Source organism: Strigops habroptila, chromosome 1 (genome assembly GCF_004027225.2).
Source record: "Strigops habroptila isolate Jane chromosome 1, bStrHab1.2.pri, whole genome shotgun sequence".
NCBI lineage: Eukaryota > Metazoa > Chordata > Aves > Psittaciformes > Psittacidae > Strigops > Strigops habroptila.
In genome coordinates, this window is record NC_044277.2 from 7731169 (window position 1) to 7875347 (window position 144179).

At 43.8% G+C, this 144179-nt stretch overlaps 1 protein-coding gene across 1 annotated transcript; it reads left to right on the forward strand.

The window, feature by feature from the left end:
- Nucleotides 1–39469: 39469 nt before the first annotated feature.
- Nucleotides 39470–112078, forward strand: ST3GAL1 (ST3 beta-galactoside alpha-2,3-sialyltransferase 1). Its single transcript, XM_030486407.1, has 7 exons — nt 39470–39646; nt 87303–88113; nt 97860–98056; nt 101160–101339; nt 105621–105666; nt 108146–108265; nt 108755–112078. The coding sequence occupies exons 2-7, from the start codon at nt 87802–87804 to the stop codon at nt 108926–108928; spliced, it is 1029 nt and encodes a 342-aa protein (XP_030342267.1). The 5' UTR covers nt 39470–39646; nt 87303–87801; the 3' UTR covers nt 108929–112078.
- Nucleotides 112079–144179: the final 32101 nt, after the last annotated feature.

Sequence of the window (144179 nt, forward strand, 5' to 3'; positions counted from 1 at the left end):
TCACCTTCCTCAGCCTGCTGGCAGTGCTCTGCCTAATGCAGCCTGGGACACCACTACCCCTCTCTGCTGCAAACACACATTGCTGGCTCATGTTCAACTTGGTGCCCACCAGGTGCCCACCAGGATGCAAAAGTACACAGTTAGAGCTGTGATTTCCATTGTGATTTCCATCATGCACTGGTGCATGTGGTCGTTCCTCCACAGATGTAAGAATATGTGTTTCTTTTGTAGAACAACTGATCCCATATTTTAGCAATAAGCCAGTTAAATGATTTTCAAATAGAGAAGAAAATCAACAAAAGGGAAATGCCAAAATATAAGAATACATGGGGCATCATTGAGGACATCTCTATGGAGAACTGCTTAATGGGAAACTGAGTAGCATAGGGGAAAAGGGGCTATTTCCCCACCCCTGCCCTGCCTGGGTCCTGTCCAGTCTGCTGGGTTATGGCTGCAGCCAGACCACATACTCATAATGAACGACATGAGGTTTGCTCCGTGACAAGAGACTGAAACAGAATAGAAGCTGTTGAGCATCCTTCCACTGCCTCCTGGGATTTGCCAGCACACAGAACCCCAGGGAGCACAGAGCATGTATACCTCTGTGTGCGGGCGGAGAAACAGGCAGAGCCATGATTTCCATCATGGCTATTTCTGCTCAGGAGCTTCCCCCTTGGAGCTGATCCTCTGGGAGCTGTGACAATACAACTTTCCTGAAAGAAAAGGCATTGTTTTTCCAATTAAAATATTTCACAAGCAGTTGTCAGTGTTACAAATTACCAATTTCGAAAGCATCGAAACAAGTTTCAACTTTCTAGTCCTTATTCATTTTATGTTGACAGATTAGATGAGTTTACATTACATTTCATTGTGCTGTGTATGTGTTGCAGCAATATTGCAGTAATTTGGGCTACCAACCCCTTGCTTTATCTTGTTTAAAGTCCTGCATCTTCTGGGAGTAGAACTGTCATTTTAGTCCAGTGCAGAACATTTCAAGTTAATCTCAGTACATTCTCTGGGAATATTTAATGGGGTCAAGGGAGAGGGAGGAAAAAGAGCACAGAGCCAGGTATAAAAATAGGATCTTTTGTTTTGTTTAACTGTGAACTTTTACGCAATAAATTATGTTTTCTGAGTCTGGTTTGTTTTATTTTGGGAACATATATTGTCAGTAAGAGGAACTGAGAGAAAGTTTCCTCGGGGAATTCCTCTGCTATTATTAAGACTAAGAGAAATCCATTTATAACTATGCTTAATTGGCTGCTGTCTTGACATAACCTTTTCAGAAGACTGAGGGCTGCTCTTCCTTTCTAACAGCAGGGCATCCCTAGAGACCCTGCTACCACGTGTCTCTCACCTGTAGAGCTGCACTGAAAAAGGAGAAGAGTTTCTCAGTGTCAAGCTATACTATGACGAAGTTGAAAGCTAAAGACTGATGAGGCTTTGGGAGAACATCTTGTGTCCTGGTCCATAGGTATGAAGGGCTAAAAAGATCCGAATGTCTTGTAGCGTAGGCAAACGTGGATCAGCTGGAAAAGCAGAGGGCTCAGGGGTGGTCTGAGAGACATGAAGCAGTTGTAATTTTATCAGTTACCCTTAATCTAATAAATGCACCTCCTCATTAACTTTCTATTCTTAACCTCTTGGTTTCCTTCAGAGATTTTTCCCCAGAGCTCCCGGCCTCAGCATGACCTCCCAGAAAAGGCCTCACTAAGAAAATACCTATTTCATGGAATCATAGATTCCCTAGGACACTCGCTGCTCAGGGATGCTCTTTGTCATGCCCAGGTTCAACACTTCTTCTCTAGTATGCCCCTTGCAGGTAAGTGTCTTCCCTGAGAGTCAGGTGGACTAAAACTCTCTTCAAATGTCCCCTTTTGCTCCTGATGATGCAGGCGTGGAAGGAAGTAGGCTGCTCCCACCCGCAACTCACAGGAGAATGGTCCAAGAGGCAACAAGCTAAGAAGCTCCGAAGCTATAGATGAGACAAGGGGAACTGCAGTAGCTAAATGGGTACCTCTGATGATAGCTTAAATGACGCAGAGAGCCAAGTCTCTAGAGGCAATTGAAGTGTCTGTTGTCACAAGTGAAAACATCTAAGTCTTAGGATGTCTCTTACATCAAACTCTGATCTCTGGTTCCTGCATAGAGAGGTCAGCTGTGTTTCAAGCCACTGGAGAAGTCGCATTTTCTCTGCACCAGAGGAGGCTGGGAACATTAAACAAGAAAAGAAGCAGGGACGGAGATTGTGCAGAGGACAAAGTTGATAAAGACTGATGGAAAATCAAAGGCTGAGTGAGAGGAGGAAGGGAAGAGGACAGCGGAGCAGGGTGAGAGACAAAAGGCAGGCTCAGAGAAAATGAGAGGACACTGAAAAAAACAGAAACTAGGGCAGGAGAGCGGTAGGGGAATGAAAGTGGGAAAGAGTTTGAAGGAAGCAGTATGAAATAGCGCTGCATAAAAGGGAGATTGAGAAAGGAGCAGAACACAGTGGACTAGAAAGAAAAACAAACAGGATTTTCAGAACAGCAAATATAGCCATAGAAATAAGATGTAAGTGGAAATGGGTATAGACGCTCCCATCTGTCCAGGCTGACTTTGTCCTCCTGAGGAAGAGTCCATCAACAAGTAGATAGCTGGGACCAAATCATCAAGTGTGCTTCTCTCATGCTACAGGAGAGACCCTGCCTATCTTGGGAAATAAATCCCTGCTTGAGAGCACATGTTTCAGCCTCATATCTCTAAAGAGACACAAGGAACTGAGGGGAAAGGAGTGAAAGAAAGTAAAGACCTCTTTTGCTCTCAGCAGAAACTTACAGACAGCTTTAACTCTGGGGACTTATTTTCCTTCTAGCTCTATACCCAAGCTGGGTCATTGTGTCAACAGAGTGAATAAAGCTGATTGTCACATTGTCACATCTCTATTCTGTGTCAGGGATGGCCCCAATACGGCAGTAACAGCAAGAGACACACATAAGCTAAGCACATAACCATTACCACATCATTTCCCAGCAAAAGTAATTCCCCAACTCTATTACACTCTTTGATAGTGCATCACTGTAACCCAGGAACCCACATGGCTGACTAATCATCCACAGATACCACCCAATAGAGTATATCCTAGAGAAAAAACATCAGCCTGTCATTTCAGTCATGACAATTCAAAGTTGGATGATGCTGTAAATAGCAAAGAACACTGTCCAAAACTCCACCTGCAAATAAGGATGAGCAGGAGAGTACCCTAGGAGGCACAGAGTTTCTCTCAGGCCTGGTACAGTCAATGTAGGATGTGTAAACATACTGCAGAGCAATATATCCTTTGGTCCTAAATGCTACTATCTAGAAAGATGGTAAGATAGAGCAGCTATGAAGAAGGAGGTAATTAAAGGAAGAAGAAATAAAAGCTGCTGATTTCCAAGTCACTGCCCTTGACCAGTTAAAACAGCAAAGCAGAACCTGCATAAACCTGCCTACCTGCATAAACACCTTGGCCATTAAGTTTCCATTCTTTGACCCTCCTCTCTTATTTGATGAATCTAATTGTGGACACTGACAGTTTTTCAGCCATTTTTTTTCTCACCATCTGTTCTAATTATTCAGGCTACCAAGTGCATCTGGAATAAATATATCTAGTGTTGTACTTATTATAATAATTAAACATATTCTCTTCACTATTCCTATCTTTTTTCTGTGAAGGGATTGACGTATAAAACATTTTGTGATTTAAATTTACAATCAGTTTAGATTCAGTTGCTTCAAGATGAAAAGTCTTAAGGAACTGGAAAAATATGTCTGAGTCACACTGCAGATTTTGTCCAGCCATGTCTCTGCAGCTACAGTTATGAAGAGCATTTACACGTGGAGTGGAATCCATAGCATCCTGACCATACAGTGACAATAGGGCCTATAAAAAAGATGGGGAGAGGCTTTTTAGCAGGGCCTGTTGTGATAGGACAAGATTAAGACTGGATATGAGGAAGAAATACTTTACAATGAGGGTGGTAAAACACTGGCACAGGTTGCCCAGAGAGGTGGTGGATGCACCATCCCTGGAGACATTCAGGGCCAGGCTGGACGTGGTTCTGGGCAATCTGATGTAGGTGAAGATGTCCCTGCTCATTGCAGGCAGGTTGGACTAGATGAGCTTTGAAGGTCCCTTCCAAGCCAAACTATTCTATGATTCTATTCTATGTTTCTATGAGTCCAGTTTGCTGCAGCCCACACTGCTAGAGCCATTTTGTAGATGAGGACACTGCAGAACCCATCAGATTTATAGTGCTTTGGGAATGCACACAGGAGACTTTTCCTCACTCAGGCCCCAAAGGAGGTATAATTAGTTTCAGAAATTATGTGCCATAAATCTTTCTGCCTGGTTATTAGTTAATTAACATTTCTGTTTCATAATACTTTGCAGTGCCTCCTCTGTGTGTTGTTGCAATGGAAGTCTGAGTTTTGTGTGTTGGACTGTTGGGGAGTTGGTAGCCCTGCAAACTTAGGTATGCAAAGAGTCATGTCTCATACTGAGGACAGAAGATAATAGTCAGGGGAGGTCAGAAAAAGCCCTGCACCTTGTTTCTGTGCTGTGGACTATACAGATACTTTTAAATCCTAGTGAGTCCCCAGGGCACTGTGTGCTGTCTTGGTCCATATATATCTTAGTGTCTCACAGACACTGGTTGCATGACTAAGCCCCAGGTCTGTGTCCTCTTGGCAAGGCTCAGGTGTACTGTAAGGCCCAAAAGTACATCTGGATCCCTCCTGAGGACATGCTGAACCTCACATGAGCAACCAACCATGTTTACATGGCTTTCTAGGTGGGATGCAGAGCATACAAGCCATGCTCTGTCTTCCTTTTCTGTTAGGTGGAGCCACTATCACAGAACAAAGACAGATCAATCACTAGCAATCTCCAGGTGAAGAAAGCATGGCTTTGCTACAGTCTTCGCCCTTTCCCTGTGACAAATAATTGTCATCATCATTATTACATTACATGACATTAATCATCACAGGGATCAGATGAGAGCAGCACACAATTAGTTGACAAGCAAATCCTTTATCCAAACAGTGGCTTAGTTAAGGGTTGGTTAAAAAAAAAAATGCAGTGAAACAGAGGGTTACATTCAAGAATGCTTCCCCAAAGCTGATCCCGCAAACGTTGAGTGTCCTGTGTTACTAAATCACTTCTTATTTGTAACCTTCAGCTATGCCTATAGCACACACTTGACAAATTTAGACTAAAAGGTGGCTTATATTTTATAAGAAGTTATGACAGGGCAGGCAAAGATTGGATTTTGGAACCTATGGTGAGTTACAGCCTTGGATGGTTTAAAAACCACTGGAAGATAAATGGATGATACATGCCTACTACTGCACATCAGTCACCGAGACCCGGCTTTGGGAAAGGGTCTCACTGTCTTCACTTCATTCCCTGTAGCCCTCTTTGAATGCTGCACAGCCCCTACGTGCAACAGGAACCATCCTCAGTGATAAAACAGCAAGAATTTTACTTTCTAGAAATCTAATTTATGGCTGCCAGTGGTGCTCTTCCACTAGTGAATCTGTTCTTTAACTTATGTTGGAAAGAAATTGACAGCTTCCCATGCTGCTAGACACATCTTTGAAAGAGAAAATGGAAAAGGAAGGGAAGGGAAGGGAAGGTATGTTAGGAAAGTCGTCTCTCCAAATAAGAGCTGAGAGACTTTATTGCCATAATACGAAAGACGTGTCCTATCTTATTGCCCAACTATGCGTGGTCGCTCAGTCTCCTTTCCTGCCCAGTAATTTTTAGAAGAGCCATATGGCTGCAGTCACATATTCTCCTTCAGTATCGAATACTGCTTTTCCTTTGGTCCTTGAGGCATATAGTTTGGATTTACTTGCCATATGTGACTGAAATCAATGAATGCCATCTGCTGCTTCAATGTGAAGTGGGTTGGAAAGACAGCCTTCAAGCACACCAATGCCAATGGACAGGCAAAGGAAGAACATGCTTTTCCCATACAAGACCCTCACACCATTCCTTGTAGTGCAGCTTCTCAATATATTTGGAGGTGAGCTGGAGACAAGCCAGAAGATTCTAACAGGACCCACCTTCAGCCAAGAAAGGAGACATCTGAGGAATCTGGTCCCTGAGCTAGTAACAAGACAGTTGCTCCAGCCTTGCCTTCAGCACAGTGAATGTGCATGAGCAATGGCAAAGATTCACAAGGGCCCAAGGTAGATCCAGTGGTCATGATGTTTTTAGCTATATCAACTGACTTCTTCAGACAAAACTTAAGCCACCTCCAATATGGGGTGAAAAGAGTTGAGAGAAGAGGCTAAAATGGATCTTGTTTTGGTAAGGAAGTTGAATGTTAAAAAAACCCCAAACCCTGAGGGTTTAGTCAAACCCAAAGCAGAAGGGTTTTCTCTGGGAAGCTGCCAAATCCTGGTCCTTCTTTCACATCCACAGTAGCCAAAGAATTGCCAGGTGCTGTCATCTGCACCCTGAACCACATATGATGGTAGGCATCAATCGCAGCATGTGCCTCCAGCACTGGAACCAAGCCGATCTGTGGGAAGGTGATGTTTAAGCCTCTGTCTAATGAGCTATAACAGCAGAGTGCTCCATTTTCTTCAGCCATAATCCAATTTCCACATAGAGAATAATCCACTCTGCTTTCAAACAGGAACTTTATCCATCAAGGGGGAGAGAGAGAAGCAGATTATCGCCTTATTGAATGAAGCAACCTATTGCTCCCTAAATAAGCCCTTGCCCATGTATTGCTCCAGCTGTTGGCTGTACGCAGTGAATGACTCTTTGTCACTGCTGATGTCCTTTAATGCATGTCTATATTTTCCCTCCACTATGATGCCACTGCCACTGATTTCTCAGCCACCCTTTTAATCTTATTGTCAGCAAAGGAGCTTGATCACAGACCCTTAAAATGGATTCTGGCTCCTCACTCTATGGAATTCAGGAATTTACTTCATCTAGATTTGCTCAAGACAATTAAGCAGAACTTTGTTTACCTATCAGTTAAGAGCCTCTGAAATCCCCCGGACGCGTGAGGTTAAAGATGAAGTGAGTCAGTGTTCGTAACTTACAAGGTTATTTCATTTCCTAGGCTTGCGTTGTTCACCTGCTGTTCTCATGATGCAGTGAGAACACCAGATCGCTGTGTGTCCTGGAGTTTATCTACTGCTGCTTTACTGAATTTGTACAGACCACCAATCAATTACTTGGAATACAACACACGCACTCCTATTTATACACCCTCCCTCTGCACAGCAGGCTACGCCACCAGGATGTGGAGAGTGATCCAGGATCTCCTCCTTCAAAGAATGCTAATGGTTTACCTGCCAAGAATTGTCTCCAAGAGGCTTTGCTACAATTGCTATAGCAATTCAGACAAGGGACTGTACTGCAGACAATTCTCTCTTGCAGCAAATATGGACACATTTCTGAGTCTATTTTAAGGTGCCCAGGTAGAACTATACTAGGCTAGTTCAGGTATTGTTTCTGGTGACCTGGACATATACCATGGGTTTAAAACCTATTGTATTCCTTCCCCTTTGTATATAGCAACATGAATTCAAGAATAGGTTACTGAACTTTAATTCAAAGAGCGCATAATACAGATTAAACAGATTAAACTTGGTCTGGGGAGCTTAGATACAAAAGTCTGTCACAAGCTGTGCAGGTTCTTGCACCACGACTCACCTATGTCCCTGGGAACAGAAGTCCGCTGTGTTATTTTCAGACAGTTGATCAATGTATTTGGAAATGTCTTTTCATGGCAGGGGTGTTGGAACTAGATGATCTCTAAGGTACCTTCCATCTCAAACAATTCTGTGATTCTATGATTCTAGGAAAGAAGGGAAGCATTCATTAAGGTTTGGGCTCTGTTGGTACCTAGTAGGAATTCTAGCAGTATTGAAATAAGCCAAAAGTTATAGACAAGATGGCTGGAGATAGACTGAATTATGAAGAGACACAGAGATACAAGCTACACATATATGCACATATGTATAAATACAGATATTTCTTTTCCACAATGTTCATTACTTCAGCATCAAAGCATGAATTCCCTTGCGTTGCAGGGCAGGGTGAGAGACAAAGATATTGAAAAGAAAATGGGGAAGAGTGACAGTTTAAGTGACTTGCTGGAGGACATGGAGACAGTAGCAATCACCTACTTCTCATACCATGCCAACAGGAGGATAACCTTGACTGTGAAGCTGATACAGTTTGCATTTTATAGTAGTAAAATCACACTGTGGATGGGGCAGCTTAACCCTGCCCCGATCCAGGTAGCTATGAGCAGTGTAGTGCTCCAAGCTAAATAACAAGTGAGGAAGTTTCTCCTCAGTCCATGTGCTTTTTTTCACATAGGAATCTGGTCCATGCAGAGTCGTCTGGGTCCAAAGCAGTGGTGGAAGCAACCCTGGGAAGAGCTGTAAGCAGAAGATACGATTTAATTGAACAACATTTGGCTTCATAAAGATCGCACAGATGGAGCAGCCTGTTTTTAAGGAAAGCTAAAGGCCATGCACTGCTTAGGCAGAATTGAAATTTGTCCATCCTGCTAACTCTAAAAATAAACTGTGAAGAATGTAATAAAATTGGACTTAGGACTGGAGGCATTTTGATTATTTTGAAATGCTTATGCAGGAGCCAATTGGGATACATGTACATAACCAAGGAAACAGGGAATTTACATAGTGATTAAAAACATGGACAAGACTGTACGTCTGCAAGACAGAAACCACATTGCTGTCCCAAGCCCATCTACAAACTAGTACAGTTTTATCATTGCCCCTGACTTAAGACCTCTCAGCGCCAGAGCAACAGCAATGTCTGTAACCTCAGAACAGTGGGTGCATATGATCAAATCACTGAAACTGGTAAGGATTATGGGGCCTCATCCATAGATTTCAGAGGGCTTAGGAAAAACCCTTATTAGCTTACATATGATTTTTTTTTTCTAATTAAACTCCCTGGTAGATAAGATTTAGGATAATGAAAGAACTCAGTCTTCCACCCCCAAAGGAAAATATACAACCCCATATCTACATCAATTTCAATTAGTCTTAACAGGGAAGGCAAGGCCTTCTAAAAACATTCACTCAGGAGCACTGGTTTCTCTGTAATGGGTAATGACCATGAAAGAACTCAGAGCTCACAAAAGTAAAGCAGCTCTTTCTTCTGAAAGAAATACTTACAAAGATACTGCAGCTTGCAGGCATCATTTTAGCCACGCATACATGGAGTGACCGTACGGATATCTCCATTTTTCATGCCTACTCATCTTGCTTGCCTCCTTCTGAGCCTCAGGACGGTTGTCAAAGGCACCAATGACACAGGATTTGGTGGGAGAGTTGCCTGAGCCACCAGTGCAGGTGTCACATGAATGCCACCTACCTCCTTGCAGGTCCTATGGGGGATGGAAGAGTAGGAGATCTCAAAACAACTTTCACTGTCATGGTAAAATAGCAAGCAGTCATCACATGAAGTACAATGCTTCCTTGAAGGTTATTAATTTAATGTGATATTTTGAGAAGACCACCTGCTACAGAAAAGCGTTAGATAAATCATCAGAACAAACTTCCACCCTAAGGGAGGCATATTGCTCCCAGTTGTTTGAGAAAAGTGTAGCTTGATGCAAAAGTAAATAAATGCCTTTTAATACACCAGCATGAAATGAGGCCTCATCCTGCAATACTCTAAGCAAATGCCAAACTATTTTCATCCCCTGCAGACTCCAATGAAAGCTGAAAGTCTCGATTGACTTGAGGAGCTTAGTATAAGGAGGAAAATCACCAGTGTGAGGATGGACATGTGCTCATTGAGGGGGCTTTGATCATCAAATAACCTCATTTTGTTTTTCAGATGCAGAAGACCTTTTCCTACATAAGCAATATTTATCCTTATCGTGATTTGAAATGCAGGGAGTAAATGCCAGTGAGATAGCTGGCTTTCAGCGGGGCTTGCACACATCACTGTCATGAGAAGGGTGATATCTTGAATGGTACGAAACTGCTTACAGACCTCAAATATACTTCTCGTTCATTGCATTATATTTTGACTTGAACCGTATGATTCAAGGAGTCATTTCACCATGCATGAAAGTAGAGAGGTACAATCAGACTGTTTGGGCAATAGAAAAGATGGCATCCCAAAGAAACTGCAAATACTTACAAACTATCCAAAGAAAAAAAAAATAAATATATTTTTGTTGTATATATATTTGCTGCTGTATAGCAGCAAAACATGTTGGAAGTCTTTCTCTGCAGAGCTTCAGTCCATGGAGCCCAGGCACTAAAAACATCTGGGATTTGAGAAGAAACCAGCAGTAACCCAAGGCAGGACTCAGCCCAGTGCATCTTCTCTGTGCCCCTGTGACCCCGAATGCACAAAGCTCCCTTTCACTGCAATTGATCTTTGCTGTGAACCTGACAACAACATCAGTCTGGTCAAGGACAAAAGATTGGAGGGCTTTGAGAAATCGTGGTTTTAATCCCGGTTGAAGCCAACATTCTAAAAGCCAAACATTCTAAAGACAAAACCAAAGAAATTACAGCCAACAGGAAATTCTCATCATTGGTTGGCTATATTTATCAGCTTTTCAGGATTGTAACCCAGACCCTTGCACATAATGTAACAACACAGTTATCATCTGCCTAATAATTAGCACAAACAGGATTTATGTGTTTTGATGGTTTATGGGAACTTGTATTTAGTGATAAGGAATAGGTCCTTTTGGGAGCTTTCAGACTTCTAAACTGGCAAATTCAGAACTCAACTGAAGTTTATTCAAGGTTGGAGGTTCCTTACATAATGAAGTTGGTGTAGGGTCTATATCTATCTGGTTTGATACAAAGTATTTCCTTTGTTTTGTTTCTCTCGAAGAGGCTTTTAGCTCCAGAAGTGTAATTGGCTCCAAGAAAATCAGAAGGTGAACTCCTCAGCCTGTTGGTCAGTTGACGGTGCCCGTACAAAAGAAACCTAGTAAGATACATTCCTGTCTTCACCACTCATTAGTGCTGCTTTGGGGTGGGAATAATACCTCACTTTCTGTGCTGTGCTAGAACAAAGTGTGAGGCGAAGTAATTAATTACCAAAGGAAAGATCTTGTAAAATTGGGCCACCTCCTTCCTATCAGCTCCCCACAAATCTCTTCTCCTGGGTCCATTGCTCAGGAGCATGACCTACACACAAGCACACCAACCGGCAACCTGTTTACACAGGACTGGTCACTTGATCCCCTTTTCCTCTATTTTCCCACACTTGTTGCTCCCTGAACCAGCCAGATCCCTCCATTTCCCTAACTTTGGTTCCTCCCTTAACCCATCCCATACTAGGTCCTGTGCAGTCACCAGGTGCCATTCCCCTGCACCCTGTAATGTGTCCCACACCCAGGCAGTGACCCCTCTATGACCTGTGAGCTGAGCTGGGGAGCTGTTCCCGTTTGCCCTTGGGAGGGTACTACTTCCAGTCCATAAAGCTGAGGATCTACTAGGGTAGCCCCAGCCCGGCTCATGGGTTTGTGTCTCTGGCTGGGTCCCCCAATTGCCCTTGTGCCTCTGGGTTCCCTGTGTGTGTGGAGATGAGCCTTTAATCACAAAACCTAATACAGTTTCACACCAGATGAAGGAAGATCCCAAGAACAACCCCCTGGAGCTGTCCTACTGCTTGTTGGGCTCTGCATCTGTGTGTTGCAGCCTTGCTGTACAGCTTTGAGTAAGACACTTACTTGGTGTATTCCACGGAGCACCATATATAGGATGAGTGGAGAAGGGTGATGATATTCTGCACTTTTTAAATGGTTGTGTGACACTGCCAAAGACTTGGTTGGGAAAAGTCTTAAAGAATGGAGTACAGAGGGCTGTGTTCTTCCAGGGTATGTTAGAAATGAAAAGGAAAGAGAGAGACAGGACTGTCTTGGAAGAAGGGTACTGTCTGAGACTTGGAAATCTTGGTCATATGGAAATGATCTGTGGTGTCTGCATCATGGAATAAGCCTCCAGGGGAGCATGGGACAGGAGAAGGCCAGAATCCTAGAGTCATTCTACCATGTGCTACCATACACCCTTTATCCCATACTGCACAACTTTCAATACCAATCGTTCTGCCCTGGAGGACTGTAGTCTGTCCATGTTCCTCATTTTGGGTATTAAACCCAGGAATTGATTCTTCTTTCATCTTCTCCCTTGAGGCCAAGTGCAAGCACTACTACACTTGCTGAATTCATCACTGTGTGCAAACTGTATTTATATGACAGCAAATCTATGACTTTCTTGTGTTGTTCAGCTAGCAAGAAAAGGAAGCCTGTCAGGTATTCGCCAAAAGGCCTTTTACTCATGGTCCAGCATTGGTCCTTTGCCCTGAATGAAGCCAGATACCAATGCAGCAGTTTCCTTGGGATTGTTTCTGTTGTTTTTCTTCCCCAAACATGCAAAAAAAGAAGAGCTGGATTCTAACAAGTAGTTGGTTTTTTTCCCTCTGTAATTCATCTTTAACTTTAAATAATCAACCTGGTCTCCCTCTATATTCCATGTTTTCCATAATCCATAAGCATGCGTAAACCAAGCAAGTTAAAGTAGTGAAAGAGAAAGACAAAACCCAAGCACAGCTAGTAACATTTGTAAAGGAGGGAGGGAGGATCTTGGTCTATCTGTGTCTTGCAGTCATGAGATGATGGCAAAACACTACCGTGAAGGCAGGCTTTGAGTAATCTAATGGAATGTTTGTAGGGAGCTGGAAATAAAAGTAGTCCCCAACAGGCGTCTAAGACTGTCTGATAACTCTAGATTAGAAAGAGGACTATTAGATCTCAATTAGACCCTGAAGATACTACTGTTCCTAGGAGATTCCTAGAATCTTAAGACTCCCTAATTTTCATAGGTGTTGGTCACCTTGGTCTTTGCATACCACAATGTAGATTTAGAGAGATAGGGCTTAGTAAGCTAAGTACAACCAGAAGAGAACAAAGAAGAGGCAGTCCATAGAACTGAATTTTGCTAGAAAATGCTGATTTGAAATATCCATGGAAATGTATCTGTTGCAGCAATCCTTCATTAAACTGTAAACTTGCATAGTACCTTTGAGTTTGGAAAGGGCGGGAGGTCCCTACTGTACTGATAGGTACTAAGGTCTTAAACCAAGTGTTAGTTTCCAAGCAGTCCCAAATCCTTAAAAACTTTGTCTTGAATTTTGGTATCCCTCCCCAGTCTATCTGGAAAACTTGAGATCCTCAGGTTAACATGGGATTGTCATAACTTCTATGCTGTCTGAGGTCAATGGAGGAATCTGGAGATTAAGAGACGAGATTCCAATCCTAGGAGCTCAGGAAAAAACAAACCAAACCAAAACTAAACAAAAAACAAACAACAAACCAATATGTGTCCAACACCAATAGGTGTAGAAGAGACATTAATTCTTCCCATGTTGCTTGACTTCAGGCTGAGCCCTCCAGAAGCACAGAAGCTCAATGTCCCCAGGAAGCCTGGGAGGATGAACTGCCCAAGAGTCACTAATGAACCTGACTGAAACTCATAAGCTGGTCATATTTGACTGTCTGAACACTGAGAAGCATCAATGTCCAGCACACCACCACCCAGAGCTTTTGAAGTTAAAATCTGGTAATATCAAAGCAATTGGACATTTGATTTCAGCCAGCAGTATTTATGACCTCCCTTAAATCCATTCTACTTATGCCGAGAGAGTCATTCCTGACATCGTGATTGGGGAATGATCAGCAAGAAAATCCAATTAGGCTGGAGTTGATTAACCTGACCATCACCTTGATAATTATATTTATTATGTGTATAACACTGTTGAACCCTTACACTGTATTGCAAAATCCATCCCGTGCATAGATTGGAAGTATCTGAAAGAGTTTATTTTAATTAAAACTTAGTAACCATATCTTTACAATTTTTCTAGTATCACTCTATGGGAGAACATGCTGGAGGACAGTAAATGTCTGGTAGTGGAGAGAAAAGCAACAGATGTGACCCAGCAGGTTGCTGATCTCTTTTTCCGCTCCTTGTTATATTGCCCCTATCTCACAGTTTAGCAAAGGAGTCCCACAAGGATGGGATGAAGCAGGATTTTACTGATGGCTAAATCTCTTCTTATGCAATGAAGATGACTGAGAGACAGCTTTTTAAAGCGTGAGTTTAGCAACTAAACACCCTGGAAAGATTTGCTGGGGGCTGGGGATGGCACCCACCTCATGGAGCAACATGAGCAGCTCTCTGGTCTCCTCACAGACCAAGAAGGGTCTCTGCCTGGAGTATGGGACACTGTGGGATGCAGGGGAAGAGCATCTCTGGATTGCATAAGGCTTATTAAGGGATGGTTATAGAAATAACCAAAGGCAGGGAAAAGAAACCATTAGCAAGACTTGGTGAGGAACAAGCATGGGAAAATAGAGGGATAAGAGGATCAAGTGGCTGGTCTTAAACGGCTTGCTGAACAGTATGCTTGCCTGGCTGTGCCCTGTGCTTCTGTTCCATCTTCTCATTAAAGCCCATTTTAAACCTGATTTAAACCCTGTTGCATAGGGGATAGGGACAGGGGGGAGCACACAACATAACACTGAGTGTGGCAACTGAAGTGGGACCAGGAGTCACAGGTGCAACATGTGTTTAGTGCAGCAACCAGAGTGAGTGTGGGGGTGAGTCTGTGATCACTAGTGAAGATTGAGCTGGACCAGCCAGTGAGTAGGTGACATGGCCTGGGAGCAAGGGGGTGAGTGAATCTCAGAGGGCAAGACCAAAGAAGGCTTTGGGGAGCCCCAGACAGCTATCCGTGTGAGTGATGAAGTCTGTAATAGCAACTGAATTGCGACTGTGACCTTGGCGGCTTGTATCTCCAAGTGCCAGCAGCTGGGGAGACTGGGATCCAGGGGCAGCTACAGGGCAGATGGGGTGTCTGAGCCCAGCTGCTGGAGGGATCCAAACTATACATATATATGTATATATATACATTCCCATGAACTGACCATTGTCCTACTCAGACAGAGAGGGCAGCAGCATGAGTCCATTGGTGCTTACTGTGTTTGTATGAGTGCTTGGTGTGTCTGCAATCTGTGCGGCCAGCAGTGTGTGTATGTATCTGTGTGGTGTGTATGTGTGCTCTAGGTGTATGTGCCTGCAGGGAACATGTGCTCAGTCTGGCTACTGGTGGGACCTGGGATATGAAGCTGCCCTACCCTCACCTCCATTGGGCTGCTGAGTCCAGCCTTCCCTAGCAACAACCATCACCTATGACATGACAACACCTTCAGGTACAGATGGGAGCTGCTTCCCATCTCTGGCAGCCCAATGTCACTGCCCCAGAAGAAAAGGCCAAGGAGAGAAGGAAAGAGAAAGCACAGCTATAAACCTCAAGCTGCAGTAGCAGCTACATCCATCAGCCACAAGCCCATCTGATCTGTGGGTTTCATAGCCCCTCTTCCTTTCTTCTCCATCTGCATCCTAGAAAGATCCTGCCTTCATAAAGGGAAATGTGTAATTACTCCTTCCTTCCTTCGTGCCTTCTCTAACCTAATCTGTGATCAAATCCAGCCACCAAAGTCAGACGTCTTTCCAGGGATGAACTTTCACACAATCCTGGAAGCAATTTTCTAGTTCTGTGGTTGTTGAGAATAAAAAATTAATGCATCTTTCTCTGTGTATACACACCAGTCACGCGTTGTGTGTACACTAGATTCAAAGGGTCATAGAAATTAGAGAATAGAAAGCCCAGGGGAGAGAGTTGCTCCAGCTAAGGAGCTTTGCAAAGTTGTTCTCTGCATTGCATTAAAGAGAGGAAGAGCTTTGGGCATTCCTGAACTGTCATGTCGTCCTTGTTTTCTTGTCACCTTCTTACTGAAACAGAGGTGTGGGCATTGTCTTTCCCAGAGAAAATAGCTTATTAATTTTAATGAGCAAGCAAGATGCGTGCTGTTGAGGAGCATGCTCAAATTAAAACATTATTATTATGGAATCAAACACGGGCCTTTCACAGTGACATTTAAGGAGCCATGTCCTTATTTTTGGTTAAAACCCACACTGAGCTAGCTTAAGATTCATCAACATTCCTGTCTGAGGATCTCACCCAGGTTAGATATATTTGATTCAATTCTCAGGCTGTTATATACTCTTTCATTATGGATCTGTCTTAATGCCAATCAAACGGCATTGGAAAAGCTCCAAATGGCTTTGGCTGAGTAGGATTGTGCCCCATTCAGACCATGTGCTTAAGGTCAGTGCCTGCTCTCAGGTATAAATCCAGCAGAGTGTCACTGAAATCAATTGAGATATAGCTGATTTATTGAGATGACATTGGCTGCAGCAATCAACACCGCAAGAATCTGTCTGTGGCCTCAAGTCAGCCCAGAGCTCCCAGGATACTCACACAGGTGCTGAAATCAATACACAACAGGACCTGTTGTCTAGTTACCTTCTGACTCTCATTTGAGTTCTTTTGGGTTTAATTTTCTAACAAAACAGCCATCATATGCACTGATTCTGGGGTGGAACATCATGATGTGATTGAAAAGTGTCATGTTTGCTGTAAAATTATTGCCAGATGTTTGTCTAGCCCTACGCAAATGGAGCAGCAACATTAAGGAAGTGTCCTCCTCCACTTTGCTTCCCCAGCTGAAGATCAGTGAAAATATCCCTGTATTTCTTGCCCTGTGGCATGGCCGTGCTGTTCTCCTCATCCCACACCCTCATTCGGTCTCTGCAGACACTAGCAGTGCCTTCAGATGTTCCCCCGTCTCATGATCTTCCATTCATCATCTCCTTCCTTCTCTTTAATGCTTTCCTTCTCCTCCTTCTGACACCAAAGTTCCTGCATTAGTCAGACTCTCTTTTTTATAACACTTCTTTAAACATCTGAGTAAAGGGGAAGTAAACACCCTGCCAAACACTGCATTTTCGCAGTTAAAGTGGCCAACAAGGAATGTGCTTGCCCGCTCCCCTCCCAGCAAGGCTATCTTAAAGTCATCTCTGATGAACCAGAATTTCACACCTGTATGTATGTTCATACCTTGTGAGTATATTTGTTCCATTTTTTAAAGAAAATAGGGTGGGCTTTTCGCAACAGCAGCAAAATAAGGATCCCAGCCCATCTTAGTTAGCTTCTTATTTTCTCCATAAAGAACAATTCATCCCACCTTTACCAATGAGCAAATTGATGTTAAGCAAACCTAACCAGTGAGAAGGGGAATACTGACATCTGCTAAATTCTTCTATCACAACCACAGCTTCTGAAAATCCCTCCGGTACTGTAGAGGCTTTTCCATAGTTCTGTTGGTCCTGTATGGCTCAGTGCAGTTCTGTGCAGGTATACCCAAGCTACAGATATACCCACACCAGCTCAAATACTGAAAGCAGGCTAACCATGCTAACAAAGTCTTCCAACCAGGCAATTAGCCCTCCTGAAAAGCAGGATAAACCAGACAGGAAAGCCTGGCGGTCTCATTCAGAACTGTTGCAGTTTCTTTATGTGTTATTGCACTACTCTGTGTAGATAAACTTTCACTTACAAGCTTCATTTATTCCGCCGAAATTAATGCAACAGCATGCAGTTACTATGGTGATGTGAGCTACTTAACTAACTTCGGCTATATACATACTCATGTGTAAGCTGGTTTTTGCTTTGCGTGAAGTCTGCTGGCTCCTGACTACAACCAGACTGCAAGCCAACATGTAAGAATGGCTGGATGATCAGGGAGTGTGAATACAGCTTAGAGACATTTGCTCTTCTGTAGCTATGAATTTGTTTGTATGTCTTTGTGTTCCATGTACGTATAGACAACAAGCAGAAATGACCCATGTCTCCCAGCCTCATGGCTCGTGCACCAGTGTATGCTGCTTTCATTTTGCCTGCCTTAAGCACAGAAGATAGGTCTACTTCTGAGTTATTCTCCTGACTGCAAAAGGCAAGACTTCAGAGTAGGTGGAATTCTCCCAGTGACAAGATCCTCAAAGTCTCTGAAATAACCTGGATGCTGGAACCCCCTCTCCAGGGCTTCAGGGGATTTAACGTATCAGTACTTACAGTGATCTTCTGCACAAAGGGCTCAATTCGTAATTACCATAACCAGGTAGAGGACTTCCAGGAGCTTTAACGATTTGTCTGTGGCTAGGAAAAGGGTGAACTTCATCAAAACCATGATGTGCTGTGAATTGCCCACTCAGCTGTTGATGGTGTCTGGCTTTACTGCGCTGCTTGTTCCTAATCTCGGGAGCCTCAAATACCTGAACATTGTCATGGCGATTTTATCCTCCTTTTCTTCAGAAATAAATCTCTGTGTCCATTGATGGCTCACTCAGCATATTCGCTTGCCTGGTGCAGCTCACAAAGTTGTGCTGTAGCTTATTATGGAAAAGAACAAAAGTAGTTCTGACAGAGCTCTGACATACTATAAATGGGTGGTCTCTCTGCTAGGGTGGCACAGAAATGTTTACTTTGCTCAGAGATTAGAGAACATCTGTAGAGCATTACACAGACAGGATTGTGTCACTTCACAGCAGGCTGTTTGCAGAAGCACTCTATCATTACCAAACTGCTCTGTGTGCAGCTGCATGGTGCCCAGAGAAGGAAAGAGAGGTGGCGCCCATTGCACCATTGCTGTTGCTGTTACTGTGTTCAGTTTTGGACCCCTCACTACAAGACATTGAGTTACTGGAGTGTGTTGAGAGAAAGACAATGAAGCTGGTGAAAGGTCTGGAGCACAAGTCTTATGCAGACCAGCTGAGGGAACTGGGGTTGTTTAGTCTGGAGAAAAGGAGGCTGAGGGGAGACATTATGTCTCCAACTGTCTACAACTACCTGAAAAGAGGTTGTAGCAAGGTGGGGGCCGGTCTCTTCTCTCAAGTAACAAGTAATAGGACAAGAAGAAATGGCCTCAAGTTGTGCCAGGAGAAGTTAGGTTGGATATTAGGAAAACTTTCTTCCCCAAAAGGGTTATTAAGCACTGGAACAGGCTGCCTAGGGAAGTGGTTGAGTCACCATCCCTGGAGATGCATAAAAGATGTGTAGTGATGGACTTGGCATTGCTAGGTTAACAGTTGGACTTGATGATATTAGGGGTCTTTTCCAACCTAAACGATTCTATGATTCTATAATGGAAGCTGGATGCCTAAGTAGTTTGGGATTCAAAAATTGCCACTTTCTTTCTGTATATGTAGGTATTAAATAACTTTGAAAAGCACAACTGAGATTTGTGGTTGTATTTGAGGACTTTATCTATGGAGGATTGTATCAGTGGATGTTCTTCCAATTCCCAATGGGTCTATAACCCTTCAGATGCTCTCCGACATGAGTGCAGACAGCAGAGAAGTCTGCGAGCTGCAGAGACAGTTGTCTGCTGAGACCTGTTAGGTTGACAAAATACTCATCCATGGTTGTGGGGAGGAAGAGGAATGAGTGTCTTGAGCTGTATCAAAGGCGTTTCTTCAAGACGGGACAGGAGTAAAAAAGTGGAAAGCCTACAAAGAGGGAAGGCTTCAACACATCAAGTTCTCCAGCAACATCAAGCCAGCAACTTCGGGATGAACTCTCAGATTGTTTTAACCAGTCAAAAGCACAGCGATCATGCAGCAACAAGCCCACTGGGACTCGCACTGATGTATCTGAGCCTTCAGCTCTGTCACACCTCTGCATTTTGAAGTGAACTGGTTCCCGTGAAACCTCCCCTTGCACAGGATGGAGCAGACCCAGCTGGTTAACATGCTGTGCTCCCTCACACAGGCTTCCCTCTTATCCTTCTTTGCTTTGTTTTTTCCTTCAATGAAAGCATTTATTTTAATGTCATTTAAGCTGAAGGAATCTGGTGGCTGTTACTGTGCACTGTAAATCTCCTGCCCTCATGCCGCAGCACAGCCCTCCCCAACCTGTGGCAGCAAAAGAAACTGAGAAGGAGATGGGAATGAGATCTGAGCTACACTTTATAAAGCTCATTGGGCAGTCCACTTGGCAATACAGGTGTCATTTGCCATTAAAACAGGAAAGGAATTTGCTCTTTTCTCTATTACACAGCAGTGACTTTTGTCTCATTGAAATGTAATACAGGTGTCTGCACAGTTCAGGATGTACTTGCCTGCTCCCAGCGCTGCAGATCAGGAGTTGCAGCTATATTTTACTGCTTAGGCAAACAAAGAGAAAAGATATGTTCCCCCAAAATAAATAATAAGCAGAAGACTGGATGTCCAGGCAAAAAAAAACATCCTGTGTAACCAAGCAATGCTTCTCCCCTTATCTCTGTATGTCCACATTGTCTCAGTGAGTTGCACAAGTGCCATTTCATGTCACTAATACAGTAAATTAGGGAACTATGGCTTTGTGCATGCTGACTAGTCCAACCCACCCATGTCAGAGAAGAAAAAAAGTGAGGGTTTGGTTATTAAAAACACTTCATGGCCATGAAAGCCTGAACTTAAATGGAAATGCTCCTTTTTGAGGTGCAGGAAGTAGGCTACAGTTAGAAGGCAAAGTATTCAAAACCCAGGTCCAAGCAGTCTTAAAGCTTTCTCGAGGCTGATAGGACTGTGATGCTTGAGAAACCAGGAAGGTCTGAGGAACGTGAGTCAGGGAAAGCTTAGCTGGTACCTAAGCATTAGGTAAGGCAAAAAGAAGAGTGATAGTGGCAGTAAGAGGGTCATCACTGCTGAATTCCTGCATAATTCTATGATTCTGTAATGTATACCAGTGTATCACCAATATTTCCCACATTAAGCCCAGGGCTCATGGCTTAGCATGCATCTTTTTAGAATGGCGCAGAGACAGCCTAAACTCTAAGCCTGGGTTAAAGATGTCAAATGATGGATAACATCCCACTGCCCTCAGGAAGATGTTAGAGGGTGGGCTTGGCTTTGGCCTGGAAAACCTGTCAACCCACTGCTCTCATGTCCTGACTGGGACTAACCACCTCTTGGCACAAAAATCAGCCTGGTTCCTGTCTCGGAAGGAAGATCATAGCCCTTGAATCATAGAATCATAGAATAGCTAGGGTTGGAAAGGACCTTAAGATCATTCAGTTCCAACCCACTGCCATGGGCAGGGACACCTCACACTAGACCACGTCACCCAAGACTCCGTCCAACCTGGCCTTGAACACTGCCAGGAATGGAGCATTTACCACTTCTTTGGGCAACCCGTTCCAGTGCCTCACCACCCTCACAGTAAAGAACTTCTTCCTTATATCTAACCTGAACTTCTCCTGTTTTAGTTTGAATCCATCACCCCTTGTCCTATCACTACAATCCCTAATGAAGACTCCCTCTCCGGCATCCTTGTAGGCCCCCTTGAACTTGTTCAGAAGTTATGCTGTTAGTTGACGTCTCTTAGCCAAGAGAAAATACTTCAAGTATGTAATGCACCCCAGCCCTAAGGAGTTAATCCTCCTTGAGGAGGATGTTCCAGAGCAGAAGAGGAAGAGAAGAAGATAGCATGGTCTCTAAGGTGAGCAGCTAATGGCACCCTGTCAGGGCAGCTAGTTGCTGAGTCACTGTCAGTATCAAAGGCGGAACAAAACCTTCTCCGTGACTACTTTGACCTTTTGGTGAGCTTTTGTTCTCCTTTTTCTGAAGAACTTTCGAGTCTCACCAGGGCAAGACGGAGTGCTATTACCAGTGTTCAAAGATGCTTTAAGCACTGACTAACATGAGTCAGAATCCAGCCTCTGTCCCAAGGGCAGGTCTAGCTAGCAGACCTGCTTCGTCTGATTCGTCCTACTTACTCGTTATCCTTGTTGTGACTACCTTTCACCTTATTTATGTTGTAAATATGCTTAGATTCACTTTCCAGACACTGGCCATCACTGGATATGGTGAAGTTGGGATTGTACATAGGAAGTATAAGGCAAGCTGTGCCTCCAAATTCTACACCCATACCTGCACAGTGAGTGGTGCAAATAGGGTCTGTTAAGGTGATTTCAGGAGCTCCAAGGTGAAATCTGGTTTGGCTGGCAGGATGTGTGAGGTACTCTGTGCTTTGTCTGACATGGTTTCTGCTTCTCAACTGCAAGCTGAGTATCTGAACTCTCTTCTTAGACCCTCGATGTGCTGTGATAGGCAGGCACAGAGCACAGTACGCTCTATGTGAGCTCTCTGCAGCACTGTGTGGATTGACCAGTCAGCACACATGGCTTCAAAATAGTAGGAAGGGCTGGGAATCAACCTGCACTGGGGTAGTCTTGCAGTGGAAAGGGGAGGAAGCTTTGCTATGTTGGTTTTTCTCTTGGGTTTAGTGTAGCCAAATGCACTCAAGAGATTCTCACTGATTTTCACAGTAGCGCCAGAATCAAATGGGTGAACTAAAATATGTCCAAATCAATGTTAAAACTCTGCATTCAATATTATAATAAATGTTGGAAAATTTTGGTTTGTCTTCTGCTTTCTGAACTTTCAGGGCACATTCAGTACATGTTCTTATCAAAACTAGAAAGAGTATATATAAACAAAATACAATTAATATGCATTTACATTATCTATAAGTATTATTAGATAAATACAAAATTTAAATACAGAAATATAAATATAACTCATAAAAGCTAGACATTTTATTTTTCTAAATTATGAGATATTCCCCTGTACTGGTTTTTGCTGGGATAGTGTTAATTTTCTTCATGGCAGCCTGTATGGGGCTGTGTTTTGGATTTGTGCTGGAAACAGTGTTGATAACACAGGGATGTTTTAATTACTACCGAGCAATGCTTACACAGAGCCAAGGCTTTTTCTGCTCCTCACACCACCAATGAGTAGGCTGGGGGTGCACATGGAGTTGCGAGGGGATACAGCCGGGACTCCAACTGACCCAAGGGATATTCCAGACCATATGATGCCATGTTTAGCAATAAAAGCTGGAGGAAGAAAGAGGAAGGGGGGTACATCTGGAGTGATAGTGTTTGTCTTCCCACATCACCATTACACATGATGGAGCCCGGCTTTCCTGGAGGTGGGTGAACACCTGCCTCAATGGGACGTGGTGAATGAATTCCTTCTTTTGTTTTTCTTGGGCATGTAACTTTTGCCTTAACTATTAAACTGCCTTTATCTCAACCTACAAGTCTTCTCACTTTTACCCTTCCGATTCTCTCCCCATCCCACTGTGAGGGGCTGAGCTGCCTACCAGGGTTAAACCACAACACCCCCAAATCATCTATTTCCAGGAATGGGGGATTTCTGTGAAATATTGATGAGAAGCCAAAGATAGACAAACAGTAGTTCTATGACATGTTTGCTCAAATAGTGGCAATGATTTCTCTCCAGATTTTGGTATAGATGAAGACATAGCACAGGCCATTTCTAAAACTGCCACATAAACACTTCATCTTACATCAGTAACATGAATGTTGGGTATTTAGAAATGACAATTCAGTTTTCTAAAGCTGAGCATTAGAAAGTAAAAGCAAAACCAAGTATTATATGATTATATTATTTCTTCCAAAAGTCCAGGTGTAACCGGTGTATGCAATGACATCCACAAATCCAGTGTCAGAGTTACAATTTAAATTTCATAGTCTTTAACTTGCAGAAGCACACTCAGGCTCTGCATATGCTACCTTGGGAGATGAAGATCCATCTGAAAAAAAGTCTATAAATTTGAAAAATAACTCTCATAAAAACTAATGTGATTTATGTAAGCACATTAAGGGGAAAATACCCTGAACAGTTGGTTTAAGTGCTTAGACTTTCTAAACTTAATATTTCCATATGGTTCCATTGTAATTTTAGATTTTTAGTGGCTTCATACCCTTCTTTATGTTAAATTTGAGAAACAAATCAAGGTGCCAGCACAAAGAAATTAAGGAACAAAGATGCCTGCAATGGGTGTTTGATTGTCCCCACATGAAGCAATGATTCTTTCTACACATTCCCCTAATCCTCTAGGAAACATTATTCCAATTGTCACAGGGTTGTTTGTGTGATGTTGTGAACAGATGATTATAAAAATCCTCTGATATAAATAGCAGGAAAGTAAGGGAAGAAATGAAAACCCTCCATTTTATTTCTTTCTTTTTAATGCAGGATTATATTAGCTAAGTAAAGATTAGTTTCAAAATACCAGACATGGTTTGAATTCTTAGGGAATTATTTCATGTCTCCAGCACTTCCACATTTATCCCACAAGGGTTTCAGTTTTGCCTAGTCTTTACTACCCTTATGATGAACCACCACTAAAAATACTTGTTTTATCTGTAGCTCTCAAACTGGCTTGTGCGTAATTTTTTTAACTAAAGGTACAAAACACTTTGAAAAGGATTATTTAAACCAGCACAACCCATTGTGTGAACCTTCTCAAATCAATCGAAGCCCACTTTATATTGATTTAACTTACGCTGATTCCTACCAACTAAAACTAAATGGATATAAATCACTTACAGAATAATGTGGAGGGAGCTGCAGGGGCATTTTGTGGTCTCACCTGAATCGTCTTGGCTCACTGACTGCAATAGTGTGCAGCAAAATTTAACAATAAAAATAAATTCCTTGGAGGAATCTCTTCGCTACCACAATTTATTCTTGCTTTCCCTCAAAGAAAGCTATGGTATGAGAATGTGAGAAGGGAACATGATAAACAGCCAGTACAATCTGCTTTCATTATCTGGATTGGACCAGGTTATAAGTACAGATGAGGTTCATGTGAGATGATACAAGTGTAGGCTGAAACTTCGTTCTCTAACACAGCCTGTACATCTGTGGGGGCATAGCCACAGGCAAGAATAAACGGCAACACTCGTCCAAGAGTGCATTTTTCTGAAAGTGTCTGCAATCAGAGCTAGTAAATGTGGTGGAGTGAAGAAGACAGGGATGGAGGGAATGTGGGCAAGACAGAGGACAGGGAGACACACAGGGTTTATTAGGGCATTCCTGCCTGTTCCTATAGTTTGTGGTAGAAGACCCCCAAAGGGAACTAACTAAAAGGACTCTAATGGGAAAACTTCTCATTTCTCCCAGCCAGAAAGACATGCATATTCCTACTCAGCCATGCCTGCTACCCAGGCTAGCAAGCATAGAATCATAGAATAGTTAGGGTTGGAAAGGACCTTAAGATCATCTAGTTCCAACCCCCTGCCATGGGCAGGGGTGCCTCACCCTAGACCATGTCACCCAAGACTCCATCCAATCTGGCCTTGAACACTGCCAGGGATGGAGCATTTACCACTTCTTTGGGCAACCTGTTCCAGTGCCTCACCACCCTCACAGTAAAGAACTTCTTCCTCATATCTAACCTGAACTTCCCCTGTTTAAGTTTGAACCCATTACCCCTTGTCCTGTCACTACAGTCCCTGATGAAGAAATATATATTATACCGATGATATTTGTCAAGAGAGCATTACAACCAGCCATGCCTAAAACAGGGATAAGGTGTTGGGCAAGAGAAAGGACTTTTATTCACTTCTTTCCTTCAGACCTAATAAACCACTATGGAGTGATGCTTAAAATACCAACACCCAAACATGCTTTGTATAAATGAAAGAGGAACTGCCCAGATGCATGAATCCTTTGTCTTCTGTTGCAGACATTGTGTAAGTCGCAGCTTGTCTTCTTCAAGTGGCAGAGAAAAAAAGCCATCGAGAATGGATTCATTGCTCTCTGCTTTATAACCCAATAGATGTAAGTATTTATTTAAAAATAAAACATCTGGCAGCTGTCTGGCTAGGCTAATGGCTGAGTCTGGTATGATTAGACACAGCTCAATGGCTAATGCTGGAAACCAAGATGGATGGAAGGAGCTGAAGCCTGTGATGCTGCAGGGGTTGTTAGTGTCAGAAAAATGGAGAACAGATATGGAACAAAAATATCAAGGTTAATAGTGACATCATCTGGTCTTTTTCCAGGGGGACCATAATTATGAAGGTGTTTTCTCCTCAGTGCCATATGCATCTCATTAACAAGGTACAATCAATAGAAAGTAGAGGCTGTGGACAACACACATATTGAAATCCAGCTCTATCTCCCTAATCAGATTTTCAGTGAACTGCCCCAGTGTGCACTCCTAGCACTTAAAGTGAGGCCTTCTCTTACTTAGGCATTAATATCATGCATCTGCTGGAGATGCTGCAAAGTCTTATCAGTGTGATGTGTAGAGAACAAAGGCAAGGAAATGATTCAAAGCTGGGAAAATGACTTAGTTGAAAAGTCAGATTCAGCTTGCCTAAATATAGAGGTCTATAATGCAGGCAGTGACATGAGCCAGTCAGCACAGGCTTCCTTCATTGTTGCTAGAGAGAAACAGGCAAGCTGCGAGGGACATCTACCTGCTCTGGTTTAAGTGTACACTTTAAGATGAGGTGAACTTCACCCTGGAAGGGCTCATTTCTCTGTGCTGACTCCAAAGAGATGGTGAGCACTGCTGTATAGCCATCTGTTGGGTAGAAGTTCACATCTGGTCAGATATATCCCATGTGAGAGACTGGAAAAACTCAATTTATTTAATTAATCCCAAGCAGATCACAGTGCTAACTTGATTATGGCATGGAGGACCTTCAAACGAAGACAATTCTGTTTCCAGTGGGCATTGTTACACAGAAGAGAGAAACAAGAATTAACAGCTGTAGGCTGAAGCCAGATGCATGCAAGGAAAATACATAGGGAGGGGTTTCATACAGTAAGTGAGACAAACTATTGCCAAAGAGTAGCAAGAGAAGTGGTGGCTTCTTGGTCTCTGGAAGCCTTTGATGTCTTTCAGACCAATGCTTCTTGCTCCACTTATTAAGGGTTAACTGAATAAACCCCTGTGGACTGTGTTGCTGCATGCATCAGATCAGATGACTTGTCCAGATCTTTTGGCTGATCCTCATCTTAAATCTATTTTAAAGCTTTCATATACTTTTTCTACACCTAAAAGTCCACATTCTCCTCTGTTCTGCAGAGGAAATACATAAATAGATAAAAATACAGCAGGTTATTTTATTTGCTAAAAAGAGAGCTAATCTTTTTTTAACATAACTACATGCTACATAGTCATGGGAACGATTGCAAGGATGTGGTCTGCACAGATAAGAATAGTTTTGTAAGCAAAATAAGACAAGACTTCTGAGCTGCTGCCCCAGGAAGCAACAGTTCTTCAGGTGACAAATGGAGATAAGAAGAATTGAGTTTGTTCAGCCCCTTTCAGGAGGTACCATTGTCCACAACCTTCTAGTTTCTGAGATAAAGAGAAATATTTTCTGCATTTCAGGTTCAATTCAGATCTTGGAGAATTCAGTAGAATGTGTTCTACTGCCTTATGTAAACTGCTGTCAACCTGCTTTTCTGACTTCTTGGTGGAGCAGTTAACACATCATGGGGGCAGCTGGGAGGTGGTGTATGTGCTGTGCTCTGTCCTCATGTCCTTATGCATATTGTTTCCTGCTTTCCTCATTTTCCTTGGTGTAAAACAAGAAATAGCTTTGCAGGAAACTGCATCTCTCTTGTCAGTGCTCAGAGACATAAAAGCATTCCATAAGGATGGTATCTCAGCTCCTCTGCAACTGCTTTTCAGGGAGGAGTGGCTGGACTATAAGCCGGTTGCAGTAGGAAACGTGTGTTCATACTAAATAGGTCCTTGACCCTTGATGGCAACTGTGGGAATGACAGTGTAAATGATATAGGTATCATCCAATAATGACAATACACAGGCTTTAATACAGTAAAGAGAAGGGAAGTAGAACAACAGAGAAACAGTATTTTATATGCTCTAGGATGGGTGTATCTCTGAAGTAAAGAGAGGCAGGGTATATCACTGAGAAGATCTATGAAGATACCAGGGGAAAAAAGAGAATGTAGCAGCCCAGGGGTTTATTTCTTAAGCAACTGTACATTTTCAGTTTCTATGATGTTCCTATGATACATACTTTACATAGGGTTAGATGGAACTTTTAATTATGTGAATTAAAAGGTAGGCAAAAAGAAAGACATAATGAGTGTTCTACAAAATAAAAGGTGAAGGTAGATCCCTGCATGATACAAATCATCATAGATCTATGGAAGGCGCCAAAAAGCTGACTTATACCAGCTGAGGATGGAGCCCTTGTGTCTGAACCTATCAACAGATCAAGTTTCAATGCTCAAGCATGTAGGAGAGTTCTCAACCAGAGAAAATGTCTTCAAGAAGAAATAGTAGAAGACTGGGACAGTTGCAAAGGCATCTCAACCTTGTATGTATTCATGAAGCTTACTTTGAAATGCATTCTATTTAATTAACAGTGATGAAACTGGAATGCCAACCTGGATCACAGCAGGGTTTTTCCCCCGTGTATCTTGAACAAAACTTAATTTGACTTCTCAAACTGCTTTAAGTACAATGTAAGTAAGGAGAAAAATAAAAAGTGCATTTGATGACACAGACTAGCAGTAACAGAGGAAATGGAACAGTAGCTCATGCTATATTGTGCTGTACCAGCTAGCTTCTGTTTTTAAATAAAAAAATCCTTTCTCTGCCCAAAAGCAAACCTTTAAAAACTGCATTTTGGAACAATTTATCTTTGGGAAACTTTAACGTTGCATAGTATGTGACTGTTTATGTGAACATATTAATAATAGCAGAGGGGGGTTGGAACTAGATGATCTTAAGGTCCTTTCCAACCCTAACCATTCTATGATTCTATGACCTCAACAGCACTTCCCATGATAAGCAGCTCCCTATTTTCAGCCTTCTTTGGGCTGCTCATAGCATCAGCACTCCTGTAGGAGCAAACCAAGCATCCTTTTGCCCATTAGAGAGGTTAGGAAAGGATCTCGGATGGTGGCCTTTGCTGGGACCAGGCTGTTTAATATCTTTGTTTCTTACTTTTAGCACAACATAACTGATACCGCTTGCTAGTGATGGATATCTTTCAGCATATGTAACATCAAGCTACATTTCCTTATATGATGACGTATAGGTCTGATTCATTAAGGCAGGTTGTTTTCTCATACAGGAAACCATATAAAATATTCCCCAGGAATGCATCAAGTCCCATATGTAAACTTCGGAGAATTTGTTCTCCCTTCTCCTCTTGAGGCTTTCTTGCCTCTTTTTGTCTTCTTATATGGTAGTTAGTAACATTATTTTAATTTACAGCCTGAATACATCCACCTGCAGCTGATACTCATTCCTCCTTCAGCTGCTATACCTTCTCCCATTCCCTGACATTCACTTCCCAATCAATCAACAGCAATCAGATTCCCCCTCAGCTTTCATTTTGAAAGGCTTAGCAAATCTCATTTGCCCATTTCATGGCTTCATCCTTCTGGCAGCTGAATCATCTTGTACACCACAATCTTTCCCCTCCTTCACTGGAAGCAAGTAAAGAGTTCTTATCTCAACGCAGATGGTTTTATTAATTCCTAAGGGTGAGGTTCACCTCGCTTACCTCGGTCTAAAGTGACAACTCCCTCAAATCTGCTACTTGCTTTCCAGCTGTGAAGCAGGTAATCTCCCAGCCTACGTAACTCTTCCTACACACCCAAGAGCTGTCCTTTAGCTGGATACTTCCTCTTTCTGAGTGATGGGCTTATCTTTTAGCTTGATTTGGGTGATAAGACACCCTTCTGCCTCTGTGATAGCATGAGGAAGTGTTGTGCAGCATTTTAAACTACACTGGACATGCTCCTTGCTCCACAACTTGGAGAGAGATGTTTCTGCACCCTGGCTGCATGCAGAACCTTGTAGAACAGTTGAGTTGCTGCAGTGGTGAAAGCGAACACTTCAACACCAGTACATCCGATGAGATGGTAGGAGATTGGGAAAAGTGCAAAGGTTCTCAAAAAGCTATTTTGAATCCACTTTTACATAAAGCACCAAATGTTCTGTTTGTAACATCTAATAGTTCATGCTCAGCACACACGGACTTTGGACCACCAGTCTCATTCCACCCTTAGTTTCCAAAAAAACAGCCAGTTGTCTGAGTAGCACCATTTCACCTGCTTCGTCAAACACCAGGTAAGCACAATCTACTACATTAATCTTTTCCTGAGAATCACTTTTTGTCTCAAATCAACTTACAAATTAATCTTGTTTAATCTCTCTCGGGTAAGCACAGGTTTGCCTTTCATCCCATTTTGTATTTACCTCCAGATCTTAACTTCATTCTTTCTTCTAAATTTAGTTTAAGAAATCACCCTGTAGTAAGCTTAGATTAGTTCTTCTCTGGTTTTCTAAATCACTTTGTTTTTTCCTCTCCCCAGTTTCTCAGATGTAGGTTATGTTTAGAACGTAGCACCTATCTGGTGTACAGAAAGACCATTTTCAAGTCTTTGAAATCTTTTGTCCAGCTCTCATCTCCAATCATAAAAGCAATTCCTTAGCTTACCCAACTTTGCTCCTCTGCAATCAGGGAACTGTATTTGTAGTCTTGCTTTTGTTTATCTTACCCTGCAACTTCAGTGGAAAAAAAAGTCATGATCAGTTACTCCAAAAACCTTCTTTGATGACAAGCTCTTCTCTCATCGCTGATTTGTTAATACCAGATCTAAAACAGCCATTACAGCTGACTTAGTGCTGCTTTAGTGAAGAACTCTCTAGCTTTTGCACACAGAAATGATGAAACCTAAGTGTTTTCCAGTCTACATCTGAGAAATCTATTTCTAGACCTATTTTTTTCTCAGGTAACATCTCAAATGCTCTGTCCTACAGCAAGCTCCAAGCTGTGGGTTAGCCACAGATCTTCAGCATTACCCCAGCACATGCACTTACCATCCCTCTTTGGGGGGATTCTGCCCACACCATTTATCCCTGCCCAGCCTGTCCCATCAGCTGGGAAGGACGGCAAAATGTTATTTTAACTAATATATCTGGCAAGAAAAAAAAAACGTTTTCTATCCTATCTATCTAGCTTATTATATTCCTTTTCTGCCATTCAACATAAATGCCTTTCGATACTAAATTAAGCTGTGTGACTAACATCTGCCAGGTGTGGTTCCTTGTTTTACGCATAAGTTTCCCAGGGGACGACTTCACATGCAAGCAGTGTTTGGATTTGTTAGCGTGTTTAACTGAATGCAGCATGTACAGCCCTTGGTATGTGCGAGATGTCCTTTGAGGAAAAACGTTTATCTTGAAAACTGCACGGTGGTGCAGTTTGTGTGCCTCTGTGACATTCAGAAGAGATGAAACAGTTAGTGCTGATCAGACAAGCACATAAGCCTGGCTTTGAAAAGGTTCTTCTGCATTACTATATTTATTTTGTTCAAGCCACAGAAAAGTGCATTCCTGTCAAAACGTGTCTTTAACAGGCTTTGCTTGCCATTCTTCTTGCGGGCTGGAAACTCAAACACAAGCCTAATAGACACTTCAACCTAATCAACAATGTTTATTTTCTAACTCTAATTTCACCGTCTGTTTTTTTTCCTGACTCTCCAGGGGGATAGCCGAAATGAAACAAAATTAATGATGCTAATAACTTCACCATCAGTTTATGCACAATGCACACAATTTCAAGTCTTTGCTTGAGTGTGCTGCTTTTGGCTAGGCTAGAGTTAACTTTCTTCATAGTAGCTAGTGTGGGGCTGTTTCTGGATTTGTGCTGGAAACAGCGCTGATAACACAGGGATGTTTTCCTTACTGCTGAGCAGTACTCAGAGAGAGCCAAGGCCTTTTCTGCTCCTCACACCACCAATGAGCAGGCTGGGGGTGCACAAGAAGCTGTGAGGGGACACACTCAGGATCCCAACTGACCCAAGGGATATTCCAGACCATATGGCGTCATGCTCAGCATATAGAGCTGGGAGAAGAAGAAGGAGGAAAGAGGACATTCAGAGTGATGGCATTTGTCTTCCCAGGTAAAGAGTGATGGAGCCCTGCTTTCCTAGGGATGGCTGAACACTTACCTTTCTCCCTTTAACCCTTCTGATTCTCTTCCCCATCCCATGAGCAGCTCTGTGGGACTTGGTTGCCTGTTGGGGTTAAACCACAACAGCCCTTTTTGGTGCCCAACATGGAGCTCAAAGTGCTTGAGAGAACAACAGATTTTAATGCAATGTGCTAGATCAAATTTATAGCTGCTATTGCTGTTTAGCTACTAATTGACAGGCTCCTGTGCTTGCCATGGGGCTTGCTTTGCTTGCCTTACTCTACATTAGTCTAGTGCTCGTTAGTGGCTGCTTTTTGCTTTCAGAGCTCACTGTACTGCTGTGCTGCTTGTCATCTTATCTGCTGTGGCTGGGAATGTTCTGATAACAGCAGTAATGTACCTGTGCTGGTAGATGGCCGGGGCATCGCTGCTGTTCCTGTGCTGCTGCACTGGACAGGCTGGAACTCCACTGTGAGCTGGTGTTGAAGGGACTGTGACCTGTGGATGAGTCCATGTGGGAGCAGGACACCGTGAAGCATCTGTGGCTGTGAATGTGTCCACACCAGAGCAGGTACATCCTGAAGCATCTGTGGTTATGTCTGTGCCACAGCAGAGGTACCTCTGAAGGGACTGTGATCAAGGACAAGTCCACGCTGGAGAAGGTACACACTGAAGCATTGATGGCTGTGCATGAGGTTCTCTTGGAGCACCTCAAAGCATGTGGACATGAGTAAGCCCACGACAGAGCAGGTACACCCCTAAGGGACTGCAGTCCATGGATAAGTCCAAGCCAGAGCAAGAGCAAGGCGGGGAGTGATGTTAAACCCTATGGTCTGGTCCAAAGGTACTGGGGTGGAGACTGTAATGGAAATAGCTTTAAATTGTTTTAACCCAGGATTTGAGCTGCATGTTACGGGAATTACTACAGCAGGAACCCCTTGTTGCTAGCCAGGCTAGAAGCAATGGAAAGAGTTCATTGCAATGTCTAAAGGAACCAGGGGTGGAAACTGTAATGGAAAATATCTTTAAACTGTTGTAACCCATTATTTGAGTCCCTTGATATAGGAATTACTATAGCAGGAACCACATTGAAGCAATGGAGAACAAGAAGCCCAACCTGAGCTGGCTTTGGTGCTCAGTAACTCCATGCAACACATCACCTTGTCTGTCCTGAGTGACCACTGTAACAGTTGGTACCCAAAGTCAAGCACTAAATTAACTCAATGGATATTTTGCAGGCATCACACTTCAGACATTGTATAGAGATTTCACAGGGTGGTCCACAGACAAAGGGAATGTTATCTGTGTATTAAATCAAAGGATGGGAAGGGTGGTAGTTGTTAATGAGGTTGTATTGGATAGTGTGAGACCTGAGCATGATGTAAATGGTATGAAATAAGGAGTGGAGAATGTGCTGGTTTTGGCTGGGATTGAGTTAATTTTCTTCATAGTAGCTAGTATGGGGCTGTGTTTTGGACATGTCATCAAACCAGTGTTGATAACACAGGGATGTTTCTGCTACTGCTGAGCAGCGCTTACACAGAGCCAAGGCCTTTTCTGCTCCTCACACAACTCCACCAGTGAGCAGGCTGGGGGCGCACAAGGAATTGGGAGAGGACACAGCCAGGACAGCTGACCCCAACTGACCCAAGGGATATTCCATACTGTATGACATCATGGTCAGCATATAAAGCTGGGGAAGAAGAAGGAAGGGGGGGATGTTCGGCGTGACGGTGTTTGTCTTCCCAAGTCACTGTTATGTGTGAAGGAGCCCTTCTGCCCTGGAGATGGCTGAACACCTGCCTGCTGATGGGAACTGCTAAATGAATTCCTTCTTTTGCTGCTTGTGTGTGCAGCTTTTGCTTTACTTATTAAACTGCCTTTATCTCAGCCCACAGGCTTTCTCACTTTTACCCTTCTGATTTTCTCCCCCATCCCACTAGGGGAAAATGAGTGACTGTGTGGAGCTTGGTGGCTGGCTAGAGCTAAACCACAGCATTGGGAAAAGCTGAGAATTTTCAGCCTAAGCACTGGGAATAGATGGTTCTCAAGGCTCTATGAGATCAAGATGCATGAAGGTAAGTCAGGTGAATTTTACTGTTGCGACTTTCCATAGGTGATGCCTGAGCTGCCAAGAAGGGTCATGTATGTTGGGGAGATTGAACATGCTACATGTGTATGAAACATCTAAAAAGCATACCATACATGTCTCTGCCATATAGTTACTTACCTTTATCCTGCTTATGCCACTTGTTTGTTCTGCAGCAAATTATTGATGGCTGATGAATGTTCCTACATGAATTTAACTTCCTATATCCTGACAGAGGTACTATAGTTTTATCTATTTTGATATCCTCACAGTGTTTTATTCTTATTTAGTGTTTATTATTCCTCTCAGGTTTTATATTGTCCTTATAGCAAAAAATACATTTATTTAAGAGTATAACAGCAAAGAAATATTTCATAGCTTGGATTGGTTTTTATTGAGTTTGCTTAAGATCCAGATCTGTTGAATATTTCTGCAAATCGAGCTTGTGGTGTTTGCTGTGTGTTTTGATGTGCTGCAATCCTGAAAGGTTTCTCTGGCTTTCTCAGATATTTATTGAGAGCAGGTTGTGCCATATTACAACCTTCACCAACAGCTGATGCTCCCGTGTACAGCACTAATGAGTCCTAGAAGGTGAAAACCTGTCTCTATGTAACAGTTTGGCCTCAAAAGAAATCCTGCTCTGATGTCAAAGCTACCTGTCTCAGATGTGGTCCTGCAACTAGGTGCTGTGAAGCAGATGCTGAGAGCATCAGCCATATGCCAGTGCCACTGAGCTGTTACAGCTCCTCGCTATTTGAACTCCGAGAGCAGGGAAGGATGTTGGATGCTTTTTTGTTTCTTTTCTCTCTGCTTTTAACACACCTCAGTGCCAGAGTCTGCTTCTGTGAAGTGCAGAAGTTAAAGATGTGACCTGAAAAGCCCATTTTAAACCTGAGCTCGTGCTAGTTGCCTTTAGTAGGCTTTGGATCAGGGGAGACTATCGCAGTTTGGTGACATCTATCAGAAGTGCAGCGTGTTGTTTCCAAAAAAAATCCCAAAAATCTCAAACCACCAAACTGGACAAGATAAAACTGTCTATCAATCATGGCAAAGTCAATTGCCATCAGATAGCATTATAAAGCTTGCTCTCACTGTGCATAAACTGTAGAAAGTTACGTAAAATAAGAGCAGTGCCTCTGACACGTTCAAGTACAGAACACCTTTTACGTCTTCAGTGGAGACAAGATACATGTAGACCATGTGTTTCTCTTACCAGTAAGAATAACCAAATTGTGCAGAGTCTGTGGTCAATGTTGTTAGTTTCACATTTATGAAGTTTTGTTGGAATTATTTAGTCTCTTTCACAGCTAGTCATGCCAATCGCTAGGTGTGTCTCTGTAAAATACACAACAAACATGAATGATTGGCTACTTAGAAATATACAGGTTTATCAGTAAATCACTTTGCCTCATAAAGGGATCCACCTGCATGGAGCTTGGTCCTGGACTGGAGACATAACCAGCCAGGTCAGTAATCACCCCTGCTATGTTAATTGAGGCAGTATTTATCCAATGACATTTTGGCCTGTGCAAAGAATGGTCCCCTTTGACAGAACTACTGGGGGAACCTGGGGATGGGGCACTAGCTGAGCACACCCCTGGGTCCTCTCTTTTTTTCTCCCATGGTGCAGTGGTAGCACTTAGCGCATCTCTTAGAGCAAGCCAATCATTTCTGAATGACTATTTATTTACATAGGCGAGAAGAAATGGCTTCTTGGCAACCGTGTACACACCAAATGCTGATTTTCTATTTTAACTTCTTCTTGGCCTAGACACAATGGCAATTGGCTTATTTGAAAGATGACAGATTACCTACTGAAGGGAAAGCAAATGAGGGGAGAGCAAACACAAGCCCAAATCTGCGCTCTCCCAGCGTAGTGCCTATCCTTACGTCTTGCCGAAGTACTTGAAATTGGTTTTGGGCCCAAAAAGCTTTTAAAATAATCAAAACAATTTCTTTCTAATTGCAAATCTGAAGTAACAATAAAATAGAAATGGAACACTGGACAATCCAGGAAAACAATGAAGAGTGTGGAAACCAGTCCATAAGGCTGAAACCTGGGCTGATTTTGAGCATCCGCAGAGTAAGCGCCTCCTCTCTTTGCTGTTGCAAGGAGTTAGGAAGGGACAAGAAATGAAGTCCAGAAAAGGTGAATCATTGTCGAATCATTTACCAGCAATTATTACTCCTTATTAAAATTGCCAAGAGTGACTAAGCTGGCGTTCCTAGCACTACCTTGTTTAGGAAGGTAACAGGAGGTTGACAAAACAATTGCCCAGACAACCTTCAAAAAACAGCCAAAAGCCAACATGTCTCATGCCTCCTTCTCCAGCACCACCTGGGACCAGCCCTTCTGCAGCTTTAGGTTAAACAAACTGCAGTTCCTCTGTCTTTACCTTGGGATGAGGCTTTCTGAGATGGGAGAGCCATAGTTCTGCCCATGTCTGGTTTACCCGTGTGTGTAAGGGGAAATAAAGGTGAAATTGCTTCATTTCTCATCTTTTCTGATCAGCGCTGGTGATAATGACTTCCTTGTTATGGCTTGTAGACTCCAGCACGCTGCTGTGTCGATACATAGGAGGGCTCAAATCTGAGTCTTAAATAAGAGAGAGTTTTGGTTCCAGCACAGCATGTTTGTAAAATATCTACTGACAAGACAAAAAAGTAGTTCTACATGGCCTGTAAAACATATGTTAAAAAGTCTGCATCACAGACCAGCTTTAAATTATTCATTTTTAATTCCTTCAGCCTTGAAGGGCCTTTAAACATTGACTACTGAGAAACAATCCTGCCACTGAGGGAACAGCTATAAAAATGAATACTGGCTACTTAAAAATATAGAGAAAAAATGCTTTACCTAGGCACAGCTTCTGAATTTTAAAATATGAATAAAGGGCTGGATCCCCACTTGGTGAAAGCTGATACAGCTACTTTGATGTCTGCATAGTTATCCCCTATCAGCAGCTGAAAGCCCTGGCCCAGAGTTTAGAATAGATATCGTTTCTCCACATAAGAAGACAAGTGAGATTTGCATGGTTAGTTCAAACTCTTTCATATTCACTGAGCTGTTGAGGAAATACTGTCTGTGAAACAAATCCTGGATTCTTTCCCAAAAACATCTAAATGACACTTGCTAGGAAAATGATACAGTATAAAGGGGACCAGATCCAGCCCTCTGAGTTGGACCCTGCTGTAATTACTAAGGCATTATCAAGAGAGCACTTGCTCATTGGGGTGCATCAGAGAAGTTGAGAGCATCCAAAGGGGTTAATTGAGTGTAACACCAACATAACAAAGAGAAATAGGTTCCACACTTGCTGTTTCAGGAGGATTTGGTCTTGTTCTCTGCTCTTGGCTCAGCCAGGCACTAGCAGAGACCTGAGGAACCACTCTGTGCTCCGCACTTACCTGTGCTCCACCCCTATTGCTGTGTCATGCCCCCTGAGGCACCCCTGGGGCAAGCACCCTCCTCTTCTGCCTTGCTCTGCAGAAAGGAGCTTTTCTGGCAGAAACCAGAGAAGAGCTTGCTTCCATATCTCTTCCTTGCAACTTGTAACCCAGGCCGGGGTGGCTGGAGGGCTGTGCCATATCTTACCCCTTGTGTATTCCAGAGAAATAGGGCTGAAAATGCAGAGAAAAATTCATATTATCCCCTGCTCCATTTCTTCAGTCATAGAATCACAGACTGGTTTGGGTTGGAAGGGACCTTAAATCTCACCCAGTTCCAACCCCCTGCCACGGGCAGGGACACCTTCCACTAGAGCAGGTTGCTCCAAGCCCCTGTGTCCAACCTGGCCTTGAACACTGCCAGGGATGGGGCAGCCACAGCTTCTCTGGGCACCCTGTGCCAGTGTCATCTTGATTAACTATCAATCAGGACACTCCTGACTGCAGGGTGCTTCCCTTGCTACAACCTATGGACACACTTGCAAAACATTATGTACAGTATAATGAAAAATCACCTGTTCTACTGGAATAATTCTTCTTCTCTGTTAAACTTGTGGACAGATCAGTGTGGCACAACAGTGAAATACAGATTGCTCAGACCCTTCCCTGGACACTGTTGCTTTCATAGGATATTCTTCTTAGCCCACATCACCGTCTCACTCTCCCCATCACCTCAGGAATGCTTGGGAGGGATCTCCAAACCTGATGTACAGCCTTTTGGCTGGTGAGCTGTTCCCCAGTGATATTTCCATAAACAGCCCCACTCACCCACAATCATCAGGAAGGAAGTGAAGCAGCAAATTCAACTAATTTGCCTGAAGGTATGAGAGTATCATGTCAAAAGGGTTGCAGAAACTGCCACAGGTGATGAAATCGGAGTTCCTCAAGAGCCTTAGCCCACCTCCAGCAAAGTGGCAAGCAGCTCCTGGGAAAAAGCAGTGAAGAGCTATTTAATGCACTGTTTCCTTCACACACTAACTCCTTGTGTTGATATGTTCCTTGTGCAAGAAGACTAGAGGGTTTTTTTACCCTCATTACTTTAGATTAAATCCCCTCCAAGCCCTGTTTATGAAGGGTACAACACTATGTTGCTCTGCAGTATCCAGGGGCAGGATTTAGTGATGGGGGAGCCCCTTGAAGGTTTGTGTGGGCTTATGCTCCTAAGCACAAAGCTCAGCCTGTCCCAGGTGCTCGCACCTGGACACAAATATCTGCACACACTGTGATACTGGTCTGAATTCACACTTAAGCTTTTACTAATATAACTCTATGGAAACAGGCTCAGTGACGATTGACAACTTACAGCTCCTACGTAGCACGTTACAGTTTCCACTGGAAGTATGTTGTGCTGGATGTAATAAACTAACAACGTGGGCAGTTTCGGTAAGTAGATTAATGACCTATAAAGTCATCCCCTCCACAAAAGGGAGTTACACACCGGCTGCCCAGCGTTAAGGGACATGTTCTTCAGAGCTCAGGAATAGGTTCTCCCCTCTAACATGTGCTGTGGATGTTCACTGTGCATGTTACACTGCCTACGGGGGAGAAGACCAGAGAGATCATTTGCTTTTCTGGAGGTGTTATAACCTTCCCACTTCTTGTCTCGGCTTCAGTCTTTACACATCGACACTAAAAAAGCCAGCATTATGTTGTTAAATAGTTTTAGCAGACACTTCATCAGTGGAATGTTTCTGTCTGGGGGATTCCTTAATGATGCTGTATTCTTTTTAATCCTACAGTGCTTTATAGTCACCTTAAATGGTGGCTGGACTAAAATAAGGTATTATCGATTAAGTGCTATTTTTTTATTATGATTAATGATGCACCGTATGTTTTCTCCTCTGAGAAGCATGGAATTTCCTCCCACTTTCCCTCCTGCGACCACGTTCAGGATCCACACAGCCCAGTGTCAGCTACAGGGGTTTCGAGGAGAAGACCGGTGTTCCTGGGTGGTGACCCTCCAGGGAGCTCACCTCGGAGCCCGGATTTACCCCGGCACCGCTCCCAGCGGAGACGCTCGGGTTCGCGGTCGCGCAGCCCAGCGGCTGGAACGGGAGGGATGGAGGGGGAGCGGGAGGTGATTGGGGGGGAGCGGGAGGGGATGGCGGGGTGCAGCCGCCCCGGTACCGCCCTGCCCGGCTCCGAGGAGGAGCCGGCGGGGCCCCCGGCGCCGTCCACGTGGCTGAGGGCGCGCTATATGAGCGGCAGGAAGCCCCGCCGCGGAGGGAAGGGGAGGGACGGGGCGCCCGGAGAGGCTCCACGGGCAGCGCAGGCAGACAGCAAGGCAGCGGCACTAGCAGCAGCGACCGCCCGTCCGCCCTTCCCTGGCCATGGGGCTCGGCGCCCCGCCAGCCCCTTGCGCCCTGCCGTAAGTATCGCCGGACCCTCCTTGCTCTCCTTCTCCTTCCTCCCCGCTTACCTGGAAGTCCTCCTGCTCCCCCCCGCCGCAGAAGGCGCGGCGGGAGCTTCCCCTTGCCTTCCAGCTCCTCATTCGGCTGTGAAGTTGTTGGGCTTTTCGTAAATCATTATGATTATTTAGCAGAGGGGGGCGGCCCCGGCGCTGGCGGAGCTTGCAGCATCCTCCGGCGGGTGCCCCGGCACTCCGGAGCGGGGAGCCTTCGCCCTATCCAGCCGGAATTTCCCCCGGATTTTCCTCGCAACACCGAGTGCTCGGGGCTGGGGCGCAGTGGTGGCTGCGGGGACCGGTCCCGCGGCATCCCCCGATCCCCGAGGACCGGTCCTGCCCCGTTCTGCTGTAGGGTGGGCGCTGACAAGCGGGGACCGGCGGGAGGGATCAGCCTTGCGAGGTCCTGCACCCTTGTTTTCGTGATGATCTTTGGGGTTTTCCCCCTTAGGGTAGGCTGTGCGCCGAGAGAGGAAAGAGACAGTATTGCTCCGTTAGAGAGAAAAGAGCAGACTTGCTGTCTTAGGTACCCACTCGCACATCTCGGCTCGCAGAATTAATTTCCAGTGGGGTATAAATAACTACTCTCTGAGGTCAGCAGTTTGGTTGTTAGGTGTGTTTTTACTGCATGTGATATATTTATCTCTGTGGCAAACATACATCCCAGGTCCTTGCTGTGATTGCATTTAGTCTTGGCATAAATGAAAACAAACCAGTAGAAGAAATGCCTTGATGCGTATTTAGTCCTTTGAGACGCATGAGGTCTTTCAACTCTTTGTAACGGCTGGGCTTGTGTGTATCCAGTACGTTGAAATAACTCATTCATATAATTGTAAGTCTGAATTATATATTTGCCTTCAGGGCACACATGTCAAAGGAAAAACCTCCCTAATTATGGATCTTTCCGAGAGATTGGAAGGGTGACAAAGCCCTTGTAATCTTTTGGGTCAATTTTCATAAGCTCCAGAAGCTCTCTTTGAAAAGGAAATTAAATTTCAGTGTGGAAAAAGGGACAGGAGATTCAAGGATATAAAAAAGAAAGTCTCAATTCTACTTTGATCCTGTCCTCATGAGTTCATTTACATTGGTGCTCTTCAGTGACATAAGTTGAAAGGAAGAGTCGCCTCTAACTGGAGTCTTTCTTGGCAGTTCGGAAGATACTCAATTAGTAGCACACTCCTCCTGTATATTATTTACATGGCTTTAGCTGAAGGGGTGGCTCTGTGTGAAGCATTTGCTTGGAAATACTTGGATCGCTACATCCATCGTGTCTCGTGCCGTCCAGTGTCTTCTGTGGCCATTATGGTCACACCTCCTAAATATTTATGTTTTAATCCAAAGCCAGTGGCCCTGGGTCCTCTTTCCTGCTCTTGTCAATGGTAGGGTTGTAATCTGCAGGGCGCAGCTGCCCGTGAGGTCCTTTTTGGGCTCATCTGAGAACCTGAATGGTTTTTAATCTGTTTGAACACATGCTCAGGCGGTGGTCGGGGGTGGAGGAGGGAATGGTTGATGTAAATAAAAAAGGTGGATTTGTTTGTTACTTAAAGGCTCTCATTTTCTTGATTATCCTGGAAACAGCAAAACCCCAGTGTAGGTCTATAGTAAACTTAGTGCTCTGTTCCTCTGCCAATTTCTCACTTCATTTACTCTATTTTGGTGCTGCTGTAGGGTAACATTTCAGCAGCAGCAGGTTTGAATCCTGTGCCTTAACAAAGTCTTAGTCTACAGTTCTGCCAAACCAGCTTTAAGCTACCATTAGATTTTTAAAGTACACTTCTGTCTAATATACATTTATTTTACCTTTCTGTTAGTAGCATGTAAGTGAATAGTCTCTGAAAGAGCAAAAGAGGAGAAGAATCTGATTCCTTATTCTTTTGGCTCACTCACTTGGTGCGCACTCTGATTGTGCAGTGGAAACAGTGAGTTTTTTCACACATCCTGGCCAAAAAGGAGCGTGCAGCCTTGTTTGCAGTTTTTCTTCCAAACTTGATTTCAGTAATGGTGGTGGCATCTCAATTGCGGAAGGTAGCCTTTAAAGCTAAACATAATTCTATATTCTACTTTGTATCTGCTTATCAGTTTGCTTTTTTGTTTATGTAAAACTAGGAGTAATATGAGGGGAAATTAGGGTCACACAGATGGGATGCCTATCTTCTAGGTTATATATATAACAGCATCTTTTATGCCAAGCACATTGCAAACGCTGCCATTAAATGATAGTAATAATGCGTTTTTATTAGGAGCTTCTGTTAGAAGTATTTTCAAAAGCGTGATGAAGCAGAAACGTGCTTTTAAAAGCAAAGGAGTAAGAGCAAATCCAGCTCCATAGCACATTTCGAGTGCTGTTAATCCCACCACCTGGTGGAGCTTTTCATGGCACTGGGAACTCTGAATAAGGATGTATTTTTTTGTCTTGTTTCAACACTGCCAGATGCTGCATGTAGAGTTTCTTTAACTTTTTTTTCTTTCTCATACCAAACTTTATGAATTTTCTCCATCTTTTACATACTCTATACTTTGCAGAAGGCAGCATAGGACTGTCAGTGTCTCATCTGAAGCAGCACCCCTCTGTAGATAGATGAATCGGTGAAGTAGGAGATACGTTTTGTTCCTTCCTGTCCTTGTCTTTCCCTTGCAGCATGCTTTTTTCTTTTCTTTTCAAAGGCAATAGGATGCTGTCATAGAACATGACTGTAACCTGGGCATCCAGAAGCTATTTGTTTTCACTTAGGAGCAGTTCTTAAGTAGAAGAATTATTTTTAATAGCCAGCCCCTCTTCCAAGATACTCTGATGAAACCTTTCAGTGCCAGCTTGGTTAGCTTTGTACTAATAATTTTGATATAAGCATTGCTGTAAAATATCTGCTAAACAGCTTCAATTCAATGGAAACCAAACTTTTTCTCAGTTTTGTCACCAACAAAATAGAAGCAAACCTTAATTAAACAATGGCAGGTCAAGATAATTATGGTTTTGATCAAATGAGGCATTCTCGCCCTTTGGTTTACTGAATTCCACATCCATTTCCAATTCCCAGATAATCAGAATTACTCATTTTCAAAGAGCCGAGAAAAATTTCAGGATGGTTCCTCTGAATTTGATGTGACCTGCATCACCTTGTGGGCCAACAACCCCTAGTTCTTCTCAGGGCTCATTTCAATCTGGACTCTGCCCCAGCTTGTGTTTGTGCTTGTCACTGCCCTGACCTTGGACTTGGCTTTGTTGAACTTCATGAGGTTGGCATTGGCCCGCCTCTCAAGCATGTCCAGGTCCCTCTGGATGGCATCCCTTCCCTCCAGTGTATCAACCGAACCACACAGCTTGGTGTTGGCAAACTTGCTGAAGGTGCATCAGTCCCACTGTCCATGTCGCCGACAAAGATGTTAAACAGCTTTGGTCCCAATACCAACCCCTGAGGAATGTAACTTGTCACTCATCTCCACTTAGGCATCGAGATCCACAACTCTTTGAGTGTGACCATCCAGCCAATTCTTTATCCACTGAGTAGTCCATCCGTCAAATCCACATCTCTCCAGCTTAGAGACAAGGGTGTCATGTGGGGCAGTGTCAAATGCTCTGCATAAGTCCAGGTAGATGATGTCAATCACTCTTCCCTTCCCACCAATGTTGTAACCCTGTCATAGAAGGTCAGGAGCAATTTGTCGTAATGATAGGATCATAGCATAGTTACGGTTGGAAAGGACTTTAAGATCATCCAGTTCCAACCCGCCTGCCATGGGCAGGGACACCTCACGCTAAGACATGTCGCCCAAAGCTCTGTCCAACCTGGCCTTGAACACTGCCAGGGATGGAGCATTTACCACTTCTGTTCCAGTGCCTCCAGACAGTTCAGTTACACCAATGAGAGCTGGGTGTGAATACCCAATTAAGACACTGATTTGTGCCCTACCTGGGCTCCTCCAAAAGCACTGTAACTCTGCCCTGTAAAATGGACAGTGCTTCAAAGAGAAACAAGCCTCGAGCAGCTACATAAGTGGTTGTGAGGCCAAAGAGTGAAGGAGAAGGAAATGGATGCTTGCTGTTATGAAAATACAAGGTTGTTGAAAAATACAAGGTGATACAGTAATTGCAGAAGTAGCTAAAAATGTTTGCTAGTAGCAATGAAACAAAGGAGTTTAGAGTAAGTTGCATCTCTGCAAGGTGAGAGTCTCCTGTCAATACTGAGTTGAGTGTAAGTGTTTGCAGAGCACGTTGCTATGTAACTGCAATTCATTTTGGGATTTTTATTTAAGAGGGGAAAACCTGAAGGTTTGGAAGGAAAAGAATTGATCGGTTATGATCATTATAATCACCACCCCAGCTCGTTTGGAGCGGGGTGTCTCTGCTTCACAGAGCACCAGGAGAAAAGGCTCCTTGTTTCCTCTGCTACCATCTGACCCACTGCTGGTGTAGGAGAGGAGCTAATTTGTTGTGCTTTGTTTCTGCCAGCTTAAAAGGAGCTCGCACACTTTTCCTTTACCTGTAAAAGCTCTGGATGAAGCATGCTGTATAAAAACTAAAGTTTGACCAGATTAAGCCAGAAATGCTCAGTGCGATCACTGCCTCTATTGTTTCTTGGAGAAGAGCTTTCCCCACCCCACTTTAGATAGTAGCCCTTTGTCTCTGTGGCTTAAAATACCCAAGTCCTCTCTGTGGGGACTGTCATCACACTAATTGACAAACAATCCTGAGAAGTTTGCCCCATTTAAAGTTATTATTTTGGAAAAAGGACAGTTATCCTGTGGGAACAGGCCTGACCGCGACTTAGATGTTAGCGCAGCAGAAAGCAGTTGCTAGATCCTCTTCAGGCAGGCTGTCAGGGACCCACACATGCAACTTTTTCTTCTTTTGTGTCTGTGTGTGAATTCTTAAAGAAGCTTTGCTCAAAATGCCATTTCCCTGATTTGTTTTACCACACACAAACATGGAGATTCTCTTTGTTTTATGAAGAAAAACCTCCAGCACAGCTTCGTTTTGGAAAACGGCGTTTCATCAAGGTGCAAGTCTCCCCTGAGGTTGTTCTCAGAGCCACTAACCACACTTTTGGCATGTCTCTGAACTTGGAAAATGTTATGAGTCTGGCTGTTGTCTGCCAGTAGAACTTTTATACCCTCACTGTCTCGCATGGAAATCTACTGGCTGTGATTCATGGATGCAGAAGGTATCTGTGGGTGTCCTCAATGGGGAGCTTAGAATTATAGAACAGTTTGGGTAGGAAAGGACCTGAAGATCATCCGGTTCCAACCCCCCTGCCGTGAGCGGGGACACCTCACACTAGACCATGTAACCCAAGGCTCTGTCCAACCTGGCCTTGAACACTGCTTCTCATGGAACAGACTGGAGGTGGAACAACAGACCCTGAGGCAACCAGCTGTGGTTCCTATGGGAGTTTCAGGCTTGCTTGGCAGAGGTGCACACTCCGAGGGTGGGATTACCAGGTTGGCATGTAACCCTCCCAGCTCTTGGAGGAAACCAGCTTTGCAAGACACCTCTTCTGCAGGGTTAAACTTGGTGCTGTTCAAACTGGTGCCATTTGCTCCTGCGCTGCTGTCATCCTCCTCACTTAACTGTGAGATGTAGCATTCTGCCATCGGTGCCTGAGGGTCACGTTGAGGGTAAAACTAGGACTTGCTCATCTTGAAAAGCATCTCCTTCACAGTCCTTCACCTCTACAAAGGGAACTGTTCTGAATTTGTCAAAACCTGGATACCTTTTTTACTTCTGTATCTAATCAGGTTTCATTTGACAAGTGTAGCTTTTAGAGGCAGAAATTCTGTTATTTGGGCACTGACACTTATCTGAATATTAAAAACCCTCTTGCTTTTATAGCTGTCAGAACCAATCTTTCAGGTATCCCCTTCCAGCTGCCATGCTCTCTGGTGAGCTGATTGCTATCTTGAGCAGGTACATGGCAGCATTGCTTTGGCTGGCACCCATAATATTGACTTCCAAGGAAATTAAGGTGTTTCTGCAGCTGGTACCAAGTGCTGTGGTTCGGGTTTAATCCTGTCTTCCATCAGTAACAAATGCAGCATGACGGTTTCACCTTTCTCCAAGAGAGAAGAGGGTAACGCACAGTAACCTTGAATATAGGCTTGTCATATCTAATGAGCTCATTAGGGCTTGATCTGCTCACTACCTGGAGACTGTTGAAGTCAAGCCCGAAATATCTTATGGAGATAGAGTGGGAAGCATGCTTCTTTCTGAGTCAGCACAGGCATGTTGCTCAGCACATGTGTTCCAATCAATTGCTGAAGCTGTCATCCGCTTAATGAGACTTACAAAGCTTGTGCCTTCTCATAATCTTTAAAACACGCTGCACTTTTATGAACAGGCTTGTGGATGACGGTTTCCTTACCTAAAGCCAAAAGGACTCTTCAATCAGTATAGCACTTTTCTCAGAGCCATCAGTCATCTCTGTCCAAAAGTCCAGCAGAAGGTAAATGAAGTTTTCTTCATTACAAAGTTAGCTTTTCCTTCCCAATGGAAATGCCTTCATAGGTGTGACAGCCTTTGGTAGTCTACGTATAGCTCTTACTGAATTTCAGCTTCCTGCCCAGAATTCCTGGGACATGAGATTGTTACAAGACTTTTTTTCTTCCTCAGAGGCCACGGGATCCTTGTCGACACTGCATGGTAAAAGATTTCATGCCCTGATGAGTGATCTTCAGGGCATGCAGTGGGAACCTGCAGAGCAACTGGGTGTTGGGAGAGTTATAATTGTTTGTGCAGAACAAAGTAGCACAGCTAGCGTGTAGAAATAAAGGTGTCCTTCAGTCTGTTCAGAAGGCTATTTTGGGAGGCATAAACAGTGTAAGCATCATAGCAGAGAGACTAAACTATGCCACATCAAATGAGAATAGTATTTATGCAGGCTCATGCTATCCTTCTCAGTGGGTAACTTCATAGTTCCCCATCACTTGAGATTTGTATCTTGATCTAAAGAGGATGGAGACTTATGTCTTAGCCTCTTTCAGCAGGATTCTCTAGGTGCACACGCAAACCGGTATGTTAGCAGGGATGTACCGCAAGTACGATGAATGGCAAAAGCTCTATCCTTTTGGTATAGTTGCACAGTGATGCACCGTTTCATTACTGTGGTGACTTGTTTTTTGATCTTACCTTAAAAGTAAGCAAGGGACTCACTGGCATGTTTGTCTTTTTATTGCCTGACCTTTCAAAGGAGATGGTGGCAGGGGAATGACACAGTGACTTTAAGATGACATTGCATTCCTTTTGTAACAATGCTGGAATTCCTGTTGAGATGCTTCCTAAGGATGTTGCATACATCAGGCAAAAGCTCTGCTTATGTTTTCCTTTGATTTATACCCAGGTCCAGAGACAGATGCTGTAAATCGAAGTAATTAAATGTGTTTGGTTTCTTGTAAAAGATGGTTACTGTAGTTCATTTCATGGTTTGGGGGTCAAGAGGAATCTTTAAAAACAGCTTTGCTCCGCCTGTGTAATTTGCAGGGTTGGTTGTTCTGGTGATTTTTGTTCATTTGTGTTTCATTTGCTTTTGTTTTGTTTCTTTCTTTGATTGCAAGCCTTATTAAATAACTTTGCAAGCCGTATTAAATAATTTTGCAATGACAAACATTTTCTGTTGGGTGTTATCAGTAGCGCTTCCTGTGCTCCTCGGCTCAGGGAGCTTTAGACAGAGTGAGAGGGACGTGCTGAAGGAGAATTGCTTTGTGCTTAGCAGAATTGGAATAAACCCAGCAAGCACATGGTTTGTGCTTAATTCCAAGAGCCTGAATCAGATCTCGCTCCTACTAATCTCTAAAGGGATTATTCCTGATTTATGCTATGCTGAATGAAGTCAGAATCTGGCCCTGAAAGTCTGTTTGTACTTCAGACATTGTCTCAAAGCAGCCAACCTGTAAATATGAAAAAAGAAGCTTGGCTTCCTACAGGTTAATTGTTTAAATTTGTCAAGCTAAGTGGACTATAGCTTGTTTAGCAGGGTTTATTTTAAACTAAAGACTCTTCATCCAGGTAACTATTGTAAAAACTCAGGCTAGAATCCATTTACCTCTGTTGGGCTAATAAGAGATAGTAATCAGAGGACGCTCTTTGGTACAACACAGTGCTCTTTATTTGCATAGCACCTTTCTTCTGAGGATATTAAATAACTACTTCATTGTGATTCTGGAAGCTGTTCAGCCAGACAAGTCTCTTTAATGACCTGCAGTGACTCCAGTTGCTAGCAGTGAAGTGAAAATAAGCTAGTACACCAGGCCTGTAGTCATGAGTGGCATCTGTAAGAAAAGGTCTGCAACCTAGAAGAGGGGAAGTTGTTATCTGAAAATACTGGGGTTTGTGGAATAAAAGCTACAGCATATCTATCATCTGCTGTGAGGAATATCCATCTTTATTAGCGCAAGTTCAGCTGGTGTTCACTGAGAAGTACCAAAGACAAGTGTGCAGTTTTGGGGTGGGAAAGCACCATGATGGCCAGTTCCTTTATAGCCCCAAATTGATATACATTTTGTTTACATTTTTGTTGTTTACATGCTCATTTTTAAGGCCATGTTTATATCATACTTGTCTGTATGATATGATAAAAGGCAGGTTGAACACACCTTTTCATAGGGCTGCTCTAAAAGAAACTGGTATGTTATTATATCCCTGTGCATATTCTTAAATGAGCAAGACACATTTGTCATTGCTGCAAAGCACAATTTTGGTCTAGTGACACACTTGCAGAGTGTTTGAACTACCTAAAGGCAGCCATGTAATGTCAGGGAGCAAGATGGGTGGCCTCACATGATGGCCTGTTTTATTCCCTTTGAATATTTCATCCTTGAATATTTTATCTGTTATCAGCTTTGATCTCCCAATAACTGTCTCTTTGCCATGACTATTTGAGATGCTCCAAGCTTTAAACTACAGTAGTAGTTATATAGCTATATAGCAATCTGGGTTGTTAATATTTATAAACTCTAAAAGCATGGGGGACATGAGTGACTGAGTCAAATGTCTTAATTCCTGGGAAGAGATGGTAAATGGCTGTCTCAGCAGACAAGCAAGGTGTAATCCCAAAGGGAAATGACACGATGCATGCAAGGTTCTTTAGATGACCATGGAGGGTCCTGGACTGTAGGACCTACGGCCCACAACTCACCCAGCATAGTGAACAAACAGTGAGTTCCTGTCAAAAAGAGGCAGTACAGGAAGATTTTGCTCATGCTGGTTCAGTTATCCCATACAAACATCTGCTCCTGCTGTGAAGCTCAGCCACCTTTTCCTGATTGAAAGCACGGCTACAGCGTTAAGTATATTGAACCAAATTTGACATGCACAGCCATTTGACTGGAGAATACACTTAATTTTCTTTACAATGAGTAAGGAAGTGTGCTACTTCATCAAAGGCGTAATTTAGCTTTATTGCTAGATACCCCAAGTTGTTAGCCATGACTAATGTAAGCCCTGCCTGTCTATCAGCAGAGACTGGAGGAGCTAATGACTGTATTCCTGGAGAAGAGACTTCATTGATTCAAACTGAAATAGTGAGCCATGCTCTGAGGAGTTTGTATTAAGAATAAAAACCCCAGTTGGTTTTGTGTCTATAGTTTATAGAAGGAATTCGGAAAACCATGTAGTGAGCTCTCTGTGTATTTTTCTGTTTTCCACAAGAAAAACCATCATCATCTCAGGTCCACACCTCTCTACTTTTCTATATTCACCTGATATAAACCAGAATAAGTGGCACAGCCAAGTAGCAAATGTGTGATTTAGTGGGGCAATGAAAGCTCCTGGTTAACCCTGTACTGCTCAGCAAAGCTCTCCCCTTCTGCGTCCTCTCCTCTGCAGCAATGTGTGCATCAACCTGAGCCCACCTCATGACAAAGGAGTGATGCTGGAGTTTCCTTTGCAGCTTTTGCCATTTGATGGAATCAAATTGTTGTAAAAACTCTCTCCATGTGTATCCACACTGTAGGGTAAAAGACGCTTTTTCCCTATTTGTCTCTGCTTTCAACGGGTCTCACTAAGGCTGTGTCCACAACAGATGTAGAGGCAGAGAAACTTCCAAATACGCCATGTGCCAGATATAAACTGTACTGTCTTACCAAACTGGTTAATGTTGCTTAGCTGACATTTCTGTAGTGTAGGAAAAGCTGCATATTATTGGCCAAGCACTTCATAATTTTCTGGTATTTCTAAAATGACTGCCAGCACTTGGAAATATTGAGTAATTTTTAATTGAAGGGATATGATCAGTAGGTGATTAGTTTATGAAGTGCCTTGGATGTATGCTGTGTTGTAGAGACAAGCCATCTGGAGCATGCCTGTGGTTTAGCTTCTGTAATGAGTACCCATGGACTGCAATGCCAAAATGACCAGCTTTATTACACCAACAAAGATCTTGAGTAATTCAGTTCATTTTCACAGATCTAAACAGACTAAAACGGGAACATTATTTGGCCCAAAGTTTTAGTTTGATGCTCTTAATTATTAGCCAGGATTATCAATGCATTTTCCAGCACCCTTAATATAACCAGCCACTGCAAATCAGATTGTTGAATTCCTTCCTGTATCTGTGGCTTTTACCAAATTTGCTGTGGCCAAGATTTCACCCCATTTTGCCTGGACAAGCTGTGTGACTCCATTAGGTGTTTCTTGTATTTGCTGCTCCTCTAACCTGCAGTCCTAGTCCTCTGCCTCTGACCTTGGGGGTAGACTGGCAGGGTAGAAGAACCATAGAATGATTTGAGTTAGAAGGGACCTTTTACAGGGCATCTAGTCCAACCCCCCTGCAGTGAGGAGGGACATCTTCAACTAGATCAGGTTGCTCAGAGCCCCATCCAACCTGGCCTTGAATGTGCCCAGGGATGGGGCACAAATTGCCCACCTCTCTGGGCAATTTGTACTGTCTCACTGGTGGTGGTTACTGGACAGAAGAGTCCCATCATAAGTCTGTCTTAGTTACAAAGCCTGTAGCTTGCACTGCCGCAGGGTACCTGTGCAGTACTGGGTACCTGAAGCGGTATGTCTGTGTTGCCACTCTTGTAGCTGCTGGAATTACTCTAAAATGAAGATTGATTTGCAATATCATGCAAAAATGAATCCTCCCTCTTTCTGAAATCACCATTACACAGTCTTTTTGCTGAAATCTGATCACTCATGGTCATGTAGAGCACTAAAACTCAAATCTAATGTGCTGCCCTGCATCCAATGTATCGAGGGGTGTAGGAAGGAGTGAGGGTGAGTGGAGGAAGTGACTGAAAGTGTCTGAAAGAAAAAGAATCCTTGAGAATGCTTTGATCTGAGGTTGAATATCTGTGCACCGAGGGGGGAGTGTACTTTTAGGAGAAGGGCACAGTCTGCATGTCAGTAGATGTATTCTATTTGATGTGCCAAGATCAAGGTGTCGGAGCATTTAACTGCTCATTTGGCCACCTTATCTTGCATTTTCCCTCTTAATTTTTTGCTTGTGTTTAAGTATCCTTTTCCCCCTCTTGTTCTGTGAAACATTCTTATGCAAAGCCAAATCTCCTGAAACTCAAGCAAGCTGCTTGTGGCACAACAGCAGCAAAGAGGTGCAGGAGTTTTGGCTTTGCATAAAAATCCATCACTTATTTTCTTTTTTTTTTTTTTTTTTTTTTTTATTTTATTTTATTTTCCTCTCTCCCCAAACTTGTTATTAAGTGAGCAGTACTTTAATGAAGCATTTCATGGAGGAAATGTTCTGTCCTGTAGATTGTTCCCAGATCCCCGAAGGAAAGATTATTTACGGATTAAAGCCCTTACTGTTTCCTTTGTCATTGCAAAGCAAATAATGAGCAGGACTTGAAAAGCTCTGGTATCGCCAGGTTTGGAGTACCAGCCCCTCTCAGAACATCAAACAATCATGCCAGCACTTTTTTCATGGTACCGGATGACTAAATTTCATAGCAGATTCTCCCCCAATTTATTGCTGCTAATGACTATGTGAATGAGACTTAGAATGTAAGCACAAGTCTCAGCCTCAGTATTTGAACTGAAACAAGTCTGCACAGGAAGAGCCTGTTGGAAGGGGAAGCAGCAGTTTAAAATTGTCAAATTTTCAATTTTTTTTAATTGTGATTTCCCCGAATGCAATCCACGGCAGACCCAGGAATAAATTGCAGGAATCAGGTTCTTGCATTCCACAGACAAGTGGAATGCTGGCACATGATGAACAAGCCAGTGGTCCCTCTCTCAGCAAGAGGTGAGTCACTTGGGTGATTCCTTTTTTTAAACAGCAGAACTGGATTCATGCTTCAAGCAGCCTCAGACAGCCAAAAAGGAATAAACTTCAGGTTAAAACCTAGTGTTTTGTGTCATTGCTCTGCCTTCTCCTTCCTTTATCCCCTGCGGTGACAATATGTCAGTGGATAACAATGGGAAGGGGAACTATGCCACATGTGGGAATAATAAAAACTAGCAAGGTCTACACTGTGAGGTCTCAAATTACAAGAAGAAAAATGGGAGCACCTCTCTTGCCTTTTAGTGTATGGGAAAGAAAAATCGAAGCAGGTTTAGATGGAGCATTTGGGCAAGCTGAGCTCAGATTTTCCCTACACAAGGTACCTCTTGGAGCAGGGGAATGTGTGTATATTTATTTATATATGTATATATAAACACACACACATGCCTGGAAATATATCTATATATATACACATGCACCTGGAGATATATCTGTATAAAGATAGATAGATCGACAGACAGACACACAACTATCTATCAATCCATCCTTGTTCAAGGAAAACCACTCCTGGCTGACTGAAGTCTGTTATTTGTGAAATACCCAGAATATGTCTGTAACACATTTTGCTGATGCAAGTGGAAGCACTTCTCAACATCTGTTAACAGCTGGCCCCTCTACCTGCAATGCTGCTATAGGCACTGCTTTGAAAAGATGCGTTTCAGTGACAATATTGATCTGAGCTTAGTCTTAACTGTATAATCATAGGCTGAGCATTGATGACCTACAGTTTCAGGGAAACAAGATAACATTTACTTTATCTTTGTTCCAACAGAAGTCTGTGATACTATCTCTGATCCCAGCCTTTGGAGGGGTCCTGTTGATAGAGATCAGGTAAATAGAGACTGCTCAGTTTTAAAGTAAGCAAAAGGGGAAAGACTTTGGATAGGACACTGGATTGAAGAGAAGGTTTTGTTTCTCTGCAGTAGAACAGCTGAGAACTCCTCTTTGGAGTGGTTTTGCTATAGACTGTAGCTGCTACTTTGCACCTCCTGCAGAGCTTGTCTGGTTTTCTTTTCTATCCTTTTTATAAATGAGCTGTCACACTAAAAACTTTTGGATCGGAGCTGAGTGGGTCTGCACAGTATACTAAAGTATTAACAGTCCTTAGGCATCTACTGCTAAAGAGCTGAAATGCAGAGGGTTTATTCCATGCGGAAGTCACAGACACTAGAAGTTTAAAGTAATGAAGACATATGGGGAACCTTTGAATTTGCAGTATAAGGGGACTCCAGTAGGATAAATAGCACTTGTGGGCTCTTTTTGTCTCCCTTTAAGGATTCTCCATATCCCATGTTGTGCAAACATGACTGATGAGATGTTAAAATATGCCCAACTAATATTCCTAGGTACTCCACTGTTTTGGATGGAGAAAAGAGCGTTTAATGTTTACTTGATCCTACATATACCTGTTTATATAAGAAAGTGTGCTTCCTTTTGCTGGACAAGTAGTTTATGATATCTGAACGAACTCTATATGAGAGCCTTAACTGGACGGCTTTTGTTTTCAACAACTGTGAAACCCTTCATATGCTAGATGAGAAGAAGGAATGTGGCTCATCTACTATGAGGGTGGTGAGACACTGGAACAGGTTGCCCAAAGAAGCTGTGGCTGCTCCATCCCTGGCAGTGTTCAAGGCCAGGTTGGATGGAGCTTGGAGCAACCTGGTCTAGTGGAAAGTGTCATTCCTGTGTCAGGGGGTTGGAACTGGATGAACTTTAAGGTTCCTTCCAACCCAAACCATTCTATGACTAGTAGGTCTTGATAGGTAACAGACATGGTCGCAAATGACAGCATCTGGTTGGCAGTGTGTTGAGAGTAGATGTCCCTCAGCAGGGTTTGGTGGCCCTGCTTGGCAAAGAGGTAGAACATCCTCGGATGTCCAGCTATGATGACCCTTGAACAGTGAAGGATGCATGGGTATGGGAATGAATCAGTCCAGGTGCACTGTAGTGCCCCATGGGATTGTAGTTTGGAGGGCTGCCAGGCCCAAAGTAGCCACGGAGGTGTCCACCTTTCAAGCAGAAAACCTTGGTGTGCAGAGGAATTACTGCTGCCCAAGCATCTCTGTAACCTGAGGTGCTGTATGGACTGCAATTAATCTGGTACCTACCAGAGACATGCTACTCTCATACTTCACTTGACATAGAGAGTGAAGGGAGCTGCTACCACAACACTCATCTTTTCTTCTTTAGCAGGATGAAACCTGGAGCAGCATTGTCTCTGTCTCCTCTTGGTTACAGCACTCAGAAGGGGTATGGAGATGTGGGAATTGTGCCTGTGCTGGGGAAGGTGGTTTTCGGTTCACAGGGCTTCCCAACCATGGCAGCTCCAGTAAGTTTTGTTCTCAGGCATGTCTTTATTATTCATTTCTGTGGCTTTTCAGTTGAGGAAGTACTGAGAGCACTGTACTTTTGAATGTCCTGAGTTGGCAGTGAGGACTAAAGGGGTAAGGGAAAGCCATCGAATGGAGTCAGAGCTTAGAGGAGCTGGGAAAACAAACTGCAAGGAAAAAAGCCTGGCTTCTGGGAGTCATTTCCTTAGGAAGAACAGTGGGAGCAAAAACATGTGGCATGACTAAGATATGAAGGAAAATCATGCTTATGTTTGGCAACAATCCCTGCCTTTCAGTGCTGAGGTAAGGCTTGGTTTCTGCATTTCTCTGCAGGCCTCCCATGTGTGGCTTTCATGGGCCAGTCTCATGCTCCATCAGTGGTGCTGGCTGACAGAGCTATTGGCAGAATCAATACTGGGAATAATGTGTAGCTGCGACCCCATGATTTAAAAATGATCTTGCAGAAGGGGGTATATGTTCTCTAGCATCGCCAAGGGAGTTGGGGCTTCATTTTCTTTGAAGAACACTGGTTTCTTTTAATTGGGAGAAAACTGTTCACCTTATGAAACGAAAGGGAGTACGTGGAGGACAGGCATGGGGAGGGAGCAATTCATGCTGCTTCTGAAGCAGGGAGCATTTTTCTGTGCTGGGAATTTGCTTAGAGTGCAGATCAGTGTGGGATGTATCTGACTGAATGCAAGCATCTGCAATGCACGCACTACTGTCAGAGCTGGATATCTGTCCTCCTTTTATAGGTCACGAAGAGAAATAGGTGCTTTGGCAAGTGATTTGTCTCATTTTAGATGAAACATTGAAAAAAGAGGCTGTGGAGGTGGGACTTCATGCCGTGTTGACAGTTAAAGAAGCCTTGATGGCTTGCTTGGGCATTGAGGTGAAACATAAAATCACATGGGTCTTGTCCCAGCATAGCTAGGAGTGAAATCCCATTAACCTCTTTGCTAGGGATGCAAGTGCCAGAGGATAGAGGCTGGGGCGTCTAAACCGAGGGAGCTAATACTGGTTTTGTAGTTTTCTTCTGTGGAGAACTGAAGCCCTAAGGCTGTGTCCATCAGGTAAGCTGATGGGAGGCTTTCAGAGCCCCAAAAGAGCCGAGTTTTCTGCACCTTACTGAAAGTCAGTGAAAGCTGTGCCTGCAAGCTTCTTTTAACCCATAAAACAAAAAAGGAGAAAAAAAAAAAGGTATTTTGGTGGTATCTATTGAAAAAAACATCCAGCAGGTAGGTGTTGTCCCTTCTAGATGAGTGTGAAAGAGACGGAGAAGCTTCTTTATGGTTCAAAATTAACAGGATCTGCTCCTTTTTCTGTAGAAAGGGAAAAAAAAATATTACTGGCCTGGTTGACCCAGAGCTGCCCTGCAACCCCAGGATCCAGATTCTTGTTCATAAAAGCTTACTACATATAAACAAAAAGTAAAACCCCAAATAATCACTCATGCTAAGATCCATGGCTTAGCTGAATACTAACCCAGCTGGTGTCCCCTGCATACACTCTCACGGATGAGAGGTCCAGACTGACCCTGTCCCAGGCACCTGCACATGCAGTGAGTGAACCCCAAAGTGCTTGTTTTCCACATGAGAAAACAGCTTCCTCAAGTATTTAATACTGGGCCTTGTCCCCTGCTTGAAAGCATGCTTTGAGCCCAATGCCATAGGGCAAACATGAGCAAACTTAGGTGGTTGAAGATGTCCCTGCTCATTGCAGGGAGGTTGGACTAGATGAGCTTTGAAGGTCCCTTCCAACCCAAACTATTCTATGATTCTATGATTTACGTTCCAGGGAGGTGTTGCTGTTTTGTCAAAGTCAGTTAACCCTGAAACTTGCCACTGTGCTACAGTTTTGAATAACCGAGAAAGGCAGGGTTTCTGATATGCCAGATATTGAATCTTTTATATGCTTCAGGTTGTACTGCTGTCTCCAAAGGTTGAGGAGGAGAAGTCTTTTAATATCTTAAAGAGCCTTTCACAACTTTCTGGTGGTCTTTTGAAGCCCCAATTGCTGGTGATAGCCTGGGAATGGAACTTTTCCTCATCAGTTGTAATTTCTGTGGCAATTTCCCTTTGCTCACACTGTTCAGATCCTTTTGTCTGATGTTTTATAGCAGCGGATTCATGAGCTCTTTTTCAGTAGAATAGCTCTGCTGTGTATGCAAGTCACTGTTGGTGTTATAACACGTTTGTCTTGAATTTGATAGCCCATTGGTCTCACACATGTTCACTGTCATTGCAAAAAGAGTGCTTTTGTTGGCTTTTCTCAGGAAGGGATGAGAGGATGTAAAAATGAAATTTCTTTAGTACAGAAACATCATTTCTGTTCTCTGCTTATAACTAAATATGTAAAAGAATAAAGCTGAATGTGGTTCTGGGCAACCTGATCTAGTTCAAGATGTCTCTGCTCATTGCAGGGGCATTGGACTAGGTGACCTGTAAAGGTCCCTTCCAACCCAAACTATGATTCTGTGATTCTATTGCTCATTCTATAGAGAAATAACAGGACCACTGCCTTGCAAATGCAGCTATAGAATGTGAAAACATGCTTCTTGTTCAGATGATTTTGGATTGTAATTCTGCATCACACCTCTGCCGCTCGGTGCTCCGCTCTGTGTCTCTCTCTGTGTTCAACTCATAATGTTTTGAGTATTTGTGACTCGATGGACAGCTATAGCCTTAGATACGATGTGATCTAAAATCCTCTGAGACACTAAAACACTTGAAGGCAAGGAAAGATGTTGCTAAAGAGCACATGATGTAACTGGAAAGTCTGACCACAGGAAGCCAGAAGTCTGCTAGCGACACTATTTACTTAATTACCTAATTTGGGGCATTTAAGGAACTACTTAAGAAAACCCAACAAACCAAACCTAAGTCACGGGCAGTACTTTTGAGGTCTGAAATGACTGTGATGGATGATCCTTAGGCTTTCAAAATACAGATGCTTCCAGAAAAACAAACAAAACACACCTCTGCTGTGTAGCGTGTTAGCAGGCTGTTTTTTCTCTTTTTTGATAGCTTTTAAACCAAAAGTTCCATTTCAACTTGCTGGGAATGCCAAGTCTGCTTCCCAGTGATGCTTTCTTTATTTCCAAGGTTAGTACTGAACCATTCATGGGTTTGCACAGTCCTCCAGGTTACTCTCTGCCTGCATGCACTTTACACTGGCATGGTTCTCTGGTGCTCTGGCTGCTGCTGTTTCTCAGTGCCAGACCTCAGGGAGTGACAACTTCCCAGCACAAAGCACTTGAGCTGTAGTTCTGCATTTGCATTGCCATATTCCACATTATTTTACCTTTATTTTTAGCCTCTGACCTACTGCTGCTGACCAAGCTGAACCTGTGCCCTGATATGAATCTTGTGCTACCCTGAAACCTCATGCACAGGAAGCATCTGTCTGTTCCCCTGCTGTATGGGGCATTCTTTCAGCGGATTCTCTCTGTTTCATTCTGCTTCATTCTGGCAAAATGCCCTGAAAAAGTCATTTGACTAACCCAAGCTCTCTGCAGATCCAGATCACGCATCTCTTGCCGCTCTTGAGATGCAAGTGATTCCTGCTGTGTCCACCTGCTCAGAGCTGGCTGTCTTGGGAACGTGGGCATTCATCAGGTTTGATTTTTTTCTCCACACACCCCCCCCTGCTTCTCATTGCTTTATCATTCATTCTCTCTATAAGAACAACTGCAGTTTGCTAGGAGAAGGTGAATAAACATATGCTCGATTTCAGGAAGCAAAGTTCAGGATGGGATTGTTAAACATCCACTCTGCATATGCACAGTGTGGGGAGTGATTTTCTCCCAAGCTTCTGCGTTTTCAGGTTTTCCATTGACAGAAAAGGGAGGTTAGCTTTGGTTTTGCAGGTGTAAGAGAAAACAAGTGTCTGTGGCTTCCTTCTGATTTTACACTGGCTTTTTTTCTTTCCCATTTGGCACAGTGGCTCCGCACAGGCTTGGCAGATACTCAGCCCTCTGTGCTTTCCTTTGTTGAGTCAACAACAAATCCAGCCAGAGGAGAACAGCTTAATGGCCTATAGTAATCATGTAGCCAAATCCTGGCTAAAATATCCCCATCCCTCCAACCTGTGTAGCTCCTGGGTTTGCCTCCTTTCATCCCAAAGGGGACATTTGTGCGTTTGGTGGGGTATTGGAGGGTCCTTGTTATGCCTTATGTGTTCAAGGCCAGGTTGGATGAGGCTTTGAGCAACCTTGGTCTAGTGGAAGGTGTCTCTGCCCATGTCAGGGAGTTGGACCTGGATGAGCTTTAAGGTCCCTTCCAACCCAAACCATTCCGTGATGCTGTGCCATAAGGCAGGTCAGCAAGAAGTGGCCACAACCCTTGTGATTCTCAGATCCCTGGTTAAGTATGTACCTAACAGGGCCCCTTTTAGGAAAATCAGGAGAGCCTTGAATTGGGATGTAGTGCCTTTTCCCAGGGTAAAAAGTAATCTACTCTGTTCTGGACAAATGGGTTTCGCTTTGATATTGTAGGCGCAGATTTTAGTCTGGTGGATTATTTCTGTGTTGATAAGATTAATGATGTTGTCATGGTTATCTTAATGGTGTTTCACTGAAACGCCTCCTTTTCAGGTTGGGTAGCAATGTGGGAATCTCTCTCTTCGCATTTTAAGTTGTTTTCTGACTTTCGCATTAGCAGGAGAGGCTTTAAGGTGTGATTCCCAGTTCTGAGACCAGAAGGTCTATTCAAAGAATTCAAAAGCTTAGGATTTCTGAGGTCCAACTGAAAGGTATTTAATGGTTGGGGCTGCTGACATGCACCAAACCCTTCAGAGTATGCCTGCAAGGAACAAAAGCCTCTGAGAGACATACTAATTCATTACTGTGTACACTCATACATTATAAAGCTTAATGTTTGCTTGAAGCCTGGGTGATAGGGACTCCATTTACGCTGTGTTTGGCTCTTAATCATTATGATAATTTATTATACATCATCTCTAAAAGGTAGATTAAGTCCAAGCATGACAAAACCTCCTATTGGGTTACTGCTGAGATCTGCTGGTAACAAAACCAGCGCTAGGTTTATTTTTAATTTTTTTGAAGCAAAGTTCTTATTTACCTATTACCAAACCATGCAATTACTTAAAGACATTATTTTTCTCCTCAGTGATGAAATAAGCCCCATAGCCATATCCGTGAGGTCAGCCGGATACCTGCAAATGAGGTCTCTGAGCTTAGCAGCAGTTTGCTAATTACTGCTGATACAGTGCCCTGTAAGGAGCAGTCATTAGCAAGATGCTGTTTGGGCTGCTGGCAGTTTGCAGGCTGGATGCACAGCACACTGGTGGCTGTGCTGTTCTCAACTTCACAGAAATCCTGAAGTGATAACCCTGCCGTCAGCACGGGTGAGCATAAGCAGAGCGGACATCCTGGTGGAGGCCAGGCAGTGCTGTTTAGCTCACCGCACAGTCTTTTCGAACTGCAAGAACTTATTTTCCCGTTTGGGGCCCCTGGGCTTGACTTTCAAAACAAGAACCGTATTCTGAGCTTTTCGTTCCAGCAGAAAATCACAGAATGGTTTGGGTTGGAAAGGACCTTGAGATCACCTAGTTCCAGCCCCACTGCCATGAGCAGGGACAAATCATCTTGCTTTTTCCTCCTGAAGCTCTCCTAAGTGCTGCAAAGCTGTAAAAAGAAATCAGGTTCTGGCTCATGCCTTATACTTAATGTTTTGTCATTTGCCAGAGCGGCTCTTTTGGTCAGACTCGTGTTCCCCATGCGGGCTGTGGCTGTGCAAGGAAGATCCCACGGTATTAGCACATGCTGCTGAGTGCAGATCCGCTCCTCGTGTGTGGTTGCTTTTGCTGCCTACAACTGTGTTTCAGCTCACTGTGTGTGAGATGTCTCTCTTCCAAGTGAGTAAACCACAGATGCGACTTCCCCTGATTACCAACTTTTATGGAAAGCTTATGGCTCTCTAAGAGGTCTCTTCCTCCGCTCCCACTGTGCTGCTGCTTTTCTGAAGGCAAATTAAATAGATCTATTCCTATCTGACTGAAGCCATTGAGTTACTTAAACAGATTGACCTGACTTAGGCTTATCAATTTCTTTAATGAGGTATCCTCTGCAATGTCTGCTTGGCTTTTGGCCATCCTTCTCATTAAAAAAGTTTGTTTTGGAATTTCTTTGTTCCATGTGGACTCAGTGCCAGCTAGTTGGCTGGGTATATGCCTGACCCTTAGCCCCTAATAATGCTTTAATTTTCATTTTTAAATCTAGCAAAGACACTGAGAAATATAAATGTAAGTTTTGGAGAGCATCTTAACTGTTGGAGAGCAGCAGTGGAGAGGGTGCTTCTTACCTGTGACTCCATGGAAATAATCCTGCAGAACAGAAGGAGTTTCCAGATGAAGATGCTGTTTCTTTCAGCCTGGGTGAGATGCTTTCTCGCAATCGCCTTTTAAAATGACAGCAGTGACAGATTCCACCCAGGCTGGATGATAACCACCTCCCACTGCAACTTCTTTATGAAGTCAAGCCTTCAGGATCATACAGCAGGCCTCTGTGAAGGGCTTACTGGAAGCTAAGGAAAAACCCCATTATCTGTGCATAGAGAAACTGATGTGTTTCTCTGGGATGAGTATGCACCAAAAATGGCAGATTTACTGTAACAAAACTGCACTCTGCTCTAGAGTATCTCTCCATGTCCCCGTCTTCCTTGATGCTGATGGTCCATCTCCTAAAGCTATTAAAATAGCTAATGTTAGGAGGATTGTTTTGTTTGTTTTCTTTTCCTTCAGCCTCTAAGTATTGTATATACATGGCACGTCAGGGCCTGATCCTGCACCCTAAGCCTACTTTACCCAAAAGTACCTCCCAAGCTCTTCCTCCCCTCCAAATAAAACCCAAGCAGTACTGGCTATCTTCTTTCTGGGCACAGGTTATTAATCCTGCAAGTGAGATCCTGAGCAGAGCACTCAGTGGTGGGAAGGAAATGTCCCTCAGTCTGCTTCTCAGCGAAACTGATGCTCACGGCTGACTGTTCTGCAAAAGCCTGTCTTGTCCACATGTCTTGGGCACAACATGTACAGTATGGAGACCCCAAGGAAGCACAAGCAGAGAGGGATGCCTGATTTTCGGGTGCCTGTTGTGTGCAGCCATGAGATAGATGTCAAATACTCACTCCTGGCAAGATGCAATGTGCAGGGACATCACCCCAGGTACCTCTGGGAACATTATTATTATCATTATATTACTACAGCTACTACTATGACTACCACCAGCTAACTCTGGGAACATTATTATTATTATTATTATTAGGAGTAGTAGTATCATCATTACTGTTATTACATCTTGACATTACATCTTGACATTAGTACATCTTGACATTACATCTTGACTATTATTGCTATTGATATTGTTGGGATTTTTTCCTTTAAGACAAAGTCCCTGCAGAGTTTAGGTGCCAGTATGGGAAGAGGGCTGCTAAATAGAAGGGATTAGATATGCAGGTTTGCAGTTGGGCATCCTTATTAATCTCTTCTTATCTCTCTGACCCTTTCTGGAGCAGAGTCTATCATCAGAGCTGGCCAGGTTTAGCAGGGACCAGTTTCACCTTGGTCTTTGGAATGCTTCACGTGTACTGGTAGTGGGGATAGTTTCACAACTCCAATGAAGTGTCAGTTTGCTCTTTTATCCTGGTAGAAATAAACCCAATGTAATACAAAGTTGTTGCAGAAGAAGAGCCTTCTGTTCTAGCAAATAAAGTATCTCTGCTTCTGCCCCTCCTGCCTCAGACACCCAGCCTAGGCGCTGACAGTGTTTTCATCTCAAATGCACAGTTAGAAGAACAGGGCAGGGAAACCCAAGATAAATCCTGTATAATAGATACCTTCTATATAAAGACACATTCCCAGACAGAGCGAGGAGGAGGACTGTGTGTGATGCTCAGACTAGGGAATAGAGCGGGATGCAGAGAAGCGGTGGCAAATCCATGGCTCTAGTGAGGACACTGCATTACAGATCCTAGCAGTGCGTTCCAACCTCCTGATGGCGGAGCAGATATTGCTCTTGTATGTCACAGTATTTATTACTGACTGCTATTGGATTTTTATAAACCTGATTCAGCAGAGCATTTGCATCTGCATTATTTAAGTGAGTGGGAAACCCACTCTGTCTTTATAAAGTTAGATGTGCGCCTAAGTGTCTTGCTGAGCTGGGATTAATTTAGAGGAAATAAATAGCTGCTTCCTGGCTTGGATAGCAAGCAGTCTGGGGCCAGCATTTACAACCTGATGAGATTTAGGATGTTTCATTTGAGTGCTTAATTTGAGATACCTCAGCACACAAGTTTATCAAAAAATAAAAGCACCCGTGAGAAAAGCAGAGCTTGAACCACATTGGACCACATTCAGCAGCCCAAACGCTAACATACAGAGTGTTTTCCAAAGTGCGTGGTGCAAGCTGTTGGATAATGAATGTAAAGCTGTCCAGAGGGGCACGTATATTGGATGTGCAGACAGTATTATTGAGTTGTGGTCAAACTAACCACAGATAGACCTGCTCTGACTCAGATAATCGGGTAGCAGTCTGCGTGCGAGCACAAGAGTTTGGAGAAGGTGTTTCTTGTGTCCTGGTGTGTGCCTGCTGGGCTCTGAGAAATTGCCTGTTAAAGTCAAAGAGGTTTTTTGAGTGAAGAGATTCAGACTGCATCGCTGTGGATTTTAGTTCCTTCCATTCATTTTTGTTTGATTATCAGTACAACACTTTATTTTAGCACAGTGTAATATTTTACTAAAGGCACATTTGTAGCTAATAACATTTATGAAGAGGCAGCTTTGACTGAAACTACATCTGAATGTCACTTAAATAATGAATGGGAATGCCATATATTCATTAAAATTTGAACAATGATAACTGTATGTCTTAGAGTCCCCTTTCTGATGGATATGGCCAGCAGCCATTAAAATACAGTGGGAATTCTTGTTCGCAGGCTCACAATCGCTGATAATAACACTCTTGATAAGTATTTGTAGCTCAAGACACTGAATTTACAAAAGAGATTTGCTGTAGCTAACAGTGGCTCTGAAGATTGAAATGTTGCCATTATTCAGCTCTACTTCTTCTTTTCCGTTTTATTCTTTGTTAAAGTCTCATTTGTGTAAAGAAAGGATTTCACTACCCTATCAGTCTGTAGAGTTGGTTTTCTGCTGCCCGCTATGAGAAGCTACTCACTTTTTGAATTTTAAATGTTAGCCACTATCCCCACTGGTTTAAAGGGGGGGGGGGGGGGATAAATCTACTTTTCATCCTATTTTTAACACAGAGGGTTTGTAGAATTTAGAAATGGAAGTTACCTGCTGGGTCATCGAGTCCGTTTTCTACACCCCTCTGCTCTTTCTTCGAAGCCTTCATGTTTCTGGGCTTTTTAGTGCTTACAGATGCATTGCTGCTGCTGCTGTTTCTCCAGCTCAGTGATGTGTGGATGTCACTAGGCTCTAACAAGGAGTCTCATGCGGCACTTTGAACTTAGAGGAAAATAAGGAAAAAATCCTCTTAATAGCATGTATGCCAGGAAGTGACTTTGTTTAGCTGACAGTAAATATGAGGTACTTCAAACAATTTATTAACTACAGAGTCTTGCAACTCTTTGCTTAGACCTACAAGGCTGACCCAACCATGGGAGTGTAGTACAGTGGCTAAGGTGGCCGGCAGATTTATATTCTTCTTTTTGACCTTGAAAAAGTCACTAAATAGAGCTTTTGCTTTCCACCCTTGTCCACTGTGCGAGGCAAGGTTTATCTGAGCAAAAAGTGCTTGCTCAGCATCAGTAGAGCACTGACTGTGCCAGGACCCTGAGCTTTATCTCTCAAGCCTGGTCAAATAGAAGATATTAACTTAGTCCTCTGAAGAAATAGATCTATGAAAGAATCTTGTAGGTTTGGGTTTTTGACTGGCACAAAGTGCTGGAGTTCTCCTGAAGGATTTGGCAAGCTGTTTGCATTCAGTTTTCCTTCTGTCATCAAGGATATAGTCTGTTGACTTTGCTGATTCTTTCCCCCATTCCTGTGTTCAGTTCCGATCTGGCAGCGGGAGCTGGAAGGCTCACATCCTCGTGCATTAAACAGGATGCAGTGCCTAATTATTATCTTGATTAAATTTTGTGATTAAGTGGTCTGTAATTGTCTGTAGGCTCAGACTTCCCAAGATATTACTCAGAGCTACTCTGACTGATCATCTGGTCAGGGTTGAGGTGGCACTGCGTTGATTAAATCTTCCTTTAAGGGGAAATGGCACAGATCTCTGCATGTGCTTAAGCTCTGTGGAATTATGTTACATTTCTCTAGGCTGAGCAATATATAAAAGTCTATCAAGTGCGGGCTAGATAGATAGGTAATAAATATTGAGAAAATATCTATAGAGAGATGTATGTGTAAAATATATTAATGACTCTCTTAAATTTCAGAACACAGGAAAATACCAGATTCCTGATAAATTTCCAAAGTATCTTCAAAAACCAGAGAAAATAAATACATGATTGCATCATAACCTCCCCTTGATGACTAAAGCTATGGCATTTTTAAAGCTAAGGAAGAAGCAATTTTAGGGGTGATTAAATTGAAATCTCAGTGTTTCTCAGTCCTTTCAGGAAAAAGCATCCATGTGTTTTAAATTTTGCTCCTTTAATATGCTATGGCATATTGATAACTAAAAATAATAATAAAAAAGCAATTCTCCTTTTAACAAAGGAAGGGCAGTCTGGTAGTCAAATGTTGTTTTCCAAGCTCGGTGCAACTTGGACTTAAAGAGCTGCATATCACCTGGCAATAACAGTGTGGAGATGAAATCCACTTGGATAAAAAGTACAGAGCAATGTGACTTGACAGGCTGAGTCCTAAAGGGCAGCAGTCTTGGATCCAATAGTCTCTCTCATTTTGAATAATTGCTGTGCAACACAGAATCAAATATTTATTGCTGAGTACAGGCGCATTTGCTTTCCCTGGTGACCCTCTATAAGCAAATGTGCAATACGATTTTATTACCAGGAGTGCATTTCACAAAAGCTGTTTGCTTTACAGAATTAAATAAACCCGGACAACGGACAGTCAATACTATTGTTTTGCCTTCTTGCATTTAAATGCTGCCTCCTAGACAGTTCAATAGCAAGCCAAAAGAGAGAATAGTTCTGTCTAAATAATTCACGCAGAGAAGTCTACCTTTGAGGAAAAACTCACTAGAGCACCAAAATCATGGGGTTACTTCTGTGTAGACAAAGCATTCAGAGTGCTGCCTTCATGTGAGCAGACCATAGTGATTGACTGGTAGGATTTAGGTTGACTGGAGAAATCTTAGCCAAAAATACTGTTTCCAAACTGGAATGGCTGAGCAGTGGTGAAGCTTTGATTTTGCGGCCAGTGCAGCATCTGAAGGGTGAAACAATATTTGTGGCTGAAAGAGCTTCTGGAAGACATTTGAACCCATGCCATAAATTTATGAACTAGAAACGTTTTTCAGAGCACAGGAAAAGGACATCTCAGAGCAGTGATTGCCTGGGGAGGGGCTGTGACCACTCTTGCCTATGTGCAGAGCCTGCGATGAGCCCCGTATCTCTTCAATGAATTAGAAATAAAGGCGTGTGGTGCCTGGTTTGTCATGATGACAGCATATTGCACCATTGTGGAGAGATGTTAGGAGCCACTTCAAGTGCCAACTAGTGCCTTATTTGTTGTGCTAATGTATTCATGCAGTGTTGACTCTCCCTTGCTAGGAGAAAACTAGACTAAGCAGAGTCAGAAAGGTTAATGTGTTGGGTCTTTTTCTATCAGCTTTATGAGCACAAGAGGGCTAAGGCATCACAAGGCAAGGAGCAGGGGCTTTGTTGTCTTTGTAGAAGCTTGAGAACTTCACTCAAAGATAAAGATCCAGCATAACACTCTAAACTCTAAAATCTTGTAATTGTTCATATTCATATACATGCTGGTGGAGATCTCCCCCCCCAACACTGTGCTTTGTACAATGATAAGGTTAAGTCAAAGGGAAGCACTATAAAATATATATTGGATGTGATTGATAGCACTGCATGGAAGCAAGACTAAATTCTGAAATGCTGATTTATTGTTTCAAGACCAGCAATTGGGCATTTTATGAGACTTGAGCTAAGGATTATAAACACTGGATGACAGGCACAGTGGGACCAGCTGTTCAGACTATACCACCAGTCTATCCAGTTATTGAGAGCCAGCACGGAACAGCAGAGAGAAGCCATTAAAATGTTTTAGAAGTCCTCAGTATTGCACATCTGTCGGTGGAGGAGGGATGAGAAGGGGCCCAAGACCAATCAGAGTATTCTGGGTGGGTTCTTCCTCTGCATGGTCCAGGATCAAGCTTCCAGCTCCAGAGAGTAGCACAGAGCACAGGATCATGCCATAGTGGACCGTTTTCTGAGAGTCTAACTCCAGGTTTGGAGCAACAGGTTTTGTCTTGATCAAAGAAAGGTGGGAGGAGATGTGTCATCTCAGCACTCTGAGTGTGTGGTTTGGCAGAGGAATCCTCTCTACTAACATTTTCTTTGTAATCATTTGTGGGATAAATAAACTGCAAGCATCAAACACAGCCAAATGGAATGGAAGCTACGGTGAAGGGGACTGTAACAAGAGGACTTTCTCCTTCAAAACGTTGTGTAATTGGTGACCCAGCCTTCTGAGATGAAACTTCTGGCGTGAGAGTTTGATCTGAAGAACTTTTCTTATTCACTCAGAAGCTCCTGCCTCTTGCCCACTCGGTAATGTGCTGTTGAGACAGGTAGACAGGGCTGCTTTCCAAAAATAAGCAGGTATTATGCAATAAGCTTAGTTATGTTAATAATTAAAAGATGGACATACTATTTATTATCTGCTTTCAAATCCAAGTCGGCAATTATACTGATGATTACAGATTTTTTTCTCTTATAAAGGGAAATGTGTGTTGAAGGGCAGAACACAGAATTTAGTGTTCTACTTTTGATTCTTTGCACCTTGGTAATTGATGAAAGATGCTGGCACATGCTGCTAGAAGCTTTTCGGTTGGCTTTGTGCTTTGAACCACGTCTGACAAGGCACATCAAGAGTCCTTCACAGGACCTTTGCTCTAGCTACAGCAAGATCCTTCTTGCAGGACCTTCTTCTGGAGTTCTCATTGAAGAGATTGGAGTAGATCTGGAGAGAAAGTGCCTGTCCCCATTATGTTGCTTTGTATTTATTTGTCCTGATTCTGTTGTATATAGGAGCTGACCTGCACCTCATGTTCACTGTGGTAAACAGAGGCAATCTTAAAATTAATCCTGAATTTTTAAAAAGGGGACTTTAGATAAAGCAGCTGGTGGAAATCATTTGGAGGACTCAGCCGGCTTTATGTGAACTTGGGGCAGGCTCAAATTACACTGACAGGTCCAGCAGTGAAAAAAACCTCTGTGGCTGTTGTCAGCTAAGGTACCATTCTCTTTCACTCTGGATTATTCACCCTGCCTCTCCTTAGGTGCTTCATTTTCATGTCCACATTAGGAGCCCAGGAAACGAAAAGGTGAGTGTATTGGGTTTGTGTGGCAAGGCTTCAGTAGCAGGGGGCCTTCTGTGAGAAGCTGCCAGAAGCTACCCCCATGTCTGATAGAGCCAATGCCAGCTGGTTCCAAGACAGATCCACCGATGGCCAAGGCTGAGCCCATCAGTGATGATGGTAGCACTTCTGGGATAACGTATTTAAGTGGGAAGCCCACCCTGGAGCAGGCTCCTGGCAGGCCCTGGAGAGAGGAGCCCACGCTGGAGCAGGGTAAGAGTGTGAGGAGTCCTCCCTGAAGAGGAAGGAGCAGCAGAGACAATGTGTGATGAACTGACCACAACCCCCATTCCTTGTCCCCCTGCACTGCTGGATAGGAGGAGGTAGAGAAAATCATGAGTGAAGTTGAGCCTTGGAAGAAGGGGGAGGTGGGGGGAAGGTATTTTAGGATTTAGATTTTATTTCTCATTACCCTACTCTGATTTGATTGGCAATAAATTAAACTGATTTCCCCACGTCAAGTCTGTTTTGCCTGTGACAGTAACTGGTGAGTGATCTCTCCCTGTCCTTATCTCAACCCATGAGCCTTTCAGTACATTTTCTTTCCCTTGTTGAGTTGAGGAGGACAGTGACAGAGCAGCTTTGGTGGGTACTTGGTGTCCAGCCAGGGTCAAACCATCACAGTAAGGCTTCCCACATTGCCAACAGAGGAAGCAAGCCCCTGTGCCATGGTTGCTCAGTGGATAAATTTAACTTTGACGTTACAAGTGTGAGTCAAAAGAGTGAGATTGAGGTGTACATCCTGCACTGGGTTGGAGCTATATGTCCCGACTCTTTTCCCAGTGGTTTGTGGGACCCAAGAGATTATCCACCTCCATTCACCGGCTCCATCATTCCTGGGTGACTTGTATTACCCTCTGCAGGAGCACCGCTGCCTGCATAAGGAACTTGTGGGTAGTGTCACACTGAGCACTGTATTTACATCTCTGCAACCTCAATGACCATGAGGTTGTGCAAATGTGAGGAGTAGATGCATTTACTGTGCGAGTGGTGAGACACTGGCACAGGTTGCCCAGAGAAGTGGTAAATGCTCCATCCCTGGCAGTGTTCAAGGCCAGGTTGGATGGAGTCTTGGGCGACATGGTCCAGTGTGAGGCTCCCTGCCCATGGCAGGGGGGTTGGAACTACATGATCTTAAGATCCTTTCTAACCCAAACTATTCTATGATTCTATGTGGCTTCTCTGCCCTAGAGCAAGGCAGTATGTGAATTCTGGGCAGTATGTGAAACATGGACAGACATAGCTAGAAAACAAACAAACAAACACCTCAAGTTGATAATATGTACCCTTATCACACTGAAAAGAAAATCCTGAATAATACAGTCACAATAATACGGTGTCTCCGAGGTGCAGGTAGAAGCAGCAGCTAACTGTGGTGGCTGGTGCTGGTCAAACCGGCACTACTGCTGCGTGGGGCCCTGCAGCCCTTTGCAGCACTGACACAGCTGGCAGTGCTCGCTCTGTCTGTAGTTTACTGTCTCTCATAAAGTGTTCCACATGCGTTTCCCCCTCCTCTCTCCCTCCTTGCCTTTAAACAGATGGCATTGAAGGACTTTGTCTTTTTTTTCTCCCACTGTTTTAGGCTCTCCTTGCCTCTTGTCATGTCACGGGCGATGTCCCTGACAGCTGACCACTGTGCCAGCAAGCTTTTCCCTTGTCCAGAACCCAATCTGTTACAAGGCTGCCTAATAACCCCCTCCTCCTGCTGCAGACACGAAGTGCCCTCCCCAAACGGCTGCTCTAACCTTCTGCTTGAGGCATCAGGGAAGGGGCGCATAGAGCCTTGGCAGAGATCTATGGGAACAGCAGCCAGCTCCATCTTAAACTAATTCTTACCCCTGCCAGGGACAGCTGCCTAACAACTGCTTGGAGGACCCAGGCTGAAACACAGCCCTGAAAAAGAGGCGTGAAGGGGGCTGCAGAGGGCAAAGTAACATTTCTTTTATTGCTCTAGCTTGAATGATTTACCTTTGAAATGCTGAATGCAGTGGGAAAGGGAAGGAGCGGAGTCAGGAGCAGGGGATGGATGTTGCATCTATGCCTCAAGCTCTGTAAGGGAGAGAATAAGATGGTTGTCCACAGGCTCGGTCACCCCTTCCCCATCTGTAAAGCGGAGCTGGCAGCTGCATGTCTTGTGCATGGTGGTATTTGGAGGGATTACAGTAAAAAAGGCTTGTGGTGAAGAGTTGTCCTGGGGCTTGAATAACCGGCTTGTTATGTGCCACCTTCCCCTCCAAGGGTTTGGTCCCAGGTTAATCCTCCAATAGCAAACCATCCTCAGTGGGTCAGGAAATGAAAACAGAAATGATGGTAAGTCCTATTCTGTGACATCTTTCCAATGTGCTTCAAAAGCAGTAGCGAAGCCCCGTCTCAGCTGGGGGTTGTGTGATGTCTGTGTATGAGTGTGGGGAGAGATGCTGTCAGGCAAAGCTGGATGTTGCTGAAAATGGGCGTAAATTGGGGCTTTCTCACTTTGAGAACAGCAATCTTGAGGGATTTTGCTCTGGCTTCATGGGGGTGATGAGTGGCTACAATTGTGGAAACCAGTAAGGAGTAGATGCTCAGTATCTCTGGGAGCTTAGCCCCCAGAAGAAACTCTGGGAACTCAGAGCCCAAATGAAAGCAGTGAGTGCTTTGTTTGTCATCGTGAGCCCCAAATGCCACCCAGATTTTGTCACTTCAAGTCTGGCATTGCCGGGGATTTATTTTATTTTTCTTTATTTTAATCCTTTACTGTCTAGGACTATTAGTGGTTTTCATTTCTTTTGCTTGCTTATCAGGAAGACAGCTCTGTCTCCATTTCTTAATTAGCTTGGTATTTCTACAGTCATTTAAAGATGTCTGGCCAATTTGAAGCAACGTGCAATACCTGTCAAGCCAACTTTACACATCAGGGCTAGGTAGCTCGGGGACAGGAGGACGTTGCATGCCACATGTGCTCTCACAAAGCCATATTGTCTGGACTTCAGGCAGGTATTGCCTGCAGGAACCTCAACCTGCATGTGAGGGAATGTTGCTTATGGGGTATCTGGGCAGCAAAGGGTTTTTAGTCCTCCCCAGTAGCACTGGTGGGGCTGCAGAAACTTCTTCATTCCCTTCGTCTGCTGTGATGATGCTATGGAGCCCAGTCACTAAATGTGGAGCTCACCCCCATGGTTTATGTAAAGCTGTTTTTACCCTGCCTGTGTTGAGCAACTTGAGCTGAAAATCCTCTTTTGCCCCATTGATGAAATGCAGCTACAGCCCTTTGCAAAGGAGGAGTTGGAGAGAGCACCAGTAATACCCTAGGGCCTGCAGTGATAGGACAAGAGGTAATGGTTTTAAACTAGAAGAGGTTAGATTCAGACTAGATATAAGGAAGCAATTCTTTACTGTGAGGGTGGTGAAACACTGGAACAGGTTGGTAGATGCCCCATCCCTGGCAGTGTTCAAGGCCAGGCTGGACAGGGCTCTGAGCAACCTGATCTATTTGAAGATGTCCCTGCCCATTGCAGAGGGGTTGGAGCTGGATGACCTTTGAAGGTCCCTTCCAACCCAAACCATTCTATGATTCTAATACAAGCCATGGGGAGGAAGAGGGGCAATATCCCTCTCGTTTGTTTCAGCCCTTGCTATAGAAAAGGGTTTTTATCATGGTGGGAGGTTGGTTTGGTTCAGACCAGCAGAAATTTGGACTGTGGATACGTCCTTGCATGCCCCCTACCTCCTTGCACACAGCAATGTGACCCATATAAGGGTTAATTCCAACTGTAAGCCCTGTCAGCAGGGCAGTAAACCTGCTCCCAGATGCTTCCTGCTCCCAGCTAATCCAGGCAAATCCTCTTTCTTTGTACCTTCTCCTCTTTCTTCCTCTACCTTGGGGTGAAAAGGTGAGGACAAAGGAAAATTACAGAAACACTTCAACCATTTGGATATGTGCAAAAGAGCAAAATCAGTCTCCCCAGGCAGAGCGTAGCCCCTGCTGTCCCTATGGGCTACATGTACATGGCTGTGTGCAGTCTGCTCAGCCTATGTCCTCCTCCCCACCTGGCCCAAAGCATCCCAGGGTTTTCCCTATCATTCCCAGCATAGTGTCATGTCCTGTAAATGAGGGATGGGATCACAGGCTGAAGCTGTTTCCCAGGCCATGTGCATCTGGAAACTGATGGACATTCTTCCTGGGGTTGTTCACCCTGGAGGAGACTCAGGGACGACCTTATTACTAACTACAAGTACCTGAAAGGAGGTTGTAGCGAGGTGGGGGTTGGCCTCTTCTCCCACGTAAGGAGCGATAGGACAGGAGGTAATGGCCTCAAGTTGCGCCAGGGGAGGTTTAGATTGGATATTAGGAACAATTTCTTCCTTGAAAGGGTTGTCAAGCACTGGAACAGGCTGCCCAGGGAAGTGGTTGAGTCACTGGAGGTATTTAAAAGATGGAGATATTTAAAAGTTATTTAAAAGAAGAAGGTATTTAAAGATGTGTAGATGTGGCACTTAGGGACATGGTTTAGTAGTGGACTTGGCAGTGTTAGGTTAATGGTTAGACTCAATGATCTTAAATTCTTTTCCAACCTAAATGGTTCTATGTTGCATGACTCTATGATTCTTGCTACCCTACATGGCTGGGCAAGCCAGGATGCAGCTTCAGCAGCACATGGATGCTCACAGACGCTACAGGGCGATGCTCTGAGTTGTTCCTAAAGAGTCTGGTTTTGATTCAGGGCTGAAAGGTTCACAGCATAGTGTTAATGCTGGTCTTGCTTCAATTTCTTTCTTTAAGACTGTTAATCAAAAAAGAGTTTGGGGAAGGGCTTTTTTTAGCTGTTTAGCAGGGGATGGTCTTAAATCGCTCGGCAAGGCAGGAGAATTTCCTTTACAAGCTGTTTTCAGGAGTTAGACAAACATATTAAAACAGTCACGTGTAACTGGTTGGTGCCTTCTTTGCATGGGAGGAAACGTCTCAGCACCTCACCCAGCTATGAACGAATGTCCAGAACTACAGCCAAACCCTCTCAGTTTCGGGTGTCAGGCAGGAGCTGCACCTCACTGGGTGGATGCCTGAGAGGTAAGCACTCTTCTTCTTGGCTGCCTTTCTGGCTGACGGTAGCTCCGTGAACAGAAATGACTGCATGTATTTGTAAATCTTAGGCAAAGTCTTTTTGCTTCCGTATGCCATTTGCTGTCACTGTGAGCCCTGTTGCCGTCTGTCTCCCACACTTCCCTCACTGTTTCTCATACAAATCAGTGATGCACCAAATCTGCCACGCATGTAAAACAGAGCAGGGTCAATGAAATTCAGAAGTGAGAAATACAGGAGGCTCTAAAATGAGAACCATTTAAATCAGCTGCAAGTTTGGAAATATCTCTGCAGCAGCGATGCCAGTCACAGGATACTTGGTCTTTTAAACAAAGACCTGCAAGTGATCCATCAGTCTGTTGAGGCACAGGATGCCCTGGTTTCCACCATCTTTTCCTAAGGATGGGAACACTCCAGCAACAACAACTACCATGTTCTGTATCAACTGTTTCTGTATAACATGTTTCTGGGGCTGGAGACTTTTGTCCCCTTTTAGAGCATCTTAAAAACAACGATGCCCTTCAGCCGACGTGACATGTCCTCCATAAGAAGTCATAGGTCAGTTCTCTGGGAATATTTAAGATCTATTTGTAATGACTTCCCTTTGGACGCAGTCATTATTTTTCAGCATTCACTTTATGTTTTTGTTTTTTTTTTAAATCAAGAGATGTAATAAAAGCAATTACAAACTCATCTTACCCTGTTTAAAACCAAGCCAAGGGCAACAGTGTATTTTAAAGAGTTCCTTGGCAAATCCTTGAGTGGTTTTAATTAAAGGTGAAATGACTTAATAAAGGCAAAACACAAATAAAAATGCTGTAGCTCCCACTTGCAAAGCAAACTTTCTGACACAGATCGGGGGCTCATTTAAAAGAAAACCCAAAGCCCCAGGGCTCTGCTGCCTGCAGTCACTGGGGACTGTTAGTCTTTAACGCTGTGCCCATTAAAACTTGCCAGGAGCTTTATTGCTAGAGTAAGTGGTGATATTTGTGTAAGCCCTGTTTTAAAAGTTATCATGAAACTTTTCACTGGAGTGGGAACAGGATCCCACATTCATTGCAAATATACACAATAGTTCGCAACAGAAAGAAAAAGCTTCCCTGTCCCACCAAAAACGGAGGGATGTTTCAGATAGAGAAAGGATATTGCAATAAATGTGGGATCCCATTCTCAATGTTTGAAAGGGAGATGTGATCTTGAACCCAGCGACAGGATTTAGCTTTACGTGTTGCTCCTCTGTGGGGTTTGTGCTGACACAGTGCTGATAACGGTTATGGTCACTTAAGGATAGCGACCCCAAGGTTGAAGATGCAGTTTGTGACCAGCACCAAACAGCCCATATAGGACTGATGTTAATCTTTTGCTGATGAAGGAGAAAAAGTTCTTAGTTTTCTAATGTACCACCAACTGGAAATTATTGTCGGGGAAAAGTAAGCAGCATGGGCTTTCCTGTCTTGGTTGAATAATCAGAGCCTAAGGACAGTGATCTTTCCTGCTCCACTCTTTGTCACTCGTAAAAGAGTAAACCCAGATGGATGTTTCCAGCATCCGACCTGCTATGGCCTGGTTTTCTAGGTAGGATTTGGTTGACAGCACTGCAGAGTGCAAGACCACAGCAATATCGAATTAATCACCGCTTTCTTGTGTTAAAACTTCTGATTTTACAAAATCGATGGTTGATAGTATGGATGCCATTTCAGAATTGAAAATTTTAACATTAAATAAATTAAACCCTTCCTCTGCTGTTTATTCCTGTACGGATGAGTGATAGTTTGAATTTCTCTTTGAACCAGAAAGCCTTTAAATATTCAAGGATTGCTGGCTACCTTAGCAGTCTCCCTTTTTATGTTTGAACAATCTAAGTAAGACAAGTGGAAAAGATGCCATAGTTTTGTGCATGCGTCTGTGTGTTTCTCCAGCATGCAATTATCAGCATCCACATAATTCAGTATTAACATTTTTAATGTACTTCAGGATGCCCAGTTGAACGGCTGTATCTGCAGCCCTGATGTATGCAAATCCATTTTGCATGCGGCTCTTGACATATTTTCATATTCAGGATTAGGGGGAGACTTTTCTGTGCCACTCTGATATATGCTAATCTTTGTTTCTCTAAAAACACTTTGAAAGCCCAGACAAAAAGACAAAATATCTTCCTCACTGAAATGCTGTGTTTTTTTAATATACGCAGGGTACCACATAGTCCAAAGCAAAGCTCTCACTGATGGGGTACCAAAGGGCCATACTCATATTGCCTGCTCTGGGCAGCTGCTTCTGTCCACTAGGTATTAGAGATCACCTAAGATCTGATATAGTCTTCTGGATAAAAGGCAGTCTGAATCATCCGTTTCTTCCTTGACTGTCAGCACCATTGTAGATGTAGGACAAAAGCTAGAATGGGAACATCACGATATGCACAGAGGCAGGGTGGCACCTGGGCTAGAAGCAAGAGCACACAGTGCCTTTGGATCCAAATAGGTCAAGTACTCCTATTAGCACCATGTAAGTGATCAATCAAAGTAGCTGTCTCATGGCTTTGTAATTCTGGCTTGTAACACAGTATATTAATTATCATCAAATATGTTACTTATATCTGCAATATATTTTTAATGTATTATTGATATTATAAACTTACTGCAGCTGCCAAACTCTCAGAAGTGTGCAGAATAAATGGAAAACTCTTAAGTATTATTTTTAACCTTGCCATAGCTGGCATCAACTTCCAAGTCCAGACTATGCACAGATGCTAAAACACCTCTGAATTTAATTGTGAGACAGTTTGACACCTTTGTAGCACCAGAAAGACTAAACGTAAATCCCAGGTAAATGAAGAAGGAAATCCCTGTGCTGTCATTAAACCTTCTCCAGAGTGAATTCAGTCTGTCTGATGAATAAATGTTTAATGCAGAGCCGTATCAGTTGGTGTTATCGATTGTAAGAGAAATGCTGTTGGTTTAACGAGGAGCCCATCAGTGTGAACTCCAGTTAACAACCTCACATTGCCAACAGCTGCTTGGTATTGCTTCAAGGCAGGAATCCCAGCAAAGAGAGTTGGAGTTGCTCACATGGGCACACAAATATGTTTCCAAGATTTTAGGGATTATTGACAATACCATCAATATTATCATTATCATCTAATCTTTCTCTGCATTTAGAATTATAATGCCGTGAGGGTCCCTGCAGTGTGTTAATCACTCTCTTAATATCAGGGTTCCTAACAACATATTCTTTGAAGTCTATTCCACAGAAACTACTGTATTTATAGTCATATGTTTCCCTGCAGTTTTAACCAAGAAATAGATTGGTGAACATCTTTGTGCTGCATACTTATAGACAGGCTAGAAGATTGCCTGCTGTCAATGTGATTGAGTTCTGTCTTGTATTGAGTTTGCATGGCAAGGTTTTGGTAGGGGGGAAGGCTTCTGTGAGAAGCTGATAGAAGCTTCCCCTGTGTCTGATAGACCCAGCACCAGCAACTCCAAGATGGACCAACCGCTGGCCAGGTGTTGTGGTTTAACCCTGAAGGCAGCTGAACACCACACAGTCATTCGCTCACTTTCCCCCCATTGCGATGGGGGAGAGAATTAGAATAAAGGTAAAACTTGTGGGTTGAGTAAAAGACAGTTTAATATGGCGGAAAGAGAAGGAAAACTAATAAAAATGATAAAAGAATATACAGAATGAGCGATGCACAATGCATTTGGTCATCACTTGCTGACCAGTGCCCACCAGTCCACGAGCAGTGGCCCACAACCTCCTGGCCAACTCTCCCAGTTTCACTGTTCAGCATAGCAGCACAGGGTGTGGGATGCCAGTTTGGGTCACTGTCCTGGCTGTGTCCCCTCCCAGCTTCTTGTGCCCCTCCAACCTGTTGCTGGCAGGGCATGAGAAGCTGAAAAGTTCTTGACTTAATGTAAGCACTGCTCAGCAACAACGGAAACATCGTGTGTTGTCAACATTGTGCTCCTAAATCCAAAACACAACACTGTGCCAGATACTAGGAAGATAATTAACTCTGTCCCAGCTGAAACCAGGATACCATGGCCAGCAACAGTGGCAGTGCCCTGAGACAACAGTAAAAAAGCCTGCGTTACTACAGCCAGAGGGAGGAGTGAGAATATGTGAGAGGAACATCTTCTGCAGGGTCAGTGCAGGAGGCAGGAGGTGCTGCAGGCACCGGAGCAGGGATTCCCCCTGAAGCCCATGGTGCAGACCATGGTGAGGCAGGCTGTGCCCCTGCAGCCCATGGAGGTCCATGGTGGAGCAGATCTCCACCTGCAGCACATGGAGGACCCCACACCAGAGCAGGGGGATGCCTGAAGGAGGCTGTCATCCCATGGAAAGCCTGCGCTGGAGCAGGTTTGCTGCAGGACTTGTAACCCTGTGGGGGACTCACACTGGAGCAGCCTGTTCCTGAAGGGCTGACCCTGTGGAAGGGACCCACTCTGGAGCAGTGGAGGAGTGTGAGGAGTCCTCTCCTGAGGAGGAAGGAGCTGCAGAGACAACATGTAATGAACTGTCCACAGCCCCCATTCCCTTGTGCCACTGGAGGGCAGGATGTAGAGAAGATCAGGAGTGAAGGTAAGCCCAGGAAGAAGAGAAAGGTGTTTTAGGATTAACTTTTTATTTCTCATTATCCACTCTGATTTGATTTGTAATAAATTAAACTGACTTCCCCAAGTCAAATCTGTTTTGCCCATGACGGTAATTCTGAATAATCTCTCCCTGTCCTTATCTTGACCCATGAGCCTTTCAATGTATTTTCTTTCCCTTGTTGAGTTGAGGAGGGCAGTGACAGAGCAGCTTTGGAGGGCACCTGCATACAGCCAGGGTCAAACCACCTCCTACCTTTAGTTCAGACTGTCCTATAATTTGAAATAATCCTGTATCCTCACCTGTAATCCTATAAAACTGAAACTAATGCACATGCAGGAATTCGCTTCTACAATACTTAGAGCTTGCCTCTATTTCTACTACTGCTGTTGACATCATTAATTTGTCTTTCTGTATTTGGATTACCTGAAAGTAGCATTCTTACTGCCTCTGGAGAATTGGCAAGACTTTAAAAGATACGTAGCCCGATATGAAGGTAAAACCTAAAAGAAGGGATCATAATTTTTTTCACCCTTCTCCCAGCAGGAGTGAAAATAGAGCTTTATAAAATTGCATTTTATTTTGAACTGCTCAGTATATTGCTTTCCTTTAATTACCATAAATAGCCATTTTCTAGAAGGTTTTTTGCAAAATGAAAACTAGAATTTTGCATTTAAAATGTCAAAGATGATGCTTACTTGAAAATTGCTTGAAACAGAAAATCAAAGTAGAAAATAATTGTATCTACTGAAAGATTCAATCTGATCACAAAAACTCTATAAAATAAACTGTGCTTGAAAATCTCCTTTCCAGCGCTACAACCTATCATGAACCATTTAAAAACTGTGCTAGGTGCAAACACACTTAGGTGTCCTGGAAACCCCTTTGATAGCTCGTTTTTCCCAAGGACGGGGTAGCAGAGCTTTGATCCCAGCCTACAAATAACCTAAGAGCACGGGAAGGTCAAGAGAGTACAAGGGCACTCTGTTAACCATGGACTGTGCCATCAAAGGTTGTCAACAGGAATCAAACACCAATTTTTATGTGTCCGCTTTCTGCTTCATGTTTTTAAACAACTCTTCGAAGTAGAGCTATTCACAGAGATTGGTTTTAGTGAGTGAGTGCATTTTAGTTTAGGGTTTTCACAGTAGTTATTGTTTTCATTGCCCCAGCTTTAGAGTCTCAGCATTCCAGCCTGTATAAAGACAACACAAAAAGTCCTATCCCAACCCATTGGTGGATATGGACCTAGCACAGAAAAGCTTTCATAGTCGTCCAGCAGCTTAAACCTGTGTGTCTGTCCAGCATTGCAGACTACAGGATGAGAAGGAAAAGGTGATCTTTTAAGAGCTTATACTGATATATTTGCTATTTAAAACAACAATATGTTTGTGGGGAAGGGAGTTTGAAATATACGAATGAAATTCAAGTACCACCAGGGAAGCAGAGGTGCCATTTCTTGATAAGAGACCTATGTGCAAAGAGGTAGAGCTCCTCCAAAATCACTTTTTGGCAAGAGAGAGGCTGTGGAAGACCTTGCTACCAGCAGCTTAGTTTCTCACTGTTGGTTTTCAGCACATCCCTGGTACGATCTGGCAGCTTTCACCCTCTTGGCTGTAATCACTGCTGTTCATGGCGTGGCTGGACAATGCTCTCGTTCTGGTGCTCCTATCTTGTCCTGAAAACACTTGGTCTGAGGGTTTAGCCAAAGGAATGGACCATAAACAGGTCAGCAGTGGAGCTGCCCCTTAAGTTTGAATTAACCATCCTTTTCACTGGCCTCTCCCAGTTTATCCCATGAAGAAGATGCCAGCGGGCCAGTTTGCAAGGGATGATTGCTTCATGGTGAGCATTCCCTTGGCACCATAATGACCTGGAGAAGTTGAAACTGGCACATTTTGGTACATTATCAGCGCTACTTTTCGATGAGCCTGGCATGATACCAAGCCTGGCCGCAGTAACAAAGGGCTATTGTATAAACAGTGACTTATTTACATGGTAGCTCCCACTGGAAAGAATTTGACCCTGAGTTTATCTCTATAGCCACAGTCATCCATGTTGTTTCCCAGTGATAAGGTGAATGTCATAGCTGCATAGCTGCTGCCACCAGGGGAGGGAGCTGGGCCCCCCTACAGCCTTATCTTTCACCCCAAACCTAGTTTTGCTTCTTTCAAAGCTGAAGATCAGGTGCCGTATGAAGATACGTTAATTAATAGAAAACACAGCATTTATCAAAAAGGTGGCAGTTTGATTGGGATCCTAGAATGAATTTGCAGCATCAGCATTTTATATTCATAGAATCATAGAATCACAGAATGGTCTGTGTTGGAAGGGACCTTAAAGATCATCCAGTTCCAACCCCCTGCCACAGGCAGGGACACCTTCCACTAGAGCAGGTTGCTCCAAGCCCCACCTAAGTCCAGCCTGGCCTTGAACACTGCCAGGGATGGGGCAGCCACAGCTCCTCTGGGTACCTTGTGCCAGCGCCTCAGCACCCTCATAGTAAAGAATTTTTTTCCTTATATCTAATCTCAATCTCCCCTCTGTCATCTTAATTCCATTCCCCCTGTCCTATCACTACATGGGAATACACCTTTTCACACCTTATAAAAAGTCCCTCTCCAGATTGCTTGTAGGTCTCCTTTAGGTATTGGAAGACTGTTAAAAGGTCTCCTTGAATCTTCTCTTCTCCAGGCTGAACAACCCCAACTTTCTCAGCCTGTCTTCATAGGAGAGGTGCTCCAGCCCTCTGATCATAGGATCATAACTAGTTTGGGTTGGAAAAGACCTTTACAGATCATCTAGGCCAACTCTCCTGCAATAAGCAGGGATATCTTCAACTAGATCAGGTTGCTCAGAGCCCCATCCAACCTGGCCTTGAAGGTTTCCAGGGATGGGGCATCTACCATCTCTCTGGGCAACCTGTGCCAGTGTTTCACCACCCTTACAGTAAAGAATTTCTTCCATATATCTAGTCTGAATCTAACTTATTTTAGTTTAGAACCATTACCCCTTGTCCTGTTGCTACAGGCCCTAGGGTATTACTGGTGCTCTCTCCAACTCATCCTCTGCAAAGCAGGGCTGAAGCTGCGTAGCACTGATGGTGCAAAACATGATTTACAGCTCAAGTTGCTCAATACAGGCAGGATAAAAACAATATTTGCTCTAGGCCAAACACCCCTTGGGGGAGTTGACTCCTGGTATGTGAGGGAGGAGGAGGCAGTGGAGTGCAAAACATCTTCACCTTGGTGGAAGGAGGCACGGACAGCAGCTCTCAGCACTTGAGGGTACGGGGAGGCTCATGACCCTTTCTGAGCCAGAGCCTCCAGCCCTTTCCTCAGAGCACTGCGAGGGAGTTTTCAGTTCTAGACCGCTCAGCAATATGCCTGTTAAAGTCTGCCAAGATAAAGATTTATTTTGAGGCAACAGAATGCAAATTCCCCACCCAAGGTTCTGTTAATCTTACACACATCTTATATAAAAAGCTGTTTGCTTACCCTGACTGCACGGACCTGTTACGCACGTGGGCAGGGCAGGCTGTGTTAGAGTACCAGGGAGATCTCCTATGTGCCTGGCCAGCCTGAGCCTGCTCACTGATAAGACACAAGTAGGTAATGATTTCATTTCGGATCACTGGCACCTAAAATGTCATGCATTTATGCTCCATAAACCACCTGCAGTTTTTCTTCCCTTCACTGTGATGGATGAAACACAGACTAATAGCTGGCTCCAAATCCAAGGAGCATGGAGGAGTTGCCGTATTCAGATTTGTCCAAAGCTACTTTTTCTCGTGGCTTAAATGTCCCTGAATGGTTTTGTTTGCTAGGCAGTGCTGATATGATGAGTTTGATTTGCTTGGGGTGAGCATTTTAATAAATCAGAGAATGAGACACCAACTGGCTTGCCTGACTTCGATGCTGTGACCTCGTATGACAGTGGCAGCCAAACAGATTTAGATGATCAGGGATGGGGTAGAAGAGTTACAGATCATTTTCCCCCTGATTAAATGACATATGAGATTTGGGGCTGCTTTTGTGTGGCTGTGGGCACACGGGACAGCAGCACCTATGTCACCCTGTGAGAATTTAATGATGGGCAGGAGAGAGGAGCCAGTTAGCTCCAAAAAACAAAACACAATTTGATTTTAATTAAGTTATGGATGGAAAAGGGGAAAGTCATGTGGCAGCTGGTGCTTTTCCTATGGTGGCTTTTTGCGTCTGAAAAGGATGTGGCTTACCTTTGCTTGCCAGTGCCATGGTGCCAGGAGCATGGGAGGAGCCACACCAGGAACAGATTGAAGTCACACCAGGAATGGATTGAAGTCACAGGGGTTGTGTTGGGGCACAGGCAGCATCCTCTTGTGTATCCAGCCCTCCTGTAGCCTTCTATGCTTGGTAAGACTGATCTCCTGGAGCAGGAGGAGGTGGAACAGAGGTCTTGCATGGGCTCCCAGCATCGTCTGGTTAAGTGTGATTCACGTTTCTGCCCTATGTTCAACACTGACGGGTTGCCAGGCTGTCTCATAATTGCACAGTCTGTCTCATGTAGCAAAAGCCTCATGCTCAGAGGTCTCTGGCAAGGTGTCAGAACAATGAAGTGTTTCTGTCTAAATGTCAGCCAGCTCCGGGCAGTGAGAGGCAGCCAGCGATGAGCTGGGGCAGGACAGACAAGCCTGTGGTTTGGAGTGAAACAGTCCCTTCCATTGTTCCTCTAAGCACAGACCTGGGGTGGAAATGTATGTGTATCTTTCCAGGGACAGGCTTTTTGCTGCCCCAGGATGACATCTTCTGAGACTACTCTGGGCCTTTGTGGATGTAGTAAAGAAAGATTTAACCTTCCATCCTCTCCAAGGCCAGGGCTTTGAGACCGAGGGTTGCTCAAGTAGTTACTAATGAGGAGTGCGGGTGGAAAGTCACAAAACAGCAGGAAGGATGCTTGAGGACATACTGTTTGTGTTGCCAGAAGGCTTTATAAAAACATAGCTGTGAGTGGCTTAGCTGGGAAACTAATTCATCTTCGGAGGTTTTGCAAGGGAAGAGGGATCTGAGCTGTGCTTCTGAAAAATGGGCACTTACAGTTCTGACACCAAGACCTTTTAGCACAGCTCTTCTTGAAGTTGAATTGCAGCAAGTGTCAATTCCTTGAAGTATACAGTTTCCAGCTGTAAAACACTGTGGGTCATAGAAGGGTTATATGATGACCACCATCAGTCATGAGAGAGCTGCAGCCAGTCACGTTGTTCTTCCCAGCTTCCATCAGGGCAGGTGGGTACATGGGTTTTGTGTCTAAAGGACTTTGGGACCTCTGGATTATTCAGGCAATGAATGGAAAGCTGGAAATACCTCTGTACAGCGATGGTGATCCCTGTTGCCTCTGTGCTGTTCTGCACAACACACTGTGTCTGGATAATGCTGGCAACTTCAAGCTAGTGAAGTGTGTTTCACACTAGGGTTTAGTGTAACTGGCCAGAAGGCAAAAACTGGATCCTGAACCATCAGCATCTAATGTGAGCTAGCTGAGATCTCTTTGAAGTGGTGCTGGTAATAAATACTTCTTTGCTAGCAAAGTAGGCATCAGAAGGGGATCAAACTATATATTAGTGTAGAGGGAGCAAATTATACCTTAGTGTAGAGGGGGATGAGAGGGAGTGCAGTGATTTCTTTTCTTACTGTTTTTTCATTATTATTTTCTACATTTCTTTTGCGTAAGACCCGTCTCTTTAAAAAATAATCAAGAAATTAAGCATTCTGCTAATACTGTGTGGCTGACCACACAGACCTTGTGCAATCCACAAGTGCTCTTCCCCTGTACCCTATAACATGTCCCAAACATGCTCTGGTGTTGAGCATCTGGGTGGGCTTCATGTTTGGACATAGGGGCTGAGGCTGTCCTGGATTAGCCTTGGGAGGGATCCAGACAGGATGTCCCCTCTTCTGAGTCCTTATTTCAGGTTTCCAACTGCATTGTGCCACTGTGCTCCTTTGGGCTGGTTCAGACTTTGATGGACTGATGGCTCCTTGGATGGGCCTTCAAGACAGGATATTATTTAGGCTGCCCCTCCTGCTGTTGTCTCTCTGTGCTCCATTGTGGGTGTACAGATAAGCTTTGCTTTTATCACATAACCGAACAAGTCCAGTGAGAATATACTGCATTTGTAGGTGGATTTGTCAAAAAATATTTCCTGAAGGTGTTAAGAATTGCTTTATGTTAGTCCGTTGAATCGATGTGTTTTTATTCTTGTCTGTTAATTGCCAAATTGGCAAGAGACCAGGGACATTCTTCAGATTGTGAGTTTACAACAACAAAAAAAAAAGATCTACCCTGGGGAAAAAAGAAGAAAAAAGAAGAAGAAAAAAAGAAAGCTCTTTCTGTTCAATGTGAGACGACAATGAAGGTAAATAGTCACAATGGGTTGATCCCAGTATATTTTATAATATAAAAGATTAAGCTCTGCTTTCCTTTATGACCATTTAATCACACTGGACCCACTCAGGACAGATTTTGGAGGAACATGCTCCATCTTCTGAACCTGCCCCTCTCTGCTCTTGCCTGGGACACTGTCACTTCACATTTTCTCTGCATTGCATGTCACTGGCAACATAAATAAGTTATCCTATGGTGTACAGGGGTGTTTTACGTAGGGAAAAGGGTATATGTAGGAAGGGGGAGGAGGTGGGAAGGTAGCAGGAGAAATCCAGACCACAAATAAGACCTTAAGCACCCAATCACTTAAGGTAGCTTAATCTGCTGCTTGCCTGGGCTGGAGGCACAGAGCCACTGGCACACTGTACTTTAACTCTGTTTAACTCTCAGGGGACCATAGCTGGAATGAGAGCTGGGCACGTAATTTAGGTCTCCATACGTGAGGTCCCCAGGGGTACTTTCTGGATGTGAGTCCAAAATAGGCTGTTCACAGATGTACTAATGGCAAGGTCATGCGGAGGTATGTTGATAAGGACCGTGGCTGGTATCACACTGCTTACTTGTAGTGACTTAAATTAACTGTCGCAAATAGTATCAGGAGGTAAAACATTCCCGGCAGCTAGAGTTGGCAGCCCTCCCTGGTTTCCCACACCAGCTGCTGCTTTGGCATCATCCCTGCCCTTCCCGCTTCCCATTGACGAATCCTATGGAAACCCTTTTGTGAAGATTTATGGATATACGTGAGCAGAGGGAAATGCAGGGACGGTCTGAGATGCGGTGCAAGATGCTGGGAAGAGTGAAAGTACTGATGTCTGGGTTGGATCCAATGTGTGTTTTAAGAAGGGAAAAGAATGGTCCCGCTCCAAGTCACAGGGAACTCGATGAAAGTATTTTCCATTCATTTCAGCCTTCCTTTTCCTCAAGCCCTAAATCACATTTATAGACCCCAGAACCTTTCTGTCAGGTTATATATATATATATATATATTTTCTTTTTTTATTATCAGGAGTATCCATAGGAAACACAAGCATTCATAGGAAACTGCAAGTAGCAAGCATTAAAATAGAGTATCCGGTGTTTATTTCCACACTGGAAGAGGGTCTTGGGAGTTCTTCTGGTTTCTCACCTTCCCATCACATGCTATAAAAGGCAGAATGATTAGGAGTTTGGAGACACTGCAGTCCGCTGCATAAACATGGGTTTGTTTGGGGTTTGTTTTGATTGGTTGGTTTTTTTCCCAATTCTAAATATGTTTAACCTTAGCTCAGTTACAAAGAAATAAATAATAAAAACAAATGGTGAAATAAGTGTTTGTTTCGGAAGCCAGAACTGTTTCTTTTATGAACAATACTCTATTTTATAGCTTTTCCAAGAAAGGCTGGACAATCCCCCTCCCTCCTCCACTTATTAATAGAAGAGCAGGATCTGTGTTTACAAATACTGACTTAGCCCAGCATTAACAGTAGTAGGGGTTCGACCTGCCAGCATCACAGCTCTTGAATTATCTGTTCCATAGAGGGAGAATCAATCTGCTCCTTGGATTTGGCGTCTTTTTGGTGGGGTTGGAGGCTGTGTTTTTGTTTAGGGTAACAACTACATCTAGGCTAGTAAAGCAAACGTGTTTGGGGCTGCGCTCCAGCTGGAGAGGACAGGGCCATGCATGGGGTCTGTGCTCTTCAGCTCTCTTTCTACCTCTCCAAGGCACAGCAGCAGCATCCCCACCACCTTTTGGGTTGTGATTCCCAAATTGAACAGTTTGGAAGCTTTCTGGTTAGCCCCAGAACTTCCCTCTAAACAGTTAAAGCGAGCACAGGATTGTTCCCTGATGCTGTTTAATTCACTGGTGCAGGTGAGCCCAAGCAGCCGGGGTTAATAAAGCTTTTTGTTGTCCAGCCGGACCCACTTGTCAGCCCTTGAGCTCCTGTAAATGCATTCGTAGGGGCCAGACTTAAATCTTGAGGTATTTGGCAAACAGCAGCTAATTGAACAGCACACACTGCCCATCACGTGCTGTGGATGAGAAACATGAAGCAGAGCAAAGGCTTAAGACCATTGTTTGAGGCTCCTGCCTTTGGATTTGGTTTTATGGGACTCAGTAAATATTTACACGCTGCCTGTAAAACCCAGGCCTGTGCTGTCTCCAAGACACCATGTCAAACCCCATTTGGCCTTAGGCAGCTTCTCACAGATCCCCAGGAGAAAAGCCAGCAGCAAAGCTGGGGGTGCTGTACCCAGCCCAGAGCTGTGACCACCAGATGCGCTTTGTCCAGATGCACTATCACTTCGTCTGGATAAGCATCAGATTTGGGTGATGAGATAAGGGGGGTCCTGCATCGATGTGGCTCACAAAATGAGTTAAAATGATGGGTTTTAACAGTCACAGTTGTAGTTTTGCTGTTTCTTTGCTGGTCTGAAGCCTGCAGCTGAGCAGCGAATGAGACTTTTGCTGGGCTTTTTGCTTGTTTGTAAACCGCATGTGTTCTGACACAGATGCTTCTGTGATTTTTTCCTTCTCTTTTTTTTTAATCAAAAGAGTGTTATTTAACCAATGGCACTTTGGGGGCTTTTTGCAAACATCCAAAGTTTGAAAAACCACCACATGTTTTTCTTCCCACAAAACAATGGCATCGTGGGAGGAAGTGATCCACTTTTTGACTTTAAAAAACCTTGTTTAAATCACTGCTGCCAGGCAGGGGACACCAGGGGGGAACAGAGCAGCTCCGTGTCCCCCGACTCATCGAGGCAAAGCAGCTTCCTGCCTCTCTGCCTGGCTCAGGATCCCATGGGAACTCTCTGAGATCACAGGCTGCCTTCACCTGCCCTTCCTTGGCAGGAAAAATAGCAATAATCCGTGTGAAACAAAGGCCATCTATACTTTGATTTCCCCTGTCCGTCCCAGGACGTATAAGGTATTCTTGCCTGGCTTTCTCTGAATCACGAGTCCAGCCCCATTGCTTTAGAAATTAAGCTGGTTGGGGGGAGGAAGAGAAAGGAACCAATTCCTCTTCCTCCCAATCCTGCTCCTCCTTCTTCGCCGAGTTCTTTTTTGTTCAGCTGCTTAGAGTTATGAATACTTTGCTGCGTATCTTGTGGCTCTCAAGGTCAGCGTAAGGGGAGGAGGTGAGTCATGGCCATTCAGATGGCTACAAACTGTAATTCAAATACAGCCAGAGCGATGAGGCTGTTTCAGTAAAAAGGGACTCAGTGTCCACAGGTCTATTCTCTGCCCTTTCAGAAAGTTCACCCTGAAACTTCTCAGTATGCAAATACCACAGCAGAAATCACAGCCGGTGCTGCTGCATCAAGGGCTCTCTGAGCTGATGGGAAGTTTTGGGATGGGCAGAGAAAAGCGGAGAAATTAGGTTGGAAGGAATGCAAAATAAAATATTCTGACAATAATTTTTCTTTTTTTTTTTTTTGTGTGTGTCTCCAGGCTGCAAACTGCTCTCCATGGCTTAAATGGACATCAAAGCATGTCTCTCTGCTGGAATGTACATCCCTGGATGATCTGATCCTTCATGAGCTAACTTCCAAGATACAAAATAAATAACCACCCTTTTCGCTCTACAATCTGCTTTCTTTAATTTATGGCTTGCTCCCACACAGAAAACCTAAATTTTAATGCTGATATCTCTCTCCTCTAAATCTTCTGGAGTGTGGAAGGACAAGGGTCTGTCTTTGTTGAACGTTCACTGGGAGAGGCTAGCAGCAGTGTAAGGGACTTGGAAGCGCTGTGAGGAAGTGAAAGGAAATACCTAGCTTTGCCTTTTTGAAGCCTGTTTAGGGGAAATATAGCTTCTTCCCTTATGGATGGAGTTTGTATGTTCAGCCTAAGCCTGGGGTGGTAACTGGCAGGTGCCTGCAGCACCCTTTCCTTTTTGCCTTACGCTGGACCCTACATTGGGCTTGACGGCAGAAACTGAGTGGGAAAGATGGTCGTCATAAGGAGGAGGAACGTGAAAGTGTTTACCTTCGCCTTTCTGCTCATCACGGTAACATCATTTCTGCTGAACTACACACACCAGGTGACCACCAACACATGGGACCCGAGACATCTCATCGTGCAGTTTTCAGAGCAAGTCCAGAAGCTCTTCAAGTACCCCAAGAGACCGTGCAGCTGTCGCACGTGCACCTCGGAGCTGGGATGTTCCCTCTGGTTCGACCAGAGATTTAATTCAACTATGCAACCTTTCCTGACCTCACAAAATGCCTTGATCCCAGAAGACAGCTACAGGTGGTGGCTGGTAAGTGGGAGGTGTGGATGCAGCCCGGTGTTTGTGCGATGGCTGTGGTGTCAGGCTTTGAGCGGTGCCGAGCAGATCGTGAGAGATGGTTCCTGCCAAAAGCTTTTGCCATCTCAAGCTGACAAGGAAGCAGAGGTGGAAGAAAGTGGGTGTTCGTGCTGCTGTTTAGCTTGTAGGCTAAACATGTTCACTTGCTCCAAGATAGAAAACTCCCTGGCAGAGTTAGGCGGCGAATCCAGAATTTGCAAATGTTAATATTGCCTTTTTCTCCCTTCTCTTTGAAAGACTAGACTTGGTAAGCCACCTTGTGTCTCTTCAGGTGGTGAAAAGGGCTTTTGCTGTCCATCGAGTTTGCGTTGTGAAGTAATTCTCCTGGGGCTCTCCCTACCATAAGACATGGAGTACTGCATCCAGCTCTGGAGTCCTCAGTACAAGAAAGATATGGACCTGTTGGAGACGGTCCAGTGGAGGGCCACAAAAATGGTCAGGAGGATGGAGCACCTCTCTTATGAGTAAAGGCTGAGAGAGTTGGAGTTGTTCAGCCTGGAGAAGAGAAGGCTCCAGGCAGACCTTATTGCGGCCTTTCAGTACCTAAAAGGAGCCCATAAGAAAGATGGGGAAAGGCTTTTTATCAGGGTCTGTTGCGATAAGATGAGGGATGATGGTTTTAAACTAAAAGAGGGGAGATTCAGGCTGAACGTGAAGAAAAAATTCTTTACAATGAGGGTGGTAAAACACTGGCACAGGTTGCCCAGAGAGGTGGTGAATGCACCATCCCTGGAGACATTCAGGGCCAGGCTGGATGTAGTTCTGGGCAACCTGATCTAATTGAAGATGTCCCTGCTCATTGCAGGGGGGTTGGACTAGATGAGCTTTGAAAGTCCCTTCCAACCCAAACCATTCTATGATTTTTTGATTCTACATGTAAATAATTGGCCGGATTAAATGGAAAATTGTTAATTCCATGTGTATGAGAACAGTCTCCATTGTGGCTGATGATGTAAACCGGTCTGTAAAGCACACGGGCAGCTGCAGGTCACAGGGAAAGAGCAGCCCCAGCGTGTCCTTGAGCAGGGCAGTCCAATGAGCCTGACCCAAGCATCATGAAAGCTAGTGGATAACTTGTTCAAAAAGCACACGAGGGAAAAAGATATATCCTGAACGTTTTGCCTTGTTAAAGCCCCTTTTATGTTCTCTTGAAACAAGACATTGATTAAATGAATTGCTTGTGGCCTGTGCTCCTGAGCTTTTTCCTTCTTTTGGAAAAACAGTGTCCCTGTGCCTTTCTTTGAACACACAACAGCCTGCAACGAGCGCAACAACCCTTGATACTGAATTTGGGGCTTTCAGCCCTTTCCTGGCAACCTGGGGAACCCCCTCCGCAGTCACCCACTTTTGCAGTGAGGGCATTTAGGTTTGGAGGAGGTGTTAAGTGCTGGGGGAATGAAGGTGTATGTGATATATCATTTCTCACTCTGCTGGCTGTTGCATTTACTGGTGAAAAAGAGATGCCACTAAACAACAGCTTTAACTATTTCATAAATTATATCCTCATTTTAAAATTAAACCCTCCTTTTTGCTGTGATTTTCACATACTCCAGGCGTTATATCCTTTCACCAGCTCCTTGACCATGACTCAGATTTCCCATAATTTGTGTTTTTTCTTGCAGCCCCCAGACACTTTTCCTTCTGGTCCCCACATTTCCTGTGTTCAAAAACCATGTAGATGAGGCCCTCAGTGATATGGTTTAGTGGTGACTTGTCAGTCCTGGGCTAACGGTTGAACTTGATGATCTTAAAGGTCTTTTCTAACCTAGTTGATTCTATGATTCTATGACTTCCTAGTTGTGCTTTGCTGGAGCCATGAGAAGGGAGGATGGCAAGCTCAGGTCCTAGCTCCACTTGCCCTGGGGTGAAGTTTTACCAGGGAGCTGAGCTGATCTAACAATTGGCAGTTTTCTGAGGTGAGGGGATACCCCAAATCGAGAGGATGAGGTTGTTCATGGACACCATGAGTGTTCAGGCTGGTTGTGAAATGCCTCCTGATATTGCCTCTGAATGCAGAAACGGGGAGCACTCAGCACCTTGAAGATATGCTGGGGACAGGATGGGATAGTAAAGCCTAAATCCTATCATCAGTGCAGAGGCTGTGCTGGGTGGGCACGGTGCCTCTGCTCTGTCCCAAGGGCTTTCACATCGCCCCTGAGCAAAGCCACACTGCATTCTGCGCTCAGACCTCGCTCTGATTTAAACATGAGGTTTGAATGCATCCTCTCTTAAAAGAAATTAAAAAGGAAGAAAAAGGTTGGGACTCTTAGAACAGAACTTTTGAATTTCTGATTCTCCTTCTTAGTGAGACTGAAAAATAGAAAGGCACAAATACCTCACTTCAGCTCAACCCGAAACAGATTTTTTGGGGGGAGGGTTGTTTCTTTTTCAGCTAAACTAAAAATAGCAACTTTCAGCACAGCCAAAAGTGTTTTCTTTTGTCCCCCCACCCCCAGTAAAAGCTTTCCATTTAATTTTCAGGGCTGGCTGACCCTATTTTTATTGTTTTCATGTATTTTTTTTGAATTCAGGTCAAGTTCAAAGGAAATGCACCACTTCAGAACACAAAATCAAAGCATTTTTTTTCTTAGATGGTAAAAATAAAACTTCTCAGATTTCTATACTTTTTCTACCATATTTTTTTTTCAGCCAGAACTTATTTTCAACCAGAATGTATGAAATATTTCGGTGTCTCCCAAAACTGCATTGTGTACTGGAAATCAGTTACTTACTGAAAACACATGTCCTACTCTATCGTAGATGGAGAAGGTGCTCTGACTCCTCTGAAAGATGCTTCTGGGTAAACCCAGGCATGGTGCAGCCTCAGCTCCTCACTGCAGCCTGTTTCCTATGTACATGTTGCTTTGAGTAAGCCTTTCAAATCCAGTCGGTGCCATTTCTGCAGTAATTCCCAGGTGCATCCTGGCTGCACTCCCTTTTTCACTGTTCATTTTTAGGCCCGTCTTCAAAGCGATGTTGAGATTTCAGCCAGTCTTAAATGAAACATTGCTCATGGCCATGTGTTACTCTCGCTTGCTTTGCCAACTCAATAATTTGTGACTTTTTACTATATTTGTACTTAAAAGATGAGACATGAGGAGACCTAAGATTTCTTAAACTCCATTTCAGGGTAGAAATGACTGTGTTTGCTCTCAGGAACTGACTTCAGACAGTGTGCTGGTTTCGTTATGCTGTAACTGAGATGACGGTGACTGCACTGGATCTATTTGCAATGAGGCTGTGACTTTCCTGTCACAGGGAGACCCATGTGATATATTTGGACTAAACACAGGCAGAGTCCTTGCCAGAGAGCTGTCTGTCTACCAAGCTCAGTCTACCCTCCCTTCCCATTAACCCTGTTGTTGCATATGTGAATAAAGAACATTAATATTAGTAAGGAGCATTAGTATCCCTCCACTTGTAGGAAAGCGAGATTTCAGAGCCAGTATTTGAGATGAAGTGACGTTTGGGGCTAAAGGATGTGGTGGTTTCACTTGCTTACAGCTCTTCACGTGGCTGACAGGCTGCTTCCATTTCTGCCTTTCCTTCCTTTCCTTCTTTTCCTTCCTTCCTCCTCTCCTTTTCTCCTCTACTTGCATGTCTTTCTGTCTATCCATCTGTCTGCCTTCTCTTATCTTATACTCAGGGACTGGGAGAGCTTGAGTGTTTTGGAAGCTGGCACCTTATGTTATGTGACACATTTCTTGCTGTTTGTATTTTCTGCCCCACCTCCCTGAGCCGGTTCACCTGCAAGTTTTTCATTGTTGTTCCATGACACAAGTGCTGTGGACATTTCCATTAAATTTAGTAACTTGTATGTAAGGAAAGAGGGCAAACAAAGAAACCGTGCCATAACACAGCATAGCACTTATTGACAGTTTTCTGGTTTCATTCTCAGGGGCTTTGGCATTGTTTTTGGTGGTCAGAAAGTATTAAAAATATGAGATCAGAACCTGATGTTCTAAATCCAAAATAAGCCTGTTGAGGTTGATGGATTAAAGCTGTCATAAGGAAAATCAGGCTCAGAGTTCCCTGGCAATCTTATCTGTAGCACATTGTTCATAAACATTACAACAATTTTTATCTCGAGTCTTATGATATTTGAGGGTCTTGCTTTGGTTTTTTTTTTGGAAGAAAGCTCAGCTCGTGGGGCCATGTGATCAGCCTATTGAAAACAAAATGTTAGCTTTTACTCATTGTGTTTGTAGGAAAAAATGCAATATACAGCATAAAGATTTGCTAAGCAGATGGCAAACAAGAGGGCATTCCCAGTACATGTGCTGCACTGGTTTGTAAGGCAGCAGCAGAGCTACCTGGCACTTGCGTCATGCATTTTGAATGTTCTTTGTAGGAAATTTGCCCAACTACTTTGATCACCAGAAGTCTTCTTTAAAACTGGGACGCTGTCTGTGACACTTTGAAAGGAATGCACAGGGCTCAGTGCACTGAAGGTGGCAGAAGGTGGAACCAAATCCAGGCCAGGTCCCAGGATCTAGTCTCAGTGCCTGCTATATGCCCAGTCATACCTGTACTGCTTGGTTGCAAGCAGGGCATTGAGACCAGCCTTGGACATATGAGGATCTGATGGATCTGAAGGTGATCCAAGCTCACAGGTCCCTCTAAGCACTGCACTGTGCTCTGCTGAGCTGCAAGCATCGTGCAGCCAGAAACAAAAGCACACAGAGCTGATGGAGGCAGGGTCCTTGCTCTTTAGAGTGGCATGGAGGTGGCCTATGAGCCATGGAAGCCAGAAGTCATACAATTTGTCATATGCATATCATTGTAGGATATTTACATAAAGGACGCACATACTTTCATATGTGAGAATACCTGTTTTTTGACAGGCACAAATGATTAAACAAACCTCAAACTCTTGAAAGCCCCTATATTCTTCCCTTTAGTCTCTTTGATGCATAGTCCTGCATTGATGCAGGACATTAAATACGACAATAATAATTTTCCAGACCAAGGAGGCATTTTTAAAATTGATGGTTTCCTTTTAACCTCTCCTTCCATCTGCAAAGTGGAGATTACCTGGGTTTGCCCCACCAGGCTGTTGCTAGGATTAATCTTTGTACAATGCCTTATAGCTGGGAAGCGCTGCATCAGTATTAATGCCTCTGAACTGCTGCAGCGAGGCAATTAGTGGCTATGCAAAAGAGATTCTCATGGGGCTTTATTCACTCTTCATCTTTTAAAAAGAGTTAAAAAATATTAGAAAAGGCACAAAAAACCAGTATTGCTACACCAAATAGCAATGGCTGCCTGGCTGTGTGCTCACAGGTCTGCCCGACCCATAGCTATACCTGCCAGTCTACCACAAGGGTTGTGTCTCGATCCATGCCCCATCTGCATACACATCACACCAATAGTTACAGGTTAAGCAGGATATTTTCTACCTGCTCATAAATTGGGATTTTGAAGGTGTATTTAATACACTGCCAAACTTGTCCATAGATGCAGGATGCACAGGCACCAAGAGAGTTTTCATTTGAGGCTCTCCTGGCTATAGCTGTGTCCTCGCCACTCCAAGCTATTAGCGCTGAGCGGCCTTGGCTGCATTCACACCCTTTGAATCCTCTTAGCTGAATTTTGGGTATTGCTTCTTGGCAATCGCTGACAGTGTGATGGTACCAGAGAGCTCGGGGAAGTTTATAAAAGCAGGGAAGTCCCCTTAATGGAGGTGTGCACACAGGGATGAGAGAATGAGCAACAGCCTGTTCCTTGGAAAGCCATAGGTAAAGAAAGGAAGCGCATAAACTTTCAGGGTACTTTTTCTTGCCCTTTTTTTCTTTCCTTGCTTTTTTTAAAATAAGAAAATGCAAAATCAACAAGTAACTTGTGTGAAGTGGGGAGCTTGTAAGGCTGGGAGGACAGGGTAGTTTGCTTTCCCTGTGAAGATGACTAGGACATTTCTTATTTAATAGTAACTTCTTATTCAAAGGTTGTGGATTCAGCTTACCAATACCTAAAGGGGCCTAGAAGAAAGCTGGAGAGGGACTTTTTACAAGGGCATGTATGGATAGGAGAAGCGTTTAAACTGAAAGAGGGGAGATTTAGATTAGATATTAGGATAAAATTCTTCGCTATGAGGGTGCTGAGGCGCTGGCACAGGGTGCCCAGAGAAGCTGTGGCTGCCTCATTCCCTGGCAGTGTTCAAGGCCAGGTTGGACACAAGGGCTTGGAGCAACCTGCTCTAGTGGAAGGCACCTGTGGCAGGGGGTTGGAACTGGATGATCTTTAAGGTCCCTTCCAACACAAACCATTCTGTGATTTTGTGATTCTGTGGTTCTATGAAACGTCTCAATCTGGACTCTGAATTACAGTTTTTAACAACCTAAGGTGAAGAGTTGACTTCCAAGAGGCAGACAAATATTTTATGGAGGGCAGCTGGGTTGTTAAGTGATCTAGTGATATTTTATATGTGGACGTAAGGTGGGTTAAGATACCTTTTGTACTCAAGCAAGAGGTTAAACTGCATCTTTGAACACAGCTGTTGCTTGCACAGATTTCTGAGAAAAGCAGCCACTTCACTCAGGGTCAGGTATTTCAGTGTATTTAAGCCCTCTCCTAGCGGCTGTATCCATACACATATCCCTGGTACACATCTATGGCACTTGGAGGGAGGATGCTGTTCCAGAAGAGGCATGTGACACTGCCTATGGCTCTGGCTTGCTCAGCATGGACAGACTTTCACTCAGTGCTTTTGTTGATTTGTGGCAAAGGCCAGACTGGTGGGAACTTGTTAAAAAGACAAAAAAAAAGAGACAATATTACTCAAAAAAAGGACAAAAATCTGGTGTGGGGAAGTGAACTATAATTGGCTTGTAGTTGTAATGCTGTTAAGATTGTCTTTTTCAGGAAGTCAAGTAAACATTGTGCAATAAGGAGCTGGCGTACAGTAAGTCTGAACTTCTAAAAGCTCTGCCTTGGAGTTAACCAGCTTCATTGTCTGCTCTGCTCTGTTTTTCTGAGGTGTCAAAGACTGAAGATTAGAACCAGTGCTGACTGGAGATTAGGCCTGAAAAGTGTAGTCCAATCAGATAATCATGGAGGAAATTAAAACAGAGCACTTCTAGTGAGTTAAGGACAGATGTCTTATTGTGCGATAAGGTCACACAGTGCAATAAGATCATCATCCTGTTTGAGATCATTGAGGATATCTCTGTACCAATCTTTGCTATGGAAGTTGGGTACAACCAAGGGATCATAGGATGATGGTGTCCTGCTTTCAAGCTGGTGTTGATGCCCATGTTTTAACTTGGTTGCAATGCAGTTACTGTAGACCAACAGCAGCATTACAAAAACAAAAGGCAGATCCCTGTTCTGTGTAAATGGAGGTGCCTACCTGTTATAATGTTTTTTATCATTTTAGTGCTTTAAGCAAGTCAATACACCAGGTCCTTTCCTTTCCCTATGCTATCATTCTGGCTGAAAAGACAATTTAACTTAAAAAGAGGGCTCAAGTACTTAGAATTTTCTGAACATTACCTTCCTCATCTGAATTTTCTCAGGGAAAATCAGTTCAAGAATAGGTTTTTGGGTTGTTTGGTTTTGGTTAGTTCTTTTCTTTGTTTGTGGGTCCATCCCCCACTTCTCTCACCCCACCCCCCTGCATATCTATGCTCTTAAAAATGTTTTGGTGCATGTTTGGTTGTTTTCCCTTTGATTTCTTAAAGGCAGTTGAAAGTCAGATCACCTTTACAGAGGCAGAGTTTGGGTATATGCACATATGTGTTCAAATAACTCAAAATAAGTTCTTTTCTAAAAAAAAGTTGTATTTTTCTATATTATCCACCTGATACTACACTCCAAGACATCTGTGAAGTCTCCATTTATTTTGAAGGCTGCAGACTTTCTAACATTAAGTGGTTTTTGTATATTCAGAGTAAAACCAGGTTAGATTGGATTCATAAAGAATGCACAATAGTTTAGGCAAATGAATAATCACATGTGTAATAATGTGGTGATAATCATAGAATCACAGACTGGTTTGGGTTGGAAGGACCTTAAAGCTCATCCAGTTCCAACCCCCTTCCATGGGCAGGGACACCTTCCACTAGAGCAGGTTGCTCCAAGCCCCTGTGTCCAACCTGGCCTTGAACACTGCCAGGGATGGGGCAGCCACAGCTTCTCTGGGCACCCTGTGCCAGCGCCTCAGCACCCTCACAGGAAAGAGCTTCTGCATAGTATCTAATGTAAATCTTCCCTCTGTCAGTTTAAAGCCATTTCCCTTTGTCCTGTCACTACATGCCCTTGTAAAAGTCCCTCTCCAGATTTCTTGTTGGCCTTTAGGTACTGGAAGACTGTTACAAGGTCTCTCTTGAGAAATTCTTTCTAAGGACTTCATAGCATGGCCATAACAAGAGATTGGGCATCCTGATTACTTTGCATCCCAATCACCTTGTGCGGTCCATACCTGAGTATATAGGCTAGCAAGGATTAGCAGGAAGATTAAGTGTATGTATGCGACATTTCTTTGTCTTCTTTGTTTCAAGTTCCTAGCCCCAATGTTGTCTTGTAGCTCAGAACTCCCCAGACCTGTTGTTGAATTCAGTGCAAATAAGATTGCTTTACATAGTTCTGCAAAGAGACAGCAGGGAATTTAAACAAAACTTAGAGCAATACATCTGTTTGTGTTTGCGTAAGAGAGAGGGAGCAGGACAAATTAACAGTTCCTGGTGCCGTTGAAGGAAATGCATTGGAAACTAAAGCCAGATTACCCCAGGCCCTTGCTGAGAGTCATTGGAAAACGTGTTTCTCTTCTCTCCCTCCCTGCCTCTCCTTGCCCTGGGCTGGCAGAGTGAGGGCAGAGCCTTTTGGCAGGTTTTATTTTAGGAGCCGTTCTCCCTTTGTGAGAACCACAGGGGTGGGCAATGCTCTGCGCTACCACTCCCAGCCTCTGTAGTAGTCGTCAGAGAGCAGAGCCCCAGAAAGGGAGTGTCTGACCATCACCTGCCCTGCACCTTGCCTATACCTTCCTGACCTAGCCATTGTTTCCACTATGCACCACAGAGCTGCTTACAAAAGAGTTCCCCTCCATGGCAACAGGCACAATGACCAAGGTCCGGGTGGTTTTCTTCATCCTGGAGAATTTTTGGGATGATTTTACATCTCCAACCCTCAGGGCTAACTCTGCTTTACCATAGTTTCCTATTCACTAGCAGCTGCTTCCTCCACAGTCCAGAACAGCAGCAATATGATCTCCCAATTCCACTTCTGGCATATGCCAAAATTTGAGGAAGAGGTGTCTGTGCTCCATCAGGTTCAATGAGACTCTTCAGTCCTTCAGAGGAGGGTTAAAAGAAATCTTATACCTGTCCTAATAGAAGATACATGGCCCAAAGTGGAATTAGGCTTATAGACACCAGAGGGACATTTATTCTGCTGAGGTCAGCCTTGGGGAGAACTCATGGTCTGTTCCACCATCGCTAGAAAGAGACTGAGGAGGTGTAGGAATCAAAGGAGAAAGAGGGAAAAAGAGGAACCAAGTTAAAAAAGTTAATGAGAAGGGATTTTCCGCTTTTCTGTTGGGTTTTGGATCTTTTTCACACTTCAGCTCCCAGCTGAAGCCTTGCAACACAGGAGACGGTGTCTGCAGGTAGATGTGAGAATGGTCTTTGAGCAGACATTTGAAGCTACGTCTTGCTCACATAAAAGCTGTATTGGTAACCTGGAGTGATTTTTCTCCCCAACAGAAACTGCAAGGAGAGAAAACTCCAAAGAATATTAACGCTACCCTCAAGGAATTTTTTGGGATCATTCCTGGGGATGGGGACCCGCTGCAGGAGCGAGGCACTTTCACGTGCAGACGATGCGCTGTCGTGGGCAACTCTGGGAACCTGCGGCAGTCACAGTATGGCCAAGAAATTGACTCCCATGACTTTGTGCTCAGGTGAGTAGGCACCACCTCGGCTCCACATGGTTCTTGTTTAAGAATCACTGGTAATTTTGGGGACAAGTGAGCAAACAAGATTTCAGGGGCTATCTAGTGAAATCTGGTACTTAGGTCAAATCTAAGTTCCAGGGATGTGTATTGGAGATACGGCTGCTTTAGCTTGGAAAAGAACAATGACTAGATGTTGTAGCTTGTTCTGCACTATTTAGAATTGTCTATGTTATAGTAAAATATGTAGTAAAATATAGTAAAAGTTAATGCAGATGGTACTCACAAGTGCTCTTTTACATACTTATTGATTATATCAGATTTGGCCTTCTTGCACTGGTTCATTCTCAAACAACGTTGGCAAGGAAAGACAAAGTCACTTTGCAATGGGCAGGAGAAAACTGGTTGGCTGCAGCTACTTTGTAAAGGGTCATGTCACCTCTTCTTTTCCAAGCAATGAAGTTTGGCTATTTTGTCCCACTGAAATGCAAGCAGGAAGAGGGTGAGCAGAGCTAATCACCCAGAGGGCAGCCAAGATATGCGGGCTAACTAAGTTCATCTCCAGGGTGTTGTCCAGCTTTCACACCACAGCTGTCAATACAGCACAATTTGGGGAGCGATGGAGTGCAGGTCAAAAGGCCTGGAAGGGAGCGATTGCTATTAAAAATACTCTGGGAAATAACATAATCTTTAGTACGAAGCTGTGCGCTAACATCAAGAGCGAAGCAGCAGCAGATCAACACTATTTGAACTGTTAAGCCACCTTATGCCACTTGGCTTCCTATGCGGCTTGGACACACTTTTAGAGTCTTCCGATGACATCTAAATGTTCACAATAAATTGTTTCAGGAGTTGCTTCCATCAGTTGTGTGCCTTGTCCTCTGCTAAAAGAACCTCTTGAAGGCAGAGACAGCCAACCTGGTCTTCAGATCCATGATGGGAAGTGAAGGGCCATTGACATTAGTCCTGCAGGTTTCAAATGTGAGGCAGCTGAGGTGCATTTATGCTTAACACTGTGTCCTTTGCTATGCAGACACCCCCATTCCTGTGCGGACTTTCTTATCTTACCTGGCCTATGTTTCCAGATTCATACAGAAAAGGCTTTGCTAGACTCAAAAGCTATTTTTTTGAGTAGTAACTAAAGAGTAACACACTCAGTGTTTCTGCTCTGAGGCTTTGCCCTTCCTGTAGCTGTGCATCCCTGGGAAGGGAGAAATTCTACGTGACTTGGAATTGAACTTGCCTGTTTTGGGTTTACATTTTAGCAATCTCAAGCCAGATCTGAAGGGATGGCACAGGATTTTAGAGTTCATTGTGGCAACGCGTGCAGAGAAGGTGAACCCTCTGTGTGCTGATCCAACAGACAAAATCTCTGGTGACCTGATGTTCCCTTCCACATGCTCTGGTGATAAAGCCAAGCGCTGAGAAGAGCCAGAGAGTCTGAGGGGACACCTTTCCTTCCACACACTGTGTTCCAACCCCCTCTTTTTTGTTTAACTATCTGCTTTCATGAGAGAAGGAAGTTCCGGCTTGTTCCTTCCTGCTGAGACTGGGTGTGAACAGTGCCTTCTACCATGTCACACAGGCAGCCCCGTCAAGGTTGGTGGGGAAGGTACATAGACCCGAGGGCAGGTTGTGAATAAGATAACTAAGGTGCCACCCTTGGCTTTATCCTAATGGAAAGCAAACCCCATATTGTAAACCTTAGACTGACTAATCTCAAGATAAAACATAGTACGTCTGCTACTTTATTAGTATTTCTATACAATACGATGTGGGTTGCTGGCAGGGAAGAAGCTAACTCAATAACAAGTCCATGCAGGCTGGTAGGCTATTCTGCCTATGCTAATAACTCTCTTTGTGGAAGTTAGAAGAAACTTAACTAATTCATGTGGGGGAACACTGCAATAACACAGCCTGGCATAGATTTGATAAAGGTGTTTTACCTCTGCCATTACCAGTGACCAGAGCAGCATGTAGCCTGGCAGTGTACAATGCTCCTCATCACCTTATCAGCTACATTCTTCCCTGTCCTCCCTTCACTTCTGCCAGGAGTTGTGCTAATGTCTCTGCAGAAGACTCCACTGGGCTGCAGAGAAACCCCATTCTGCTTTGAGATAGCTTAGGGGTTTCTCCATGGTGTTGCACAGCACCATGAATTCATGCAAGGTTAGTCAGAGATCTCTGATCTGCATTACACTGCACCAGAGAAACATGAAAATCTCTACCTGTCTGGAGCTAATGCATCAGGGAAGGAACTGCTGATGCGTTCCCAGATTTGCTTTCAGAAGTGTACACAAGCATAGAGACATTTCTGTAGCCCTGAGTTCAGAAATACACACTCTGTTCCCTGATACACCCCACATAAGGTAGCCCTGTTTGGCCAACACATTTTGACTGAGCCCTGGTGGGTCCTGGACAGGTCTCCATGCACTGACCCCTGGGTTACTTAAAGCACACCACATGTGTGCAGAGTCACCCTAAGTAGATGAATTGAAGTTGGAGGACATACTACGACATAAGATTTGAGTAAATGAAGTGTCAGCAGAAGGTCCTGGATTTGTCACTGTGGCTTTGGTGCCTTTCAATGGGAGAACGTGCCGCTCCTCACCACACATTACATGGTTTGTTACCTTGACCCTCAATATCTAAATACACCCATCCAGATGGGGAGGGGATGAAGCTGCAAGAAGTCAAGCTGATGGACTTCAGGACAATGTTTTTCCTACCTCCTGGAGGCTGCAGCTTTAGGATGAAAGGAGATGAGTCCTCATGGACTTCACCACTTTTTTGATCAGCTCTCTGCTGACTGTAAATGGAACACAGGGATGTGCTCAGAGATACACTTGCTTGGTAGACACTCCCATGCAGTCCAAGGAATCCCATACTAAAGCTGAGCTTTCATTTACTATTAATTTATCCATATGCGTGATGGTCATTGAAGACCCCTACACCCTGTCAAGGCTGTCTGAAGAACCTGTATACAGAACTTAGCCATGGGAGCATTTTCCTGCTTTTCTCAGGCAAATCATTTGGGGAAGATTCACACTTATTTGTACATAATTCCCGTCCTGCTTCTTTACTCTCTTCACTTCTTACTTTTGGGCTGCAGAATGAACCGTGCCCCCACGGCTGGCTATGAATCAGATGTTGGGAGCAAGACTACACACCACTTCGTTTACCCTGAGAGCTACAAAGAGCTGGCAGAAAATGTGAGCATGATCCTGATCCCCTTCAAAACGCTGGACCTGCACTGGGTTGTCAGCGCTCTCACCACAGGCACCATCAACTTGTGAGTAAGGGCAGGGCTGAAGGGGTGGGAGCACCTATGTTTCTGTAGGAGATAACGCTGGGCAAATCCCTGCTTCTAATAAGGCCTATGGGAGCTTTACAGACCCTCTCAGGTCAGAGTTTCGTCCTGAACACTTGCTTTCTAGGAACAGCTTAATGTTATGGTGCACTCTTTGAGGCAAAGAAGTTTGGTCTGTCTTTCCTGGTAGAATGTGATTGAGAGCGGTGCAGAGGAGACACTATTGTTTTGTGTGTCACCTGTGTGCCTTAGCTTTAAATTCACATGTTCTGCCTGCCAATAACGGGCCACAATGGTATTTATTTTCCATTTCTTCTTTATGAGTGCTTTCAGAAGTAAATGTTCACCTGGTCACCATTAATACATGTATGGCAGTACATAATGTGAGCAAAATGCATGTTTCTTCTGGATGCCTGCTAGCAGATTCCCTCCCTTCCTGTAAGCTGGCTTTTCCTAATCCAGAGAATGAAATACGTGACATTTGTACCGTGTGCGAAGTTATCTGCTGGATGTAAAACCACAGCCTTGCGGGATTGCTTGGTGGCACTCTACTGCACATAAAGAGCAAGAGCACATCAGATTATTCCAGAGAGAACTATTTCAAGACATTTCAACTTTTTTTCCCAATTTCGGGGTCTCAGAAGATTAAAAAGTTGGGAAAGTAAGTCCCTGTTGAGTGAGAACAAGACCTGCTTCATGTTTTTAAGGAAAACTTTTTGATGGGACAACAAATGGAATTTTCTTTCTTTCTTTCTTTTCTCTCTTTGCATTTGCGTTTAGATTCTTTTCACTTATTAAGTTTCTCTTAACTTGTAACGAATCTGGTTTATTGTCTTTTTACCTTTTTTTTTCTCGCCACTTAGCATACACAGTCATAAGCTGTCTTGAAAAACATCCATCTTCAGGGTCCACTCATAACTTGGAAGAAAACAGCCCGCAGTTAGAAAACTGGCTGAAACATACCCAGTGTCCCTCCTGATTCCTCTTCAGTCTGCAGTGAAGTGAAGCAGTGAAGTGGTTCTGCAAGGGCATCTCAGGCTCTGGAGGAGGTCTCTTCCTCCTGCAGGTCCTTGCCATTGCAAGCATCCATTCTTCTGCATTACTGCACACGTCTGTGTGTGCTGGTGGGGGAGTTCTTGTCTGTTTGGCCATGGGTCCACTGCAGACTGCACTTAGAACCAGCTATTGAGCTTCTTCTCAGCCTCCCCGATGCTCCACATCCTCCTCATTGTCTCCTACAGCTCAGCTACCTGCTACTACCTGTACCTATACCAGATACAGGAGGTTCTGTACCTGGGCACACATCTTCCAGACAGGTCTGCTGCCGTCCCTTGCCCTAAGAGAAGGGTCTGGGCACTTCCTGCAGGCTGAGGTCTACACTGCAAGTTATGTGAGCCCTTAGCCTGTCAGGAAGATATAACTGGTTGACCACAAGGCAGTCACAGGAAAGGAAAAACATCTTTGCCTAATAAACTACAGGATATATTATGTATTTATAATTTGATTGTATACATGGGCTTGGTAAGCATCTGGTATCAATTAGAGCATAAGTATTTAACCATATGAAAGAAATACCATATTCAAAGCAAGGAAATTGCATAATTAATAAGTTGGTATATGTTGGAATAATAAAACCAGAAAACCATAAGCACACAAATCATAACAGTAAATGTAACATGATTTGAAACTAGCAAAATAAACCTACGGACACATTAAGCACACCATGTCGGGTACAGTGTATAAGGAAATTGTTGATTGCCCATTTTCATAGGGGAGAAGGCATGAAATAAAAATAAACCCCATCTGAAATACGGTATTTTAGAAGAGAAGAAATACTCACCTCCTTACCCCAACCTGCGTGGACATCATGCCTTGGGCACAGGCTGCATAGTATCAACTGAGGTTAGGTTAAGAAGAACCTAAGTTATCCCAAGATAAGCAAGATAAGCATCCTGTATTAGTTAGACTTCTACACATTGTTTAATTTTCTGTCTCCCATTCAAATGAAGTAATAATTTCCTAAGACTCAAAACCTGTGAATGAATCATGTTTTCCTCCCAGTAGTATTGTAATTCAAGAAATTTTTGCAGTTCAAAATGAAAGCCAGACTGCTGATAGCCTTAATAGTAGATTGAACTGATAGCTGAATGATTCTCTCAGGCACGTCCCATTTGAGTGATGGATGTCCCATTTCAAAGTGGCTCTCTAAGACTGAGCATTGTCCTAGAAAAGACTAAGAAAAGCCTCTTGGGAAAGAAAACCTTCGGGTTTTCTTCAGTCATATTTAACGTAGTTGCTTCATCAGTCATATTTTCTTCATCAGTCATATTTAACGTAGTTGCTTCAACTTGCCTTCTGCAAGTCTTTCAGGCATCTCCACAGCGAAAAAAGTTCCATGTATCTACGCTTGGTTTGGCAAAGAGCAATCCTGATATTCCTTAGAATATTGTACATCTTACACTTGGGTCAAGGGTACAGTACATCTCCTTTACAAGGCAGCCAGTAATGATGGCAGACATCACTAGAGCCCTGCAAAGTGGCTCATAGAAGATGTTTTCCATGTTTCCCACCTGTAGCCACCTTCATCACAAGCTTCACTCTTTGCCCTGCTCCTGCGTGGTACTTACTGGGTCACTAACTTCCTAGCTGCTACGTAGCCCAGGTTTTACACAGGTCTCCATTCGGTCTTAACCAGCATGCCAGTACTTTCCATGTGAATTTAGGAAATTCTGCAGCCAGGTGACAGCTGGACTTGGATATTGCTTCTGAAAAATGAAATATCCCATGATTAAAGTGACTAGCGTCATCTGGCAAGAGCTGGAGTAGTCTCCTGGTTGGATCAGAGCTGTCTGCAAATACTGTCTTGAACACTGCATACCATTCTCTTTGGTTTTCTGCTGTACTTAGCCAGATGTCCATGAAATATGGACCCAATGTTTGCTTCACATCACATTTTTAGAAAAGATTGGCTATTTGTTTATATAATAATGAGGAGATTTTACCAGCAAAGCAGCCCTTTTTGTCTTCATAACCACAAACAGGACATGGGATCACCAAGCCTACTGACTTTGCTAATCAAGGTCAGGTGTGGGAAGCGGATGCCAGAGCAGATTTGCTGAGAGCAAATCAAGAAGTCTGCATGGGTGTCTCTTCCCCATTAGCATCTTGTGCCACATCTCTGGAGAGCTGGAATCCACCCGTCACCTCTACCACTGCATCCAGCCCAGAGCAGGGATCACAGGTCAGGGATGCCCTAAGCAGATGAGGACATTGCCAGGTCACCACTGGTTTGGGAAGACTTAGACTAATGTTTCAAAATGCTGGTGATCCATGGTTGAAGGAGAAATAAAACCTTAATGACAGGAACCTTGCTGTTAAAAAAAATCAAGTGAAAACGTTTAGACTGAACTAATGGAAGGCTTTGGCAATTTACTACAGCCCATCTACAGAGTGTGTAGAGTTTGGGATGTACTCCAATGACGAGGCCAGTTCTCCAGAATCTTTTCACTTGAAACAACTCAGGGAGAGTCTCTTTTTACAGCACTCGTGATGAGCTGTGCAATGCCAGCATGCACTGGCATGAGATATGGGGAAGAAAAGAGTTTTTTGTTTCCAAGGCATGACTTGTGATTTCAACCCAGTCATAAGGTATGACTTGGAAGTTTTATGCTGGGAACTGCACAAAGCCTTCTGCGTCCTCCTGGGGAGGAGGGGAATAGCTTGCTAGTGAGGGGCTGTGTACTGGGAATGCCCGAGTTGCACATAACCACAGAAATTAGGAACTCTACTACCACCTACTCTGAATATCATGTAAGAGCTACAAGTATTAGGAGAGGAAAAGTCTCCCCCTGGTGGGAAAAGGCTTTTCTGCCATGGAATTAAACGCCCAACCCTTCCGTTCTTCAAAGTGCAAATACTGCAACAGTCATGATCCAAGAATTAGAAGTCACGGCTCCACATAGTATTGATTCTACAGTATATTGACAACTAAATCTTTGGTGTCCTATTGTCAATAATTAACTTGAAAATTTAAAAATGGAATGGCTTCCTATAAACTTGCTTCAGCAACAACTCAGTTCTTTTCATGTTGTGTTTATTAATCGCAGCCTCATTTTCCAACAACTTCTTGCATTTATTACTTTCAAATAAGTTGAATTTATTACTATGCATGAAGAACATTCTTTTTTTGGAAATACATGAAGATATTAATCTGTTGAGCTCTTACTAATCTTGGTGGTTTGTGTTTGTTTTTTCTTTTAACAGTACATATGTTCCAGTTCCACGGAAAATCAAAGTCAAAAAAGAGAAGGTGAGCAATGCTGCTTTATGGTTTTGTTCTGCTAATCCACTTGTAGGTCTTTTGCCTCTTTGGGAGACTGCAAGAATCCAAGGAACCCCTTGACATTCATAAAAAGTGCAACCAAAATACACACACATTACAAGACTCAGCTAAGCTAAAGGTTTAGCTGCTGTGTGACATTCAGGCCATAGATTAACCACTAAATAACTGAGGTTGGAAAGAAACTGCTCCTCTGACTATGCCATGGTATATCCGCTGTTCTGAAGGTGGCATTGCTTCCTCTAGGACTGCTCAGAGACATTGAAGGTGCACCGCTGGCCAGCAGTGCTCACCCTCCTCAGCATTTGCTCTGTTCCCACTTGGTGTAATGACACTGAGCTGTGGAGAGCCTTTGGAGGGTTTTTTAAGTAATTTGACTAAACTAAGGGTGTTGCTCACTCCTTCTATAACAAGGAGCAAAGTGAACTTTGAACAAAGAAAGTTGCATGGTTTCAAGTCAGTGGAGAGAGAATTCATGATGGTATTAATGGCTCTTGAGGAAGGCTCTTAGCCTGCAGCTATAATAACTACCTGTACCCAATTAAACAGCTTGGAGACTAGGCTTAGGCCAAGGCCATGCTGGTTTTGTCCCAGGTGAATTAATACTCTCCCAGGCAATGTTCAAGTAAGGTTTGGAGGGTAGCATAGACCAGGGTATATTCCCTGTTTTGCACAGGGACAGAATTGAGCAATGTGGACATGATCTGTGCCATGCCACTTCCTTCAAGGCTAACAAAACACCTCTGAACCATTTCATTTTATAGTGTGGATGTGTAGAAGGCAATCAGTCAGGAGATTTCCCTTCTCTGAGAAGGTTGAAGAAAGATGGACAAGCTGGTGCCCACCCTTCAGCAGTCAGAAGAGAGTCCATCCCATGCATACTGACCCATTGCCCAAGTATGCTGTGGTTTAATAGACATGTCCTACTGTTGGAGGCAGGATTTCCCATGGGTCAGGATGGTCATGTTGGGCTGTTAGCCCCCATGCAAAGACTTTTATTGTAGCTGCATGGTTTGAGGACATAACCAAGGCAGACTATGTAGGGAAAGGAAAAACATTTCTTCTTCATAGACCTTCCAGCAAAATACAAATCTTATTCTCTCACCCTTTGGAGAGGCTGATTTTCTAAGGTGCTCAGGTTCCTAATGTCTCAAGGGCTGGAAAAGTATGACATTAGCTCCATGGCATTAAAATTACAGATTAAAGCACACATTCTCCATTCAGAAGGCCAGGTTTTGCCAAAGGCTTCAAATGAGACTTTTAACCAGTATCAGTTCAAGTTCCTGTGCTTCAAACCGTGGACCTATAGAGGGCATTAAATAATCACTTAACTCATCCCTACCTGTTGTGAGGAACACAGTAACCTCTGCAAAACCCGTGTGAGATGCACTATGGCAGGTTGTTAAACTCATGTCACAGTCGAGTAGCACCAGCCCAGGCTGCAGCTGATGATATGCAGCAGCTTCCCAAGCAGAGAGGTGAGAACCTTATATTTCTTCCCACACTATGCAATGCAAAACACCTTGTGAGAAGCAATTACACACAGATAGAGTATCAGCAATTAACCTCTGACTTTGTAAAAGGAAAAGCCCTACAGCTAAACAGGTAACACTGAAAGCCGTCACTTTAATTACCAACGCAGCATGGAGGGAAAACCCTCTCTTTGCCTCGTTCAGGGAAGGGGATCGAAATTAAGGGCTCCTACCAGTCCTTGGATTTACTGTACACTCAGGTCTGATCTTAAGTGCTCTCTCTCCATTAGGTGATCTCGTCATTTCCCCAGGAGATAGCCAAGTGCAATGTATGTGTTGAAAAACAGCGTGTTTGGAAAGCAGGAGAAATGCTGCTAACGCAACCTGAAAGTTTACACCTGACCCCTGGTTTCCTTAGATCTGTACCTGCAGAGATACCAAGACATATTAGACATATTGTGCAGAAGATGCAGTTGCCACCCAAATCACAGTTGAACTCAATGATCTTACCGGTCTTTTCCAACCTAAATGATTCTATGATTTTACGAAGTTTGGTATGGCATCTTATGCTTGCCTTGCTCAGGCCTCCCAACTCCCCAGAGCTCACGTGCATTATAATAGGAAGCTGCAGGGAGAGTTAAATGCCTAATTTTCTTCTTATTTTTTCCATTTCATATCCTTTGATTTCATTAGGAACAACCCAGGATTTACACTAGTGTAAGCAGGTGGGGTATCAAGACCAAGGGAGTGATATTCATGTGTAATTGCACATGAGGAATATTCTTGAATGCATTTTAACTATGGGACTTTATTTTTCCCTTTCACCTGCCCTCAAGGAATAACTATTATTCCTTTCTCCCCCACTCCCCTACCCCAATGTCCTTTAGGGTAGGGGAGTGAGAGAGAATGACGTGCTACCATTGGGATTTTTTCCTAGGATATTTTATTTATGAGTCTTTGTCTCCAATTTTGCCTAGATCCTGGTTTATAATCCAGCTTTTATGAAATATGTCTATGAAAACTGGCTCGAGCATCATGGAAGATACCCCTCCACAGGCCTTCTGTCTTTGGTGTTTGCACTTCACGTATGTGATGAGGTAAAGTCTGGCTGTGTTTAGATATATGGATAAAAAATCAGGACATTTCACACTGAAGTGCCAGGAACATGCCCTTGCCTCTCACTCAGCCTTTATTTTCCCCCCAGATGCAGAGTCCTCAGTAGCATGCATGTATGCTCGAATGACAGCAACGGATTATATATGGTGTTTTGACCTCCTGAGGTCAAACATCATGCTTAGGGGACAGGAATGTGTTTTTCATATTGCTAAACAAATATTCACAGATAGAAATTTCCTTTTCTATACGAGTTCAGGTGTGGCAGTGGTCTCAACATAGCTTAGGATGTAATGTCCCTTGGGTAAGCCTTAAAAGCCATTATTCTGTGGTTGCATCATCTCATGCGGCAGAATTGCTTGGCACACCACCCAGGTCCTATAGATAAACTGAGGATCAAGACAGTTTCTTCAACATTCCATATGAAAACAAATTGCTTCCCAGGCTAATACTAGTTCCCTCTTACTTCCTAGGTGAATGTGTACGGTTTTGGAGCAGACAGCAAAGGACACTGGCATCACTACTGGGAAAACAACGCCTCAGCCGGGGCTTTCCGGAAGACAGGTGTCCATGATGGGGATTTTGAGTTCAATTTAACTTTGACTCTTGCCTCCATTGAAAAAATAAGTTTTTTCAAGGGCAGATGACCCTGGCCACGGGGAGAAGTGGGGGCTGCAATTTCCAACATGCAGCAGGACAAAGGTCGGTGAAGATTATGTGGGCTCCAGCCAGGTTTGAATGCGTGAATCTGCGGTGGATTCGGAGCATCTCCCTGCTGCAGTGCTCACTGCAGGGAGCATGGCCGAGGACCGGCATTCACGCTGCACGTGATTTCCTATCCACAGATAGCTGGGAACTACCAATCAGTTGTGGGAATAAATGAACCTCTGCTTAGGCTCTACAGCTTGATTCCTGAATGACTGATGAAAGATCCGCCTGTTGCAGTTAGGGTAAACCTGGGCACAGGAGCTGCTGGTTGTGTGTCCATTCTTTCCTCGAGTAAGGGAGGAGATCCTTGAAGTAGAGTGAAAACAACTTCTGCAACTTGAGACCTGCTGGGGCAACTGTGAACATCATAGTAAGGATTACCTCAAAGAAACGAATTCACTTCTATTGTTGATCTTCTTTTTGAACTGTTTCTTCTGTTTCCTCTTACTACTTTTGGTTTCATGCTGTATTAAGAAAAAAAAAAGATGACGTTGCCTGGAGTAGTAAATATTTCAACCATTGCCTCATTCTGCATTGATAGTGTTTAAAAACATGTATCAAATCATGTCTGATTATGTATTATTTAATATTGCTTCCTATACAGCCATAATGAGACAGAAAACAATACCGGAAACTCCAGCAAAAAAAATGGCCTTTTTAGCCACTTGTTTGTCTTGTTTGGTTATATATAATCTTTATTTCTTTTTTATTTGGTGGAAAATACTCTGGAATGCTCATTTTTATTTCATCCCTTGAAGGTTGGAATGTGGACTTTTTTCTTTCAGTCATTCATATGTGCCTTTTCTAATTGTGCAACAGATGTGATTTTCTTTTTTTAAGATGACAAACCACAAATTAAATTTTTTTATAAGGGGGGTGGGGAATTAACCAAAGTGTAGCCTCCATGTGGTATACTTTTGTAGTCAGAACCAATAGCAACAGCTCCTATACTGTGTTTGAGCAAACACAAACAAGACTCATTTTTAAAGGTAGCTTTTACCTTTTTTATGGGAAAATATCCAAAAGTTCCAAGGAAACTTTTTCTTCTTATTTTTTTACAAATCTAGAAAGTGATATCTCTTTACAAGGTCTCTATTTGAAGTGGATGAAATATCATGGGTTGGGATATCAGCTAGTAATACACTGGGAATCTTTTGCCCTGTAGCAGCATCTACAAGGACACAATCTACACAAGCTGATCCTACAGTGTAAGCCAGACTTCAAAATCATGTGCATCTCTGGAGGAAGGAGTGTATTAATGTCAGTACCTGTAGGCAGTGAGACGAGGGAACCAACAGCAGAGATTTTATATCTACCAATTTTCACTGGAATCAATGCTTTTAACCCTCAGAGACAGATAAAGTATGAATCCAAGAAGAGAGTTCAGGTAGTGAAGAAGGGAGAATAGGTTTTTATCCTTGATATCATGAAAACAGGATTCATGAATTATTGACCCATTTTCAGCTCTGGTGAAGCCAGGGGAGTTCTTGCCACAGATTTCAAGGGACTTTCAATCAATCAGGCTTGGGAAAAAATGGCATATTTCATTTTTAATGTATTACAGTGGTTGGGGTTTGTGGCAATTTAGAAATCATGATCTAAATTACTCCTCTTTCATGCACCAGTTGTGGCAGCATGTCCAAGCAGATAAACATTTGAGCTCAATGAAAGCACAGCCCTTCGACCAATGGTGTGCTTCAGACCAAGATTTACCCCTTTGTCTTTCCGTGCCAATTGTTAACAGCGAGCTCCCCTCCAAGGCAGCAATTCATGGCACAATGGCACGGTCAGCTGGAATATCCCTATTTTGGGCCACAGCACCAGTAGCCAACATGAACTGCTTTACCCACATGAGTATTACTGGACTCACAATGTATAAAGAGCCGAGGATGCCAAACGTCTGCACAGAGAACTGGGTTTCCTTTGCTGTACACATGTAACCCTTCAGTTTAGCAATATGGAAAGGGCAGGATTTTCAAATCCTCATGCTGAGACCTGTTTGTGATCCTCATGTCAAGAAGCCCTTTCCCAGTAAGGTGGCCAGCAGAACTCACCTGCATGTCACAGGCGCAGCAAATTCAATGGGCTTGCTGTCTTCTACATGTCCTTTTTGTATGAGTGAAACATGTCTACCTGAACAATGCTTGTTTGTTTTATTTAAGCATTCTCACTGTTTAAGTTGTTAATCAATATGCTTCTGGTGAGATGCCACAGTAATACAAGCAAAGTAACTATAAGAGGAAAAAGACTCCATGGAAGATCCCAGTGATATCTTTCATGGTGGTTTGGTACCCAAATCCCATTGATTTTGGGTTTTTTTATCATGGGTGACAGTTTGGGGTCAAAGACAGTGGTAAAACAATCAGCTACCTTCCAGCCTCTGTTGTTCTGAAAGTTTCCTTTTCCTGTCCAAAATTAAATCTCCAGTTTCCCTGAATATTCTGCCTCTGACAGCACATATAAAACATCATGGCTTGTACTATTGTGGATAGATTTAATGTCTTCATCATGGAACAAGCTGCAATTCCCATCTAATTTTCTTGCCAAGAGCAAGCAGTAACTGTGTACCACTGATGTCCATTTTTCAGAGCGTGTGGAGAGCAGAGAGTGGACCTCTCCAGCTGCAGGGTGAGAGATGGTCTGTGCCATCACATTTCTATTCCAGAGGAACGTTTTCTAGAGTCCTTTAGGCAACTGGCTATTCTGTTGGATATTTGTCTCAGTTCCTCCACAATTTTGCTGCTCTTTCAAATGCCTTCAGAATAAGGAGATTCCAACAGATGATGCTGAGGGAAGAATTAATTCCCACTGCCATTGTGGAAGACTGTGGTCGTGCTGGAAACTTTCTGGGTTTAATTTGTTGTAGAGAACTACAAAGCAAAAAGTTCAGCAACATGTCAAGGTTTCAAATTCTTGTACTGTATTTGCCACCACTGCAAAGTTTCTGAAACACTCCTGGAGTATGTGTTATGTTTTTTACCAAAGCCAAATCTCTTGAGCACTTTTTTTCTCCCATGACCAGATTTCCTTCCTATTTTTCTTTGACTACACAATCGATTATGATAATAAATTCTTTTCTTTTTCTCTGATGAGGGGAGGTCTCATTCAATCATTCTTTGACATTTTATTTATTTAATATTTCAGTATGATATGAATCAAAATAAATTTTTTATTGTAATCAAAACAAAGGTGTTTGTGCACACTTCTTCTCACAATACTCACATTAGCTCCTAGAACTTCCTCTGTCACATAACAGTGTAATGTACTCTCTGGTCACATCAGCATGCTTCAGCCTGCTGGAAAGCTTGTGGTCATGGGCATCACACTGCGCAGTTTGTGTCAGCTCTAGGACTCTGGAGAAAAATCTTAAGCTTTATATATGTACCTGTGGTCTTCTGATGAATCATTCTCTGTTTAAGTAATACGTATAAGGGTAACCAGGGCAGACTCAGAAATCGACTTGAGAGGAAATTCAACTCACTGTTCTCTGACAGACAAACCTGGCTCCCTGCATAGGAGAGATGGTGAGGATCCACCCAAGGTCCCTATTTTAAGGGCCTTATTTAGCTGCTATGATCACACAAGCACTTTAGTCATGGATGACCTAGGCTGTCCATTAGAAGAACCCATCTAGGAGATGGACATCTTTGATCAGATGTCACTTCAACATGACACACCTCCTCATCTGCATGGCCTTGTCTTTACATGGGGAAATGCTACCTTAACTAGTTCTTGTGGCTGTCGTAAGCTGTTCAGTTTACTTGTGTTCCATTTCCATTCATTAAGGGCATGAGTCATATAGATGGCCTAGCAGTGATGCAAATTGCCCATTGAAATGCAACCAACGTGGTTGCTTAGTGGTAGAAGCTCAAGAAATCATCACGGGGAAGCTCCTATTCAGATACAGGCAATGGTCCGATGGTCACAGTAAGAGCTGCTTTCCAGTGGGACCTTCAGAGGACCAAGTTCTCAGGAGCTGCTTCACACTTTGCTTTTCAACCCAGGCTCTAGACATGCTGCATCAGTGAGATATTAACCACCATTAATGGGTACAGCCCAACCAGCAACACACTTCTTGAAAATGAGTAGAAAGCAGAGGCACAGAAATCTGAGAAGCTATCCCAGTCATTTCAGGTCCCAAAGCCTGGTTTCTGCCCAGAGCTTCTGTATCCAGGCTGGTCACAGGGTTGTTCCAGAGAAAGCAGAAGTGTTAACCTGGGGTGGCTATTGAACTGGACTGTCCTTCACAGTGGCTCTGTACCTTCATACTTGCCACTGTGCAGAGGAGATGCAAAGAATTTCATAGAATCATAGAATGGTTTGGGTTGGAAAGGACCTTAAGATCATCCAGTTCCAACCCCCTGCCATGGGCAGGGACACCTCACACTAGACCATGTCACCCAAGGCTCTGTCCAACCTGGCCTTGAACACTGCCAGGGATGGAGCATTCACCACTTCTTTGGGCAACCTGTGCCAGTGCCTCACCACCCTCACAGTGAAGAACTTCTTCCTTGTATCTAACCTGAACTTCCCCTGTGTAAGTTTAAGCCCATTACCCCTTGTCTTACCACTACAGTCCCTGATGAAGAGTCCCTCTCCAGCATCCTTGTAGGCCGCCTTCAGATACCAGAAGGCTGCTCTGAAGTCTCCATGCAGCCTTCTCCTCTCTGTCATCCTTAGCAAAGCAAAATAAAGTGTTGTATATAAAGGGAACAGCTTGCTCTTGAAAAATCATTTTGCATTTTATTTCATGTCCACGCACAAGAAGTGCATTGAAATGCAATGTTTTCATCAGGGAAGTAATTTGCATAAAATTACCATTTGAAGACCCCCTGAGACCACTAAGACATGCAGTGACAACAGCAACATTCAGACAGATGGACCGACCACAGGAGTTGGAAAAAGGACATTGCTTATACCATCAAATAAAGAAACAAAGTACCCACAGGGGGACAGTATGGCTTCAGTTCATGGCATGGGTTCCTTTGATGGCTCACATTCAGGATAGCAATTAAACCCAACGAATGAAAAGGCAAGGGAGTCCCTTGCTACCTTTAAAAATCTCTGCTTTCACTTGTCTTTCCTGCAGACTTTCAGGGAGCAGATCTCATTACCTCTTGTTATCTCCAGGCAATGTGAAATAAAATGGGAAAAGTTCTCCAAGGTTAGGTACTTCTATGAAGAGGTAAATCTCAGTGTTTTCAGTTTAATTTTCTCATATAGGAAATTCACTGTGTTGCTTTACTCCCTAGTTTCTAAGGTAACCTTTGGCTGGCAGAATATAAATATATCCGTATGGGAATATGTCTGTGTCTGTGACATTAACACTCCTACTAAGGCAGGACACCTCCCAGAATAGTTACTTTTTCCACACAATCAGACTCCAGAGTTACACAGCAACTACCAGTTGTCTCCCTGTCCACCAAGACACTAAATCAGTAAGGCCTCTGCCACTGATGCTGCAGCTCCATCATGTTCCTTCAAGGATGTCTAAACCAACCCTCCAAAGGCATCCTGCAAGGATGTCCCAAACAAGCCTTCAAAATGCCTTACAGTTTCTTCCCATGTGGAATTTTGTGTTTCCCTCCTTGTTTTCCTGGGGCTGGTCCCGAAAAGCTGTCACCATCCAGCAGAGCTGCACATCACTGCCTCAGCCCAAACCTGCAGTCTAGGGCTGGGTGTTTGAATGGATTGGCCATACTTGAGCTGTGCTTTGAAGCACGTCCAGTTTGCAGCCACATCATGTGCTCTCCTGCTCACATGCCTGAGTGGTAGAAAACAGTGGGAAGAGTGATTTCCACTCCTATTTCTCCTTTGGGCGTTGGAGGATTTTGTATAACACATCCTTATGTTCAGATGTCAGAGGGTGTGTATGTGTGAGCAAGTTCCCCAAGACACTGATGAGGCACCAACCTCCTGCCTGAAGCAGTGGAGGCACAGACAGAGCCATGGGAGTGATTGACAGATGATGGTTCCTCAGTGGGAACATCAAAGAGTTGGTTGTGGAGAGAAGTTCTGCAAGCCAACAGGCTCTGTTTTTTGAGGATTTGTTTTGAATAGGTAGGTAAGGAAATATAAATAGAAGTAAAGGTCAAGACAGGCCAAATAGAAGTAAAGGCAATAGAGCTTCTAGAAAACTTTGGGGAAAAAAGTAGCATTCTAACTATTTGTTTAGTCCATCAAAGTAGGTGGGCTAGGAGTGAATTAGGCTGATGATGCTTTGGGGAACACATGTTGTGATTTGACCCCAGTCAGCAGTCAAGCACCCACACAGCCACTTGCTCACTTCCCCCCTCTCCCCTCTGTGGGATGGGGGAGAGAACAGGAAGAACAAAAGCAAGAAAACTCAGGGGCTAAGATAGAATTTAATCAGTGAAAGAAGAAGAAAAAACAAGCTATGTAAAGGCAATCAATCATCAGTACTCCCCACCAGCAGGCCAGTGGCCAGCCAGTGTTTGAGCAACATCCACCATGGAAGACTCCTTCTCCCTCCATCCCAGTTTATTGCCAAGGTTGACATTATATGGGATGGAACAACCCTCTGGGTAGTTTGGGTCAGCTGTCCTGGCTGTGTCCCCTCCCAACCTATTGCTCACCCCATTTGAGTTGCTGGGATGGGCAGAGTGAGGGACAGAGAAGGTCTTCACACTGCAAACACTGTTCAGCAACAACCAAAAGTCTGGTGTGTGATAACACAGTGTTTTACCACCAATCTCAAACACAGCACTATATGGGCTGCTATGAAGAAAGCTAACTCCATTCTATCCAGACCGAAATAAACTAGAGACTCAAACAAGTCTGTGGATTCAAAGGGTGCTAAGACCTTTCTGGAAGTCTGAGAGCAGGTAATACCAACAGCACCTGAGATAAAACTTTAGGTCAAATTTACACCAAACTACCTCAGTTCGGTGTTCCCAATTACTTGTTCCCAATTACTTGTTCCCAACTTGTTCCCAATTACCCATCCCACAGATAACCTGCTGGAACCAGGTGAGGTTACTGTTCACCACTAGCAAGAATGACATGATCCAAAGTGAAAAACCTAGGAGTGAGAGACACTGGTAGCACTTCAATTCTTTTTACTGTAGGAGCTAGAATAATATTTTAAACCAGCAGCAAGAGGCAATAAGAAATCACTGTTTTATGTGTCTGTGTGAATGCTGTTTGCTTCCCTCTTGGGACAGCACCCTGAAGGTGAGTGCCATTCCACCAGTCCTTTCTATGGGGCTTCATGGGAGCCAAGAGAACTTCACTGCTTGTCACCAGTTGCAAGTCTGGCCCACAGCTACATGACTTCACAGCTTAGCAGAGAGATCCAGCAGATGCAAGTAAATGGAGCTGGAACAATGTTTTTATTTCCTATAATAAGCAAAGGAACGGGAAACATCAGCATGCACGCAGATTAATGAGTCTCTGAGCAGCGAGATGTGATTAACTCATTTCAGTCAGTGCTGGGGATCTCAGCACCTCATTAGTTTTTTCATTAATGGTTACAACTAATGGCTGATTAGTGTCTCTGTTTCACCAGTAATGAGTTCTCATTCTTAATGGAGATGGGAGTTTTCCACTGGGTGGCAATGAAAGGGAGAGAAGAAAAGAGAGCTCCAATTCCTGTTCTAACACGGCACCTCGCCATTGCTGTCACAGACCCAACTATCCTCCCTGCACCCTGCCACACTGGCATGGACAAACACGCAATATGCCAAATGCACTCAGCAAAACAGAGGGAGAGATCCCAGTTGTGGTTCCTGAAAGAGGTATTGGCCCAAGCTGTTTAACAGTAGATGGGACAGCCTTGGAGATACCATCTCTCTCCCTAAGCTAATGGGCATGAGGGGCAACAAGTGACTGGAGAGGCACAAGGAAGGGAGAAGAAACACTGACAGAGATACAAAGCAACAGCTGCGTTCACATGGAGCGCTCAATGCAGTGATTTGTTTTCTAATAGACTTTAATTATTTCCCCACTAGAGCGTGCTGTTTTCCTATTCCCATGAGTTATCCAGTGGCTTGTGGAGCATACAGCTCTCTTACAGCATTGTGTGTCACATTACAGGCTTAGAGCTTCTTCCCTCCTGACATTACTACCTTCACAGCTATAAGGCTCGGGATTTATTTGCTAAATCTATCTATTTTAGCATCTGGATGAGATCTAAATGCAGAAGCCCACTCACCATGAAACGGAAGGAGGAGCACAAGATAGGAGAAGCCCAGCAAGGCTTCACACTCTGAGGATTTACATCACTGCTGTTATCTATGCAGTTTTCCTTTCCTGCTTTAGAAGGGGCAATGGCCCCAGCTATGTGTGTGTTTTCTTTTGCAGTGACTCTTTAGAAATGCTTGTAATTGAGAAAAAAGAAAAGAACCCAACCAAAACAAAACAATTATTTTGAAATTTTGAAGCTTGATTTCCTGACCAGGGACAAATATTTGGGACTTCTGTCTAAGTGGTGATGCTCAAATCATTTTAGTTGTGGATGTAAAAAGCTTCAGTTATAGCAGATCAAAATGTCCTCTGTGGACCATAAAGGCAACTCAGTTGTTTCTAACAGGACTTACATGTTATGCTACCAATATAATCAACTTGTATAGCTTCGAATTTATTTGCTCTCAGTTGTGGTACCCAAATGTTAAATGAGGGGCAGATATATTGTAGAAAGCAATCAATGCTGCAAATTAATTAGCTGAGTTTAATGAGAGCAGAAACTCTATCTGACTGCTGACTGCCAGCAGTGCATATACTCGTGCCTTGGCCATGCCCCGGAGCCAAGGCAGAGGCCAGCATCCCATGGGGATCAGTGGGGACCACTTGGCAAAGTGCTGAGCAGGGTCCCTGGGTCCTGATGCTGGCCTCAGGCTCTGCTGGGTCACCACACCAAGCCCATTGCCTGTCCACTGCTGGGGGAACTGCAGCCATCCCAGGCACTCCTAGGGACAGCTCTGGCTGGGGCACACTGACATTACCCATATCTCCCCAACACGGATGCAGAGCTGCCTCCCACCCAGCTCATGAGAGGAGGTGCTTGTGCCAAGCCCAAAAGAGACTGATAGAGTGCAGCACACTCAGCCTCCATGGGAAAGATGTACCTCCTATGGCCCTCCCCAGGCCTGTGGCAGAAAGCTCCACTGTTTAAAGTTGTGCTATTTGACCAACTACTGCCTTCAGTTTTAAATTTCCTACCCAAATACTTCATTAGGCCCCCAGGCTTCAAATATTGTGCTATCACTACATTGAACAATTGACCCACTTCACCTCTTTTGCTGAATGCTCTTCCATAGTCCACCCATTTCAAGATGAAGAGTTTTTATTTGCTATTCTTTTCCCCTCTCTAGATGGATGTGACATCCTTCACTAAGCCCAGTGACTGCTATCTCCTGACCACAGGTGATGCAGGATTGCCGCCCAGGGCAAAATTCACCAACCTGGCTAGCAGATGCTCTAGGTGCTATTGCTTTGCTCAGCTTTCAGTTGTTTTCAGTGGTGTAATAGCTTGTCCTTACTCATAGCCCATGAGTGGGAAAATCACAGGTAGGGAAAGGATGCCCTGAGGTTTCTAAATGGAATTTCCTTCTTGAGTGTATACCTCGTTAAGAATAAACCTACCCTGGGTCACCTGCATTCAGGGGCAGCTTGGATGATTATGGTGACCATGCTGACCTGCTTTTGCAGGAGTAAGGCTGAGCTGTTTGCCCAATGCTTCCTTCATGGTAATGGAAAGCACAGTAAGGCTCAACTCATCAATTCTATGCATCTTTCCATGAATAACCCACTATTCATTCCTGTAGCTACACCAGTGCTGCTCATACATCATCTTTTGGAGGTGATGTCACCCCCACTACTGAGAAGAAGTTCTCTTCAGCTGACTGACCATATTTATGCTGCTTATCACCTAACCTGGCATCTCTTGTGTGCTCCAAGTACTGTCTCTGTGACCTAAGAAAGAATTATTCCTAAACCATACATATATTTTAAGCAAAATTATGTGAAATTATGTGAGAGTACTGCAGCAGCACCATCAGAGTGGGATTCCTATGACACAAACCTGGATGTTTATGTTGTGTTCCCAGAGGTGGCATGAAGGGAGTGCTGGTGAGTGCAAAGGATGAGCTGGCATCTGGCATTGAAGAGTAGGAATGTTTTGGGAGCTCTTTATATATGTAGATATATAAACATAAAAATAGGGTATAATAAAATACGTCAAGATCCACTCCTGTGACTAAGGGCACAGATGTCCTATGGAACATGTTTGCACAGCTAAACCTCTTTGGCTTAAAGATACTGGATGGCTTCATTTATACTGTCTTTTGGGAACAGTCCTTGGCTCATGCTGTGCCCCAGGCTGAGCCTGATCAGCCTCTGGGAGGAGATCAGAAACCATGAGCTAAAACAGTGCCGTGGAACAGACTATGGACTAAGCAGTATGTATGATCGCAGGACATGGTTTGTATACCTAGTCTGCATGTATACACTGGGCCTTCTTATCTACAATAAGAGCAAGCAATGCATGTAGGTGCTGAGAATTTCTGTCTGGCTTTTATATCCTTGCTCATGTGTTAAGGAGTGGTGAAGATGGCTGAGACAAGTTAATTTCAGTAGTATCAAATGGCAGCAGAAGCAACAATGGCCATGCATTGCAGCTTGGGAAGTTCAGACAGGACATTAGGAAAAATATCTGTCTCACTAGGAGGGTGAGAAGGTCAGCCAAGAGAAGAAATGGGACCTCTGTCCTTGGATGACGCCAAGACTTGGCTAGACAAAGCCACGGCTGGTCTGATACAGCACTGGGGATTCCCACTTGGATTAGACACCTTCAGAGAGTCCTTTCAGCCAAAGCTTTCAGGAATCTCTACTGAGCTCTGCAGCATTTTCCTGTTGATTTGTGATGCTGGGGTTATGTCTGGGCAGTCTGTGTGAAGCGAATGGCTCTGGTGAATTGAACCAGCATGCAGAGTTATGAACAGAAGACAGAGATTTCCTAAAATCCATCAGCAAAGAGCCTCTAGCATCCAGCTGTTTTGAGAGAGGCTGTGTTTTGCAGGAAGGACAGAAACATTACTGTGTTTACAATAGTAAAGGTTGGCCTCACAGCTGGTACCAAATACCTTCAGTTCTTTGTGTCTCAGGTATTCGTTTCCTTCAATAGCAGTGCCCTTCAGATCCTCCTCTCCTGTGCAATCATACAGCACCACCTAAACCAACCCCCTAAACAAACCAAACTCATCAGCTCTGCAAACCTGCTCTGTGTAGAGATAAAGGCAGCATGTTATTACTTGGCCATGTTCTCAGTGGATGAAGATCAGCTCCTCCTCCCAAAGGTCGAAGTTACAGCAGTTTGCACTAGTCAGCAGGATTTTCCATTACATCCCAGAAGACAAAGAAAAGGAGGAAAAAAAGGCATTTTTGGGCATCACCTGAACTCTCTCTCTGTGAATTTCACTTTCTGGATTTGCATTTATGGAAATGCCATATGGCATTTATAGATATGCAGTAACCTGGCATCCTTTCCATTCAACTCTTGTCAGACCTCTGTCTAGTGTTTAGAACAGGGAGGTCTGGGCCTTGGTCAGAGAGTTTTGTTCTGCCCTGTAGACAAGACAAAAGATGCCCACTGTGCTACCAAGAATCATCAAGAAGTGGCACTTATTACAACAGAATTATCAAAATCATTTTACACCTAAAATTTATGTATATAAAAAATGAGACATATGGACATATACATGTATTTACCCATCAAATGTCCACCTACCTTTTGGGCTTGATTTCTTTTTTCACATTATTCCAATCTTTTTTTCCCTCTTTCCAAATTTTGAGGAGTTGTGGAAGAATTATGACAGTTGGAGAGAAGTAGAAAGCACCTGCTTTTAAATTATAGCAAAAAACACTAGAGAAAAGTGAAAATTTTCCTTGGAAAAGTTAATGATCTGTGAAGTCCCATTGCCTTTTGAATGAATCCTTATCTGAGGAGGGAGTCTACAGCCAGGCTGCTTTAAGCATGGGGTTAATGGATTTCGCTCTACTGTAGTTTATTCTTACTCTGTAGGTCAGTCATTAACCATTGTCTGGGCTACATTTCTAAACCTGACCTTGACTGGACTGTGTCATGCTCACAGTTACAAGTTCATCGACCCGACATAAGACATGCAGACCTGGCTTTCAGGAAGCCCTCACCCTGTGATGCTATTCAAATAAGAATTAACAGCTCCGCTGACATCACTCCAAAGCTGCTTATGTGAAGGTGGTCTGATCCCGTGTTGGCCTGAATTCAGTTTAGGACATGACACAGACACTTCTGAAGCCACCAGCAGATCTTTCCATCTCCTTTAGTGGAGTTAGATTAGGGCTGAAGGTGATGCCCACACCAGTGAACAGCAGTCATGGACAGGTTGGCCAGAGCCTTGGGTGACATGGTCTAGTGTGAGGCATCCCTGCCCATGGCAGGGGGGTTGGAACTAGATGATCTTAAGATCCTTACCAACACTAACTGTTCTATGATTCTATGGATCTTCCCTGGTGTTGGTGCTATGCGACAGCACAGCTCACATACGCCTATCTGGCTGCATTTAGACCCATGTTGCTTAATGGGAATGGCTCCCAAAACCACACCAGTACATGTGCAAGCAACTAAGCAGAAGACACAACTCTGGGACAGGGTTTCAGTCTGTGCTTTGTTCTATTTATCAGTATGGGCCTAACCTGAGGTAGGTCAAACACAAATCCCACCAAGGTACTCCTGAGCAGTGGGAAAGGGCACTCTGCCAGGGCAGGTAGAGCCTGCCCCATGTTCTTTCCCATCCCCATCAGTGTTCCCCCCCAGTGTGGAGAAGGTATTTGTCATCTACTGTTAGCTTTGGCTCAGAGACCAGGTCTTGCATTTCTCCTTTACTAGCAAGAGAGATGAAAATCAAAGCTCATGCATGTTTGCTTTTCCAGTAGGTGGTGGGACTGGAACAATGGAAAGTGATTTATGCTCAAAAATAGTTGTAGAGAGAAAAAGATACTGTGAATGCAGTCCCTACCAAAATGGGAATAGGTAGGGAAAGGGAGTTGACAGTACACAGATTAGTAGCTTGTCTGGGTTAAACGGTTAGTTGAGGTGTAGGGCTCAATGCTGTATTAAAGGACAGAAATGATGTTTCATGGCTTCATTCACTCTTTCCTATGGAAATGACTACTTCACTTGGAAAATTGTCTATTCATTTCATAGCACATTTCATAGCAAGACACCCCTGAAGTGGCCTGGGGGAGGCAGAGAAAGGTCAATTCCTCCATCCTACCCATGATCCCATCTCCAGTTAAGGCCAATATCAGCCTGACGTCAGGAGAAAGTGACAGGTCAGCCATCCCCTCCCCTTATCTTCTCTTCCCTGACATCTTCAGTGTGGTCAGCTCAGCCTGGCAGACCTGTAGGGCTCAGAGGGGAGCAGGCAGCAACCCCAGTGAGAAGTCCCGGCAGAGTCAGCCCTTTGCTCCACTTAATTTTGGGTTGTTACTGACCTTGGTAACCTAGATAAGAGGTGGTGAACTGAAAGCTGTAAAGCCCCCTGTTCCATTCCTCATCCCCTGCTCCGGGCAGTAGCCTCAGGAAAGGGTCTGGCTCATCAGTTTATTATTGATCCACGTCACTTACAGTTGTTGTAATTGCAGAGACGGGAGTTGCAATTAGAGCAGTGGGATCAGCTGTTAGTTACCAGAAGAGGCCCATCGCCCATGCGGCAGTGGGCAGAGATGGTCCAGAGACCACATGGTGAGGAGCAGTATACTTCGCCTCTGATTTCCACTTTGCAAACCATGCCTGGACAGAGGCCACCCCTGCAACTATAGGCAGGGAAGGAGGAGAAGTGAGAAGAGATGGAGTAAGACCTGCCCCTTTCAGAAGCCAAGCAACGCCAGCCTGGCTCTCCCATTTTCTGTAACTTAACCCTAGGAAGAGCAAGGAAGGGGCTGTGCAGCTGCACAACCACATCATTTGGCACAAGAGCAAACATCAGCAGCCACTGCTCATGAGGAGCCCAAATCTCCTTTTATTCCCCCTGGTAAATCCATTCTGGTGATAGTGCTGCTCTGGAGAGGCTGTCCCACAGAGCAATAACTAAACTGGAGTATGGTCACAAACATATTTAACAGATCACATCGTCCTGCTTCTGGCACAGAAACCTCTCCAGCTCTTTACGGTCTTCTCCCAGAAGGGTAAACAAGGACACATGTGGTATGTACAGCTTCATTTATTCTGTCCCTGACCTGCGTTTTGGTGCTGATTCTAAGCTCTTCTCTGCTGAGAGCTAACGAAATCCAAACTTGTGCTTGTTCTGATTTTCCCACCCCTCCCCTTGCTCCCATTTCTGATTTCTGAGATGTCCTGAAAATAATTCTGTTAGCAGGAAAATAAACAGGACATTACTCTTGATGGCATTCAATTGTATTTTCTCTTTCCCTGATGTCAGCCCCTGGCAGAGGGGGGTAAAGAGGAACTCAGGGCCATCAGAGAAGCTTTTCTGGCACAGATGAGGAACCTGTGTGCTGCCAAAGTCTCCTATTGTTCAGCGTGCACCCTGCTGTTTGTTTGGGACCTCCAAAATAAAGCCTTACTGTGGAATTGTTAAGGAGAAAAACTAAAGCTGACCATAGCAAAGGCAGGTCAAGCAGCAGAACTAGCTGGTCCCAGCAAATGGGCATTTTTTGACTTCTGTGACAGCTGATGGTAATGAACAAGAGTTGGTATTTTTAAATGGCTATTGTTGTTTTTGGCTTAGTAACGAGGGGTATTATTAGAGACTGAGCAGAAGGAAGACAGAACACAAACCAGACTTGCATCCTTTCAGACTCTATTCACAGGGCAGCCTTTATCCCCAGAGGCACAGCTAGGCCTTTCTTGGCTCAGCTCACTGTGGTCTATCATCCACTCCCTGTCTGCTGGACCCCCACCAGCACTGGACATCCTGCTCTTCCTGCAAGCCTGTGCCCATCCGTACTGATGGTGCTGAGTGCTTCTGCTCATTTCTTCATGTTTACCTCCTCTGAGTGAAGCAAAGACTGGAATGTTGAAGGTTCAGTTCCTTGCCAGAGCAACTTTGCTTAAGCATAATCTGTATTAGTTAAAAACACAGTTATTAAACTTGGGAAGAACTTCCTCTGCGCCACAGGGCAGAGCGGTCCCTCTTCAAGGACACACATCATCAGGATGCTCCAGCCAGCCATCATAAAGGAGATCCAGCTTCTAGGGCTGCTCAGCTGAACCCCCAATTGCAGTGATTATTGCCACCTTACTTCTCAGTCTTTCCTGCAGATGGCAACCAGCATGTTCTCAGTTCAACCAACCAACAGGCTGCAATAACAAGTGACAACATCAAGAATGACAGCGAGGGAGAGATATTGCTTGAGGCGACACTCCAGACTGGATGGAGCTGCTTGGATGCAGGAGGGCAAACAAGCCACACCAAATGGAAGAAGACATCTGAAATCACCCTTTTCTTACTCACAGATGAGCATCAGCCTTTTTTCCACCCTGCCAAGCATGCTGCAGTGCTTTCACTGTGATTACTCCTGGAACATTTAAGTGTCCCCTTTGTTTTCCAGCCCAGATTTTGCCCTGAGATCATAAGTGTGTCGCTACAGTGTCAGACCAAAGGCTTAGCTGCTCCAGCATCCCATCTGTAATGAACATCCTTGAGCAGATGCTTGAGGATGTGCACACAGAGCAAGTCAATTATTCTTCCTCTTCTCTCTCAACTTGTGGCAGTTGACACACCAAAGAAGAGGTTATATTTCAATCCATCCTGTCCTACATGGATTTCTCTTTAACTCACCTATACTCCAACGTTGCACGCATAGAAAGAGGAGAGAACCCATCAGTAGAGGGCAGTGCTGTCCTCACTGTCTCAGCCCACGGACACGTGTTCCAAGGAGAGATGAAGTGTTAGTATGTGTTATTAAAGGTTGAGGCCTTTTTGGCACAGCTCTGTGTTTTGGTCTCCTAGTAAACCAGCTTAAGGACTGCTGGGGTTACAAAAGGCAGAAGTTAATCAGTAACTCAGATGTTTATCATTCTGCTTGTTTAACTACTTATTCCTCCCTGGCAATACCTGCCTGTTTTTGGCTTTTTACTTTCATCTAATGAGTAACTACTGGGAAAGGGATTCAATACACTTGTTCTCTCAAAATATTGGGACTTTTTTTTGCTTGTGACCATTCTGACTATAAGCAGCTGTACCCCACATTCATCGATGAATAAAAAGGAAAATTCAAGTGTTTTGAGAGAAAAAAAGTATTCATCCCCTTCAGCACAGACCAGTCCCTCCCAACACGTAGTCTGGCATGTTCCCAGCTTCGGTGCTGTTCTGCAAGCATGCAGCTCCATGTACACCCTGCTATCACTTTACCCTTTGTATGCTCTCTAAACACCTCCCGTTTCCTTTCCTTCCCACTTGTTCACATGGAACCACAGGAAAAAATGGATCTCTGGAAGTTTTGTGGTCTATGTATCTTCCCTGTGCTCTAGGCAAGTGCTTCTGTCTACTGGGAGAGGAGCAAGGAGGTGAACAAATGTTGTTGTAGAGAGAATTTTAGATTAGGAACTTTCTACAGGGGAGGATTCACGGCTGTTGTTCCCAGTTTTGTCGTTGCTACGTTTGTGGATGTGGGCAAGTCAGCTGCCCCTGTTCACATGTAACCTGAAGCAATGTGGTCTGTGAGCACTGCAGTGGTAAATCAGCTGAATATGCAGGTTTTAGACAACTATAAAAGTGTGTTATCAAGGCAATATAAAACATTGCTATCTTTTTACGCAAGTCTTCCTGTACAAGGGATGTGCCGATCTCTCCATGCCCCTTCTCACCTATTGCTCTGATTCCTTCCTGTGTTTCATTTCTCCCCACATTCTCACTGTGTTCGGTTGCTTTTCTCTGCATGTGTTCAAAATACAGCTCCTAAAGCAACTGTTCAAAAACTTCGTTGTGTCAAAGCTTCGTGCATATTCGTAATCCCCTCTTCTCACTACTGATAATGATGTGCTTTACCAGGTTTAAGTTCTCTTTGCCCAGCAGCAGTGCTACATCTGCTCTCTTTAACTCACTTCCATCTTCCTGCTTAGGGCTGTCTTTGCCCTAGATCCTCCACTCACCCACATCACCTCCAGCAGAGAATTAGGCTGTGAACATGGCCCTGAGCACACTCAAAATGAAAGCCAGGGCCAGAAAAGGGCAGAAATGCTTCCACAGTCTTTACTCCTGGTGATGTTGGCTGAACCTGAAAGCACACAGCTGGATGCCAACAGCCTAGGCAGAGTTTAAAGGAATGGTACTGGGAAAGGAAGGATGGCTTGATGGACACATTCTTTCTGTAAACTGAAAAAGTCTGACCACAGACAGCCAGAAACAACAAATCTGGAGCTCTGCAGGGCAAATTTTGTCATTGCTTTTGAGAGAAGGAACTCTCTTGACCTGGTAATGATGTTATTAGTTTCCTAGCATTGATTCTGAAATTCCTCTCTCTTTCCAGCCTAAATTAAACACTAATTAAAGCCATCTATTGCAAAATCAACCCTAGGTTCATAGTGCTATTTATTAAGCTGCCTGAAAAGCCCCAGCTCCCTAGTAAGACAAGAGGGAACAACATTTTTATGTTACCAGTTTTCTAACTCTGTTACTTCTATGCAGTGAGGTGAAGGAGGCAAAAGAAAGGAGTAAGCAAGAGGAATAGATCTCACCAAAAAAGAGGGGTCAGTAAGTTATCATTTTCCATTTGCCAGAGGTAGGGTAGTAATTTGGTCACAGAGAACAGAACACTAAAGAAAAGCAGAGGTCCGTGCTCTGTAGTATGGAACATGCTCTGTAGCATGAACAGAAATCAGCCTCCATAGAACGTGCCAAGAAAACCTGTGACTGCAATGTGAGGCTATTGGTCTTCTTGCATAGATTAGTCTTCCTTAGCATCCAAAAGCTTCCTGTTGAGCACCCAAAAGCCATACAAAGTCATTGGTCAGACTAAAAAGATTTGGTCTTAGTAAAAACAAGATTCATGTGAAAGCCAAAGTCATTCCTGGATGCAAAGTTTTCTTCAGCACTTTCCATAAGGCTTCAGGCAATCAAAGGAACCAGCCTTTTGCAGGTACAAAGTGCTCCATTATAAAATACCATGTTCTCTGCCAAGGTATTGTCCAGGTGCCCGGCCCTCATCCCAAGTAGCTGCTGCTGGTGTGTTTACTGTGGAGGCTCCCAGGTCTGTCCTCCTTGTTCAAGCTGGAGACTGATACAAGGAAATCTACACAGCATCTGAAGATAGGGTGATGGTGCGCAAGCCACTCACAGTGCTGCAGCTTGCTTGCTCCTTGGGGCTTGGATGGGGAAGGGGATCACTTCTGTGCAGGGATGGTGGAGAACTGATCACTCATTCTCCTTTCCCACAGTAAAACCTGCAGGAGGAAACAAGAGGAGCAGCAGTGAGAGGAGAACCTGGCCCAAAAGCGCAGAGAAACTCCAGGTTGTAACTACGGGGACCCTCCAGGTGCCCAGACCACAAGTGCGTAGCATCAGCCTTTCTGGTGGCTGGTAAAAGCCAGTAGCTAAACCACCACCATGTTGCCCTATTGGGTGACTGTTGGCAAGCTAGTAATGACTTTGTACATTTCTATCTACATTCAGCTAATGCTTGTGCAACTAATTCACCCTTTCTGCTTAGTTGCTGAACTAATTGTGATTATTTATGGTGGGAACCTTCAGTCAAGTGATTGCAGGTGAGATAAGCACACACAGACTGTATGCTGTCAGTGGAGGATGGCTGGATGGCCACAACAGCCAAGGGTCAGGACTGTAAATTCCATGTGTCTTAGTTTCCCACTAAGCTTTCGCAAATAGATTTCCTTACACTGTAACCTATTCTGAAATCCTTTAATAAACAGTGTTCATGGTGGAACCAGGTGTTATGGGAACATATAACCTGCAAATCTGGAAATCTAATTTGCTGTGTCTGGGAAGTTTTCATTCACAGCTTGCCTTGCCTGAAGACAGGTACTCTTTTTATCTGTATTTCAAGAAAAGGCATTCTTTTCCAGGAACATATAGATATGTTCACATGGAAACAAATCACACCCAGACCTGTAGTCAATGGATATGAGCAGAAGCACCTTCTATGGCCACAGACGTTAATTCACAAACACAACCAAGAAAGGAAGAGGGAGGATGAAAGAGAACAGTTCATCAGAGGCAATGAGACGCTCAGAGCTCACTCAGGTTGGAACACGCCAGGCAGCATTGTTCTTCTTTTAGCACTGAACTCAGAAATATCACATGAAAGGTGTGTGTCCCAGGGAAAGGTATCACCCAGCCCTCTGAGACATGATGGACGTGCTTGAAGGGATGTTTCAGCTGGACGTGCTTGCAGGGACATGAATTTAGGGAATTGTTTGTTGATTCACCACTGTGCTTTTTGTCTGGGTTAAAATTTTACTTCACTTTCCTAACACTGCACAGCTCAGCCTGAAGCTTACCAAACGTAGCAAGCTTTATAATCTGCTAACCTTCAACTTTGCTTGCACTTTTCTCCTTGCTTCCTTTCCTGTGCTATTAATCATCACTTCATTTCTGGAAAGCTGAAACCAGACGTGGGGAAAACTGATCCATCAGGCAACAAGTTTCCAGTTCCTGCCAATGTCATTCCCTACTGTGCATTTACACCTACAAGGACTAGAAGGCCAAGAACAGGAGTCTGGAGGTGACTGCTCCTGATAACCACCTGAAAGGCATTCCTAGGTCCTGTTTTCATCCTGTTCGCCAGGTCAGACACTCACCAGACCCAAGGCATCCTCAGGCCTCAGTTTGATTTAATCTGAAGTGGATTGTCAGCAGAAATTCAGCATTAGCCTTGCCTTGGACTCCAGACACACCTGTAAAGGCCTAATATAATCTTAGTATTTGTACATACACCATCTCCTGCGCCTGGTGAGGAGCCCTCTGATTGCCCTGTACCTTCAGCATAGCTTTTATCATCACCGTTACCGTTCTGGGAGGTGACCAAGGGGAGTATGCAACACACACATGCACATGCACCAACACACAGGAATGTCACACTAGGTTTCCAATATTCATCGTTTCTCCTCACATACAAGTATGATACCCTTGTCTGCTGTAGGGTAGGAAGGCTCTGCAGAGGGATCTGGACAGGCTGGATTGATGGGCTGAGGCCAATGGTATAAGGCAAAATGCTGGGTCCTGCACTTGGGCGCATGCAACACTGCAGGCTTGGGGCAGAGTGGCTGGAAAGCTGCTCATGGAAAAGGACCTGGGGGTGCTGATTGATGGAGCTGAACATGAGCAGCTTCTGCCCAGGATCCAAGAAGGCACCAGCACCCTGGCCTGTGTCAGCACCAGTCCAGCAGCAAGGCTAGGACAGTGACTGTCCCTCTGCACTAGGCACAGGTGAGGCTGCACCTCGAATCCTGTGTTCAGTTCTGGGCCCCTCACTACAAGAGAGACATTGAGGTGCTGGAGCAGGGCCAGAGAAGGGCAATGGAGCTGGTGCAGGGCCTGGAGCACAAGTGTGATGAAGAACGGCTGAGGGACCTGGGGGGTTTTAGTCTGGGGAAGAGAAGGCTCAGGGAGACCTTATCGCTCTCTACAACCACTTGACAGGAGATTGTAGTGTGGTGGGGTCGATCTCTTCTCCAAGGTAACAAGTGACAGGATGGGAGGAAATGGCCTCAAGCTGCACCAGGAGAGGTTTAGGTTGGAGATTAGGAAAATTTTCTTCACAGAAAGGGTGCTCAGGCATTGGAACAGGCTGCCCAGGGCAGTGGTGGAGTCACCATCCCTGGATATGTTCACAAACCATGTAGATGAGGCCCCCAGTGACATGGTTTAATGATGGCCTTGGCATCGCTGGGGTAGAGGTTGGGTTTGATGATCTTAGAAGTCTTTTCCAACCTGGATGATTGTATGATTCTAGGATGAAAACACAAACTAAGATCCAAAGGACATAAAAAAACTGGGGGCTTCAGGTCATGTGCTCTGTGACAGGTCTCTGAATTCCCATGTGCCTTTCACCACCTTTAATATTGGTTCTTTGTCTTGATAAAACGATGTTCATCTCTTCCCCCTCCTTCTAGGTGGTTCCTATGAGTCTCCGTAAATTCCTTCTCTCTTCTGTTTTAAAAATCCCTGTATTCCCCTGAACTCATACAGGAGATATTTCACCCTCCAAACTGCCATCCAGCGTACAAAAGGCATGTGACTGCTTAACACTGCCTCATGTGTGGGTAGAATGAAGTCATCACATTTGATGACTCACCTTGCTCGTCTAGGCAAGGTGAGACTCTCTTTTGTCATCAAGGGTGGCTACGACAAATCTTGATTTACGCATCAGCTTCCTCATACCAGAACCATGCCTAATCTATGCAGTACACATGTGCTGATACTCAAACCAGCACAGCATGATGCAACTCAGAGCTAAGAGATTAAGAGTTAGGATTATTCAAGTCCTAAACTCTTCTAAGTCACTTCTGAAAATCCCTTACGTGAAGGCTGCAGGCCTAAGGTCAGAAGAGAAAAAAATCTGTCTGAGCACATGACAAAAGGGAAGAGAGGTGATGATCTTCTTAAGGAAATGAGTGTGGACCGGGACATATGCATCTTAGTCACACAGGGATTGTACAGGTGCCAGCAGCAAACAGTGCATTACCCTTCACACATAGACATATCAGTACCACCTCCTTTTTTGCTGCTCTTTATAATATCCCCCAAAATGAAAGAAAAGCTTGTCTTTAATGGTCTGAACACTTCTGCTATTAGAAGCTAAGCTTGGACCTGCCCAGGATTTTGGCTCACAGCAAAGAATTACAGTTGATCACTTAGGAGAAAAACAGTCAAGCAGAATTGAATAAGGTGAATGGTTCTGTTTGGCACCATCTTCACAGAACAGCAGAAAGAAGATAGTGGTGAGTGAAGACATGAAACCCCCATGCAAACAGTGCTTCCTGATGGATCATAGTTAAGAGGAGGGTCTTGCTTTAGCAGCAGGGAGACAGAGTATGGCAGAGAAGTAAGGGATTTCTGAAGAGCCTGAGGAATTAGTTATACACCATATACATTTGATTTCAGAATGAGTGGGGTTCTCAGAGTTGGGGTGCATCTGTCGTGACGCCCTGTACCAAGAAAATACCTTCTTGGCTGCTCCAAATCTTGAATGCGCTCCATCTCCAAACAGACCATAATGAAATTATTGATGCTCCAGGCATGGAGCAAGAGGATGTGTCTGTTCTCACATCCCCAGGTCTATTTCTTTGCATGATGAAAGGAAAACAGATGTTCTCCAGATGAAACTCATGTTGTTACCACTCTTGCTGGCCTGCACTAAAAATTTTTAACACTAAAAAGCAGAGCTCCTGTATGAGTTGGGATGGGAAGTCCTGGCCTTATGACCAGACTGGTTGAGTGACTGGATGTTACTGTAATTCAGAAATGACAATATAAAACTGAATAACAGTCACTGGTTGAAGCCCAAGTTTCACCTTGTGCCCAAACACATAACTACAGCATGAACTCCATCGAAGAAGAGCTAAACTCGGTAAATCCCAGGGCAACAAATTGTATTATTCAGCTATTGGCATAAAACTTTTAACAACTGACATCTGAGGAACTTCGCAGTTGCCAAGTATTTTATTTCCTTTTGTTACTTCACTAAAGCACTGCAAGGCCCAGCTCAACCAGCTTCCTGACCAGACAAACCTTACCAAAGGCTGTAAATCAGCAGTTGCACTGAAAGCCGGTGTCATGAAAGTCAGTGCTACACAGCAGTCTGATTTCTTTTAAATAAGCAAGTAATTCCAGCCTAAATTGTGCCTGGAAAAGGTTTGTTGGAGAGGAAAAGCACTTAACCAGGTTCTGCAGAGTGTTGCTCTGTGTTATCATTGCCAACACTGCTTCTGGATGCCAGATTTTCCCAAGACAGCTGCAGACTTAATACCACCTAGTTCCTCACATAGTACTTTACATATTCCTTCTATCTCATCCTTCAAAAAGTCCTTTAAGAGGACAGAGTTTGGAAGATTGCTCAGAGGATATCTAGCCGAGGTGTCTTTAATATATTCTGTATTTCACTGACATGCACATGAGAAATGAACTCTTCATCTATGGCAAAACTCAGGAAATATTAGGATGCAAAGATCTATACATGTAGACTGGGATCCTTTAAAGGACCTATGAATATGGAGGAACAGATGCTTCAGGGAATTACCATATGAATCCATGGCATGAACAATACCATACAAAAAACACTACTTATGATGATTATGTCATTTTTGTGGAAACAAAACCTGCAGCAAATGGGCTAGAATAGCACTATTCAAATACTTCAGAAATGCAAAGCTTCCCCAATGTTGGTTGTTGGAAGCCTGACCTTTTTGCAATGTAAATACACTCTGCGAGGATAAAAGATATAAAATATGGCCCTGATACTCTCAATTTGCACTGAGTGTCCCAGCTAGGATTAATTAATGTTCCTGTAAATTGAATTTCAGTAACAGGCAGGGAAATGTTTAAACTCAAGTGTAAGGAAGGCTGCAAGTTACCTACACTAGATGTTACCTAGCAAATAAACTTAGCCTACAGCAGGCTTTCTCTCAAGTGTTCTGACAGCCATGCTGCTTTCACCCCTCCTAAGAGCTCTGCCCAAAGAAACTGAAAATCTGTGTCAGGAGAAGAAGAAGTCCTTCTTCTCCATCCTCCTCTGCAGGTTTGCCTTCTATCCAGACTCTTGGGATAGAAGGCAAATTGATCTCAGTCCTACTCAGCACCTACAGGCATGTCCTACAATCCCTCATAGCATGGAGCATTCTACCAAGTCCAGCTGTGCCAGAACAAGTAATTTCTGTGAACACTGTGTAGAGCGCTGAAAATGATGCCATGATACGAAGTCCCGGCTTTTTGCCCTCCCTGACAAAACTCCAAGAGACTCCAAGAGAATTTGGTTCTCTGCAGTGAGGCAAGAATGCAGTATCTTTTCCAGCTTTTTCTATATAGTGAAATATAGTGAAATATATAGCTGTATATATTGCTATATAGTGAAATATATAGCAAGAAGGTAAATTCCTAGAAGATATTTCAAAACTTAGGAGGCTGGAGCACACCCCATACAAAGACAGGGGTGATGGGTTTAAAGTTAAACAGGGGAAGTTCAGGGTAGATATAAGGAAGAAGTTCTTTACTGTGAGGATGCTGAGGCGCTGGAACAGGTTGCCCAAAAAAGCAGTAAATGCCCCATCCCTGCAGTGTTCAAGGCCAGGTTGGATGGGGCTTGGAACAACCTGGTCTAGTGGAAGGTGTCCCTGCCCATAGCAGGGGGTTGGAACTGGATGATCTTAAGGTCCTTTCCAACCCAAACCGTTCTGTGATTCTATTATTCTATGGTTCTATGATTCCTGTCAGGTGTATAATGTTCTATCAGATCTTACAGAATTTATTCACCAAGCCAATCCTGTGCAATTCAGTGCAATGTTTTCTTCAGTCCACGAAGTCCTGCCCAGGGACTCTGTCTCAGGCTTTTTCCCATTAAAAGCAGATTGAGCCTCACCTGTTGAGCGCTGGGCTGTTCCCTGCAGGATCTCAAGTGCATTCCTGACATACTTGTTGGGTGGATCAAACCTATCCTGGGGTCTAGTCCTGCTTGAATGTGTAAAGGATTCCAATGTTATCTGCTACGGTATTTGTAGGGTACTGGCCTATGCTCTCCTCTCATACCTTACCTGGGATTTCCTACACTTTGAAAGCAGCCAGGAAGATGCTGTTGGTGACATATTACTGAGGGCAGTGACCCCTCCAGTGACTGCACCCCATGAATCCCATGGGGGTGGAATGTGTCCACTAGCATAGACTCCTAACCCAGCCTCCCACAAGCAGTCTACAAAGGTTTTATTAAGGTTAGTCCCATCCCTACAAGGACATGGCATTAAATATTAATTATTGTTAATTAATAAAAAATTCATATTAGTAGTATCTTTCTTTGTAGTGTATATGAGAAATAGAGGGGGTGGATGGTGGGGAAGAGGGGAGTGTGTATGTGTATACATGCTGCGGGAAGTTTGCACGTACTGTGCACCTGCTGCAGACCTCAGGTACTGTGTGGTTGTGCTTACAGCCTGCCAGTAAACCTCTGAGCAATCATTATTCATGGGAAAATGCAGATGCAAATAAATTCAAAGTTTATCCTAGGAGGGAATCTGTGATTTCAGACAGAAGTGCCAAGAGAAAAAACATCTTAAACATCACCTCAAAGCACAAGTTTTGTTTGCTTTTCCAACAAAAAAATCAGGATTCCAAGTTCTAAATGGCCTTTTTCTTTCATAACTCCGAGTTGCTTGGTGGAGTTGGGGTTGCTTTTTGCAGCAGCTGGGCAGGAAGCAGCCCTCAAAGATCAAGAGACCAGTCCTTCCAAGATCCAGGGACCTTTTCCTCTGATGAGTTTTGGCCAGAGTCTCAGCACTGAGACTTCAGCAGCCTGGGGGACCACTGGGTAGAAACTGTGTCATAAGGGAGGGAAAGAGAAGCATTTTGCAGACTGTTAGTGTGGAAAGAGCATGAGCAAACAGGCAATTGGTGTGGAGCTGGAGGAGCACCTGAGATGGGACTGCCACTGGTATCATGGTAAGGTCCTGTCTCAGCTCACCCTGCACTAGCAGGAGCATAAAGATAGGGTGAGGGATGGTGGGAAAGGGCAGGGATCAGTAAACAGAGAAAATCTGCCTTGCAGCTGTGTTTAAAGGATGCTGGAACAAAACTGGACTGTGATACAAGGACTGTAAGAAGGAATGACGTATATCAGGTTAGCTGATACAGTTGGAAAAGGCAGAAGGTGCTTCTGGACTGCAAACCCTTCTCCAGGTTGGTATGTTTTACCCAACTGCAGCAGGTAGAAGTATAACCTCTTCACATAGACTCTGTCTCACCCATATTCAAAGACCTGCATGGATGTCGTCCCTTCTGAAATGACACTTTGACATTAGAAGCCACAGAAAGTCCAATGAACACTCCAGCATGGCCACATGTGAAGTCTTCAGGTGGTTTGTTTGCTTGCCAAAATTCTTTTCCTTCCTTCCTTCCTTCCTTCCTTCCTTCCTTCCTTCTTTCTTTCTTTCTTTCCTTCCTTTCTTCCTTCCATCCATCTGTCCTTCCATCCTTCTCTTTCTGCCTGTCTTTCTGTCTTTCTTTTTGTCTTTCTTTCCATCTTTCTTTCCACCTTTGTATTTTTCTAAACTCTAAAATACACCTGAAAAATCAAATGGCAGAGGCATACTTTAAAACACAAAACATCTTCCTCATCCTATGCCTTTGTGGGAAACAAGGCAAAAGGGGCAATCCTCAGGAACTCACTGATGACCCATCCAAGTGCAAGTGATAATTCCCCTTCTGGAATGCAAAACCTTAAAGTTAGCTGTGGCTGCAGCTTTGCTGTCCCAGCTTTAGGGGTGTCAAACAATCAAACAATCAGCCTAGCAAGTAAATCAAACAATCAATCTAGTAAGTAAAACTTGTGACTTGCTTTCTCCCACTCACACTTGCCAGCGCCAACACAGGGTATAATAATGTGCATTGTCTTTGGTTAAAAATAACATGGGGGAAGTAAAACTTCCCCTTAACTGAGTCAGCCCGAGGCAGCTCTTTTAAAGAATGGTGAATCGTGTTACAGGGCATTTCAGCTTCTGAGAAATGCCCTGCAAGGTCTCAATAAATGTGCGTCTGCTCCCAACTGGCCTCTCAGCAAAGGGCAGCGGGCAGACGCAGTGGCTGTCTAAGGTTTCAAAACACTGGTGTCCTTCAGGAAAGGTTATCTTTGGCCAGACAATGGAGCCCTTGGAGGCAGTGCTGTCCTATAAATGGTGCAGCAGAGCAGTTTGGTTGGGTAAGTGATGTGGGCTGGTATTTGCTTGCATTGTGGTGGGGACATTGACTGATGTGAACCTGGCTTCTGCTCAGGTTGGAGTCCATCTGACCTTGTTTCCTCCCTCATCCCTTCCCAGCTCAGGTCCGGGAGTGACAGGTCCAAGTTACAGCTGTGACATTTTAACTCCATCATAGACCTTTATTTTCCTGCTATCTTGTTCTTCCCTTTCAAGGCTGTAGTTGCACAACCCTGTATGTTTCAGCACTGAATGACATACTCCCTGCACATACCTCTGGGCTGTAAGCTGGGTGGTTACTATTATGGCCACTATTAAAACATAAAGGAGAGATAAAGACGTTTCAAAGTGACAGGATGACAGATGGACACAAACGGCTGAGTAGTTACCATATACTTCTGGATAGGTCTTATCTGAAGTCAGAATGTCATGTTTACATTCTGAACTCTCATAAACACCTGCTGAGCAGAAAGCAAAGTACAATAACGCAGTGCTTCAGGATGGTGTTGACCAAGCTTCGCCATATCCCCAGGCAGATCTCATCAAGTGGGAGCTCCCTCAGCACAGTAACCTATGCCAAATGATGATAAGAATTTAATCAATAACTGATTTTCAGGGGCTTTTCAGCAGAAATCAGGAATCACCACTGATCTTTGCTCAAGCACGTGTCTGCTCTGAATAAACACATGCAAGAAAGTGCGTCCAAGTGTGCTAGTAAACAGTGTCTCCTGAACAGCAGCACAAACAGTTTGTCTCCTGGTTGGTATCAAGATGGCAGCTCTAATTTTGGAGATATGCAAGGTGAATTCAGCAGACATTGGTCCCAAAAGAAGGAGGCTCAAGTCTGCAGTTAGCACTGTCTCCTTGTCCTGGTTTTGGCTGGGATACCTTGTAGGCAGCATAGTGCTGTGTTTTGAATTTAGAATGAGAGTAATGTTGGTAACACACTGATGTTTTAGTTGTTGCTGAGCAGTGCTTACACTAAAAGTCAAATACTTTCCAGCTTCTCATGTCCTGCCAGCAAGAAGGATGGAGGAGCGCAAGAGACTGGGAGGGGAAACAGCCAGGACAGCAACCCAAACTGGCCAAAGGGATACTCCATAACATATGACACCATGCTCAGTGTATAAACTTGGTGGGGGTAAAGCTAGCCAGGGGCCACTGCTCGTGAGCTGGCTGGGCATCATTTGGCGAGTGGTGAACAGTTGCACTGTGCATCGCTTGTTCTGTATTCTTGTTATATATACTTGTTCTAATTCTTCTGTCATTATTATTGCCATTATTATTATTTTCTGCCTTTTCCATCCCACACAGATGATCAGAGGGCTGGAGCACCTCTGCTCTGGAGACAGGCTGAGAGAGCTGGGCTTGTTCCCCCTGGAGAAGAGAAGGCTCCTTAAGGGGAGACCTTAGAGCAGCTCCAGTGCCTAAAGGGGCTACAAGAAAGCCAGAGAGGGGATTTTTACAAGAGCGTGTAGTGACAGGACCCATGATCACCTTTGCCGTGTGCTGCACACCTACCAGCCATGCAACGTCCCCATTCCAGTTATCCGAGGCCACAGGACAACATGGCCCTCAAGAGACTGCTCTGTCCCGATTTGCAAACCCACATGGAAGAAGGTCAGTTCTCAGCTTGCTGGGAGAAAACTGGGGATGCATGAGCAAGGCAGGTTACTGTTTTCCAAACCTTTATATTTCAGCTAATAATTTTGGCCTTGAAAGGCCACTGGGAATGGCACTGGTATAGCCTCAAGGGCTGGGGAAGGAATCCCACACCTCCTCTTCTGTAAGACTACAACGGCTTTTTAAGGCTATCTTGAATAAGCTCTGCCCAGCCCATAACACCACATATTATCTAACACATTGGGCCAAATCTTGCTCAATTCAAACACTCAGCATAACTTCTCATGTGAGTGGGAGTCCCCCATCAGCCCTGAGGTCATTACTGAAGCTATTCAAACACTTTCCACTCCCTTCCCTCCTCCTCCTCCTGCCTACCTCTCTGCTCTCCAAGCCAAACAATTCACCCTTCCCATGCTATATTAAGATCATATGCAGAAAATCCAATACATTATCCTCAGGATTAAGTAGCATTAGCAGAGAGTATTAACACGTTGCTGCTGTGTTTGTGTCAGGGGCATGTTTATTCTCAGCAGGCACTAAATGTTCTCAGAGACCCCCTGCGCAAGGAAGGTAGCACAGCAAACCCATGCATTTAGAGGCTGTGGAACAGTTTAACTACAGATGCATTAAGGAATTCGCCCCAGGAATGTAAACAGATCCAGAAGGTTTTGTGAGCCAAGGCAATTAATTTTACCAGAGTTCTCTTGCATGCACATACATGAGTATACCCACATACCTGCTCACACCCTTCTGCCTGAACCCCTACATAAATATACGACGAAAGCAATATTTCTAAGGTACTAATTATAGTAAATGCTCTTGGCACAGAGATGAAAACTTCATACTTATTTGGGGTGGGGTGAGGTTGGAGGTTATTCACTGGTCAAACAAGGAGGTATCCATTCATAATAAAACATTAAAGGATGACCTGGGCTTAGCTGCAGCGCATGGCAAGTGTACATAAAAGTTAATGTTGTTAAATACATTTGCCAGAACAAAGAACAGCTTGACCTCAGGAAAGAAAAATCAAATCTAATCTTGTCAGGCATTTATTGGAGCCTTGGGTCTTCTTCATCCTTCAGTGCAGATTGTTTACTCCCTGTATCTTTGTGCAGCTCTCAGACACTCAAATGAAATGTTTTCACATGTCCTGGTCAGGCAATTCTAGCCATAATCTCTGCCATTACTGTCCTTTTAGGCTCAGACTGCTTCAAGGATACGCTCAAAATGCCTCACCTACATTTCTTGCATGATCCTTTGGCAAAAAAGCATCAAGAAATATAAACCAGGACTTCTGTGACTGTAGATGCTCAATAGTCCTTGAGCACCACCCAGTTAATCAGTCTACTGATCAGCTTCTGCACATGCACTCAGCTGCCCTGCTCAGGCAATCAGGTACCTATTCCTGCACATTCACTCAGTTTTGGAACTATGTTGGGCACCAGCTCAGCCTCCTGAGGTTCCCGCTCCATTATTTGTGTCAGGAAAGACCTTTCTCATCCTGGGAAAATCTGGCCCGTTTCAAAATCAAAGTACAGCCACTCCTTATAAAAAATAGCTACTGATTATGCTGGTGTTCATAGAATCATAGAATAGCATCATAGAATGGTTTACGTTGGAAAGGACCTTAAGATCATCTAGTTCCAACCCCCTGCCATGGGAAGGGACACCTCACACTAAACCATATCACCCAAGACTCCATCCAACTTGGCCTTGAACACTGCCAGGGATGGAGCATTCACAACTTCCTTGGGCAACCCATTCCAGTGCCTCACCACCCTCACAGTAAAGAACTTCTTCCTTATATCTAACCTGAACTTCCCCTATAAGTTTGAACCCATTACCCCTTGTCCAATCACTGCAGTCCTTAATGAAGGGTCCACAGTCCCTAACGCAGAGTCCAAGGGAAGTGATTGAATCACCATCCCTGGAGGCATTTAAAAGATGTGTAGATGTGGCACTTAGGGACATGGGTTAGTGGTGGACTCAGCAGTGTTGGGTTAACGGTTGGACTTAAAGGTCTTTTCCAGCCTAAATGACTCCATGATTCTAAATCCAAATTTTCTTCACAATGTCTGGGGTATGAAGGCTTTTCAAGTATTTTTAGATCAAGGAATTAAAATTTCAGGTTATTTGCTCTGTTGTTTCTCTATTGAAAAAAGGTGTTAAAATACTTACAGTTCACTACGTGTAAGATTTCAGTTTCCATCCATCTTTAATTTTAATGTTGCCATTTGGATTCTTACCGTGTTTTAATTTTACTTATTTTGTTGTTTGTTTGGTTTGGTTTTGCTAGTGGACTAGAGAATCCTGTGTTTAATAAACTTTAAATTAAACAAATTAGCTATTAAAACAAAACATACCTAGAACCTAAATCTATTGTCAAAAAAAACCCCAACACTCAAACAATTATTTTTTATGATATTTGGAAACAGCTCCTAAAACATTACACATCACAAATTACCAAACTGCCATTGTTCAAATTGCTTTGCTTTGTTAGAAGTATTAAGAACGTTCTTGTTTATTTACAATCTTAGCTAAGATGATACAGGAATGTATTACTCTGATTTTGCCCAGTTAAAGGTTTACTATTTTTTCTCTTTTTAAAACTTTACGGAGTTTATATGCACTGTTGGGTGCTTTTTTATAAGGGTGGCATCTAACAAAACCCTCATCTCAAGCGTCCATGCAAATACCATAGAGTGAGAGTGGGAGGGGAAGGGAATTCTGCACTCCCTGCAAGAAGGAGGCACATAAAAATGCTTCTGAAGGACTCTTCTGAAGCCTAATTCCAGCCACATTCAATGTGACTGTGGCAGGAGATTTCCCTAACAGACCCCTCCCAGGATGTGCTGCACCATAGGCAGCCCTTCTCACCCAGGTCCCATATAACACTTGGCCTTGTAGCAGCCACAAGCTCAAGTGGGTGATGGTGCAACTCCAGCACCTCCGCAACAACTACATGGAGACTTATCCCATGGTCGAGACACAGAAGCTCATCCACTTTCTCCTGAGTGGTGGGCTGTATTGCACTTAGAAGTGCAACTGAAATAGGCTGAGCTTTTTGAGAGTAAAGTTAAGTTTCCATGCAGAGACACAAAAAATCTATGCACCTCCTTGCTGCAAAAAGACAAAACAGTCCAACTTCTAGCAGCCTCATTCAGGCAGAATCTGTTTTTTCTTGGCAGTAGTGATTCAGGCACAAACAAGCATTAGTATCATCACCAGGGCTTTTCTTTATTCTTCGAATTTTATGAAAGAGGTGCTTGGTTGCTTTATGAAATACTTGGAACCCGTGCCTAATTGGATCCTGAATTTTAATTTGTACTAAGGTCATGCCTCACAGTCCCAGCCACAGCTCAGGAACTGGCAAGAATGCTGAAGGATAGCACCCTTTGGCTGGCACGGAGTGGTTCTTCACCATGGACATGCAGACCAGAACATCGTGGGCTCCACTCTGTTCTTACTGTGTGGCATGCTCAGACTTTTAAAGCCAGAGTAGACAAAGGTTTTCCACTCACCTCTTATAAGCTAGCTGCTAGGTCTCACTTTAAAATAGAGTCTCATAAAAGGGGTTCAGATTATCTCTTCCTGTCGTTCATAGAAGGAATCTCAAGGGTGGGATTACCTCATTTTGCTTACCTAAACATGTGATGTGTAATGCAAACTAATCTCGTACTCTCCCTCTGTAATCAGTAGAGAAAATAAACACATGGGAGGACAATTCAACTTCTTTTAGACACTCCTTTAAGGATCGGATAGATTATCCTGCATAGGTGCTTCTGCATTGCCTGCAAATGACTGATGTGCCTCTTCGCAGAGATGAATTCCGCTTCTAAACCACACAGGATGAGACCATGCTCAGGTACTCTTGCTTCTCCCAACTCTGCACTGCAACTCAGCTGTCTTAGCAGTGTATAGGAAAAACATCTGACCCTGTGACAGCTGTCAACATTACAGCTCTCCCACTGCCTCTACCTTTGAAAGGGCTAAGCCCTTTGCCTTTATGTGAAATTTTGCTGAGTGTATATTTATAGCTGTTATTCATTACATAGATTTTAACTTACCAGATTATTCATTACATAGATTCAACAGTAAATTCTTGGTACTGTTTTGTAAAGGTGGGGGGGATTATAGCTAGCAAAGCTATTTATTTCATCTACAGTAAAAGCCTGCCTCCAGGATTGTGCAACCACATTTTAGGTTGGCTACTGATGTTTTTTAAAGCTTAGATGTCCTTTCAATTTATTGATTACAAACACAAGGGGAAAATGCAGTCCAACTGCTGAGAGAAGCTTCAGGTTATTTTTCTGCATCTGAAGACACATGGAACTTGTAGCACTTCATGCATTCCATGTTGTATCTGCTGTCTCATTTAAACTTTTGCTCAGAAGAGGGTCAGTGTCATTTCAAACCTATGCCTTGTGAAGACCCACAGTGTGGGCAACTCCTTGCTTTAGAACAGAGAGAGCTTGACGCTGTGATGCATTGGTTTGGTAGTCTTTGGTCCACCATTCAGCTATTTTATCTTCTAGGATCTGTGAAGCACATCCGTTTGGGAAGCTGGTTCAGTGTGTCAGGATGCTCAGGTTCTGTTCCAGTGTTCCAGTTCACTTTCTCCCAGAAATCTGATATGCTACAACTCTTCTCCACCATGAACACTCAGCATGTAGCAGGAAGGTAGAACAGAATAAAGGGTTTTCGACGCTTTCCAAATAAAAAAATGAAGTGTAATAGGCTTTTTCCTTCTTTCATTAAAAAGAAAATTTAAATCACTTTTTGCCAGCAAAAATAATTGCAAATGTGTAGGGAGGACCACGACAAAAATAAGCATCTCAGATTCCTTGTGGCCTGGCTAAAACAATATGCTTTCTGCAATCTTCATTATAAACAGTATGAAGAGCAAATTCCAAAAGAAACAATTACATATTGATGCCTCATGTAACAGATTGATTTGAGTGAATGTTTCCAAGTCATGAGATTGCTGCGCAGGAGCTGGCCTTCTGCCCAGTGCAGGTCACTGATTTGCTTCGGTCCCTCTCCCAGATATGTTCTGATAACTGATAACTGAGGTAAGTTCAAACATTTAGATCTTTAGAAAGCATAAAAGCATTGATATCATAATGCTTCATGTCCTATTGCACATGTCATTGATTGGCTGCTTGAGCCTTGCAATTTCTGCTTCTGATATGGAGAGAAATTGTCAGCAGTCAGCTATTTCTTGGGTTTATCCTTCATTATTTTTAATGGACACACAACCATTTGACCCTCTAAACACAAGCAAACCACAATGCAATCCTTTGCTCAGGGATCCCCTCATCCAGCAGCCTCTGTGGTGAAGGAAGTCTGCATCCGAGACATACTGAGCATCACCCATTCAAGCCTCAGCATCCTGGATCCATACAGCACAGCAAAACCCCGTCAGAAATTGTCAGCACAAACTTACATGGTGTTTCAATGTGTTAGCTGAGAACTACCCTCCAAAACCTTGATTTTGGCAACTGAAGGGCTGAAGCAAACAGCCAGCACATCTAAGCTGGGGTCAGACCAGACACGGCTTGCATCCAAGCACATCAGAAAACATCTCCATTATCCCCAGCACTTCCAGGTTAGGGCAGATCTAGAATACAAAGATTTGCTGACGTCACTGTATTGATCTAGAGTGGGATAGAATCATAATGTGAACTAAAAGAGCAATATCACCTGCAAAACTCTGCATGGAGAAGCAATAAGGGTCCATTTGTACATATTTTTATAACTGACCAATCTGGGAGGAAATGTGGTCAAACATTTTTGTCAATATAAGCTGTTGACATCACTGGCTAAATAAACCAAGTCCCTGTGTGTCAGCTAGTCTTCCTGCTTTTTTCTTGGAATTACCAAATATCTCAAAAACACGAGACTTAAAGTTGCATCTGTGTGTCTTTGTAGTCACAGATGATGTGGCTTTTTAGGTTGAAAGTGATTATTCTTTGGTTCCTGACTAACTGTGCTGTAAGCAAATATTATGGATTTGTTTTTACCCCTCTAGTACAGTGATTGAAACAATATCAATTGGACACTATCGACACCAGTATTTTTCCCTGTGGTGTCTGGAACATGAGGTCAACATTTGTTCTTTGTATTATTATTATTCGTTCTGCATAGGCGATGTATTTTGTACTCATTTATGCCCCTCTTCGACATTCTGAAGGTTGCAATGAGGTGGATAATTGTCCAAGGGCTGCACAGATTCAACGTGCCGACAGCAGCCAGCCCTGTCCATGCAGCTCTGGTTTATGGATGGATGAATCCACTGTCTTCATCGCACTCCTTGCATAAATCCAACATGTATACTTGACTAGCCTGAACAGGGCTGGTAATAAACAGCACTCTCTGTGTCACATTGCTCTTTATGCCTTTCTTCGCTCAAATGAGTTATGTTAGCTTAGACCTTGCTATCCTGCTTTCAGCAGCACTGCTGTAATCATCTGTGAAAGAGCTTAAGTGGACCGCGAGTCTCAATCTTCAGAGATATCCTCAGGCTGATCATAAATGTGCTATTTTAGGAGAGATACAATGTAATCCTGACAAGCAGATCCGGCCCCCAAATTTATCTCTATTTTCTATCATATTTGTTGTTATAATGTCATGAAAATTGCTCTTTGGGATTCCAGGATTGAAAGTGAAGCATTTTGCTGCTTAAGAAG

Excerpts from the sequence above, each read along its gene's own strand:
- ST3GAL1 (XM_030486407.1), top strand. The coding sequence starts at position 87,802 with ATGGTCGTCATAAGGAGGAGGAACGTGAAAGTGTTTACCTTCGCCTTT. Across the intron at positions 98,057-101,159 it reads TCCCATGACTTTGTGCTCAG|AATGAACCGTGCCCCCACGG; the intron begins GTGAGTAGGCAC and ends TTTGGGCTGCAG. Across the intron at positions 105,667-108,145 it reads TCAAAGTCAAAAAAGAGAAG|ATCCTGGTTTATAATCCAGC; the intron begins GTGAGCAATGCT and ends AATTTTGCCTAG.